Raw genomic sequence first — 144,179 nt, 5'->3', positions numbered from 1 at the left:
GTCATGGGAGCAGTTGCTTTTTTCAATAATTATTCACTTGAATTCAATTTTCTCTCGTTAAAAAACATCAACAATCAAAAAATGCAACCGTGGTTTAGTTCAAGAAGAAAAAGAAAAGTGACTCCCAAAATGCATCGGTCACATGTTTTATCTATTTTATACACCTGTGTGCTAGTATTAGTAATGAATAAAGAGATAGAAAGTATATGATTTGTACAATACTCAACTGCTGCACAACATCTAACACTGACTATCTTACTTCTAGTATCACATAATCACATCACTCTCTATGCCTACAATGGCAAATAGGACATTGCATACAATTCATTGATGCGTAGATCTACGACGACGAAGCATATCTGATTATAGATCGATACAAGATACGCCAGACAAACATACCGAGTCCTATTGACAACTTCAAGGAATGTACATAACATGCATCCTCACAACTGCAACAGCATCCACAGCAATCCTCTCTCTCCCGAAACAGCACCAATCTCATTCCACATACGGGATGGGGTAAAAAAAGAAATGGAAGCATCGATACCGAGGGGTGGGGGGTGACAAAATGAGCTTACGGTTTCCTCTTGTTCAGTCTGGTTTGGGCTCCCTCATTACGGGCCTTATCCATGAATAGCTTGGGAGGATGGAGAGAAGCAAGCCTACGTGCATTGGGGAGCAGGGATGCCAGCGTAACTGGGGGATGGTGATGATGGCGATGGTCGGTCGGCTGGCGAGCTGGGTTCTAAGTGGGATCCTGTGGTATGGGGTTGGATGCTGTGTTTGGCTAATACTAGTCTCTGGGAATAGACCATGTGACAGGAAAACTTTTCAAGTGACCTTTCGTGATGATAAGAGCCAACATCACACTCTCTCTGAACAAGTGATTTGTCGGTGCTTGGCACTTCAGTTTTCTCTTCCTATAATACCTATGTTCCTATTAAAGAAGAACTCAAGAGAGTTCAAGCAGCACAAAAAATCCTTTTCTCCATGTAAACCAAATACCTTTGGGAAAATGATTAAAAATGTCATTTTCTAAAGATATCAAGGATGCAATGCCACATCAAATCAATTTCACTGATCACTAAACAGAGGTCTTTTCATTAACTATTTTCATAACGATTCTACTTTTAATTTGCCTTTTACAGCTTCTCAATTCAAAACATCCAGAACATGTTTTATGTGTCTGCTCTTTGATATTCTCTTGTTTTGAGAATTCACAAGGACTTTAAGTTTATCCATCATATTTTGAAGCGACTTATGAATTAGAGCAATGTGATAGGAAGACTACAGACTGGTGATGATCTAAGATTAGTTTATTAGCCTTTAAAGTACAAGCTGATGACCTGACATAATTATCATCATGGGCCTGGCTAAAGAATAAACAAGATGTCTTATTCAGCAATTAGGTACCGGTACTGATGAAATTTACAATCAGCTCAACAACCTTTCAACTTTAATATCCCTAGATATGACTGGGGCTGTGTTTTACTTGTTACGATACCTAAATGTGACTAGGGCTTTGTTCAACTTGTTTTGATACCTAAATGTGACTGGGGCTGTGTTCAACTTGTTGTGATACCAAAACATGACTGGGCAGTGTTCAATGTTCAACTTTTTGTGATACCTACATGTGACAGGGGCTGTGTTAAACCATGTAAGTCCATGGTTCAACTTGTTACGATACCTAAATGTGACTAGGGCTGTGTTCAACTTGTTATGATACCAAAACATGACTGGGCAGTGTTTAACTTTTTGTGATACCTACACGTGACAGGGGCTGTGTTCAACCATGTAAGTCCATGGTTCAACTTGTTATGATACCAAAATGTGACTTGGGCTGTGTTCAACTTGTTATGATACCAAAATATGACTGGGCAGTGTTCAACTTTTTGTGATACCTACACGTGACTGGGGCTGTGTTCAACCATGTAAGTCCATGGTTCAACTTGTTATGATACCTAAATGTGACTTGGGCTGTGTTCAACTTGTTATACCAAAACATGACTGGGCAGTGTTCAACTTTTTGTGATACCTACATGTGACAGGGGCTGTGTTCAACCATGTAAGTCCATGGTTCAACTTGTTATGATACCAAAATGTGACTTGGACTAGTAATACCTAAATATTGCATGGGGCAGTGTTCAAATATCATAATACCTCAATATAACAGAAACTATTTCCATTTTCCAATCAACCCTTTCTTATCCTAGAAACATGTTTTTTCCTGATATGTTTCATTCAAACTATGATTGTATTCAATCATTGGGCGTACAAGTACAAACCTTCAAAATGCAAACATAAAATGCTGAAAGAGCCATATAGCATGGACTATTTGTTGCCAAAGAGGGTGTTTTGCAATCATGAAAGTGCAAGTCACATCACGAATGAATGCTACACCTACAGTGACGAAAAGGCATGTAGGACCTATTATGGAAACCAATGTTCATGAAAGACGTCAAAACATCGACACTCGAAAAAGAAAATGCAACATTTAATCCCACAAAATCATTGAAGAAAGGTTTAAAGTTGAATATTGTGAGAAAGATAAAATGACAGTAACAAGAACAAACATATTCTATAATTTTTTTTCTTTTTTAAACCTTGCATCTCAAGTTACTGAAGATACTGAAATAATTGCTTGCATCGCCATCCATCCTTTAAGCTTTTGTCGACGTTTCCGTCACACCGATAAAACCAACTCTAAACCGTCAAATGGAACATCATTAAACATAACACGATATCAGTAGAGTTAGTTTTTCCAATGTCAATGTGACTGTAGCATACGAATGGAAAGATTGATCCATCACCCCGATTCAACTGCTTGATGAACCGGACTGTATCTCTATTCATTCAAGCGTACAGACATAGCTTTGAAATGGCAAAGGTCTGGAAACAAGGTCATCCACAGAGAGCTGCAGAAGATGAGAAATGAGTTTGTTGTCAAACAACACCTACATCCTACGTGCTATCAATCTCTCCCTCTCACGAATAACAAAGATCTTGTTGCAGTCCACGTAGAGTATATCACAAACACATAAATGTGTAGTGCAGTATTTCATAAATAATCATAAGAAATATTCAGTGATGATGATGATAAATGTAGATGACAGTGATGATGATAATGATGATAATAATGATGATGTTGATAAAGATGGTGATGACGATGATAATCATGATGATGTTGATGATAATAATGGTGATGATAATGATGAAGATAATGATGGTGAAGATGATGTTGATAATAATGTTGATGATGGGGATGACGGTTGATGATGTGATGATGATGATGTTGATGAAGATAATGATGGTGAAGATGATGTTAATGATGCTGTTGATGATAATGATGATGACAATGATGATGAAAATGACGATGAAAATGTTTATAATGTGATGAAGATGATGTTGATGATGCTAATGATTGAGGATGATGTTGATGTGATAATGATGTTGATAATGATGATGATAATGATGTTGATGATGATGTGATAATGTTGATGATGATGATGATGATGATGTGATGATGATGTTGATAATGGTGTTGATGATAATGTTGATGATAATGTTGATGATAATGTTGATAATGGTGTTGATGATGATGATGATGTTGATAATGGTGTTGATGACAATGCTGTTGATGATGATGATGTTGATAATGATGTAGACCTTCTTTTTTGAGGAGCGTGATCGTGCCGGTGCTTAAAAAATATAAGGAGAACAAAATATCGCGCTCCTTATTAAAAAAAAAAAGAAACTTCACCAAAAGTTGCTGAAATTTCACATTCTACATTTTTATATTCATGAAATAGGCACAATTCCTTGAAATTATTTTGATTTAATTGGAAACTACCTAAAGGAAGAATAATATCCTCTTTCTTGACTCTGATTTATTATGTTACACTCGGTAAATATTGTAGTCCCATATGTAGATTTTCATGGTGTTGAACAAGTGTAGTCGATCAATAACGATCAAACAATCAACGATTGTTTTCAGTTAATGTTGCAACACCATGGAAGTCTACATGAGGCACTACAATATTTACCGATTGTAACATCAATCAGAGTCAAGAAAGAGCTGAATATTTTTAATTTTCCCGATAGTTTTCAACTAAATCAAAATAATTTCAAGGAATTATGGAAAATAGATCACCATTTCATGGATTTCAAGATGTAAAATGTAAAGTTTTAGCAATTTTTTGTAATTTTTTTTAAAGGAGCACGATATTTTGTAAACGTATTGACCCAGGCCTAGTTTCACCACAGATTAATTAATAGCTACACAGCTATTGCATTTACAATTTTAAGAAAATCTACAATTTAGCATACTGTATTGTATTAAATTGAGCTCCTCTAGGAGAGCGATTCTGAGCTCAATTGAGCTCCTCGAAAAAATAAGGAGAGCGATTTATTGAGCTCCACGTAATTATAGATGTGAAGGGCTTGATGATGTTGATGATGATGTGATGATGATATTGATAATGATGTTGATGATGATGGTGATGATGATATAATACAGAAGCACACACAGTGGAAGTCAAGAAAGATGAAAAAGGCATGAATTTATTAAAACCTTTGCAAAAAAACATGAATCTATACAACATCCTTCAGTTTGGGCTTTTTTTTTCCACTAATAAACTATATAAAGACTCTGCGGACGAAAATATTCAAATAGACATAAAAATACTTAAAATTGGGTGGTTAGATGAATATGGCTTCATCTTCTGAAATATTAATTCTACAATACCAAACAAATGTGAGTACAACCCATGCAAAAAAATAAAGAAATAAAAAAGGCAAAATTTAAGCCTTCACAAATGAATCCATATGACATTTTTCAGTTCTTTTATAGCAATTATGAATTATATAAAGAATCTTTGGGTGAGAATTTCCAAAGAACCATAGAAAATACTTCAAGTATCTTGGTCAACGAGTATGGATTCATGTCCTCAATGTAAATTTAGAGCATGGCTTCTTCAAGTATAGGAATAAGTACTGTATTTAAAGATTCATCTTTTTAAACAAATAACAAGGCCTACACAATCAAGGACCTCAAGGCACACCTGGATAACTTGTTTTTTCTGTTTCTGTCATTAACGAAAAAACAAAATTTTCCTTAATTCATCAGTGATTTTACGAACCGGCTCAAACCTAATTTTCGGTCAAATTTTCGAAAAAATTTTTTGTGTATATTCGGAAAGCCCATGATTCACTCTATTGATTTGCCAAATTTCAGATCAAAATTCATATTATGTAAAGAATAAGAGCATATTTAATTTTTTTACGAACCTGTTCAACCCCCTCCTTTGATTTTACGAACTGGCTCAAACCATAATTTGTGTACTACGTATAAAGTCTCTGGAATGGTAGGCACAGGTCAAAGACCCAACAGATCCAGGGTTTGTGCCTCTAAAAATCATGCGCGTGGCATGAATGATTTTACAAACTGGCTCAAACCGTGGTTTGTGTCGCTAAAAAACAGTGCGCATGGTGAGCATGATTTCACGAAGTGACTCAAACCCTATGTTTTGGGCAAAAATTAACAGCTTCTGAAATGTATACATGCGCTTCATTTCGAATATTGAGAGAATGAATACGAATTGCGGAAAAAAATTGTATATTATAAAAGAATAGAATCTATGCTTTAAATTGGTATAAATAATTGATCCGGTTTCTTTCAAAGCGCGCAGTTATGAGGGTCTGAAAAAACATTCATACTTTAAACGCGAATATCTCGAAATCATGTTTTGGAGACCAGCCAAGGTTTGAGTCAGTTCATAATATCACTGATGAATTTGTCATTTCATATTCATTAAAGAAGACATTTTCGGAAATCAGAGAGACAACATCAAGTTTGGCCTTTGCTGTGCTAAAACAAAATGACAGAGCTGAAGCTTGTGTTGCGTTTTTGTGTTCTTGTTTTCACAATGAAATGACAAAATGAAAATTCAGTTTTTCTTCCTCATGATACAAACAGAAAAACAACTTATACATGATATGGACAGTACCTTGATTCTACAAAGGTTACCTTTGAAACCGTCTAAATGGCTTGTTTTACAACCTGGGTAACAAAATGTCTCATTTGACTAGATAAAAAAGGTTTGTTTTGCCTCAAAATATGGATGTTTGTTGTAAACAAGTGAATTTATGTTTTTTTTTAATTTTGAAGCATATTAAAGGTCACACACTTTTCTTTTTTTATAGAGGTTCTATATATTAATGGCATGTTCTGTCAATTGCTTGAATTATCAAGTGAATGTGGGCAAAATGAACTTTCTGCGATTGTGGCATATAAACAAGTGTTCTTATTGACAAAAATATTAATGTAGTAGTGTTTACTTTACTGTAACTTTGCAGAAAAATACCAAATTTGGACAACATGTTTTTAAACAGAATTTGCACCACGTTATTGGTGTATAGTCACATAATCAAATTATCTGTAGCGTTTGGGAATTTAATCTTTTAAACAATCGCATTTTAATAACAAATTCTGATTGGCAAAATAATGATTGCTAATAATGTAGATGCACAAGTTTGAAATTGGAAAAAATAAAATGAGACAGTTATTTTGGTCCTAAGATGTCAGATATGGTTAATTTCAAGAGGTAGACATGTATTTCAATAATTTTCAATCCCCTTGCAGATTTCATTAAAAGTGGCCAATACCTTGCTACATGTACATGGTACACATGTATAAATCACTTTATGATGTACATGTACGTACATCCCAAGACAGTTTTGAAGCTGCTTAAAGGGATTATTCTTCAAGATTTTCAAGGTTCAAGAAGGATTTTTTTTACAAGGAAAGTATACCCTGATTGTATAAATTATAATAACTCAAATAATCTCAAAGGTACCTGTGCATATAATTCTCAACAACACCATCACCGATGAGTATTATTTGTGAATAATTTAAATCATGTCACTGTGTAATGAAGTATATCAATGAGCATGTTGCAATCCATAATGTCTAAATGACCATTGTAATTTAGTATGACTCACGCACATAGGGGCGGGATGGGAGTGAAGGAATGAAAGGAAGGGAAATTTCCATCAAAGAAGATAATAACAAAATATATGAAGAAAATAAAACAGAAAATAAGAGAATGAGAGGAAAATAAAGAAAATACATTTATATCAACGAGAAGTTATTAAGATATTATTATGCTGGAAAAGAGATATGGAAAAAAACCATACACATCCAGAGAATTTAGAAAAAGAAATAAGAGGAACAGATATATATATTTTTTTTCAGATAGATGTTTCAGTACTTGAGTGAATTTATAAAATCTGAAACAGAAATAAGAAAATATAATTTGTGAGAAATATATTCAAATGGGGATGGGTCGGCAAGAGTAAGTCATAGATGAATCTATGATAGATTGATAAAATAAAGTTTCATTATTAAAAAACATATTCAAATAAAGATATCTAACATGACAAACAAGAAGCCCACCTCTGAAAGACCATGATAATAGACAGCATGGCTTGGTCGACATCTTGGTAATCAAAGGCGTTTCCATCGGGCGAGAAAGCAGCAACACCAACATCATTCTTAGCGAGGAAGTCCTTTCCTACATCTAAGATGGGCTTCATCTTCCGGCGCAAAAACAACGGCAGACAGAATCTTCTCGATCTCACAACGCTCAGACAGAAATTATCTGTGATCGCTTTTGGGTTAGTTTCTTCTCTTTTCTATAATCTTGAACATTTCCTAGCTACCCAACACCTATTCATCAGGCGTATCCACATCCAGACAAGAATGGCTCGACAGATTTTCCGACAGGAATCAAGATGCTTGAATTCAGAACATTCGACAATAATGAATTGTATAAATGTATCCCACGCTGGCGACAATATGGTTCTGCACTGGTTTTGGCTGGGTTTTCAGGAGTGTTGATGTTGATGATCACAATGGCGGTGGTTGAATCCTACTCTCTCTCTCGGACTCTTTACATCTCTCTTGCCATCTCATACCCATGCTGCTCTCCCCATCTCACAGCAGACCTGTGCTTCAGCACCACAGACATGCTAATCAGGAATATGACGTAGGTAACGCTCTGAACGCCAACCAATGTATAATCAACAAAGCTTTTTTCTTTTTTTTGCTTTCCCTTTTCCTAGGATCCAAGGATGAGACAAACCAGCCAATTTCACATTCATGTCCATGAGCACGAACATAATAGAGTTGAGGCTGGTGTGGCCACCAAACCCTGGATGTGATCTTGACAAGCTTTCAGATTAAGCGATAGCCGTTGGACAATACATCCACCCCCCCTTGTCATTTCCATAGAGTAATCAATCAGCCCGATACAACACTGGAATTTAAGTCTTTTAAGAAACTAATGGGGCCAGTCTTACAAAGAGTTGCGATCGGTCTGATCAATCCCAACTATGGAAAGCCAGCAAAGTCAACAAAGTAAATGCATGTTTGTTCGAAAACTTTTCTAGATATGAATGTATTACCATAAATTCATTCATTTCTTGACAATTTGATGTGATCTCCTTTGTTTACAAAGGACATTGTGCAAATTTCCTGTATAAAAAATTATGACATAGATGGAATTCCATACTTACGATTGATTGGATCAGTCATAACTCTTTGTAAAACGGGGCCCAGGTATACATGTACACAGAAATAATACATAACCACCCCCCCCCCCCCCCACATTAAAAAGGGGCAGTACCAATCAGAACAGTTTCTTTTCTGTTTCATCTTCTCTCTCGCTTGTTATTCCCAAAGGTTAAAAAACTTTGAAAAACCTTTGAGGGTTCAGTGTAGAATACTACCCAGGAAGTAGAGATTGTGCATACATGACGTGCTGGCTATGACCAGTGTATATAATAAGCAATAGAGAGGCATTGTTCTTATGTAATGAACACTAAGGCACATCAGTATCATTATGGCTGGGGTAATGATACTGATGTAATAAAGAGAGACAATTGTATAGGGTGTGGCATAATGCATATTATTATAATCATGATTCACTTCAAAAATATTAAGTGAATTTATATACATCATTTTGCTGAATTATCAACACAACATATTATTGTCTAATGACCCCCCCCCCCCCCTCCTCACAATGATAACAAACTCATAAGAAATAAACGAAGTTGAGGAAGATGTTTTGTATTGCAATCTTTGCAAGTTGGGTTAAGAAAATAATTAATTTACATCCATGAAAAGAAATGCCTTCAATTTCTACAGAATGGGAAATACTGCTATCACTATAATGGCAGCATTTTTACATAAATTTATGTTCTGATGCATGCTTACTACAATAGTTAGCTACCATGAGCAGTGATATTAAATAATTTTTTGAGGGGGCTCATTTCCCCCATTTGGATATTGCTGAATTTGGGGGCTTACTTTTTCATTTGAAACTAAGGCTGCTTTTTTGTGCAACAAGCAATCATGCTGCAAAAGCATTTATTTTTTTTTCATTTGAAAGGCTGATTTCTTTGCAACAAGCAATTATGCTGTAAAAGCATTTCTCACTATTCAGCTGTAAGCACAAAATAAATTTTCTGAACTTTCTTAAATACTGTTGTGGTAGATTTGGGGGCAAATTTAGAAAATATGGTCGCCCAAAGCATTCAATTTCAGAAATGTTGGGGACAATTTGGGTTGTCACGAGGGAGAAAACCTGTTGCCCTCAAGTATTTCCCCCCGGGTATTTCCTGCGCTGAGGTCTATGAGGCCAAGCGTCCATGATATTTTATTTTTCCTTGCTAATTAATCCAGAACCTTGCATCTCAACTATATTGTGGAGCAATGAAGGTTATTGAAACATGGACAAGCTCTCATGTTGTCTATTAATCAATTATTCAATATGAGAGTATATCACCGATATACTTGCACATGAATTCATGTGACCTTCAGACGATCACGCATTACAGAATGTATATCCTTGAATAGAAGCAATCGATAGAGCTCTACATTCAGGCATAGAATGTTGTAGGAACCCATTTCCTCAATCCTGCGTCACATGCGAAGGGGCACAGAAACAGGTGTAAAGGGGGAACATAATGTTCCAGTGGATTCAAGACATTCAAAAGAAAAGTTTTCAGTGATCTTATTGATTATTAATTTACTAATATTCAATAATTGGTAAAAGATTTCCATTTTGTGCATTTTAAAACTTTTTTTTTTCATTCATTCATTCATTCGTCCATTCGTTCGTTCGTTGGTTCATTTATTCATTCATTCGTTCGTTGATTCATTCATTCATTCATTCACTCAATTAATAAAATTATTCATTCACTCACTCACAAATTGGTTGGTTGATTGATTGATTGATTGATTGATTGATTAATTGATTCATTCATTCATTCACTCACTCATTAATTTACAATCATTCATTCCTTCCTTCCTTCCTTTATTCACCAATCCATCCATCCATCCACTCATTCATTTCCATTACCATCTATTTATTTTGTGGGGGTAAATTAGATCCTGCTCAAATTGGAGTCTCCTTTGTTGGTATGACTGTGGCATAAACGCCCTTTATCATGGAGACTGAGTGCAGGTAATAGATAGCAAAGATACCCACATCTTCTCTCTGCATGAAACAAACCATGACATTTTCAACCAATGAGGCCCCCCTCCATCTAAAAGGGTGTACAAATAAACAGAGACAATACTCGTCATCTATAGCCTATAACATAAACAGCACAGCAGGGAAAAATTACATGGGGGCTCGGGGCGACCCCCCCCCCCCCCCCCGGAATGCTAAAAAAAGCAGTGCAAAGTAAAAAAAAAGAAAGCCCTTAAAAACCCCCATTTTAATAATGCATTGGTAAAGTGTATTCTATGCAGCAGATTTAGGCATAAGGTTGTAAATGAGTATCCCCAAGACATTAAAATAAAAGATTTTTGCCTGCAATATGCTTTCTGCTTGCATTGTATAATAATTATGAATATAACTTTACACTAGCCCTCCCCCCAACAAAAAAAAACACACACACACAACAAATAGAATTAATCTGACATGTGTTATAGTTATGTGTGGATGAAATACAAACAGATCTTTTATGTTGCACCCCCAGAACAACAAAAATGTAGTAACATGTGAATATTAAAAAATGTTGTGGCAATATGAAGGAATAGAACATTCGAGGGAGTGAATCCTGCCTACACTACACTGTACATTGCTCCGGAGCCTTTCGGCATCAATTATTCAGTTCTTGTCTGACGTTAATATACTACATAATGCTCAAGAGAGATCGATCACAATATCAAGCGACAAGAACTCAAATACGATGAGCATATCAAATTGACATTTATCCAGCAATTGATGGATTATTATTAGAATAGCAGATAATCTTATGGTGAGGAGTGATAGAAGAAGTCGGTTCTCAGATGTTGAAACAAAACACTTCATTGGTAAAAAGGCAATCTTATTAATTATTCTCCAAAAGCGTCACTTATTCTGAAAATTATTTTTTGTTTGAAAATTAAATTATGTGAAGAATTATATCACTTTGATGAAAATAAAGAGGTTTTCCCCCATTTTCGGGGTCACTTGCTGCCTAAATCTGAAACGATGTGTAAGCTTTAACATTTTATTAAAAGGAAATTTTCCGGGGCTCTTTTCAATTTTCTAGGACTCTTTTGAGCATATTGAGGGCTAAATCGCTCTAAGCCCCTGTGTAACTTTTCTCTGATGGTAATTGTAGTATTCAAATATGAATTGATTAAAAAATCATTTAAAAATCAAATTACTTTTTTCATTTTAAGCTGCATACATCCCAGAAAACAGGGCATTAATTCCCATGACTTTACCATCTTCGCTACAGGCTTTCTTATATGATTGAACTTTATCATGTAGACCTGTACATTTACTGGCAAAAGATTGGACTCTGAAAGAATTGATTTCAGTTTAGAATGGTGTGCAATACCCTTTTTAATACAATAAACTCCCACAGTTGCAAATCTTTTGGAAAAAATTGCATTTCATTTTGAACAAAGTTCTATCACTTGGCAAATATTCATGACACCTAAACGCTGCCCCAATTGCATGGGCATTTCCCTATTTTGCATGTTACTTTGTTTATTCCATTTTATTCACCTGAAATGCAGAGGATGATTATAAGCTGCAAACTTCAGAAATTAAAAGATTTATATATCAGTGATTATTTTTAGAGGGCATTTTCAAGCAATATGCCACGAATCATGCAGCAACTTTAAAAGGAAAATGTACATGGACATGTAGCCCTCTATATCCCCCTTTTAAGAATAAGAGACACAAGACTGAAAGCTTATGGTAGTTAAAGGGTTAACAGAAGATAAAGATTGCTGTCTGATACATAGCCTATACTATCATCACAACCTTATCAAAAAGAGGCTTGCAACAGGGAGATGAGAATACATCTCTGTAATACGATGCATGCAGATTACCAACAATGGACACAAGAGGGCAGCATTCCACTGATCATGAAACAGCATGAACTTCTGGCTTGGTTCTTTATTGGCGGATTGAAAGAAGACATTGGGTGATATCAAGTTCAGTGTTCACCTTTTTTTACATGAGTATAACACCAAACATAAAATGAAGATGGTCCTGAAAAGTCAATGACTAGTTGTTGAGATGCATATAATGTGATCAGTTTTACAAACTCAGAATAGATTTTGGAGATATAATAATAATAATAATATAGGGTATTTATATTGCGCACATATCCACCTTGTTAGGTGCTCAAGGTGCTCCTATATTACCCGGCTAAGCTAGGCGTTCATAGCGCACACAGATATGGGGAAGCAATCCAAATTGTGCTTCCAACAACAACACCAACGCCAACACTGGACTTGAAATCACCCATTCTTTTCTGCTTTATTTTCTAATCTCCTCAATTTACAATTTAGGTTTATTACTTTGTTCCTTGAGGGATTTCATTTATTTTCAGGAAAATGACATGACTTACAGAATACGGCAATGGTGATTTTCATAAGGGAATGCGGGTGGATCTTGTCTCCACCGACATACATAGGTATTTCACAGCGGAAGAAAATTAAAAACCACATTAATTAATCATAAACATTGAGAGTAAGGAGGAAGTTGAACGCCATTGTCGCTATGGTGTATAATCTACTACGTGGTAAGCTCATGGTGTTGCCATGGTGACAGAAGGCATTGAATCTGCTTCATGAATACACATCGGTTGTGTGAAAGTATGTTGTTTTTAGCTGTCATACAATGATTTTTTTTTCATTTTCTACTGCACCAAATAAACAAATTTTGAGTTTTACAAACAGATTAAAACATTCTCTTGGAAAAATACTAAATGAATTTATCATAATTATTATTTTTAGGAGGGAATGTACAGTATGGTATACTGCACATTAATGTTTGAATTAAAAGAAAAGACCCAGACATCACAACTGCAGTATATCACCAACAAACCATTAAAAGAACAAATCCATCCCAACAAGTCTATTTGAATCAAAATACATATACATGTACAGTTGTAGATAAATCAGAAACGCATACAGGCAATTCTGAATAATTCATCAAAATCAGACATAAAATAAAGGAATTGTAGCATTTTAGCGTTTCATTGAAAAACAAATTAAATGACATCCTTCATGTTCCTTGTAAGTTTTGTTTAAGAAATACTACAGTGTATCTACTAAAATCAACAAATTATTTTGCATCATTAAGATACATCTTTTTGGCTCTCTGTGTGATAAATCAATGCAGTTGGTTGGTGATCTAGCATTACTACTAAAAGTACAGCTAAAAGTGTTTCATATGTCAAACCATTATAATAAACTATTGTTAATTTCAAAATAAAATGTCAAGGATCAGAGCAGAACATTAATTTGATTATTAACAAGAACTCCCACCAGCAATAGACACAAATAATTTAGGTGTGATAAATCCCTAATACTTTCAAAGGACAGCTCATGGAGTTGCAATATTGATATAACATCACCAAGGCTTTTCTAATCATATGTGATGGAGCTACTTTTTAATGTATATTCGGAGTACCCCATCCAGTCCCCATCTGCATATTACCATTCAATTGTACTTTAATCTGCAAAGAATGTTGTAGAGGAGCACATTCAAGTCATGCACCTTCTTCCAGACATTATTGCCAATGGCTATAAAAGAGTGATGTTCTCATCTCTTATCCACTTACTTTCTCTCCCTCACTTACTCTGTCTATCTCTCACACCCCCCCCTCTCTCTCTCTCTATCTCTCTATTCCCCATTTCTAGGTGGTTTCAAACTGCCTTGATCACAAGAATCCGTGTAATTACAAGAACTTTTTCAGGCTAAAAAATACCCTGTATTTTCCCCCTGGAATTCACACCGCCCCAAAACATACCCTTTGTAACTTACGAGCATGTGTACATGTAGTATGGTCTGATAAGCAGGCAGGGCGCAAGATACCACGGCGCCAACGCCAAACTACACGCTACATGTAGGCTAAGAAAGTTCACGAATTTGCTTTAAAATGGCCAAAATACCAACGACCTTGGAAAAATCCCTGTGAAAGGTCTTGTAATTTTGACAAGTACCTACCATTTAGCAGATATTTTCTTTTGGGGAGATTACACGTAATTTGCTTTCACACTGCCAAATTTACCAGGTATTTTCTGATCAGGGTAAATTTCCTGATCAGAAAATACCTGAAACTTCCGAACTTCGAGGTGGTCTGAAACCACCTTATCTCTTCTCCCTCTTCCCTTCTAAAAGCAAGTCAATGTGCCAAAGTGAAGATGCTGCAAAATCATTATTAGTTGACCGAGTTCAGGGGCCGTTTCATAAAGAGTTGCAACTGTTGTAACTTTGCCATTATGGCAACTACCATGGCAACAGGCCACAGCAGCCAATCAAAATCAAGGGTACCATGGTAGTTGCCATAATGGCAAAGTTACAACAGTTGCAACTCTTTATGAAACGGGGCCCCAGACATATCCTTGGGATAATTTCATTTTCAATTTGAAGCACAAAATAAATGAGAAGGGATATGAAATAATTAAAGTGCCAGTGAATTCATAATATGGCTTAAATACATTAAAAGGTAGAGAACATTTATGTCCTTCGACCTGAAAGAAAAAAACTATTGTTCATTATTTTAACAGTAATATGTACCTGCCGACCTTAACTTATTTTTTTTCAAGATTCAATACAATTTTTCATTGAAGTAGGAATATTTCTTCTACACATGCAGGTACTTTTTTGTTGAGAACATTTTAGAAACGAAAATGCAGGTCAATCTTTTAAGTTGAAGATGGGGGTTAGGCATTCCATGAAAGATTATCTTCCTCTAAAGGAATATTTTAATAATCCCTTTTCAGTGATTCTGGTGTAAGCTTTGCATACTATGTTATCTTCTTCTTTAACAAATTCATTCACTCTAACATAATTCTCGCTTACACATATTTTTCATACAATCTGAAATTTTGAATAAAAATCAGCGTAAGGGCTGCCGATGAAATAGCTAAACAGTTAATAAACAATTCAATAATAATTTTTAAAAAGTATTTAGTCATTTATTTCTTCTAATCACAAGCATTCCTTTAATTGACTAATAATCCCAGACCAGAGAAAGTGCCCATCCCTTCTCTAGTCCCTCACCAAAATGAAATTCATGTCGCATAATGAAATCACAATGTGCCGGGGTATGTTTCCTTTCTCAGTATCGCTCTTGGCATGTTGCTTAATAAGGCCCCAGTCACGTAAAGAATAGCGATTGATCATAAGAGCAGATATCTACGACTGACTGCATTGATTTTTGCGTACGATCAATTGTAAAATTCAGCACTACAATCTATCGCTAAGCTCTATGTTACAAAGTCCTGGCTCCAAGCTTTGGGCTTTGATAGTTGCCAGATTCATCATTTGTCTTCTCACTATCTTTCTTTCTCTCTCTTTTTTTTCTGGGGGGGGGGGGGGGGGGTGGGTGGCCGCTCACTCACTGTTCAATTTTGCGGAAATGAAGTGAGAGATGGTTAAGGCCCAATCTTACTTCAATATTGTCTGCAAGACTTGATTCCAATATCATTGATAAAGACATGTCATTGCTCCCACAGATTTTGACGCATTATTACATTATTCATTACCTTGATTATCATTTGGCATTCCAAAATGTAGAATACAGAGGTACTGACTCTAACAGTATAAACTTCATTTCTACAGAATTGAACATTCTTCTACCCATTCACTCAAATTAAAAAGACAAAAGAGGAGAAATAATAACAATAAAACAGAGTTTTTAAAATAAATATTAAAGAGGAAAAGCATCATAGTATCAAACTAGTTCTATTAAATGTAGAAAAAAAATCAAAGAAATATCCACAAAGATCCATGAAAAGATGAAGATACATGTACATGAGTTATTTGTTTTTTCTTTTCTTGTGACATCACATTAAAACTGCTCTGTGCCGCATGCTTCCGAAATAATTTGACCTGGGTCCCATAACACAAAGCTTAGCAATGATCGTAGAACAGTTTTCTACGACTGATACCATTGACTATAATGTACAATGAATCGTAAAAATCAAGTGTATGAATAATCGCTAACCTTTGTGTTACAGGACCCTGGGAGTATTTCACAAACATAAAAGTCATACTCAAGTGCCAAACTGCCAATGGCGAAAGTGCACATGACATTTAACGTGTGCGATCTCAACTCTCAAGGATACTCATAAAGTGAAATTAATAAGTGGATTTTTTCCCCTGCATACTGTATATCAGTACAAAATGAAGGACATTTCATCTCCCAGAGCCCCCCCCCCTCCCCCTCCATGTCATCGCTTATTTTATGGGGTGCATCATTAAATTTTCACATTAGAAATGTTGCACCCTCACCTTCCGCCCCACCCTGCATCCGCGCCTAGTCTGCTGGGCAAACCCTTCACTCGAGTTAAGGGTCTGATACCCCTTTCATAAACCCATCCTCCAATTATCCGCCTAAGAGTAATGTGGATAATTCAATAAAAATTGCATTCACAAACTCCGAAAATAATCCGCACTATTTTTTACGAGCGCCCGACCTGAAAAAGGCGGATAATTGTCATGGCAACTGCACACACCCCCTCCAATGGGGTTGTGTTGGAAAAGGGTGACCTTGTGACCGCACCATGGCAATTATCCGCATTACTTTGGAAATGCGTTCATAAAGTCAAAATCTGGTCCCGATGCCGCTATTATGCGGATAATTGCAGCATCGAAATAATGCGGATAACTCTGGTCCCGCTCCGAATTTACGACCAAATTATGCGGATATTATCCGCATAATTGGGTTTATGAAAGGGGTATTAAATTGCATTTTCGAGGCATACTTGAAATCTTTGCAAAACATCCCCCAGAAATATCAGAATGAACCATAGAGGTGCTGCAGCAAACTGCATGTCATTCAACAAAGAAATCCTCATCTTGTTTCTATCTAGTCTGCTTGATTCATTTTATCAAGAAACTGATATTTGATTGATCTTCATGGAATTGACGGTGATTGGAATGTCGCCTTCCCCACCTGAATCGATCCCTACTGATTACATTTCACACTCAAATTGGCAACACTGTAAAGGAAACAATCAGACAATCTTTCTACACACATACATCTTCCTGATCACCTGACTTTTGATGGTAATAAATGGAATTAAAGGGGAGAGGAGTTCTATAGTCATTATTTTCCATTCAGATCTGAAAAAGATTGAAATGATAAAATTTGTTTGCAATGTATGGATTAATATCAAATTAATCAGACATGGAAAATATAAGTTATGAAAATCAAGATAACAATATCATTATCTTGTTGGGAAATGGCTTAATTCAATCACAATCTTATTTCGTGTCATAATGAAAGAGAATTGAAATAGAAATGGAAAAAAAGGGTAATTTCGTATTTTTAACCACATGGGTCTAAAGGTATCTTTCGTGAACCAGTCCACACTTCGGTGCAAATTTAGAACAACTTATTCCACTGAAATTAGGATGATAAACATGCATGCTCCTGTATAGATCACAATTTTTTTAAAGAGCATGTGGTAAGAGATAGTAAAAATGTACACTTGAACTCAATCATGGATTTTAAATAAATCTAGACTGACTGTAAATAATGTCAAGCCAATCTCTGGATTTGATGTTAAAAAGAAGAATCCAAAATCTTTAAGCTTTAGATTTAAATCTGCCATTTGAAATCAAAATCCAATGTATTCCCTGCTATCATTAAAGGGATGGTCCGGGCTGAAAATATTTATATCTTATCTAGTTGCATGAATATTCATTAGGTGGGCTGATGATGTCACATCTCCACTTTCCGTTTTCTTATGTTATTACATAATGATAAAATCATAAGTTTTTCATTATATCATACTTGTGGGAATAATATGTCTCCCTTATAATGAAATAAGTTGCAGCAATAAATATCCTATGCACTAAATCAGTTGTCGATCCAATTTTCCTAGTTCTTGGGGGAAAATATTTGAATAAACCTAATTTCATATAATAAAATACAAAAGAACAAGTGGGGATGTGACATCATCAGCCCACCTAATGAATATTCATGACGACTGTTTTCACAAAATATTGCTAAACTTTAAAATTCAATAACTTTGTTATCCGATTTTGATGAAATTTTCGGCATTTTGCTCAGTGAATTCTACTCTATTTATTAAGCTATAAATACTTTCAGCCTGGACCATCCCTTTAATTCATATTGCCAATCTGGATTTAATTTCAATACATGAAAATAGGGAGTGTACCACAACATGCATGTGAATGTGGCACCTGTAGTTTGGTTGTCTAATGCACATACTGAAAGTACGCCATCTGTAGTTCTATAACAGTAAGTTGGCAATTGTGAGTCAATGGCTTGGAGGCATTTACATACTGTGCATTGTAAAGCACCACTGTGACACACCTCAAACTCATAGCCCCTACATGTTATTACATTTAATATTTTCTATTTCAAAACTGCAAAGTAAATAAACTTTTGAATACATGTTCAATGAAGTAATCATCATCTTGGACATGTGTCATACATGTATGTAAAAACAAGTGAGTTGTTTAGTTCTAGTACCGGTAGCACCCTTTATTACCATGGATAGATCTGATTTGGCTTATAAAATTGTTGCACAAAATTTTGAATCTTATTTAAGACAAGAGGTTACAATCTTAAATACTCTAAAGGTATCTAATTTCAAGCGTTTTTTTCTTCTTTTTTGGCAAAGGATGTCTCACCTAAATGCACCTACATCTAAACAGGATTTTTTCATTGCACTCTTGAAAGTTAACTAGCGTCAGGACCACTGGCGTACCTAGGATTTTCCAGGATTTTCGTCAGGGGGGGCAAAAAGGTCTTTCAAGCTCGTCAGGGGGGCAGGGATACATGCATGGGTGGTGGCTCGTCAGGGGGGGCAGACTGCCCCTCTGCCCCCCCCCCCCCCCCCCGTAGGTACGCTAGTGGTCAGGACTCATCTCCTGAAATTCACATAAAGTGGTCCTGTTGCATTGAGAATGCTCTCAGTGGGGTCTCATGTTTTGCGTTAAATTTGAAATGGCAGCACAGGCAATCTATACACAGTAGCGCGCCCAACATGCACACATTCTCGTACTTCCGTGCAAAGATTGCTTCCTGAAGAACATTGTTTTCTCACCTATGCTTGACAAGGCAAGGGCGGTCTTGAAAACCACATCGCAAGGTGGTTTTCCAAACTGCTTTGAGCCTTCCCATTACAAGTTAAACTCGTTTCCACTAAACTAGTTGATGAAAATAGACGAGAATGGTATCTTAAACACTACACTGCAGGGTGGTTTTCCAAACTTGTTTGGAGGACCGTTTAAGATCACTTCCAAGAGCACCTTGAACATTCCCATTACATGTTAAACAGGTTTGCACTACACTGGTTTCCACTAAACTAGTTTAACAGAGTAGATGAGAACAGGGTCTTACTTCCCCTCCATCCCAACCAAAACAAAACCTCACATACTCCACTGACATCTACTATAAATATAAAACAAGGTTTTTCCTTCCTCTTTCTATTGATAAACAGACCAATCAAAACACAACTTGGATATAATCCCTTCACATCCTAGAGGTTGCCCTTCCTGGCACCTTTGTAGACTCCATGATGAAAGAACTCATAAAGAGAGCCTGTAAACATCAGGTGGTTTCAGACTGCCTCGAAGTTCGTCAGTTCCAGGTATTTTCTGATTGGGAACTTTACCCCAATCAGAGAATACCAGGTAATATTGGCAATGTGAAAGCAAATTACGCGTAATCTCCCCGAAAGAAAATACCCACTAAATAGTAGGTACTTGTCAAAATTGCGAGAACTTTTGCTGGGATTTTTCCAAGGTCGCAGGTATTTTGGCAATGTGAAAGCAATTTACGGGAACTTTTAGCCCAGCGTGTAGTTGGGCACGGGCGCCATGGGTGGTTGCTGAGCTAGTGATTTTGAATCTCGCGCCTTGCCTGCTTATCAGACCATACTGCGCATGCTAGTAACTTCAGGAAATTATCCCGAAGGGTATGTTTCGGGGCGGTGTGAATGCAGGAATAATTAAAGGGTATTTTTTAGCCTAAAAAAGTTCTCGTAATTTAACGGGGATTCTTATGATCGGGGCGGTTTGAAACCACCTATTGAGGATGTTCTGTTATCAGAAGTTGCAAGTAATGATGATCAATTACTAATCTATTAGGGGTCCCCAATTAATCAGACATCTTGCAATTAATCACAAATGTTCAATTGTTGCTGATATCTTCTTCTTGCAACAAGAAGTATCACATGTATCTGTTTTGCAATGGCTAGATTTGATTGTTATCAATTGTGAAATTTCCAACATGAATTTGAAATAGATTGCAAATGTTCTCTGGTACCCCCCCCCCCACATTGACTATTAGGAAATTGCAATGGCTTGGTACGGGGGTTTGATATACACTCTAAATTACAAGGATTTAAAATAAATCCATTACGGCTATGAATAGAGTGACCAGTCGATGTTGGGATTTAAGATTGAATTAATCTTAATCCCAACAATTTGATTTAAATGCTAATATATTTGGATTTAAAAATCAATCTTTAAGATTTACATTTAAATCTTTAAGGATTGATTTTAAATCATAATATCGACTAGTCACTATTCACAGCCATAATGGATTTATTTTCAATCCCCGTCTTTTTAGAGTGTAATCAAAGGTAAACTGACATACATGTAGATCTGACCAAAGTCTAACAGAATACTAGAGTGGCCTTGATTAATACAGGACATAGATCTGTGCAAGGCCCAACACAGATGTACAAGCATGTAATTATTGAATGCTACAACAGTGGGCAAGAAACCATTTGCAATATTTCAACAGTGACTAACATTTCATCATTACTGGCTTCATCTTTCAATTGTCAAACTTTCAATTTTGATAGCATTCCATATGAAATTTCTTGTTCAGTAGACAGACGTCTCGTTGTACTTGTTCCACTTCTAACTGCCTAAAGCGTGTTTATATTCCACTCTGATCAAATATGTACAGAGCAAATAGGTAGAGTCGGATATGGGGACTAGCATGTCAATATACACGCTATTCATGCACTGTTTGGTGAGATATCACTGTAAGGCATTAAACAATTTTTTCTAGGTGATAAAAGAAAAATTTACAGAGCATTTAACAGATTTACAGGGATACAAATACATCTGATCATGGCTTAAATTCATCCCAGGACACCTACATGTAGACAATGGCCTTGGCTGGCCACAAAGCACATCTCGTTGGCCACTGGATATTTATTGGGCCCTTCTCTCCACTTGTGCTATTATACATGTATACAAACATGCCCTACAAGAGCGGCCTTGCCCTTTAAAATATCTTAAAGGGGAATGAAACCTTTAGAACAAGTTGGCTTTTGTGAAAACACAAAAATCCAAGAATAAGATCAGAGAAAGTTTGAGAAAAATCAGACAAGTAATGAGAAAGTTATGAGCATATTTGAATATTGCGATCACTAATGCTATGGAGATCCTCCTATTGGCAATGCGACAACTACATGTATATTTGTGATGTCACGTATGTGAACAACTTTCCCTTTGATGGACTATAAAATACCACAAAAATGTCTATTTTTTGCTCTTTCTTTAGGGTGATACAAACTCTTTATCCATAATGTATTCTTTAAAAATCTGTATTACATGCCCTCCTATAAAAAGAATATATGATATACTGATAGCTGTGATAAAAGAGGAATTTTAAGTGAAATACATAGAAAAGTAATGGGAAAGTTGTTCACATGTGACATCACACATCTTTGTCACATTGTCAATGGGAGGATCTACATTACAATAATGATCTAAACTTCAAATGCTCATAACTTTCTTATTATTAATTCAATATTTCTCAAATTTTTGTTGATCTGTTTCTTTGATTTTTCTGTTTTTGCACAAGCTATCTTGTTCCAAGGGTTTCATTTCCCTGTAACTTTAAGGCCACATCCACCCCCTGTAAGAAGTTGATTTTAAAATGGAGAAATATCAAAGAAGGCTAATGCTGAAAATTTCATCAAAATCTGAGGTAAAATAAGTTATGACAAACACTGTATTAGTTTTGCTTATTTTCACAAAACAGCTATGGTCAGTGTAATGAGGGAACTGATCACATCACACTCACTATTTCTCTAATATTATATTACCTGCATATGAAATCAGTCAAGCACGTCGGCCTATAATTTGACTCCTCATGACATGAAGGCCTATATGTAGTGACAAATGGCAATGAGAGAATCAAGACACAATGTCCAGGGGGGCCACTTCCATTGATGAGTGGATGACACGCGCAACCAAAGAAATGCGTAAAAAGGATCTCTTTTTCAAAATTGGGCACGTTACTTACGTAATGTAATAAGGGTGTCAAAAACACTAAAATCATGAAAAAAGGGTATCTATTTCGCTAGGAAAGCTATATGTTTACGATCAAATTTGTGAGGGTATACAAAAGACTAAAATGCTTGAAAAAGGGTGTATTTTTTGCCCCAACACTATGTGATTAGAGTACGATTTGAGCGAGGTGTGGGAGGTGGGGCGGTACTAAACCCAATAAAGGTAAAGCCGACGTCCCTAACATAACAATTAAGATATCGCTGTACTTGTTTAGGGGGTCAATTCAGGGAATACTTGTCAAGAGTACCGTTTTGTTTCCAATACTTGTTAAGGGGTGCATTTTCAGAATATGGAAAATACTTGTTAAGGGTGCTTTTCGAAACCCCATGGTCATGCCTAATATCCACTTGTCGATGGACGTGCCCCCCCCCCCCCCCCGGCAGAAGTACTTGGTATAAAACATCAAATTTTTCTTATTCCATTGCATAGGCCTACATGGTGGGAAAGTTGCACTTCTATCCTAAGTCAAAACGAGTGAGTACTTAATACTGACTGTCCACTGCAAACAATGGTCAACTTTAGCAAGAGAAGGACCATCAATTCATCAATCTTTCCTGAATTTCATCTACATCTTTATACTGTACATAGTATTAAAAATCAAGAGCAAGGCCAATACACTGATGTGTACACAGTCAATATTCAGTAAACAAAAAGAGGACTCCACGTACACAGTACAAGTGCTTGGCCCTCTTCTGATCTGGGCAGCTTTCTGTATTGATCGAGACACTTGCAGCACCATTCCAACTGTGGTAAAGATTTTTTTTAATGGATTCCAACAGTATACCACAATGATGACCACCAGTACTGACCGCACAGAAACGTTGTGTTGTTTTAGCGCTGATGTAGCGCTAACGTAGCGCTAACAGAGGCCCTGTTACAACCTGTAATGTGGCAGCAATGCCTAATGTTATAACAAAGCATTACTTACACATTTAATTTAATTGTTTTGACTTCACAATCCAATTCCAAAAGATGTGACAGGGCTTTAATACTGTTAGTGCTCCATTAGGCTAACAACGTTTCCGTGTGGCCGGCACAGATGTAAAAAACAAATTTGTGCCTAATAATTCCGCTGGAAAATGGTTAATTATCAACAGTTTCAAAAAGACTTTCCTCCAATGACTCCAGGATATAATAAATCATGTGCCCATTTAGGCTTTATTCCTGTTGTATATTTTCACTCCATTTCAGTATTTCTTGGTTTCAGTTCAAGTATAACACAGATCTACCAGGACCTCAATGGCATGTAAATATACAGCTTTTCTTTTGGTCAAAATTTAATCATTTATACTTTTACAGAATGGTTCTCAGGCCAACAGGTTCTTGTGGTTGTGCCATCCCTTGCATAAAGAATTTCAGTACAAAGAGTCCAGACCTACATGTAGAAATGACTAGTACAGTAGTTATTTCTTTGGAAAACCCAACACTCACTCACTGCATTGGCATACACACCATACACCAGTCCTCTCTCTTTTCACCTTTACTTTAATGCTAGAGAAGGTAAAGGTGAAAAGAAAACGTCCAGACCTAGACTAATGAAAGACTAGCAAGACAGCCAAAGAAGGCGTATTCAGACCACCTCGAAGTTTGTGAGTTCTAGGTATTTTCTGATCTGGAAATTTGCCCTGATCTACAGTACGACTACCCCAATCAGAAAATACGAGGTAATTTTAGCAGTGTGAAAGCAAATAACTTGTAATATATCCCCAAAAGAAAATAACCGCTAAATCCAATGTAGGGGACACTTACTGAAATTACAAGAACTTTCGTAGGGACTTTTAATAATTGGGCATGGGCGCCGTGGGTGGCTGCTGGGCTGGTAATTTTGAATTGCGTACCTTGCTTGCTTAAGACCATACTGCGCATGCTTGTAACTTCCAGAACTTACCCTGAAAGGGTCTGCCTCGGGTCAGAATCAATGCAGACAATAATTATCAAACATTTCCGACTGACCAAGCCGGAACAACTGTAATTTTACAGGTATTCTGGTGATTGAGGAAGTCTGAATACACCATGAAAGAATGAAATCTATTTATGGCCCCACTCGCCAGTTTGTGACCTCACAAGCCACCAGCCTCCCAAATATCTGTCTGGATCATGTGCATTTATCAGAGCTTTTCAATCGCTGCAAGATTAGAGGTGTGCAATGATAGGAGAGGGAGAGAGTGGGATACTCTTCAGACACAACATTAAAGCCCAGTTGAAGCTTTGGTTAAGGGTCATTATTATGTGAACTATACTCAGTATAACATTCTAATCATATAAAAGTGTAGTGTCCATTCTTTTTTTTTCAGTGATTTTTTTTGTATCTAGCGCCCTCTCTTGGTGACGTTTTTATTTTATTTTTTAAGGGGGAGTGAACTGTGTGTGGTCTCTCATTGACTGTGTGTTATAAATACACAGTCTTAAAAAATACGTTTTCAGATATCTACTAATACTATACAGAAAATAAATTGACCTATACTTGTATTTGTATAGAGAAACTAAAATGTATTGAGATGAAAAGCAATTGTTTTGGTACTTAGTAACATAATTATTGCGGTATAAATGTACTATTGAGTAGTTAATTAGCATGTTATCATTCAAGTGGGTCTATATTACTAGACTACACAAGCATTATGGGTCAGGAAACTGGCCAGGTATGAGTAGTTGAGGACTCGAGATGGTGATATTGGTTCGTATCTGCTTTAATATAGAAGGCTCTTTTGCACACATCTCTAAAAATTTACTAATTGGATATTAAAAGACTTCAGACAAAGATTTTATCAGGAAATTTTCAGCCCATTCCATGAATCGAAATAGGTTTTGTATCAAACAGAAAAAGACTCGCAGATATTTTATTTTGAACAAAATGGTGAAGTGAAGAGTTGCTGATTTGGGCTAGAATCCTGAAATTGATATCAAGCACACCCAGGAAAAACAGCTACTCATGGAAAACAGCTACTCTTGATGAGAATGCACATGGGCCGGCAACTTTTCATCAAACTCTGTTCACAAATAACAAAGTTATTGAATTTTAAAGTTTAGCAATATTTTGTGAAAACAGTTATATGCATGTCATCATGAATATTCATTAGGTGGGCTGATGATATCACATCCCCACTTTGCTTTTTCTAATGTTATGATATGCCATCACAATTCAGGGGTGATATTCACTCTTGAAAAAAAGAAGAAGACATATAATAAAGCGAGGGAGCGAAGCGACCGAGATGGGAGGTGTCCCCCCTCCCACGGTAGGGACTTTTTGCATTTAGGGACTTTAAATTGTGCAATTTTGTGCATACCTTGAGGGGAAATCTGGGCTTGAAACTAGTTGAAACCATTCTTCAATTTCAATTTGTTAGTTATAATACACAAACCTTTGTTAGTTTTAACCACATGTATTGTACATGTACACAACAAGTACACTAAATTACCCGATACCTCTACTTTTGCCTTAATCTGCACATCATAGCTTCTTTATGCCTCTTTCTTGCCTCCAGAGACACTGTCATATTATTCTCCACTAACAGAAAATAAAATCACAGGTCTAACAGAGATTAACAGTTGGCCTATCCAATTTGGCGAAATAACAATACAAAATAGTGGCGAAAAAATCCAGAAAAAAAAGTCCATTCATGAGGTGAATTCCGTCACAAGGCGTGCAACAGTTTGAGTGAGCCTAGATCCTCCATTGTAATATTAAGTAAGCGGTGCTGCACCAGCCCGAGTTTGCTCAATCTCAAGATTTTAGCCAGATCAGCTCTCTTCGCGATTAATCTCGAGATTCAAGAAACCCCGTCTCCACCATTGCAAGAAGAGCGATTCCTGCTTGACCAAGGCATCGATGCATTATGGTCTGACGCCGTGAATGAATAATCCCGAGTGCGTCTGCACCTGCAAATTAGTGGGATAATTCATAAATAGCTATTTTGCAAATAATCCCAAGTTGACTTGGCATTGCAATCTCGAGATTAATCCTACGAACTAGCGCAATAATTGCATCTCCATTACAAATAATCTCGAGATTGTTCAGATCGGGATAATTTGCCGGATCAGAAATAGCGCGCTAATTTGAAAACTCGGGCTGGTGCAGATGGCCCTAGTGTTTCATGAATACGAAGACTATGCTAAAAGTAGACTAACTTGCGAAGGTAAAATCTCAGTCATTGTAAACAAGAGAACAATTCGTTTGCATGTCCATATCCATGAACAAGATCACAATAAATACCGGTAATGATAACTTGGCGAATTAGACAATGGTGATCCACAAAAACTTTGATGCCTGCAACAAATTCCCCGAGAAAAAAAATTCACAAGGTAACAGTATACGATTCGTATCGTGACCCGCAAACGAACATTCGCACACACATGTTCCAAGATGCTAGCACGCCTACGCGCTGCACCAGGCCCCGACGGCCCAGGCCTGAAATTGCTCACAATTAGAGCCACGCGGTGCAATATCTATGAAATACCCCCTCCACCCCCCCCTTCAACATATCCACCAAAAAAAAAAACATTTAGCCAGATGAAAAAAATTTTCTACTTCTGATCATACCCAAACAGGACCGGCTGTATCCCCACAAATGTAGGTATCAATTCTCAAGCACTCTAGCCCTGCATAAAATGAAGAAATACCTCCCCCCCCCCCCACCTTCAATATATCAAACACAAAAACATTCTGCCAAATGAAAAAAATTCTGCTTCTGATCATACCCACATAGGACTGCTGTATCCCCACAAATGTAGGTATCAATTCTCAAGCACTCTAGCCCTGTATACAAAAGATACCCCCTTCAACATATCAAACAAAAAAACATTCTGCCAAATGAAAAAAAATTCTGCTTCTGATCATACCCAAATAGGACTGTGCTGTATCCCCACAAATATAAGTATCAATTCTCAAGCACTCTAGCCCTGTATACAAAAAATACCCCCTTCAACATATCAAACAAAAAAACATTCTGCCAAATGAAAAAAAATTCTGCTTCTGCTCATACCCAAATAGGACTGTGCTGTATCCCCACAGATATAAGTATCAATTCTCAAGCACTCTAGCCCTGTATATAAAAGATACCCCCTTCAACATATCAAACAAAAAAACATTCTGCCAAATGACAAAAAACTTTCTGCTTCTGATCATACCAAAATAGGACCGGCTGTATCCCCACAAATATAAGTATCAATTCTCAAGCACTCTAGCCCTGTATATAAAAGATACCCCCTTCAACATATCAAACAAAAAAACATTCTGCCAAATGACAAAAAACTTTCTGCTTCTGATCATACCAAAATAGGACCGGCTGTATCCCCACAAATATAAGTATCAATTCTATAGCACTCTAGCCCTGTATATAAAAGATACCCCCCTTCAACATATCAAACAAAAAAACATTCTGCCAAATGACAAAAAACTTTCTGCTTCTGATCATACCAAAAAAGGACTATGCTGTATCCCCACAAATGTAGGTATCAATTCTCAAGCACTCTAGCCCTGTATATATGAAGAAATACCCCTCCACCCCCCCCCCCCCTTCAACATATAAAAAAAAAAACATTCTGCCAAATGAAAAAAAATTCTGCTTCTGATCATACCCAAATAGGACTGTGCTGTATCCCCACAAATATAGGTATCAATTCTCAAGCACTCTAGCCCTGTATATAAAAGATACACCCCTTCAACATATCAAACAAACAAAACATTCTGCCAAATGAAAAAAAAATCTGCTTCTGATCATACCCAAATAGGACTGTGCTGTATCCCCACAAATATAAGTATCAATTCTCAAGCACTCTAGCCCTGTATATAAAAGATACCCCCCTTCAACATATCAAACAAAAAAACATTCTGCCAAATGACAAAAACTTTCTGCTTCTGATCATACCCAAATAGGACTGTGCTGTTTCCCCACAAATGTAGGTATCAATTCTCAAGCACTCTAGCCCTAAAAGATACCCCTCCCCTTCAACATATCAAACAAAAAAACATTCTGCCAAACGACAAAAAAAATCTGCTTCTGATCATACCCAAACAGGACTGTGCTGTATCCCCACAAATGTAGGTATCAATTCTCAAGCACTCTAGTCCTGTATGTATGAAGAAATACCCCTCCACCCCCCTTCAACATATCAAACAAAAAAATATTCTGCCAAATGACAAAAAACTTTCTACTTCTGATCATACCCAAACAGGACCGACTGTATCCCCACAAATGTAGGTATCAATTCTCAAGCACTCTAGCCCTGTATAAAATGAAGAAATACCCCCCCCCCCCACCTTCAATATATCAAACACAAAAACATTCTGCCAAATGAAAAAAAATTCTGCTTCTGATCATACCCAAATAGGACTGTGCTGTATCCCCACAAATATAGGTATCAATTCTCAAGCACTCTAGCCCTGTATACAAAAGATACCCCCTTCAACATATCAAACAAAAAAAACATTCTGCCAAATGAAAAAAAAATCTGCTTCTGATCATACCCAAATAGGACTGTGCTGTATCCCCACAAATATAAGTATCAATTCTCAAGCACTCTAGCCCTGTATATAAAAGATACCCCCCTTCAACATATCAAACAAAAAAACATTCTGCCAAATGACAAAAAACTTTCTGCTTCTGATCATACCAAAATAGGACTATGCTGTATCCCCACAAATGTAGGTATCAATTCTCAAGCACTCTAGCCCTATATATAAAAGATACCTCCCCCCCCTTCAACATATCAAACAAAAAAACATTCTGCCAAATGACAAAAAACTTTCTGCTTCTGATCATACCCAAATAGGATTGTGCTGTATCCCCACAAATGTAGTATCAATTCTCAAGCACTCTAGCCCTGTATATATGAAGAAATATCTCCCCCCCCCCACCTTCAACATATCTTATCAAACAAAAAAACATTCGGCCAAATGAAAAAAAATTCTGCTTCTGATCATACCCAAATAGGACTGTGCTGTATCCCCACAAATATAAGTATCAATTCTCAAGCACTCTAGCCCTGTATATATAAAAGATACACCCCTTCAACAAATCAAACAAACAAAACATTCTGCCAAATGAAAAAAAATTCTGTTCTGATCATACCCAAATAGGACTGTGCTGTATCCCCACAAATGTAGGTATCAATTCTCAAGCACTCTAGCCCTATATACAAAAGATACCCCCCTCTTCAACATATCAAACAAAAAAACATTCTGCCAAATGACAAAAAACTTTCTGCTTCTGATCATACCAAAACAGGACTGTGCTGTATCCCCACAAATGTAGGTATCAATTCTCAAGCACTCTAGCCCTATATATAAAAGATACCCCCCTTCAACATATCAAACAAAAAAAAACATTCTGCCAAATGACAAAAAACTTTCTGCTTCTGATCATACCCAAATAGGACTGTGCTGTATCCCCACAAATGTAGGTATCAATTCTCAAGCACTCTAGCCCTGTATATATGAAGAAATACCCCTCCACCCCCCTTCAACTCTAGCCCTATATATAAAAGATACCCCCCTTCAACATATCAAACAAAAAAAAACATTCAGCCAAATGACAAAAACTTTCTGCTTCTGATCATACCCAAATAGGACTGTGCTGTATCCCCACAAATATAAGTATCAATTCTCAAGCACTCTAGCCCTGTATATAAAAGATACCCCCCTTCAACATATCAAACAAAAAAACATTCTGCCAAATGACAAAAACTTTCTGCTTCTGATCATACCCAAATAGGACTGTGCTGTTTCCCCACAAATGTAGGTATCAATTCTCAAGCACTCTAGCCCTAAAAGATACCCCTCCCCTTCAACATATCTTATCAAACAAAAAAACATTCTGCCAAACGACAAAAAAAAATCTGCTTCTGATCATACCCAAACAGGACTGTGCTGTATCCCCACAAATGTAGGTATCAATTCTCAAGCAATCTAGTCCTGTATGTATGAAGAAATACCCCTCCACCCCCCTTCAACATATCAAACAAAAAAATATTCTGCCAAATGACAAAAAACTTTCTACTTCTGATCATACCCAAACAGGACCGGCTGTATCCCCACAAATGTAGGTATCAATTCTCAAGCACTCTAGCCCTGTATAAAATGAAGAAATACCTCCCCCCCCCCCCCCCCCCCCACCTTCAATATATCAAACACAAAAACATTCTGCCAAATGAAAAAAAATTCTGCTTCTGATCATACCCAAATAGGACTGTGCTGTATCCCCACAAATATAAGTATCAATTCTCAAGCACTCTAGCCCTGTATATAAAAGATACCCCCCTTCAACATATCAAACCAAAAAACATTCTGCCAAATGACAAAAAACTTTCTGCTTCTGATCATACCAAAATAGGACTATGCTGTATCCCCACAAATGTAGGTATCAATTCTCGAGCACTCTAGCCCTGTATATATGAAGAAATATCTCCCCCCCCCCACCTTCAACATATCTTATCAAACAAAAATACATTCGGCCAAATGAAAAAAAATTATGCTTCTGATCATACCCAAATAGGACTGTGCTGTATCCCCACAAATATAAGTATCAATTCTCAAGCACTCTAGCCCTGTATATAAAAGATACACCCCTTCAACAAATCAAACAAACAAAACATTCTGCCAAATGAAAAAAATTTATGTTCTGATCATACCCAAATAGGACTGTGCTGTATCCCCACAAATGTAGGTATCAATTCTCAAGCACTCTAGCCCTATATACAAAAGATACCCCCCCTCTTCAACATATCAAACAAAAAAACATTCTGACAAATGACAAAAAACTTTCTGCTTCTGATCATACCAAAACAGGACTGTGCTGTATCCCCCACAAATGTAGGTATCAATTCTCAAGCACTCTAGCCCTGTATATATGAAGAAATACCCCTCCACCCCCCTTCAACATATCAAACAAAAAACATTCAGCCAAATGACAAAAACTTTCTGCTTCTAATCATACCCAAATAGGACTGTGCTGTATCCCCACAAATGTAGGTATCAATAAATATTCTCAAGCACTCTAGCCCTGTATATATATGGTAGCACCAAAAATACCTTATCAGAAAAAAAATCAGAAAAAAGCTTGGATTTTCAAAATTGGGTAAAAATGAAGGAAAAATTGTATGCCTTGCTAGGAAAAAAAAAAATCAGAATTTCGATTAAAATCAGAGGAATATCACCCCTGATAATTGTTTGATTTTTCATACATGTGTGAATGAAAGATATGTCTCCCTTATAATGAAAGTTTCAGAAATGAATATCTTATGCACTTCATCAGTTGTCAATCCATTTTTTTTTAGTTCTTGGTAGAAAAAATTTAAATAATAAATTTTCAAAAATAAAATACAAAAGAACAAGTGGGAATATGACATCATCAGTTTGCTCAATGAATATTCATGAAGTCATGCCTAGAATTTTTTCACCAGAATAATGCAAATCTTTAGAATTCCATAACTTTGTAATTCCTGATTCTGATTTTGATCAAATTTTCAAAGCTTTGTTTGTCTGATTTTTCTTTATCCATTCAAATCATATTCAGTCTGGAGTACTCCTTTGAGCTACATGTCAGGATTTGCACAACGAACTACTGTACTTGCTAATTATCGTTATCATTTAAAGAGTACTGCACAACAAAATTGCTGTATTTGTAGTTTATTGTAGGTCTGATCCATTTCCTTATATCATTTTTGTATTGCATTTTAACCTGCCTACATTGTATAAGCAAGGATCCATGGTATAAGGGAGAACAGTTTTGCCTATTAAATGTGGTTTAAAATCAAGTAACCACAAGTCCACAATATATGCATCCATCCAGGATCAAATAGAACAGGGAATTGTAAGTCTAGAACATGGATAAAATGCCCTGTATTGTGTTCAAAACCAACCTTACAGTGGTGGTCATCGAGGGCTTTAACTTTTATCCCAAGCCATGTTTTTCTCGGAAAGTGTACATATATATTCAGTTTTTATTGGTAATGAATTTAACTTTTCAAGCACAATGCCACACTCAGTGTTGGGCATCACGAACATAAAAATTTCAATAAAAACATTGCTGCATTAACTGTTCCTGCATCTGAATCGAAAGTCAAGATAGCACAAATAGGGACAGTGATTTTCCGTTTCAAAAAATTGCCTTTTCCGTTTCAGAAAATCTCAAATTCCGTTTCAGCATGTCAGAAAACGGAAATTCCGTTTCCCCCATAGACTTTGTACACACGGAAAAGTGACAATTCCGTTTACACATTGAATACCGTACACTCGCACTGGTCAAAATTTGTATCTGCTACTGTACCAACAACACAATAGAATCCGTTCTAATCGGATCTATGCGGGTGCATAAAATATTTTTCCAACCCCATTTAGCATGCATACATCCTCACCTTTCACATTATTAGCATTATTTCACGGTGAAATGATATTTCATCGATAATTTTGGGGTTTTTTGGACATCGTTATCATCAGTCAACGGCTTTTGCCAATCCGCCATCTTGGATTTTAAGACCACGATATCGTGCTGTTACATCTTCAAACGTAGATGGCAGCAACACACGACCGTGCAGTGAACGATATGTGTGTGCATGTGAAGCCCAACCCGGCGCCGGCAGGGTACGGTGCGGGGTACAATCAAGTGTGCTGATGTCGAGTGCAGTCACGATGTGTGAATTGTCATGAAAGTAGCGAAGTGAGATCGTGTTTTCTGGGGTTTTGTGGCCATTTAATATTCTCATTTTGTTGTGATTTTGGAGTAATTTCTGTTGCTATTCTGTGTATTTTGAGGGAAAATACGTTTTCCGTGATTTTCCGTTTGAAATGACACTTTCCGTTTCAAAACACCCTTTCCGTGAATTCCGTCCGTTTTCCGCGATCGCGGAAAATCACTGTCCCTACACAAATCCAATGTGGTTGAACTCCATGCCACAAACTTCATTGCAATAGGAGCTCTTGGGTTTTTAATAGCGAAATTAAGTCTAAAGCCCCAATAGACACTTCTCTGAGTAGTTACATGTACATGTAACATGGAAAGTACCTCGGTAAACTTTTATATCCATCACTCCAATGGGGTTTTATCTACATGTAGACATCGTCCTGAAAGTGTCCTGACAATTTTACTAGAGGATAACTTCCTATTGAAGTATGTTGCGACAAAATATGAACAAAGTAACAAACCCTGTCAAGATGCTCTCAAGGTGATTCTCCACCTGACCTTCAAATCATAAGTTGAAGATTGCACAATAGACTATTGATCAGAAATCTACTAAATTGTGGTTGAACTGAATTATCATAATACCAGTTTGCAGGTAAATGTAGATATGAATATTATGTGTAGGCTAATGTACATCAAGTAAAATTTGTCAACACAGAAAAGCACATGTGGGAACTTGTATCATAATTGCTTGGAAAAATATCTGTCAACTGACGGGAAATGCCATCTTTATTTTGCATGTTTATTTCTCTGAAATCACTTCGTAATGAGAGCAAGGCCTAAGTCTAAATTACCTCAACACAAAGCAACCCACCACCCTACCGAAATATGAACAAGAACTGCAACCCTCAGTGATTAGAAAATGGTCCAAGTGAAGGACCGACACATTTCCTTAAACCCCCATTCAACAGAGAGCAAAACTTGTGAAAGACTGCCGTAAGACAATGAAACTTGCTTGCTCTTTCAAAGGTCTTTCAATCAACTTTCAGAATTCTCTGATGTCTTTCACAATTCCTGATCTGATGGATCTTTCAGTGGTCTTTGTGGTCCTTGTGAGTCCCAAAACTTTTTGAAACGGTTCAAAACAGTTCTTCAGTGGTCTTTCAGAAAATTGGTCTTTTGGTGATCTTTCAGCAATCTAAGAACTTTGAAAGTTCTTATCAGTCTTTCCATGATCTCGAGACAGTCTCTCAAGATTTTTGCAGAGATCACTGCAAGACTCGCGAGAGATCATTGAAAGACCATTGAAAGTCCGGGGAGAATCAATGGAAAGAATTCTGAAAGAGCACTTATTGCATAAAAGATCTCTGTAAGACCATTGAAAAATATCTACATGTAGAGGACTAGTCTAAGTCCAATAGACAAGAAGTATCAATCAGTCTTTTGAACACAGTTCTTTGAAGAGTCTTTCTGAGCCATTCCACAGAGATGACAAATTTCAGTGATCTTGGAGACTGCTGTAAGACCTTGCCAATTTTTAATCTTTCAAAGGTCTCCCCTCTGTGGAATGGGGGCCTTAGTATTTACAAAATGAGGACCAAGTCTGAGCTACATGTACATGTACTCCAACACAATGCATCCCTCCAGAATTCTGAACGAGAATGATGCCCAAGTCTGTAATGCCTAAAAAACAGAGTCAACACATTGCAACCCTATGTAAAACAAGGTCCTATAGTGGAGGCCAAGCACTATGAGACCCTACATATACGTAAATGTAGTCAGAACAAGGCCCAAGTCTGAACTCCTAGACACAGCATCCCTCCGGAATAAGAATGAGGCCCAAGTGTGTACTACATGTACTTTAACATAGTCAAGACACTGCAACACTAGGTAATAAGAACAAGGCTTGAGAGAGGACCCAACACAATGTGACCCAACCTTGGTAAGAACATGGACCTTCTACTCTGACGTAGGTTCATGGTAAGAACAAGGCCCAAGACTGAACTACCCTACTTGAAGTACTCTGATTTCAATTGTACATTAGCCCGACATTTGTATGTAATCACTCACCCATTACCAATCTATCATGCATACCACTCATACCGCGGGATTACACTCCTCACATACGAGTGACATCATGTATCACTCACTACTCTTTCACTACAATGTTGCACTTCAAAACTTCTTTCATTTCATTAAAAATAAAATGCGTTGGGGTGCAATTAATTAAACTAGAAAAACCAGTTAATAATGATTACTGTACCTAAGGTTTTCTTTAATAGTGATGTGCACTCTAGATACACTCGCCCCCCCAAAAAAAAAAAAAAAAAATTATTCTTATTCTTTTCAATACCAGCATCTGGGGATAGATTGTCAGGTCTTCTGAAACAATGAGGTGACAACCCTTGCAGAGGCTCCCATTTCACACCTCTTCCACTTTCTCATGTTTCTTTTGACGTGTATATGACAGCATGTACAAGATTGTTTCCTGGAAGGGACGTACATGTAATTCATTCCTGAAGGACCTTACTACAACCCCCATTCACACTAGCAGAAAATACAACCCCCATTCACACCAGCAGAAGTTGAATCAATGTCATCTAATCTGCACAACTACAGTACACTATAAAAGAAGACATCAAGAACCTAATAGGAGAGTAAAGATTGAGGAAAAGAAAAGGAAAGAAAGGAGGAAAAAAAGTAACAAAAAGAAAGAAAGAAGAAGAAAACAAGTTGGCGGTAATAGTCAAATATGACTGGTCGCCATTATACCCAACAAACTAAACCTGTCTCATCTGAATGTACCCAAAATAACCGTCATGTACGTGTACTGTTCAAGTAAGCCCTACATGTAAACCCCTTTCCTTCACATGATTTACATGTACATGTACATGTACATGTAGCACAAATTCAGTATGCATACATGTACATGTATTTTACAAACAAAGGTACATGTGCACAAAAATACCGTTGCATAGACTAGTACTGTAAACCAACTCTTATTTTTCTAAAAATACAAATCCTGTGTTCTTTGGTGTTATAAACATTACATTTCATGTCCTTCAGAAAAGTGTACAAAACATATGATAAAACAATCGTAAATAGAGAATCTTTTTTAGAATTGTCAGCTTACCCAACATATGTAAAGGTCTACACGAATGGAATAAGCTTGATAAACACATGTACATGTACATGTATGCTATAAATACTGTATAAAACTGAATCGGATTCAATTTTATACAGTAATGCAGGATTTTACTTTTATTTTCTTTTCATGATATAATCAGTGTACATGTAGGAAGGAAAATTATTTTTGATTTTCTGTGTAATTCTGTCAAATTGTTTATGTTGTCAATGTTAATAAATATATACATGTACCTTTAAGAAGATTGATTGCAATCATGTACAAACTTCCTTAATGCTGGATGCTTGGACAGGATATTAACTACATTTTGGTCATTGGATGGATACATATTACAATCTACATGTAATGACATGAAGGAAACAGATAATGATCTTTGCATCATATTTAAATGATTAGATCAGACTCAAATAAATATTAAAAAAGGAATCTGTATTTCAATGTTTATCAATTACCTATCAAGACTGTAGAAAGTGGTAAGCAACTAGAATACTTGCATGACAATAAAATGTAAAAAGAAAAGAGTTCAGTTGATCAATTGTAAAGTTTTGACGGTTACATAAATACATGTACATTAATTCACACATTAATTCACAGAAAGTATGTATGTATCTTGTACAGCAGATGAAAATTATACAGGTATCTGTGTACAAACAATATACAGGTATACAATGTACATGTATGTATGTGTATGTACATGTACATGTATGTACATCAAGGTCAATTTGTGTTGTACACACTAGTATGTACATTATACAGTTATCTCTCAGTCAGTGACTTAAACTATCTAGTAAACAAACTTGGTAGCAGTTTCTTCAGGATTGATTCCACATCAAAATACCTTGAATGACAGAGGACCCAACTTTTCCGTAAATTGTTGAATTTGAGACTGACAGAACACAATTGACACTTTCCTCGAGAAAAGCACAGTGAAAAATTACACACTTTAAGAAAAACACAGGCTGACCAATACATATATGTTTTGATTGATTAATGATAATAAATCTGCTTGCTTCAAGACATTTCTGGTAGTGTAGTGTAAACGATCACTGAAGATCATTGAAGAATTATCAGTGAAACAAAATAAGAAAGGTCATGTACACAAACTTTCGGGGGAGGGTCATCAGGACTATCATTGAATTTATTAATGGGCTTCTTTTTTTTTCATGGCACACTGCATGTAAATGCACAAAACATGTGCTGATATAGGCCTACATGTAAACTCAATACAGGTAGCATTAGAACTAATAAATCCACATGTACATTTTATAATAGTCTGAAGTCAAGCTATTGGGTGATTTCAAGTTCAGTGTTGACCTTTTGGTGTAGGGTCAATTTTTACACGATTATAACTCCAAACATAAAATGAAGATGGTCCCGAAAAGTCATTCACTAGTTGTTGAGATGTCAATAATGTGATCTGGATCAGTTTTTACAAACTCTGAGTAAGTTTTGGAGCAAGGGGAAGCAATCAAAATTTCAACACCAACACCAAGGCCAACACCGGACTTGAAATCACCCATTATTCCGAGCCTGCTATTAAACACCATGTGCAGTTGTAGAAATCTCTTATGCAGTGCAAGGGTATTCTTGTAGAAAATGGTCACCCAAAATTAGGGATAAAAACTGAGACTATCAATCTACAAGTGTCATTTTAAACAAAAGAGCCAGAGAGCACTTCATGTACAAATTATTATTTAACAGTTTTTAACTCTTTCTGGTAGACACTGTATAATTTCTTTGTCTAAATCATGTCATAATAATAAATTGACACTAATATTGTCAGGCCCTCAGGGCACTTTGAAAGACATTTATTTTGATACTAAAGCCAGATTTTGAATTATATATCTTTTCAAACAATAGGGTTACGAATAAAAAAAAAGTGCCAGTAGTCATACTACATGTAGATGGAAATTTTCATTTCAAAATATATGACATACATACGTTAATAGTTATTCGACGTACATGTATTTAATGAATTTGATAGATCAAGGAAGGAAAACTGTATGTATTCATCTTTATTACACTGAATGCGAGTCTGAATTTTATTTAAAAGTTTTCAGTTTGGTTTGTTTGCTGGTTTTTTTTGGGGGGGAGGCTATTTTGCAATATTTCAGGCTCTAAAAAATGTGTATTTTATGATCTTAACTTTCAAACTTTAAGTGAGATGTATGAGATATGTATCCCTCATACTGCATTATAAAAAGTAATGTTAAAGTATTTATACTGATTTAGCAACAAATGATAATAATAATCATTTATATCGCGCTGTCCTGACTCAACTGCGCTTTACATACTGTAGTCTCATATTATTACCCCGGCTATAGCTGAGCCACCATATCGGCACTAAAGCATCAAGGGATTAATCTGACCAGGTACCCATTCACCTCACCTGGGTCGAGTGCAGCACAGTGTGGATAAATTCCTTGCTGAAGGAAAACAATGCCATGGCTAGGATTCAAACCCATGACCCTCTGTTTGAAAGGTGAGAGTCAGAACCACTAGACCACGACGCGCCAACAAAGAAAAGAATTCAGGTTTATCATTTAGATATGTACTGTTCAAAATAGGATGCTTTTCAGATTCAAATTTAACTAAAGAATTCAAAGTTTTCAATTATAATGTGTTTTTATATAAATTTTTCTTTACAAAAAAATTGAATATGAATAATAAATTCTGTATATTTTGTAAAAATGAAACGGAAACAGACACTAGTCTTAATACTTATTTCTGTATTTTTAGTAGAAATATTTGGGGTGAAGTAGATAAGTGGATCATATCATCCACATGTACAAATTTTGTGTATTCTTATACATGACAATAAATTATCTTGAATCTTGAATCTTACATGTACATGTATGTCATGTACTTTACTCATAAATTGACTCTGTAGAGGTACATGTATACTTTTAGTTTTCGGCAACAGAGAAAAGCGAAATGATACATTGCACTCTTAAAGCAAAACAACAATTCTTCTCTACTCACTACATTTAAAGGAGAATAAAACCCTTGGAACAAGTTTAGCTTGTATGAAAACAGAAAAATCAAGCAATAAAGTCATTGAAAGTTTGAGAACAATGCTATGGAGATCGTCCCATTGGCAATGCGACGAAGATCTGTGATGTCAGATCATGTCACAGAATTACAACTCTCCACTTTGTACAGGAAATATACCCAAACCCTCTACATGTACATATTTGCTCAAATCTAATTATAGTACAAATTCTTGAAACCTGTCCTCCATAAAAAAACACCTGTGTTATAAGGATAAAATTTAATAGTAAAAAGAACAATTGAAGTATAAAGTTGTACATGTCATTGAGAAGTAATGGTGGAGTTACACAAGAATGACATCACACATCTTGGATGCATTGTCAATGGGAGGACGTCCACATCATATTGATCTTAAAGGTATTGTTTAACTTTGTGAGCAGCTGATTTTAAAAATTCTCAAACCAAGATGAAACATGTGTACAAGTGCATGTATTAGAACTAATAAACCCTGAAAACAACCATTATTGAGAATGAAAAGCTATAACTACAAGGCAAATCCCGATTTTGTAAAAAGGCGTCTTATAGACGCCTAAATAGTACACATAAGTGTATGGGATGAAATTAAGATGGTGTTTTCGGTCACTTTATATTTCAATTTTTGAAGCACTAAATAATTATTTTCGAACGCAATTTTTTCTGGGCTTTATTTTTGTAACATATCACAGACACAGGTGACAAGTGTGACCTTCTAGCTCAGATTTTTTTAAAGTCAAACCAATGTTAACCAATCACTTTAATATGGGCCTACTACTCTATGTCCATGGTGATCTCAAGACTTGAATGCTCATAAGCATTGTAGCTTTCTTATTATATGTTCAATTTTTCTCAAAATTTCAATGATTTGTAATTTGTTTCTTTAATTTTTTTTTCTGTTTACACACATGGGCAATTCCATAAAATGATCAACCTTTTTGTACGTCCGGCCCCTATTTTTCTCAAGTCTTACTTGACTTTATAAACTGATCAAGTCAAAGTCCTTTGAGAACATTACAGACTGTCAAAAGAACAAGAAATCAGAGACAGAAAATTTCATGAAGGTCCCACAAATAGTGGGTCGGACGTACATATTTTATGGAATTCAATTGCCCACATGTTAACTTGCTCCAGATTTTCACTCTCCTTATATAAAGTTTAAAGAAGTAATTCTATAATTACCAGGTGATGTACATGTGGTATACTATGTACATGTATTCATTCATCTCACCTGGGTAGAGATCGTCAGTGTATGCCATGGGTGGGATTTTAACCCACAGCCACGACCCTCTGTTCGAAAGACAGAGAGTTAAATGTACTGTAGAACAGACTAATCCAAGGCCATAGCCATTGATGCCCTGAAAGACCCCTGATGATTATGATTTGGCTCAATTAATGTTCCTCTCATTTGCCTTAAATACATTGGGGGCCTCTTTTTGGTATTTTTTTAAAATTTTTGCTGTTGAAAATATGCCCTAATATTGAAATGTACAGTCTAATATTGACTTTACACACACTCATATGCATACTCTCACTCATTCTGCAACAGTATTAACTTGTCACCCAATGACCTACATGTACATATGACATCTCAATATTGGTGACAGCCTTTTCTACAACAGCACTTCTCACCTTTTACTTCTTCTGACCACCTTCATTCTTAATTTTCTTTTGAGACACATCTTACATAATCTTAATGAAGGGAAGGACACTAAACTTAAAACATGACAAGAGAAAATGTAATAATTACTTCAACAGGGATAAAGTTACATGGGGGCTGGGGGCAATGTGGCCCCCAGCCCTCAAAGAGCTCTGGAAATGCCCATTCATTGCAATGTTAAAGCTTATCCAATGTTGCAGGTTTAGGCAGGAAGTAGTAAAACATAGCCCCCAAAATAAGAAAAAAAAATTATAATAATTTTTGCCTGACCAAAACATTCTAACATTGCCTACTATGAGTACTATCCCACCCTTAACTTCATACAGAAATGTCTGATTGTTACTTAATAATCAATTTCTTGCCTGATGTATGCTAATATGACAAAAATAAAGATTTTCTTTAAAAAGATGAATTTGATCTGTTTAAGTTGAATACAAGGTGTTTTATTATCACACACTGGTTTTGACTTTATGCAAACACAATTCACACATGAAAAATAATTCACAAATAAAAAGACCAATGCCAGCAACTCGATACAATTAAAGAACAGAATTATCGCCATCAATCAAAACAGAGAAAGCAAAGACGAAGTCAATGAAGGAGGGCTGGATGCTGATTCACTCTCCACCCACCACGAGATACGATTAAAAAAAATACTTTTTCCACTGCCATATTCGCAAAGGTAGCATCCTATCCATCAATGGAAATTTCTACATTGTAGCCACAAAATCTTCACCATAAATTTCCAATGACACAACTTGGAGAGGAGACTAGATAGAACAAAAAACGTCTGAATGAAAACGTCCTTTACTTCCGCTCCAGGGTAACGCTATCACAGCTATTTCCTCACATCACAATAAAAAGGAAGAAACAGAGTAGACATGTTCTATTTTGGAAGAACACACACACACACCCTCTACTGTACCAACTGTTTATCTCTTCAAATTATCACCACAAATCCCTTTCTGCTATCTCTATTAAATGTTTGTCTGATGCTGATGATCTACAACTTTAAAGAAACACATGTTGATGTCACAATATTCACAAGAATATGGTATAAAGAAAGCACTTCAATACTGAAATATAGAGACTGTACATGATTACACAAACATACCAAAGAAACTAGAAAAAATACTTAGTCAGTGTAAAAGATTTGAAATACTTCACAACTGAATATACAGGGTGCTACATACATTAAGCACTTGCCCGATTGCCCGGGGCATGTAAAAGTTCAAGTTGGGCAAGTGTTTTTAAGGAAAGTCAAAACTACTTTCCCAAATTGGGCAAGCAAAATTCTCACAGTAGAATTACCAAACTTAAGGTCGATATGATATATCGACCCTAAATTTAGTCATGGCGGGCAAGATAAAATCACTACCGTACGGAAAAAGAAATTCACGAACAAGGTACATCAGTTCCTGACCAAAAAGAGAAAAGAAGGTCAATGGTTTATAAAACCAAAATATTTTCTTTTGAAGAGGTAAAATTTTGTTTTCAAGGATTTTTTTCAGGGAAGCAAAATAGATTTTCGGGCAAGTATATTCCAACTATTTAAAAATTTACTTGCCCGACAGGGCAAGTGCTTCTAAAAGTTATGTAGCACCCTGGAATATATACATGTATACAAAAAAAATCATTGTCATAAAACTAAAACAATCTGCAGAATATACGTCAAAAAATAGGAAATCAATTTTTTTCCTGGGGGGGGGGGGCATAATTCATGTCTTTTTTTTTCCGGGGGGGTGTCACTCACCACATATTGTGCAACCCATGCACTGTCCACCACACACTTATGCTGCATTACATGAAATAGTATTTGCATCATACATGCAAAGCATTTATTGAAAAACATACATGTACCCTTATCAGAATTTTGTACCCTTAGCATTGAAGCTCAAAACACCCATATTATTTCAAAGGAAAACATTGTCACTGCTGAGGGGCTGAAAACACACCTTAGTGATGTTCTTTGTGTAGGGCACAATAACGTGTTGAGACTGGGGGAGGGGATGTATTTCAATTTACATTGTCCTCTGAAAGTAAAAATGAAATATTATTTGACAGGACTCCATGCAAATGCATAGTATAGAGTATATAGAGTGTAAGTTTAAAAAATAATTAAATGGGAAGTTCACCCCGACAAACAGTTTATTGTAAAAAAGCAGAAAAAATAATTAAAAATATTGATAAGTTTGTGAAAAATCCATCAAAGATTTAAAAAGTTATTATAATTTTAATATTTTGATTTATGACTTCACATGCGAGTAGCTTACCATGTATTGTGAATTTTTTAAAGAGATATTAAGGAAATTACATTTTCTCAAAAACTGAAAATGGTTTTTATTGTACCTAAGTACATACAACAGACAAATCATTTAACATCTGCCCCAGAAAGCATTTTTTTGAGACATCATGAAGAAATTGTAATTCATGTACAAGGCAGCTGCTCGTAAATGGCGTCACAAATCGAAAACTTAATTCTAAATAACTTTAATATAATCTTCGATGGGTTTTCCTCAAACCTTAACCAATGTTTTTAATAATTTTTCTGTTGGTTTTTTTTTTTTACAACAAACTTTTTATCTCTCTCCCTTTATAGAGAGCTTGTAGAGTAAACAATTTTGCTCACCTTCAAAAACTCTGTGTGATGCCTGGAAGTGACAACTTTTTGAAATTCATACAGACATGAAGTATTGAACAGAAATTCAAAGTTATTTTTATTACTGTGATTGATTTGATTTGTTAAAGTTTTTGAGGTTAGAATTATTCTTAGTTTTTCCTTACCCATCATCTCCTTCTGTAGATTCTGATGTATGTTCCAGTAATCCATCCTTCAATTGATCTAAACCAAGTCTATCATCCTTTTGGTCATCTATACAAGCATCACTCGTGTCTTTTAAACTATTAGTGCTGACTTTCCTACCCAATTCGGCAGGCTTTCCGCTCTCGTCAACTTGCGAGAGGGGATTCTCGGAATTGTCTTGGCCATGGATATAATGAACAGAACTTGCAGCACTTGAATTGCCCGAATGCACTACTGTTTCTTTACTCGAGTCTTGATTTCGTAGGCCTTCAGGAGTTGTTTGACTTTTGGCCGTTTCACTTGGAAAGTCCCTGCACGTCCATCTCCCTTTCCTAATCGGTTCAGTAGCTACCTTAACCACTTTGAACCGATGGGGACCATTACCGTTGGCCTGGTTTGCATTAGATGTGACATTATTTGAATTGGACAACTGTTCCTCAGTGCTCGCTGATGCGGGCACGGTAGTAGCACTGTTAATGTTAGTGTTAACGACATCGTCAACCGATGGGTCTAAATCCTGTATACTATTTCTGGATATATTGAAAGAATCTACAAGTTCTGACGATGAGAATTCATCTGCACGACTCTCGTCTAGTTCATCATTACTATCTGGGTCATCCATGTTTCCATCTTGGTCATGTTCAGCAGCATTTCGCTTGCTCACACTCGTAATTTGAAAACAGGCTTTCTTTTTACTTCCTGCTCTCTGGTTTGCCATATCCACACCAACATATTGTTCTGTGTCTGATGTAGGGTCTGGATCTTGTTTATTAGCTCCTGACCCAGAATTTACGACTGCACTGCCGTCTTCTATAGTTCTATTAACACCACCTACTTCTGGATTCGCCATTGCGCTCTACGCACAGCAACACTCCTACTTCTAATAGACTTGCTACAGTGCATGCACACAACACACGCCTATCTATCGGCCGGTGAAACAAGCGTCTGCGGTCGATCACTGTTTTACCTATTAAATTCGTATTTCACCTTACCACTAACGCCTCAAAAATCCAGCATGAATCCCAGATAATGTCTCCCAATTTCTCCATGTCTAAGTTAACATCCTGGAATCAACAGAATCCTTTAAAACAGCTTGAAATTGTCAGACAGCTGATGATTTTGCTTCACTCAAATTAGCCGATCTACTGGCAGCTTTCTACCATTACTCCACACACAGCACACACAAAATGGCGAGAAACGATCATGTGGCGCTAGTTTAGGTTCCAGTCCGAAAACATATGTTTTGTGTAGATTTCAGCTCATGATTTACGACAATGTGAAGAAAAAGTGATTGAAAAAGACTAGTCCTTAACGCGAAGTCATTGATAAAAAAACTAATTCTGTTGTTTTGGGGATATTATCATCGACACAATTCAACTCTGTCACTGTCGATCTGTACATTCAAAACACAAATTCTTGTGACATGTGAGCAAAGAACAGACTTAACTTCCTCTATAGAGAAAATAAAATGATTAAAAAAATAAAATGTATATCATGAACAGTGGCGGATCCAGGGGGGTGGCGCAGGGGGCGCCCCCCCCCCTAATATTTGCTCAAAAAAAAAAAAAAAAAAGTAAAAGAAAGAAAAGGCGCTGCTTGAAAAAAATAAAGGAAAGAAAAGAAAATGCGCAGCTTAAAAAAATCATACACTGATATAATATTAGCAACAGTAAGGAAAGATTATCCCCCAGCAAAGCACAATCATATCATCTTCCTTATCTTTTCTTTTAACTACCCTTTTCCCAACAACTTCGCCGGTTAATAATAATCAGCAGTGCGCTGCCTGCATATAACTGGCGCCAATCAAGAATAATCAGCGCCACCTTAATCTAAATCGGCGCCGGACAAGAATAATCAGCGCCATTTGGTTATAAATCGGCGCCAGTCGAGAAAAATCGGCACTGCCAGAGTCTTAACCGGCGCCGATCAAGGATAATCTGAGACACCTAAATCTAAATCGGCACCAGATAAAAATAATCGGCGCCATCTGGTTATAAATCGGCGCCGGTAAAAAAAAATCGACGCTGCCTGAGTTCTAAACCGGCGCCGATCAAGGATAATCAGCGCCAGCTAAATCTAAATCGGGGCCGGACAAGAATAATCGGCGCCTCCTGGTTCTAAATCGGCGCCAGTCAATTATGAATTGCCGCTGCCTGAATCTTACGTGACGTCGGTAAAAATAATCAGCACTACTTGTTCTAAATCGGCGCCGGTCAAGAATAATCAACGTCCCCTTGTTCCAATAAATAGGCGCCGGTAGAATAATGAAGAAGGGCCTATTGCCAACCAAATCTAGATCGGCGCCGGTCAAGAATGATCAGCGGCACCTGGTTATACATTTTATTGTTGAATGGTCATAACGAATAACAAAGCTTATCGCATGCCCTTACAGAGTGGACTGGGGCGGGGCAGTTGCCCACAGAATGACAGATGTCATGAAATCTTTAATTTATTTAAAAAATCCCAGAATCATACAAAAGCGTAGAGCAAATCCTTTAATTTTGATCTTATTTTCCAATGCTTTAATAAAAAGAAGGTCAGTCACTTTTCTTCTTTACACATTCCACATTGTGCCACCTCTATGGCCTTTAGTTTAAGACAGCTACTATAGTGTTTTATGAAGATGATTCGATATTTTAGCCCAAAACTTTGCTATAAATTACGCAACCAGTCGTATATTGAGATTGAGCTACACAACTCGTTCTTTATTTAAAATCGTGCTTAAATTATCCGCTTCTCAGATTTGAATATAAAAATTTTCAGCTCGCGCTTGCATCATTTCTGTAGCAAAACTCCATACTTTTCATGATTAAATAGGTGAATAGAATGTCCCGTTTTCAGTTCTAAACGTCAAAAGAACTCCCGCTTCGATTTGCAATAATCTTTTGCTGGATATAACCTTGTTCTTTATTACAAACGTCCATTAAACTGTCATTTTTTTCAGATCGAAATATCAAAATTTTAAGCTCGCGCTTCGCGCTCGCATCTATTGTTTTTTTAAGATACCCATCTTAATCATTGGTACCAAAAATGCATAGAATATCAAGCTTTCTGGTCAGAATATAAAGAAATTTCAGCTCGCCCTCGTGTGTGTGTGTTTGTGTTTGTGTGAGTTTGTTTGTTTTGTGTGATATCGAGCGCCTTTGGAAAGTTGATTCATGATTTTGCCCCCCAAATCTTAAAAAAAGGATCGACGCCCCTGTGTATATATATATATACATATAGAAAAAAACAACTTGTATCTCTATTAATATACAAAAGTATTGGCCTCATCGCAATAAAAGGGTTAATACACGAGATTTTGAAATCGCACATAACATGCATAATTTGTGTTACTTTTTGCTTGTTTCTTTCTTTAATAAGTTTTTCAATCTCTCTCTATATATGTTTTAGATTATGTTTAAATTGATGTATATTTTCTGTTATAATGAGATATGTTTAAGTGGACTTCAGGGAATGGTCGTACGCAGCAAGGGGGAAGGGGGCACATTCGCGATCTGCTGTTGTGAAAAACATTTTTTTTCCCTTAACATTTCATGAAAACTATGAAAAATGTGCAAATGTGAGATGTGCACCAAATTTTCGAGTCTTGCCCCCCCGGAAATATTATCTGCGTGTGGTCATGCAAAATGGCATGACTGGAAATCCTACATTTTGAAGAGCATTTGACAGGGTCAGACTTTACCCCTTTTTCAACATTTTCTTTTATGGCGCCGGTGAAGTGAAAAAATATGTGCGCCGCTTGGCAGTGAGCCCCCCCCCCCCTTTCGCCAAAAGCTGGATCCGCCTATGATAAACATGATTAACGTATGCGGATCTAGCGGGGGAGGGGGGGGGGGCGAAATACGAAATTCAAACCCCTCCCCTCCCCTCCCCCTTATCCTTGGCACAACTGAAAGGAGGGCCTGAGAAGCAGAAGAAAAACGGGGAAGAAAAGGCGGAAAGAGGAAAAAGACAGGAAGAATGGAAAAAGAGGCGAAAATAGGGGAGGAAGAGTCACACTTTCATGTCACTATCAAAAAAAAAAAATTGGCTTGCGCTTCGCGCTCGAATTGTCTCTTTAATGACCATCGCACATCTGACAATTAATCTGTGACACTCTTTTTTTTAGAAATTTTTTTTTTATTGTGCCCGAGTTCTGGGGCCAAGAATTACGTTACAACTGTTGTAACTCTTTATAAAACGGGCCCCTGAACTATTATACTGCTAGTATAAAAAAAAAAATTCATACCCTCGAGTAATCAATCATAGGCTAAAATATTCTAAGCAATTGTACGATCGACTATGAGATAAAACCAATTTGATCTTTATTCCAAATTAAATGCTTGACTGAATTAACTATAAAAAATCAAGGCATGTTCAATTCAATCCTCCAATTACACTCGGGGGTGAAACTGATTGTCTAGTCATATTTCTGACATATATTCTAGTAACAAAAATAACACTGTTCTAGTAAAATACGACTAGATTAATAATCAAATATGACTAGGATAACAGTTGAACCCAGCGGACCCTATGATAACTAGTCATTTTCGACTGATTTGATTTTAGAGTGTTAGGAATATATCCCGGGAATATATTCGTTTAGATTTCTTTCACACTTGCTCGTGAGATCGTTGGCGATCATTTGGTCATAATATGTTGCACAGAATCGCAACGGTTAAGCAGTCGCACCACCAATTGTGAAAGGGGCTTTAGTGAGTAATGTTATTGGGAACAGTAACTGGATGAGAAAATTTACAAAATTTGAAGTGTGAAATAATGCTGTTTTGGAGCACTTTACAGCTTGAGTAACAGCATTTCTATACATTTTTTCAGCTTTCAAAATTTCGGGGGGGGGGGAGGTAGGGCGCAACGATCTTCACTTGGGGTGCCCCGTGCGGCTCGGTGTAAAAATGGCCGCAGAGGTAAAAATGGCAAAGGTAAAAACGGCAAAGGTAAAAATGGCAAAGGTAAAAATGGCAGAGGTGAAAATGACGGAGGTATAAATGGCTGGTCGTTAACCCCCATGCAATAAATTGTCAAAAAAGCCCCCGCATATAAATAAATTAAATAGGAAAGGATGTGAGAAGACAACTAAAATATAAATGTTGGACTAATGGAAAGGGTAACATTAATTTTTTAAATCATGGATAGGATAGGTCGTCTGCACCAAATTCCCAACCCTTGGGTTGGTATATGTTATTTTATCCTGGACTTACATGTACTTTGGCCTTCTTATGTGTCAAATCGCTCTACTAATATTCAAATTTGAAGCACACATTGGATCCCAAGTATTGTACTTAATTCATTAAAGTGGAAGTTCGCCAGTGCGTTAAGTTTATTGTAAAAATAGCAGGAAAAATGATTAAAATGATATTGGTGACGGTTTTAGGAAATCTATCCAAGATTTAAAAGAAACTATTAGAATTTTATATGTGAATGGTGACGTCATTTGCGAGCAGCTTTCCCATATATGGTGTGATAAAAAATAAACCAATAAAATGTCATTTTCAAAAAAAAAATTAAAAGAAAGACGGTTTTTTATTGTCCTTCGGTATATCAACAGACAAATCATTTCACATCCGCTCCTTAAAGATTTTTTTAGCAATTATGAACCCAAAAAATTGAAAAGTATACATTTTACAGTGCTTATAGGGCAGGTGCTTGTATATTATATTATGTATATATATATATATATATATATATATATATATATATATATATATATATATAGAATAAAAATGAAGGTCCTGCGTCGGTTGTGGTAATAAAAAGCAAAATACAAGGTGAATAAAACAACCGTAGATAGAAAAGTTGATCAAATTTTCGCCCATAGGGCTTCATCAGGAAATGATGAATTTATTAGTCAACAGCACCAAGAAACGCAGTGCGCAAAACGCAAAGCGTAAAAAACAACGCGCTAAGAGGTAAGACGCGAAGCGCAACAGTACAAAAGAAAAGAGAGAGAAAAAGAGAGAAAAAAAGAAAAAAGAAAGAAAGGGGAAGGGAAAAGAAGAAGAAGAAGAAGAAAGCCGGGGAGACAAAAGGAAGAGAGAAAAGGGAAAAGGAAAACGACTAGAAAAAAAGGAGAGAGGGAGAGAAGAGGGCAGAAATAGAGGACAGCTGGGGAGAAAAAAGTAAGAGAAGAAAAAAGAGGGAAAAAAAAGAAAAAAAGAAAGAAAAAGAAGAAAAAGACAGGGAAGGACAACAGAAAGAAAGGAAGAAAACAAGAAAGGGAAGCAAAGAGAGAGAGAGAGAGAGAGGGGGAGAAAATAAATCAAACCACGGGAAAGGAGTGGAAAGACACATTCATTCCGTCAGGTTGGAGAGAGCCGAGAGAGTGGATGAGGCGTTCCTCCTTCTCTTTCCTTATCCCATCCGAACGAAAACCAGTCAGAAGAACGCACACCTTGAAGTACCCGATGTTATGGTCAGGTTGGGTAAAATGATGGGCTACCGGCAACCCTGCTGACTTGATCCTGATGGAGCGAAGATGTTCGGTCACTCTGTCAGCAAGCCTCCTCTTCGTTTCTCCGATGTAGATCTCCTTGCACTTGGAGCAGTAGATGCAATATATGCAATCCTTGGTGACACATGTGAAAGAGCCGTGGATATGCCAAGTACCCTTTGGTCCGGATACCTCTGACACTGATGAAATGACCCCACACGTGTTGCAGCGAGGTCTACTACATGGTTTGCTTCCGACACCACATGTAGCATTGATCGGAGTGAGCTCGGATTTCACGAGGAGCTGGCGTAGGTTCTTGTCCTTCCGGACAAATATATAAATGTGTGAAGTTATACATGTACAACATCTTTGGCAACTCTTTTATTTATATATTGTGTGAAAGATATGGATGAAGAGAACAATGGTAGGCGTAGCTTAAATCAAGGTTCCCCAGAGCTATATACCCTTTGGAAAAATTGGTGATGCCGAAAAAATGTCTCTGCCGGGAATCGAACCCGGGCCCCCAGCTTTGAACGCCGCACAGTGGGCCAGAATGAGTTGAAAGTGCGCCAAAATTATATTCCGAGTTATATTTTTACTTTAACATGTTGATTAAGGGTAGTTTTGGGCGTAGAATCGATTGAACATAATTTAAAGCCGATGTGACGTCACCTTGATACCAAATTTTGATTGGCTACTTAAAACTTATCCGTGAAAAGACAAATTACGCTAAACAATGTGTAGTATATAAACTTTGTGTTATGTGCTACTTTTAGATTGACCAGAGTGAATGTTGGTTTATGCTTCTCACATGCCTAAAAATTGTGTATGAGATGCCGAAAATAATTTTTTGGCATCAAAATGATCATTAATTAGATTTATAAAAAAAAAAAACCTTTAAAATCTGAAGAATATTAACCGTGCTTTATCAAGCTGTGTTGACTTGTGTAAAACGCAGAGTATAACACCACGAATGTATCACTATGAGGAGGGTTTTTGGCTGAAATTATTCTACAAGTAAGTTTTATCTCTGGAAGAGTTGTGGGTATAGCCCTTATTTGCGTTAGCAACCTTTATTTTGTTTAATTACATTATGCCCGGAATTCATGTCATTTTCATGGAATGAAAGGGGAATCGTCCTCGCTGTGCAAAAGCGAACGGCAATGCACACCCATACGGTGCGCTACGACGACTGCGCGGTTAAAAAAATGACCGTTTTTTTAACAGGTTTTGGGGGTGTTGTGTCAAGTAAAATCGGCTCTAACAAAAAAACGGGCAAAAACGGGCAGCTAAATTTGGTATCGACTTAAAGCTTAGACATCGGGAAAAATAATGTTTATAGAATTTAGACGGAAATCCACGGAAATCCAAACGTTTCTAATGTAAATGCAAAAAACATGGATTTTCAGCTTATTTCGAGGAATAATCATCCTATAAACCTCCTGAAAGGTGTCTTTTATCTACTTTAAACCCTTTCACACGAAAAAAGAATATATCAGGATTATGTGGGAGCCATTTCAGATTCCTACATGAAAAACCTCCTGTGAAATGGCCTGTTTTTCAACTAGGTTGTCATATACGCAACATTTCGCAAAATGTCACATTTTACGATTTGAGGTAGGAAATTAACAACCTTTATGCAAATTCCAGAATGAAATATTTTGCTGAAGTATTCTTCAAAGTGTTATCTTTCAGCTGGGCATGACAAAAATTAAAAATCTAAAATTGCCCAAAATGACTTTTGGCGCACTTTTGTTTCGCCCCGGCCCACTGTGCGCCGGTGCCTTAACCACTAGACCACGGAGACGGGTTAGTGGCTAGGGCGACCCCGATCCGATTGACCGTCAGATAGACAGATTTTCGACACTAAACCAATTATAATTTCCTGTGTCGGGTGAAGGTGGGTTTTGAACAATATATATATATATATATATATATATATATAAATCAAAGTCAATTATTTTAAGAAAAAAAAACAGTAGGCCCTTAAACAGAATTTCTTACAGGGGTGGGGGGGGGGGGGGGTGAGGTAGGGGGCTGGCCGTGTACATGATTTTTTAAGAAATTCAAAAGCAAGGGAGCGAAGAGACCAGCTTGTCACGGGAGAGCTTTTGCATTTTCTAAAGCAAAATTGGCGGGTTTTGTGCACACTTTGGGTGAATTTTGTTTAAATTTTGTATAAGTTGTGAATTTTGTATAATTTTTGTATAGGTTGCCAAATGTCTGGAGGGGGAACTGTCCCCCTGCTCCCCCCCCCCACATGCGTACGGCCATGATTCTTTGCAGGTATTATGCCACTGTAAAAACTGCGGTGTTAAAACTGACACCAGTTGGTGTTAATAGAGGACCACACCCCGAGGTGTTAAAATTACACCCTAGAGATTAAAAATAACACCAAAGCGTGTAAATGTAACAACCAAAGGTGTTGTAATGACACCTATAGGTGTAAAACTAACACCACTAATTCAACACCGGTGTAAAATAACTGGTGTGGTCCTCTATGTACACCGGTTAACACCACAGTTTTTGCCGTGTGGTATGATGATTATGGATGGTAAACCTCTGTAGAACGTATATTATAAGCGAGCTAACCAGCATCTCCACTGGACAGGTCTTCTCATGTCAACGAAATTACATTTTATCATTATTCTATAAGGGAAGAATTCATATACAGTGCGGGAAACATTGCTTGAATGACGTATCCCTTAAAGGGATGATCCGGGCTGAAAGTATTTATAGCTTGATAAATAGAGTAGAATTCACTGAGAAAAATGCCGAAAATTTCATCAAAATCGGATAACACAATACAAAGTTATTGAATTTTAAAGTTTAGCAATATTTGGTGAAAACAGTCGTCTTGAATATTCATTAGGCGGGCTGATGATGTCACATCTCCACTTGTTCTTTTGTATTTTATTATATGAAATTAGGTTTATTGAATTTTTTCCTCCAAGAACTAGAAAAATTGGATTGACAACTGAATAGTGCATTAGATATTTATTGCTGCAACCTTTTTCATTATAAGGGAAACATATTATTCACACAAGTATGAAATAATGAAAAAAAAATATCTTATGTAATAACATAAGAAAACGGGAGGTGGAGATGTGTCATCATCAGCCCACCTAATGAATATTCATGACGACTGTTTTCACAAAATATTGCTTAACTTTAAACTTCAATAACTTGATTATTTGTTATCCGATTTTGATGAAATTTTCGGCATTTTGCTCAGTGAATTCTACTCTATGTATTAAGATATAAATATTTTCAGCCCGGACCATCCCTTTAAAAATATATTATATTACATGTGTTCCGCATCACAAATTGATTACTGCAGTACCTGCGCATGAACGAAGAAAATTCTTATTAAGGCGAAACTGGCATCAAGTTGGTTCTAACAAAACAGAAAAACAAAAGAACCATATTGGCGAACATTCGGCAAAATCCATCAAAGATTAACAGAATTGTTGATTTTTATTGTTTTAGTTTTGTGAAGTCACTTTCGAGCTTCTAGCATTATCTATAAGAAAAATTGGAATGACTTCAGTTCTGCATTCATTATATCATGACCACATATCAGGGGCAGATCCAGTTTTTTTTGGAAAGGGTGGGGGCACATTTTGCCGAGGAAAAATTTGACAAGCAAAAAAAAAGGGGGGTTAACCAAAAAATAAAAGTATTTTGTCCACACAAAAAAATTGACAAGCAAAAAAAAGAAAAAGAAAAAAAGGTCTTCACTTTAAAGGGGGGGGGGGGGTGGCACACTTCTGTTTTAACGGCATTTTTACATTATAAATATTTTAATTGTGCCTTTCAAAGGGGGGGGGGGCAAGGGACGGTTGTGCCCCCCTGGATCCACATATATTGTTTTATATCTTCATTCATCGTGAATCATTGGTGGGGGAGGAATTTATGAACTTCATAGTACATCATACATGGCAATGACATTTGGGGCGGCTAGTCGCATAAATTAAGTTACAAATGCATGTCTGTAAAATGTATAACTCTCTTATTCTCTGTTCGATATTGCTCAAAACACCACCGATGGTATTCTCTATTTTTCTGAATTTGATGAAACACTTTTATCGCTAGGGAGAACTTCACTTTAAAAAACGAACATATCCACCTTCATAAACGCTGATTATCATACCCCAACAAAAATGGCACTCTGTATAAACTAGATTAAATTTAAAATATTGCGTCTGGGTTTAAAAATTATCAAATAGATTGTCTCTTCTTCATTATGTCAGAAGACGTAATAGATAAAAACGTATATCGATCGATTATTTTCTTCTCATTATTGCTTGCAATTTCGATTTTTTTCCCCCGAAATTAACGGGGAATGTAACCTTTGGAACAAGTGGGTTTGTGTTGAAAGAGAAAAATCAAAGAATAAGATCAGAGAAAGTTTAAATCGGACAAATGAATGAGAAAGTTATGAGCATTTGAATATTGCAATCACTAATGCTATGGAGATCCTCCAATTGGCAATGCGACAAAGATGTGTGATGTCACATGTGAGCAACTTTCCCTGTGAGGGACTATAAAATACCCCTAAAATGTCCTATTTTGCTCTTTCTTATGGTGATACAAACTCTATCCATAATGTATTCTTTAAAAATCCATATTACATGCCCTCTTATAGAAATAATACATGATCTACTGATAGATGTGATAAAAGAGGCAGTTTAAGTGAAATATATAAAAAAGTAATTGGAAAGTCGGTTCACAAGTGACATCACACATCTTTGCCAACTGGAGGGTCTACATTATGATAATGATCTTAACTCAAATGCTCATAACTTTCTTATTATTTATTCAAATTTTCTCAAACTTTTGTTGATCTGTTTCTTTGATTGTTATGTTTTAACACAGGCTACCTTGTTTCAAAGGTTTCATTTTCCTTTAAGTAATATATTTCATAAACAGAATTGAGTCCACCAAGGAGAGACCTGCAGGTCACAGTTCTGTGTGCGCGCCCTTCTATACAGTGCGTATCAAAAAAAAGTTTACACTTTGAAAAAGCCATGGGAATCAAAAAAATATACAACGTATGGGTAATTTTTTCACATTATAATCTTGGGTTTGGGTCTCATCTATCCAATGAAAGTAAAAGTTTTGACAGAATATTATACTTGAGTGAGCACTGTCCATTTTTGTAAAGCTCGCAGAAATCTGTTTGCGCAGAAATGCTCGTTTGTACGCTGTGTCAAGGGGTAAGGGCGAAATCAAACTTACCCTGCGAAATATTTCTCTTACATTTCCCTTGTACTTTTAGTCAATTGAAATTAAACGGATACATTCAAGCATTTTCTAACAATTTTGCCACCCAAATTGAAATTTCAACACTTAGTAAACACAACCTTTACCCTTTTTGTGCCAGCTGGATCTGACGACATAACTAAATCTGAACAAAAGCTTATATCAGACATCTCTAGCATTTTCATCATTTAAAGTGGGTTTACATTTCATTTTTTCATTTAATACTTGTTTCTCCACACTTTTCACAAGCTTGACAATGATGAACAAAATGAAAATCAAGCCTAAGCCATTTTATGTAAATCACAGCTCGGTGTAAAGCAAATATCGTCACGATGGCCTCGGTGTGTGGGGGAGTGGGGTGGGGCGCAATGCACTCCTCGAAGTGTTTTGGGCAAGGAAACAAGTTAAAAAGGTAAAAGATATCTTCAAATCAATTTTACTAGCTAAATTCCACATGTTATTCATGATTAAGGTCTACTTTTATTCGCATAACTATTTCAAAGTTCTGCGCAAATCATTTTTCACTAACTTTTAAAAAGCAAGTGGTGCTTACTCAAGCGGAAATATTTTTCGACAGTTATATCGTCATTTGCTTGAATGGATCTGTACCAATGTTAAAATGTGGAAAAATCTTTAAGATATTACAAATGTATAATTTTGCAGGATTTTTTTCTAAGTGTAAACTTTTTTTGATACGCAGCGCACTGTATAGGCGACCCAGATTGGCTGGCTCCTCCAATGCGCCTTTGAATGTATTTGACAGATATATGGCGCTATACAAATGCTGTGCATCATCATCAACATAATATGTCAAGAAATTAGACCAAATGATTTGATAAGTTAGACATTTGTGTGCAGTTTTAAGACTGTTTGCTGTCCCAAAGTTATTCTGGCAAATAAATCGAAACTGAGATGCGAGGGGTTGCTTTCTGAAAATTTATTTTTATATTTTATGAGTGAGATCAGCAAGCAAACTACAGTGCGTCCCACAAAAAATGAAACCCGTTTCCAGAGACAGATTTCACAATTATGAAATACGTTTTTACTATAAATTTGATATTTATGGCAAGAATAGAATCTCATGTTTAATATGAGACCAACATCTTATCAAATCGTTCGCGCATGGCAAATTACAAACAATAAATATCGGGACATGTCGGGAATGATTTGCGCAGAAACTCACATGTGAATCTGAATCCACTCTCATCGAAACAAAAGAAATGCTAATGAGCAAATCGTCACGGTCGTCGAACCAATCTTGTTCAACTTTTCTGCTCAACCTGATTTGATACTCGTCTTGCTCATTAATGCGTGAAGTGTTTGTCTCATATGTATCAAAATATAGAGGAATAATTGAATTGTATGATGCCTGAAATATCATAATCCATTTTCCTTTGAAGAAATAAGACATGGGAATTCTGGTTCCCTTTTTTCTGAGACACACTGTATATAGACTATCGGGAGGGAGGGAGGGAGGGAGGGGAGGGAGGGTCGGTCGGAGGAAGCAGAGGAATAATAATAGAGAGAGAGAGAGAGAGAAAGCGAGAGAGACGGAGAGGGAGGGGGAGAGGGGGATGAGTTGGAAAGTATGAATAAAGATAGAAACAGCGAGGAATAGAATTGGATGAGATAATAAAGAGGTCGAAGGCAAATGGAGAATAGAAATTGCAGCCAGATTGTCCAGACAGTGCAGACGATAGGAAACAACTTTTATTGTTTTAATTTATCACGTCTCCTAGGCGGGTGATTATGACAATGAAAGTACAATGAACCACAAAATGCACACACAATCGTCGCCATGTATAACAGACCCACTTTCATAAAGGAAAGAATACGATTATCATATCATTCCATATAATACCAAACTAAACGAAAAAACAACAAAAACAAAGCTCCTCCAAAAAACAAAGCCAAAAACAAGACAAATCAAGACAAGACAAAACAAAACAAGACAACAACAAAAAAGACAAACGAGCAAAACCGACATGGTAACGACAAGACAAAAAAGGCGCAAGAAGTGGCGAAACAGACAAGATTCTGATACAAGATTGACGGGGAAATAAAGGCAAAATAGGGCCTGTACGCAGAGTGTTATAGTTGTTTTGCATTGGCCTGTTTATCGCATATACGTTAAAACTTTGATAAATCGGGATAATTCGATTTCATACCTCTTAATAAGATAATTCATTATGGTAAAATAATGACATATTCTTTATTGCTTTCGATCTCAAATTATCAAACTTAAACCATCAGAGGGAGGAAACTGGCGTACAGATCAGTGCTTCCACTTTTCAAAACGGAACTTCCTGGAATTTACTCTGAAGGTTCATGGAATTTTCCGAATGTTCTCCAGTCTTCCATAAGTTATAATCATCTTCTATCCACACACAAAATGAAATATAGGGCCCAGTGCCGTAATTGAGCCAACAATTTTGAGGGGGCAAAACATGACGTAACGGGCAAAGTTTATAAAGAGTTGCAAGCGAGCAAAGCGAACGAGCAAAGATTTTGACATTTTAATTAAAAATATCAAATTTTATGATAGATTTTGACATAATATTCAGAAAATAATATCATTCTCGAAAATGATAACTTCCTGGAAAACTTCCTGGAATTTCTCACTTCCTGGGATGGTCCTGGAAAATAGCAAAACTTCCTGGAATTTTCTGGATTCCAGGAAGAGTGGAAGCACTGGTACAGATGATGCTTGGGGACCAAGAAAAAAAAAGAGAAAAAGAGAGAAAAGGAAATTAAAAAAGGGATAAAAATAAATCATTCTCTGAATGTGTCAAAATCTATCACAAATTCGGATTTATGTATTAAAAATGTGAAAATTTGACTTGCTTGTTTTGCTCGCTTGCATCATTATAGAAGAATTTCCTCATATGTCAAGTCTGGCCCCTTCAATTGGCTCATTACGCCGCTAGGGACGTCCTTACAGGGGCAGGAACCAACCGCCCTATTGTTTTTTTTTCTTCAAGTAGGACCATAGTGAAATAAAGGGAGAAATGGAAAAATGCAGAAAAAGGAAAAGAGAGGAAATAACTGTTTTGAAAAAAAGAAGAACTTTAGGTCGTGTGGTTCTATACCCCCTAGTTAAAGATACTCTAAAGTCGCCCCTGAAATATACTTTATCGATCAGAGTGAATCGATCTTCTGGGCCTGCCTATCCCTTGTTGAGTATACTGTATTGTAATTTTTTTTTCTTCAATTATTTTCACATTCTTTCATGCATTGTTATGTATGTAATGTACATTATATTTTCATTTATAAACAGTGATGAATAAAACCAAACAAAGCCAAACGAAATTTAGTGGAAAACGGGTTCTTTCGCAATTATGAAATATAAAGAAATGAGTTGAATTGAAATTAGTCATCAGGAAGAAACTCCACGCCGTTATATCAACATTATTCAAACTTTCATGATCGTATGTGGATATGTTCGTATTCCTTATATTTCGCTTAAAAGGTGATGGGTTGAACTTTTTTCTTCTGGGAATATGATAGAAAAAAATCCATCAACTCGCTTCTTTCTCCATCCCTTCCATTCACCAACAGCATCAAAACCATCTCACTATTGGTTAACAAGCATCACCAAAATTACATTAAATAACATACAAACACATTGAAAGGTTGCATTTTTAAACTATATTTCATTTGATAGAATGTGATTTGCTCAGTTAAAATCAAACTGGAATTTTTTTACATAGATAATAAATAGAGATTATACGTACAAATCAAATTAATAGAGATTTCATCCCAAAGCTTGCACAATTACCAATTTATAAAATATTAGTCAAGCACACTCAATAATTGTTCACAAGTTGAATGATATAAACAAGATAATTTCTATTCAAAAGTGATTTAAATTTCATAAGCATTCATACGATATATTTTTAAAACTCGATGTCAGATGGCAAAAGTATATCACTGCAAGATGTTGTTGATTTAACACCAGCCTGGAATCTATATATGTCCACACCAGAGAAATATTGAAACAACACCAGTTTGGAATCAAACCAATGTTGTTTTAATACTAATTGGTGTTGTATAAACACCTTTCTGGTGTTCGACCAAAACAAAATTGGTGTTGTTTAACACTTCTCTGGTGTGGACATATATAGATTCCGGGCTGGTGTTAAATCAACACTGGAGTTTTTGCAGTATAGCTCCACAGTCTCACAAGTAAAAACTTCCTAATCCAAAAAATCCACCTTTAAGTATTTTCAAAGTAGCATTCCCGAAATAACTTGATACATCAAATAGTTAGTTCACCATACTAACATATACTACTCTCAAAGCACAATACATACATAGCTACAAATCAGTTTTGCCAGGGGCGGCACCAGGAAATTTTAATAGGGGGGGGGGGGGGTCAACATGACCTGGATGTAATGCCATATTTTTCTAAATGTTGTATATCTTCCCTTTTCTCCTACACAGTAAAAAAAAAATATACAACGCTGTTTAATATATGAACCTTACAGCAATTGTTTAAACAGTTTAAACAACTGTTTAAATCTTAAGCAACAAAGTTTAATTTTCAATAAATTAAACATGATTGTTTAAACGGTTAAACAAATACTGTAAGGTTCATATAGTAAACAGCGTTGTATAAAATCTTAAACAGCGTTTTTACTGTGTATATGACGATCGCCCCACCCCTAAGTATGGCACAGTTGACCTGAAAAGAAGCCACAATATGTTGAAGCCGATATGTGTTGTACAATAAAAAGCCTGAAAGGCCCCAAAACGGAGCCTTGACATGACTTGTAATCAGGGGAAAAAATTGCGGGTTAGACATAGTTTATGACACTATACCGATGAATGAGGTAAATGCAGAAGGTAGCCTCCGGAATTTGGGAAATACTCCTACTTAAATAAAGAAAAGGAATCTATTACTATTAATAAACCGGTACCTTGTAATAGTAATAATAATAATACTAATAATTAACTTTATTTGTATCGCGCTCATCACAAAACATGTCTCTAAGCGCTTAGGAAAAATTAGCAAGAGAGAAGGAATTTCAGCCCCCCCCCCAAAAAAAAAAAGTTGTATACATAAATTGGAAGTATTTCTGACATTATTATTAGCACCTTGAAGAGGCAATATTCAGCCACTTTTCTAAGTCCAAGCTGGTCTTACAAATTGACAAACCAACTTGGTCTGCTATGATATTGTCATGTGATAATAAGGCCTATCTCACATTTCCAATAATATACCAATCTACTACTACTATCCTCATTCATGCCCTGTGGCACATAAGGCCTCCACGCTTTCTTTCCATTTTTGGCGGTCACCAGCACAACCCCTGGCCTCATTCCAACTCTTCCAATCTGTAGGTACAGTTCTCCTCCATGTTGTTTTTGGTCTACCCCTTTTACATTTTCATTCTGGATTCCAATGTAGCAATATTTAATCAATATTTCTACAGGAAGTATACAATAGGAAATTATGTTTACGAACTTCTTTTGTTTCTTTCACCTAGAATCTTCACAATAAGTGTTATTATCTACAATGACACTCCATGTGACTTGAAAATCATGGATTCTAAATGTCCATCTTTAAAAAATGACAACTTCTTGCTAATCTTTTTTTTTGTCAATAAGGCTTTGATTTGGGAAAGTTTAAGCAGAAAAAAGGCCCAAATAAAAGATACTACTCCATTGAAGATGCTTGTGAGTAATACACTTTGAATGAATCATTGATAAATCTTACTTCAGTCAAAGCAGTGATTTTTAGGAGAAAACAGACAATAAAATTGAGACATTTATCCATACAAGGAGCTACACAACATCAGCTGGACCAGGCCGGGTACCAGCAAGGGCCAAGATGCTGCTGAAGCTTGAATCACGATTCATGGGAAAAGGAGATCATTATTTCAAATGTATTTCTTCAGTTTGCAAATGTACTTGATATGTGCAAATAATTCAGTGTGAGGGGGGGGGGGGGGAGGGGTCACGACCGTCCTTAATACTTCGGGTTCAAAGGATTAAAACATGAATAATGCATCTGTAAAGATTAATTAATGTGAACTCTAATGCAGTATCATCTAACATCCAAATCTTCAAAGCGTACTTCCAATCGGCAAATACTCTGTGTCATTTTACAATTATTACAAATAAATGTATGACAATGAGATTAAGTAAAAAGAAAATAATAATTCAGTTCTTATATGACCTCATTACACAATTCCTTTCAACATTTTGCAAAAGCAAATCTATTACATAGCGCACAATATAAATTAAACATAATAAAAATGTATGCACCCATTATATAAGCTTTAAAGGGATGGTCCAGGCTGGAGATATTTATATCTCAATAAATATAGTAAAATTCACACACATCATCAGCCCACCTAATGAATATTCATGAAGACATGCTTAGAACTGTTTTACCAGAATGCAAATCTTTGATATTCAATAACTTCATTATTTGTTATCCGATTTTGATGAAATATTCAGCATTTTGTTCTGTGAATTTTACTCTATTTATTTAGATATGAACATTTTCAGCCTGGACCATCCCTTTAATCTAGATAGGAACAGCACCTCCTAAAATGAATTCAATTTTACAGAACAAACACAGAACCTATCAAGCTCAGGATTGTAAACAACACATACAATAATGGCATGAATTTTATGCTTTGTGACCTATATGATTAATAAAACAAATATAAATCAGTTCTCAAGGGGGAAGGTCCAACCAGTTTACATTATCACTATGTCTCAGATATTGAAATAGTCTCATGTAAAGCAGGTATCAATAAAAATGTCTCTTTTAGACACAAGTGAATCAAGTACTCAAATTTATCTGAAAATTGGTTTATTTCCATTTGGTCTAATGCCAATTCATCCAATTGTGTAGTGCGCATTGCTAGGTTTTATCAAATTTGGAATGGGTTGACAAGCAGTGCTGTTACTAAAGAACCTGCGTATTTAAGACCAACAAAGCGAGACCTTTGAATATTTGTAGGAACGTAAATTTCAAGTAGAATTTCTAAATATGTAATAATAATTTAGATTAGATTTAGATTCCCGTGTACATCATTCTTTTGTCTATTTAGAGGATTTTATTTGGGACATACTGTATACCAAAACACTGGCATACAAGTACAAGCTCATCTATATTGAAATTTTGCCTTAAAATCCTTTTCACAGTCAAGATAGCTCAGAATTCAGTTAATACAAATAGTTTCCTTCTCAATAAAATAATTCGAGCAAAATTTGCACTGCCTATTTTAGATGAGGTTTGCCTATTCAATACCCCGATGAAGAGGCAAATAAATGAATAAAGGGATTACTGCATTAGCAAATAAAAATATTTAGATCTGCTCTATAAAAAAATATGAATCAATCTTTACACAATGAGTACAAATACAAATGAAAATAAATTATGCAAGGTGAAAATATAACTTATTAAAATAAATGTATTTCCTTTTCTACTGAAAGCACAAAGCGCCTGATTCTACAAGTAACACTTTTCTACACAAAATTCAACTTATAAAGTCCAATGAAAATATGAAGGATTGTGGAACGAGTCATGTTTATGGGCAGACTACTGAATAGTGAAAATTAAAAACAACGAAAACAGTGAAAATATTAAAATCTGATTAAATAACAACAAAGTTAATAGAGCATCTTGAACTTTTACATCATATCAGTTAAGTTACATGTCATTAGGAATATACATTCAACTGGATGATGACATTATATCCTCTTTATTTTTTTAATCTTAAAGTGTTTTTTTTTTCATACTTGTGCACCAAAAACGTATCCCTTGTTACAAAATAAGTTACAGTAATGACTTTACACAATAAATGGAGATATTGTTTCCATTCTTTTGTAGCAGAAAAAAAGGAAAACTGATAGTTATGGACACTACACTGGAATAGAAGATCAGAAAAAGGTCTAACTTATGAGTTATGAATGAGGAAGTAAAATGCCAAATTCTGTACGCAAGGTTACAACATTTACATTACAGATTTATCAGTTTTAACAGCCCAATTGTAGTATAAAATTTTAACAATTCCTTAATTTTGCTCCAAATGTCTGATACGGACTATACTTATAGTGACTGTTCATAGCACAGATACCTTCCCTTTTCTTCAAGCAATCTAATACTAGCTGATACATTCCTGAAAGCCAGTCAGTGTCAATTTTCTTTAAATGTCAATGAATCTATTTTCTATTCTTCCAATGTTCAGCATTTCATATCTGTGTGCATAATATGAACCTCATCTGATCATTAAACACAGATGGTCCTAAGACTGAACCTTAAGGAACACATCTTATTTTCATTTTCTCTCACATTATTTTACCATGTTGTACAAAATTATAGCCCTCAAGGCCTATCAGAATTCAAATATAAAAATATGGTCTATTCGGCAAATCAATTCATAGCTCATTTTATATCTTCGATATCCTTGTCTAACTTGGTGCAACACCAGTCTTAAATATCGACATATTCAACATATCAACATAGTCTTACAAATTCATCAATCATCAAACAGACTAGAAATACAACTGAAAATAAAGAAGACTTGGTCCCAAGCTTCAAACTCACGAAACACAGTTCCAAATTGTAACTCACAGATACAATTCCAGCTTCAAGCATAATTCAAACGCAGCCCCGGGTCTATATTGGGTGGGTAGCTGTGGCCTGGTGTTTCTGACTCTCATCTTTCTAGTAGAGGGTTGTGGGTTCAAATCCCGGCCACAGCACGATTTCCTTCACAAAGACATTTAGCCACATTGTGCTGTCCTCAACCCAGGTGTGCTGAGTTGGATTCAATGCACTGAGCATGTTATTATCACAATAAAAATTGTGCTTTATATTCTCTGGCAACGGTGCTAAATTATAAATCCAGAAATTTATCCACACTGTGCTGCACTCGACCCAGGTGAGGTGACTGGGTATCCGGCAGGATTAATTCCTTGCATGCACTGAGCGCCGGTGATGGGGTAATAACAGCAGCGCTTTGTATCCTCAGGCAAAAAGCGCTTTATAAATCCAGCTATTATTATTATTATCATTATCATCATTATTATTAAATATTCCAATCACAATGAGGCAGGGAGGTCAGTTCCATATTAGGGTCTCGGGCAGTGATGTCTTAAGTTCATATGGCAGTGTCATCTCATAGTCCTGGACCTCGATTGGGTAGACCTGGATCCACTATCAAACTATCTTTGTCCCAATCTCTTTTTCACTCTCACTTGTAGACTTGAGCCTGTATGAAAATAAAATACAATAACAGCACATGGTCATAAGAGCATAGTTTGAAAAGATTTCACATTTAAAAAATGATCTGATGTCAAATTATGAGTAGTCAGACAAAAATGATTTTTACTGTGTTAATATCTATATGCTGTCATACGGTATATATCATCTGATTTGTCAGTACAGACTTTCTAATCTAAACTGAAGTTATTTTTTTCACATCAGTTTATGACACTATAACACTCATCCATACTCTCTTATTCTCTCAATTTTCTTGTGTGCCTAGGAATAGAATATTTGTAGATTACACTATATAAATGATTATCATTATCACTATCTATTCTTATTCACAAAGAATGAAGTCAGATTAAAATCAGAATTCCAAGTTTCGTTTTAAATTGTTAACAGCCCAGCAACAGCATGCAGTTTAGAAATTTTAGAATGAATAACGAAGGATGATTTAATATATAACGATGGGTATGTTAAAGGGTAAATGGAAGAAAATAACAATGAAATAAATCATACAGATTTCATAGAAAAACAAATTACTATAAGTAAATTGTAGATTAAGCATATACCGGTAATTCATCCTGCTAATTATTCTGTAGTCATTACCATAATGAATTTACCCAAAACCAAACTAAAAAATAAGTATGAAATGTTTTCAACATAAGGCACGTTGATAGGGTCTGATGCAGAAGACTACACTTATGAGCTATGAAGCATTAAAGGTAGAATCTAGTTTTGAATCTGCTACCAATATGATACTAGAGAAGTCTATCACATGAAGGCTCAACTCACACATTTTATCAATAGACAATGTGGACGGAAAGTCCATTGTTTTGATTGGTCAATTGAGAGTATATCCCAGCACAAACTATGCTATCAAATGCGAAACTATTTTTTAATAAATCACAAGTTTGCATTAAATGTGAAAGTTCCAAGAAGTAAAATGATTTCATTTGAAGTTCGGCTTAATGTTAAGTGAACAGAGGCCATTTGCTTAAAGTCTAATATCTAAGAGCCCTCGGCTGTTGCTTTTGTGAGCATTATTTTGATTATTGATAAGCAGACACTGTATACATGCTGAAACTGACCTGTACAACCCATGAGCAAAATGAATGAATAAAACCACCCGATTTCTGTCTTATCTTCAAAACAAAACAAGAAAAATAATACAGTGATTTCTTTATGATGTATTCTAGAGGTTTGCATAGACCAAAGCTCTTACAGTTCTGTATCAAATTATGTTGTATTATTTGATTTGCTATTTGATTTTTTTTTATGAATGTGTTGATTTTTCTTAACTATTATTTTGAAAGTTATGAATGAGAGCCATATTCACATGCTATATATCGTTAAGAAATGTCTATTTTGATAGCACTTATCTGTTTATTTTATGTTGGGTGCCTGATTTTAAGACTTACTTTGTCTTCTTTGGCTCCCCCACAGAAATGTACATTTCTTTGTATTATTTTTGAACAACTCGGTTCACTTTCCTTTTCAATTATGTTTGTTTCCTATTTTGTACATATTTGTAATGTTTTTATATTATTGTGGAAATAAATGATTGGATTAGTGTGTGCATGTGTTGTTTTTGTACTTTTTTACAATTCCAAATTTCCAATGATATTTATTTTTAATATTCTGTTACAAGGGGGCTACAATCTACGAGCCCAGCTATTTAGCAGTCCAGTCCATATCAAACTTAATTTAGAATATCATACACACTGTTTTTTTTAAATAATTCTTATTACCATTACTTCCTCAAATTATACTACATGTACAATATTGTTTGAAATGGAGATAGAAACTAAAATGAAATGAGATGATTATTTGGAACCCGCAACCAAGACAACGATCACTAGAGTAAAATCACCTTTTTAAGCCAATTCACAGTAAGCTCAAGATTAACTTTTTTTAAATGTCCTTTCCATTTTTCATACGAATGAGCACTATTAACGCTTTTAAATGAAGAAGTTGCCTTTAGAAGCTTTCCTGTCAAAGCATTCAAATTCTAAGACCAGATGACTAAAATAGTACATCAGTGATCAAGTTTAGAAATCGTTTGGTGTGTATTGGCTACTTTTGGCACGATGACTATTGTTTGGGCTCAAGTCAAATATAAATTATTATGAACATTTAAGTTATTCTTCAGCTTGGATGTGATGAAACAAATATTTTAAAGAAATACATGCATAATCATCAAATCACAAGTGCTTCGATGTCAGTGACTTTAAAAACCACCTTGATGATTGATCTCAAATGACATTATACTGCTCATGCGCAATTACAACTGCGAAAAGGCTTATTCTCTAAACAACTTTGTTGCATTTCAAGCTTGTAAATAGGATTCACTCGCAAAGCAATTTATCACCGTTTGGTTTTATTATTCCAAGATGAACATCAATTAAGGTACTCACAATTTGAATCTTCTCCAAAGTGAACGATACAGTCTAAAGTGGTATGGTAATAGGTAAATGAGAAGTGAAAGTACATGTGTGTAAATCTAAATTCATCACACCCGCTTTGTCTTCTTTCCATTAGATCTCATCCCACATGGTCTAATCCTAGTTCGTCTACAACCCGTTTGTCTACTAACTATTTAGGTCGAACGGTGACACGACATATGCTCCTGCGACATTTGCTGCGGTCTTAATATCTCAGAGGGCAAGGGATTAGAGTTAGGATTGCATTAGAGTCTTTGGTGCAGAATAATGTAAAGATAAGGATTAGAGTTGATTCAGTTTTGGAAGTTAGAGTTTAGGTTTGGCTTTAACGTGTAGATTTTCCATCGGAGCAATTGGCATCGGAGCAAATGTCATGGAAACGGTAGAACTGCCATTGTCCATTTTTAATGATTTCTAGTTGGCCCATTTCCTCTAAAATTATCCGTATGAGGCATATTAGGGACAAGATATAAATGCGACTTTGTCAACTCGATGAACTAAACACAAAATACCTCACAACGGCCTAGCCTGGGTTTAGTTGTAAGCCTAAGGACCATAATATTCATACACTTGCCTCTGCAAAATGTGTCACTTTCCAATTGCGCCTCTGTAATGAATTATCGGATCCATGATATCCATATTCCCATTTTATCAAACCGAAGCGCCAGTCCGGTGTACACAATAAGTGTTTATGCTTACTATGCATGGGTGTGTAACTACGCTCTTACAATTTATGTCACATTTACAAAGTCAGGATTACTACATCAGGTTCATGAATAACCTGATATAAACATGCACATAATATAAATTACGACAAATAATAGTTTGAATTGAACATTATACAGCTGTAGGTAAAGTAATAATGATAATATTGACTGGTGTTAATTTTCGGGAGACACCACACGCATTTCCCTCAGTAGATAGATATTGAGAAATAAGGTTTATCGCTAATCAGAACCGCAAATGCATCATGGGATCGGAAAAGGGGGCCGTTAGCTAGCTCTGCGCACGCGCACTGTCCGGCGTGCACATGCGCGAAGCTAGCTGGATTGCCTCCTTTTCGATCCCACATCGCATTGCGGTTCTGATTAGCGATAAACCTTATTGCCAGAGTCAAGACTCGGGCAATATGAGACTACTTTGGGAAATATATATGGTTTTTCCTTAAAAAACCAGTCAATATTAAATAAATATCCACTTGGCCTAACACCACTTAGTCTAATATGGTTATATGCTCTATTTATGAAACATGTTTTTATTAATAACAAAGTAGAAAATGATTAGTAGACATGGGCCCCGTCTTACAAAGAGTTGCAATTGATCTGATCAATCACATCTATGGACGGCCAGCAACGTCAACATCTATTATTCATGTTTGCTCAAGATATTTTCCAACTATGATGTATATTTATGCATTCATTGTTTTCTTGAAAATTCACTGTGCTTCTCTTTGTTTACAAAGGACATTATGCAAATTTCCTGTAAAAAAATTATATGACACTGATGGATTTCTAGAGTTACGATTGATTTGATCAATCGCAACTCTTCGTAAGATGGGGCCATGGAAATTGGACCAACTAGGCATTAGACTGAATGAGAAATAGTGCGTACAAGACTATGTGCTGTGTAGACAAGTAGCAACTAGACCGGATTGACAGTAGACCAAATGATTTTAGCCCATGTACATACACCAAGTGAATATAAACCAAAGACTTGACCCTAAGAGCTCAAGCCATAGAAGATATAAAATTTAGTAAATTTAATCTTATTTTCATAAGCAACATCATATTAACTTTTTTCATTACCCTTCTTCACAATCACAAAGCATTTGTCTGTATTCAAAGGAAAAATACAAAATAACGAAATGCAAAGAGAACATTTTACAGATCATAGGGCTGCATCGTTTACTATTTTTCATCTTTCCACTGACTAACAAACATTTAGATACAGATTTTGTGCTGTAGCGTTATTCACGAGGATATAAATGATACATAATATTGATTGGCATGAAATTCACACATTCAACAAGAAAGAAATGTTTTGAATGTGAATATGGAACCAATCTTATTATCTATTATCAAAATGAAAACATCAAGCATTTCTTAGCACAAATATCTTGGCTTATACTACCCTAGAAATGAATGACATTGCGATGATTAAAATATATTCATTGGAATGATATATGATGACCTAATGAATATAGTACAGTATGTAGAGATAATGCTCTGCAGATTGATAATTAAAGATCTAGAAGTTTGAGAAGCAACATGTACTTGAAATAAAGTGCACTTCAAACATAAGAAGGAATACATGGGACAGTGCTATGATGTTACAAAAGTCTTTGGGACGACAGTACATGTCACTATATTCAAAGACATGCCTGCACAAGCAAATGTAATTCAGCACTGAATCTTTTTTTTTTTTCAAAATGAGATCAACCAGTTTTGTGTCCATGATGAATTTTTTGCTCATGCCAATATGGATAGAGACCTATCAATATTTTGAAGTCAAATTCAATTTGTATAATTTTTTAAAATTGAAATTCTGCTTTAATATAGCTGAGCATAGTGAGCTGAGCCTGAGAGTACGGAAGTATGGAAGAACAAGGAGGGGAGGGGGTGGTGCACGACACTGGCCCTCCCCCCTCAATAACATGATAACATGAAAGACATTTTGACTTACTAAATTTCTAGAGAGAAAGAAAATCTAATGGTAAATTTTAACAAGTTTATCCAATTGTAAGCTTCTTACATTCTGAAGTCCGGCCACTTTAACTTAGATCATGGTCTGTGCTAAAATTATGGAAAGCCCAAAAAATCAAGAATTTTGTTTACATCATATATTTCTAATGTTTACTATTTTGTTTTCCCTTGCTTTAATGATGAAGAAAATACTTCATTTTTCCTTCCCAGACATTTATGAATGAGTTTGTGTCAAATGATTTGATAAATTGAACATATATAATATATATATATAGAGAGGGAGGTTTGTACCACAATTGGTTATCCATAGTTAAACCAGAGTTTAATTTAAACCCGAGTTCAGAATTTGGGCCCAAATATCTACATTCAACCCATAGATGTGGGACCTTGTGAAATAGTTCAAAAGTTTAACGCTCTAAAATTATCTTGGCTTGAGGAATCAATTAAATGAATCATTTTGTGAAAATGCTCGGTGATATTTTCAAGAAATTAAAAAAAGAAATTTGTCATAGCACAAACACCATACTACTCACCTGGTCAAGACCGGTCTGTGAACATGCCTTCTACATCGCCACACAGATATCCTCCACAGAATAGGTGCCAGCAAGAGACTTAGAGTTGTAACGCTTAATATTAATAGGTAAACCTGTAGAATGAGAGTGGGAGAGAGAGAGAGAGAGGGGGGGGGGAAGGGAAGGGCAAGACAAGAAATAAAGAGAGAGAGAAAATGGGAAAAAATGACAGGGCAACAGTGTAAAGAACGAGAAAGAAGATATAAAAAATAACAATATAATCAATGAAAGTAACCATAGTAACAGAGCTTCTTGACCAATCAAATCATGATGTTCATGGTATTTGTCATTGAATGACAGTATTCAAAACCTTTAATTCAAATATATAAATGATCACCGGACTATGTCTCACATGTTTTCATTTGAACTGCTGCATCACGATACAACACGGTGAAACATTAACTTGAAAAAGCATTATTTTGAAAAAAAAAGGAAGTCTAAATCTTACATTTTATTTCATCACAGATTTTTATTGCTTACAAACAAACATGAAAGGATGATTAAAATTGCCCTTTTTAAGGTCGAGTTCAACCAATATAAGCCAATTTGAATAACTAGAGAAAATTAAAAAAGCAAAATGCTTAAAGTGTTACCAACATTGGATGTAAAATAAGAAAGTTAGATATTTCAAAGTTTTTGCTAAATTTTACAAAACAGTTACATGTATGTTCACATCCTGGTCAGTATGCAAATGTGGGAAGTAATGACATCACCAACTCACAATTTCTTTGGTATATCTTATTTTATGAAATACAAATTACTTTAATTTTCTCCCCGTTGTAATTTGAAATAAAACATGAAAATAACTCAGAACACATGACAGGCTCACAGTAAATTATTTGATAAAGATCCATATTCCTTTCATAATAGATAATTATGAAGGTCTCCTGAACTCTTTCCTCTTCCTTTTAAAAATGTTATTCTATTTTGTCATTATGTTTTGCTAATTGTATAATATTTGTATGTGAATCCCTTAATTTATTCCAATAAAATTAAAATAAACAGAAAAGAATCTTACCTCTCTTGATAGAATTCCCAATCTTCTCGCTCTGCTTCCGAGGACAAATGAGAATTCACTGACCTGAGCTAAGCCTGACGCTACGACCCATTTAATATGCCTATTACTCAATGGCAGTAGGATACCGAGAACAAACACACCTGTCAAAAACTGAAGAAAATAAAAATAAATCAAACTAAATCATTTTTTTTTCATAAAACAATGAATTATGATGAAAGAAAAATTCCATATTTTTATTGTTCGAAATAGATATGGATTGAAATACTCTTAAAATTTGCTTTGCCCAATTGATCGTGGGCCCGGCAGCCCGCCGTGCAGCTGCGCGAGATCAACGAGGCTCTATCCCTTTAATCGTTGAACCTCAAACAGGGTAGCAGCAACTCCCATCTTTTAACGTCTTTTGGTCGGACACGGCTGGGGTTTGAACTTCCGACCTCCCGGTTGTGAGATGGATGCTCTACCAACTGAGCCAACACACCAGTTATCATATCATTAATAAACATCAGTTACTCTTGTTACTGAAAATGGGTTCCTCATTCTTACAAGATCCATGATCACGAACTGATATGAAAGGATATGAAGTGATCAGTCAAATGTTCAGGTTTTTACAAGAACATGCAAATATGCAGCATTTAAATAATAAGAACTAAGACCTTTAACCTCCTTACCTTACAAATTTATCAGCATGTCAAATAAAACTTTGGTTTATAAGTAGTTATATAATCAAAGAGAATACTGGGCCCTGTCTTACAAAGAGTTACGATTGATCCAATCAATTGTAACTCTATGGAAATCCATCAGTGCCATAATTTTTTCTACAGGAAATTTGCAAAATGTCCTTTGTAAACAAAGGAGAAAACACCAAATTGTCAAGAAATCAATGAATTTATGGATATACATTCATAAAAAATTTCGAACAAACATGCATTGTATATGTTGACTTTGCTGGCTTTCCATAGTTGCGATTGATCGGATCAATCGCAACTCTTAGTAAGATGCAGTCCTGGGCCCCGTTGTACAAAGAGTTACGATTGATCCGATCAATCGTAACTCTATGGAATTCCATCAGTGTCATAATTTTTTCTACAGGAAATTTGCAAAATGTCCTTTGTAATCAAAGGAGAACACCCCAAATTGTCAAGAAATCAATGAATTTATGGATATGCATTCATATCTAGAATTTTTTTTGAACAAACATGCATTTCGTATGTTGACTTTGCTGGCTTGCCATAGTTACGATTGATCGGATCAATCGTAACTCTTTGTAAGACGGGGCCCTGGTGTCAGACCGAGTAGATACTAGACAAAATGGCTATTGCCAACTGGAAATCAGACAAAACGGTACATGAGTAGTAGAAGGTTGCAAATGGTTGTAGACAAACTAGGATTAGACTAATGGGGCGTTGCAAGAAACTTGTGATCAATTACAAGTCTATTTCAGTCCCTAAATCGATCATACATCTTTCAAGTAATTGCAAATTGGTGATTGAAATTAATTACAAGTCTATTTTTGGTCCCTAAATCATTCATACGTCTTTCAATTAATTGCTAATCTGCTTCTTGAAACAATTTGCTACAACTAAATTTGATCAATTAATTGTTACAATCAATAGTAACAGGATATTTGCAATTGATTGCAAATATTTTCTTGCAACACCCCCAATGTGGAATGAGATCAAATGGAAGTGGCCCGTATTCTGAAATCAGGTTTAACTTAGACCACGGTCTAACTCTGTGCTAAAATTATGGGGAGCCAAAAATTCTAAAATTCTGTTTATATCGTATATTTCTTATGTTTACTATTTTGTTTCCTTTTGCTTTCAATAATAAAGAAAAATACTTCAAAATAACAATTGGGTGTCATATGAGATAATAAATTGGAAGTGTACTGTTAGGGATTTGTGCCCTAATTGGCTCTCCATAGTTAAACCACAACTTTAACCCAGGGTTTAATTTAAAACCGAGTTAAGAATACGGGCCAATAGGTGTAGACCAAATGGCAATTTACGGATAGCTTACCTTCAGGATAACCACAGTAAAAGTAAGACTTAGGAGAATAGTCAGCTCATAGGCTACAAACGTTGGGAATATATGAAGACCTGAAAGAGGAAGGAATAGTAAAATCTTATAATTGATGATGCTTAAATTCATAACTCCTTCACACAGAGTGATAAGTGGTAAATGATTGATATTGTATTAGCACAACTTGCCAATCAAATATTACGTACATATAGAAAAAGCTGTCTTCTTTTACACACAATTAATACCAAGAAAAAAAAAAGATCAGTTCATCACAGGGAACAAGATAGAACAATATATTTAATATATTTATTCCATCCACCAAAAAATAAGTGATACCAGTAATAGTAATTCAATTTAAATCATGCACAGATATACCAAGGGCATCCTATCTGGATTGAAATACTCTTAAAATCTGCTTTGCCCAATTGATCGTGGGCCCGGCAGCTGCGCCGGATCAACGAGGCTCTATCCCTTTAATCGTTGAAGCAACTCCCATCATTTAACATCTTTTGGTCGGACACGGCTGGGGTTTGAACTCCCGACCTCCCGGTTGTGAGATGGATGCTCTACCAACTGAGCCAACACACCAGTTATCATATCACTACTAAACATCAGTTACTCTTGTTACTGAAAATGGGTTCCTCACTCTTACAAGATCCATGATCATGAACTGATATGAAATGATCATTCAAATGTTTAGGTTTTACAAGAACATGCTAATATGCAGCATTTACATAAAAAGAACTCAGACCTTAATTGATGATGCTTAAATTCATAACTCCTTCACACAGAGTGATAAGTGGTAAATGATTGATATTGTATTAGCACAACTTGCCAATCAAATATTACGTACATATAGAAAAAGCTGTCTTCTTTTACACACAATTAATACCAAGAAAAAAAAAAGATCAGTTCATAACAGGAAACAAGATAGAACAATATATTTAATATATTTATTCCATCCACCAAAAAATAAGTGATACCAGTAATAGTAATTCAATTTAAATCATGCACAGATATACCAAGGGCATCCTATCTGACAAATATTACCCAATAAGAATAATGGACTGGTTAAAGTAAAATTACAAATCAAAGCGACATATTACCTGTAGGCTAGTAACACCATATATCTAAAAATTATCTTTTGTTAGGACAATGTAGCACAAGTTACTATTTAGAATAACATAAGAAGAAACTTTCTTTTGCCTAGAAGAAAGGACTCTCTATAGGAGAATGTTTTCAGACAATATCAGGTTGCCATCATTGCAATCATTCCAAACTCAAGCTTTTCCATAGCTGCCCTCAAATTGTTTAGATTTTTAAATATTTAAAATATTAGATGTCAAGGATTTTATTGATAGACCGAAGAACAGATGAGCCATAACTTTATATTATGGAAATTTAAAGTGCCATGTACTTGTCAAGATTGCGAGAAAGTTTTCCTCGCCAAGTCGACATATGAAAAATTGTATGTCACCATAGCAAGACACATTATTTCGCCAAGTCGACTTATGAAGAGATACGTTATCTTGCCAAGTAAACATGAGTAATGTTTATAAAGTAAATGATGTGATTGATTTCTTTTCTCCACAACATGCAAGAACTACACCAAGTGGCAAACGAATCCAGCCAGGATGACTGCCTACAGATTAACATCCATGTGTGCGCACTCTGTGTTGACGTACATTTCTTCGCAAGTCGACTTGGCGAGATAACGTATCTCACCATCTTGACACGTTGACAGCACTTTAAAGCTTCCTTAACTTACCAATAGATGCGAAGAAGAGGCAAGCAAAGACATCTCTTACGGGTTCTACCATTACATTCAATTCTTCTATGAATGTATGTCCGAGGGTACTTAACATAGCACCAGCTAGAAAACAACCAAGCTCCATTGATAAACCCAAGGAATCTGTGATCTTCAAAAGAGAGATAACAAATAAAAAAATGCAATGTTAGAGATTTACATAAGAATGAGATGTTTATGGATTTGATATCTTTATACAAGTACAGTATATAAAAAAATATAATTGTCGTTAAAAAACAATAAATAACAACAACCCTAGAACAAGCATAATGTGAGTATTAGGCCCAACACTTTCATTTTTAAAAATAGCAAGATCCCATAATTCACTAACATGTATCAGTAAACAGCCAATTGATCCATACCTGCTTCATCACTCTCTATTACATTTCATCTCACATATTCTAATCTCAATTTGTCTCCTAACCATTTTGTCTTATTGCCATTTAGCCCATTTTGTCTAATTTTCAGCTATGCTTCTATCATCCAATTGGACGATGAATTTATGAGCCAAATTTTCATTTGAAAATAAAAGTAGATGAAGTGGAAATTAGACCAACTGGGCATTAGATTTCATGAAAATAAGACTATATAAGAATTAGACTAAATGGGTGTTAGACCAAGTGCAGTGTAGACCAAACAGCAAATAGACCAAATGAGATACTAGACCTTGTAGGCATAACCCATGTGGTATAAGACTCAATATTAGACCAACTGTTTGTCCACCCATTGAATATAAACCCATTATCATTTGTTCATTCCTTTGATTTGTTTATTTCATTTATTCCTTAAAAGAGTAATAAAGAAGGTAAAGGATTCTATCAGAGTTCATATTACTATTAACTAAACACATCATGCACATAGAATAATTATTGATATGTGTGAACACACATGTATACGTCAATTTAAATTTTGCTGACAATGGCTTACCATAAGCATGATGAAAACAGATGATATTGTAGCAAGCAATAGAATTTCCTTGTTGCCTTCTTGTTTTAACCGATGAAAGATGAATGGTACAACTAGTTTGCTGAATGTGTAGGTGAGTAGCAGAATACTTCCCATTGCTAGAAGACAAAACATAGTACCAGTATTGATCAGTTATTTTGTTTATTATCATTTTACCTGTTTGGAGGTTATTCCAGAAATGTCACATAGAAATGATAACAAAACAATATTATCGAGAATGGCTCCTTTCCTACATGAAAAAGGTGTTTTCTATCGCTGAAAAAAGTTCATAAAGTCTGAATTTAGACTTTAGTCTGAAAAGAGGCCTACCTCTCATTTGTTCACTGTAAAATACTTATAAGTATAAAATTCTTGTAGCTTTCAACACATCAATGACTAACGATAGAGAGGTAGAAGGGGAAGCTTATCCAATGAAGAGCTAATAATCACAAGGTGAAAAGTTGAGCACTTACTAAATCTATTGATCAGTTAAAAGACAATGACAGAGCTGCCCACCTTTACCAGTACAAATAAGTATTAATCAAGTGAACAAAAATAATAATTTTGAGGTGACATCAATTATTTCATATGCTGTACTTCTTTTTCTTCAGTCTTCAGGATAATTTTCTCTGCAAAATCACGAATATAATCTGAAAGCTATTAATATCTAATAACTAATTAAAAACATCACATACAAGAAAAACACTAATGCATATTTTGCTTATTTTGGTAAAAATGCTCAAGACCCTTTATGAAGACAAGAGAGGGAAGGGATAGAATAAGAGAAAAGATCTTTATTACCTAAGGCAAGCCATAGAATAAGTCTGAAGGTTGCCACAATGCTGACTAGTAGAGACAATTGCTGTTGGGTGTCTGATAATGAATTGTCAGCTCCAGCTAGCGTGGGCATGATAGCTACTAAAAGACCTAGTTGGACATCCTGCATTACTAGGATCCCAAGTAGTGTGTGACTATAATCATGATCCCCAACATCTATGAGAGAGAGAGAAAAAATGAAAGCAATTGATGATAGTAATAATATTGGTGATGGATCTTGCCGGATTGGATAAATTGGACAAACTAGCAGTAAGACCCCAGAGAGAGACCCCAGGAGAGAAACTTGGTGACTTCTGAAGGATGTTGAGTACACTGCAGTCAACCAATCTCTACAGAACAACATGAAGGAGTGATGTCAAAATATACAGGGTAACAGATTTGTGGAATAACAACGTTATTCATGTAACATATTTGTTGACGAATTGTTTATGTAATGTGAGCAAAATGAATTTCCGGACTGTAGACAATAAATCAAATTGAATTGGAAACAGATTTGTAAATTCAACTCAATTCGATTTCGGTATATTAGATATGAAACAAATACAAAAGTTCAAAGACTAAAAATGCAAGGTTTACAAAAAAAATATTGAAATTCAGAGATTGCACATACTGGTACATTTAAAATTATTAACAGTTGGCTGGTTGAGACATTATTATAATCAAGTAATAATTTAATCAAAATCACCTTGATATTGCAATTACAGGATTTGCATCATTGAAGATTTTTCCATACTGAGCATACAAACAATGTCAAAATTTCAGGTGTTTCTCTTGCATTATAAAATATAGAATTGTAATTACATGCTCACAAAAACACAAATAATGTGTCTCACCTTCTTCTTTCTCTCTGCGTGCGGAGTTAGAACTGAGAAACTTGACGACCAACGGAGTGCTTGAAAGGGACAAGCATGCTGCAATGAAAGCACTCTGTCTCGGGATAATATGTAAGGCAAACCCAAAGAGGATGCCATAGATGATCATCAGAACGCTCATTGCTACACTGCCTATGAGAGCAACCTTCCATACCTGTCATGGAGGGGAAGAAGACATGGGGCAAGTGTTTCATGAAGAGAAATGTCAAAGAATTTCAACGACAAATTTTCTCTGATTTCATGATAATAACTGTTACATTTTATATAGCACTTCATAATTATGTTTCTAAGTGCTTTACATTGTAATTATTATTACCCCGGTCATAGGATCCATCACTTTTCCACACATAAAGTGCACTCCTTGGGGAGTATCCTGACCTTTCAGTACACACATGCCAATCTAAGCACATTGACGTTCACATCCTACCGGGTACCCATTTAACACCTGGGTGGAGAGTGACAAACATGGATAAAAGCCTTGCCAAAGGACATTAGCGCCGGATGGGATTCGAACCCTCGATCCTTGGTTCGAGAGTCAAGTGACTGAATCACTACACAACGGCACCACCATTCTGATTTTCCCAGATGTAAGAATTTGGCAGCTTGAAACAATATTTTTTTGTTCTACACAAGTCTTCATATGATCTCATAAATTTAAACATTAGAAATGAGTATTCCTCTTCCCCAAAAAAATTTAGAGAATGCTGCACTCTCCACCTGATGACTAATCGTGTCAATTGTTTCAATCTCTTTCTTTTGACAAAAATTTTGTCGACAGTTAAACTCAACGGAGGAAATCTTCCTCCTTATCAGGTGTTTCCTGACTATGAATTATAATCAAATGTGTTGATTATGTGTTGATTAAAGAGGTGATTTAATTAAATAGAAGTGATTTAATTTGCACTTACCTTTTTAATCTTTTCAGGAGAAAATTCTAAGCCGACAGAGAAAAGTATGAAGAAAGAACCAAATTCAGCAAGGCTCTCAACTTGTACTACTGCCTAAACGTTGAAGAGGATGTAAAAGTAAAATAACACTGCATTATCATCATGACAATCTGCATTTCGACAATCTCACTATTATCACTGATATCATTATAATGATAATGGCAGTGATGATTTAATGATGATGATGGCCATAATCATAATACCATCACTATCATGCATTATCATATTGATCATCACCATTATCATCATCACTACCATGATCATAATCAACGCTGTCATCATCATCAACTCTGTCATCATCATCAACTCTGTCATCATCATCATCATCATCACCATCATCATCATCATCATCATCATCATCATCATCATCATCATCACCATCATCATCATCATCATCATCATCATCATCATCATCATCATCATCATCATCATCACCATCACCATCACCATCATCATCATCATCATCATCATCATCATCATCATCATCACCATCATCATCATCATCATCATCATCATCATCATCATCATCATCATCATCATCATCATCATCATCATCACCATCACCATCACCATCATCATCATCATCATCATCACCATCATCATCACCATCACCACCATCATCATCATCATCATCATCATCATCACCATCATCATCATCATCATCATCATCACCATCATCATCATCACCATCATTGTCATAATCATCACCATCCCAACCACAATAATCACAACCATCATCATCATCATCATCACCATCACCATCACCATCACCATCAGCATCATCATCATCACCATAACCACCACCACCACCACCACCACCACAACCACCATCATCACCATAACCACCACCACCACCACCACCACCACAACCACCATCATCAGTATCACCCTCCACCACCACCACCACCATCATCACTATCCACTCATCACTATTACCGTACCTTGATGATATTACAACCATCAGATCCTAGTATAACACCAGTCATAATGTATCCAAACATCGCTGGAAAGCCCATAGCACTGCTTGCCCAGCCGAGGATAGCGGCCAAAACCACCATTAAGAGTATATCCTGTTTACAAGAATTTCACATCAAACAAAATAGTCAAAACAACTACAAATATACTTAATCGCTTCCATTTACATGTATGTGAAACCCCAATCAAGCAACACATAATGTGATACTCCCAACCCTCTTCTCAAATATCTAGCTTTGAAGAACTTGTAGATTTTTTTTCTTTTCATTCATTCATTCATTTATTTATTTAATAAATTAATAAATAAATTAATTAATTAATTTTATTGTTATTATTTCATTTATTTATTATTATTATTTTTTTTTTTGGGGGGGGAACCCACATCTAGCTGAAAGGGAAACAAATTCTTCCAACATTCATTGTATAATCACATACATCAAATCAGCCTTCTGGCATGTTCAAGCAAGAGGGTTAATAAAAGCAATTCATGCAAAGTTTGTAACTGTTATTCAAATACACATTGCCCCCCTTTTTTATTGGTATGTATTTGACATGGTTGATACCTTGATAAAATGATGGTCTTCAAGTGGAACTGTTGTATCCTTGGGCTTCGTGAGCACATACTGATTGTTACTGGTATCTATGAGTACACTCATCCCTGGCTGAACCGCTCTTTTCCTCACAGAGTTTGAGTTGTTATAATTGGTCAGGATCTCATCAATACGAACCACGGCCTCGATCTGTGATCCTTTTGCCTGGAGGGTAAAAATAAATAGAAAGAGGGTAGGTAAATGGTAAGAAGCAAATATTGCATTCACACTATCTTTGTAGAGAAACGAATTGCAGTTAACTCTCAAACATCGGCATTGTCAAAAAACTGTTTGAATGTTTTAATCCTAGGGCTTCATCTCTACATACATTAATACACAGAGTAATATAGGGGCATTCATGTATAAAAGATATCTTGTGTGTACCCATTTCCTATGAACTTACATGTAAATGCTGCACTGCCAATACGTTTACAATGTACTACTTTTTAAACATTTGTTTGCTCAATAACTAAGTCAAGTGGCTTTGTACAAGATGTGGACATGCATCACTAATCACTGCCCTAATTGGCACTGATGCACAGTAAAGCTCCTTGATATTACACTGCAACTATAAACAGTATATCCATGAGGTCCACCATGACAGACTTCAATGGATCATCAAAATTAGTGAAACAGACCAAGGCCCCATTGCATATAAGTTACCATTATAGTAACTTTGCCATCCAATGGTAATTTGCATGGAATCCATGATTTTGATTGGATGTTGATCAGTGTTACCATTGTAGTTACCATTGAATGGCAAAGTTACCATAATAGTAACTTTTATGCAATGGGGCCCAGCTCTAATTAAGAGTTGATAAATTCTCTATCAAGGGTTAAAAAAACAATCATATCTTTTTAGTTTGCAATCATCCACTACCCACTAAAGCAAACTAAAAACAATATTTTGTGAGACTTTGCAAGATGCGAGCTTGGTAAGGAAAAACATGGTCTTAGAACCTTAATATCCATACACACGAAAGGAAGAAGATAATAAAACAGAATAGAAGGAGCATATCCTTAATAATAAAGTCATCTATCTTTGTATAAATTGTAATCACATCATGCTCTATTAGTAATAAAACTTCTTATGTATATTGCTCTTGTATGCTATTGATTCAAATGAAATTAGCATCCCCATCACCACAATAGGTATGCAAGACATTTCATATCGAACAGTTGAATATTCAATTATCGCCAGATGTAAAAATCCATGAAAGGGCAATACGTCATCCCAAAAAGATTATTCGTATTGTGTGGTTATGTTCATATACCACTTAACCAGGGACTAACAGATGTGGAGATGGCAGAATAAACTATGGGTAATGTCTGATACTTTAATTATCTTTCTCACAGGAACCTGGTGAGGTGTATTGAGGTAATGGATAGTAGATATTGAAATTTGAATTGAAACTTTCACAAAAACATTTAAAAAAAAAATCAAGAAATATTTCAAAACAAAATTATTACATGTAATACATGTATGTGGGAATATTTACAAGAATAGTGGAAGGATCATCGAGAAGTTACTATTTATGCACATGTACGTATAAATTAATAATCCTGAAACAGCATTTCAATACAGACATATTTCATATCTAAAACACATGAAAACTCAAATTATTACAATATTGTAAGCAGTGACAGTATTCAATATGTTCTATTCGATGAGGTTCCAATAACACAATTTTTTTTCATAATACATTATACTATTACCATCATGTAGCCCTTCATCCTTGAATACACTTACCATCTTACTCTTATCAAAAGCATGTTCCTCGATATCAACCTCCAGTTTATCTGCGGCTTCAGCTACCTCCTGTAAAGACACGAAATAACACAGAGGGGCAGTTCCGTAAAATAATTTGTAAACAAACTCAAAATGAGTTTGAACAGAATACATTAAATTATCAGTTAAAAGTGTTTGTATGGATAAATTAAAAATATGTGCCAAATGACTCTGGAAGAAAATGTGTAATTGCTGAGAAATAAGCCCTGAATTCCATCAAATGTCCGGTATTTTTCCACGCAATATTACTACACTGTCCAACATTATATGCCTTTTTGTGTAAGTGATCATTAGAATTATAGTTTTTTTAGCTAAGATTTCATGATTTCGCAAAGATCACTTTATTTCAATGTTCCAGATCTATATCTAGATTAGTGCTGCCACCAAACGGATATCCGAACGGTTTCCGCCCGCATGGACGGATAACGGTTTTCATTTTTCGGGTTCGGGTATCCGTGGACACTGATTCACCACTTTCCTGTCACAAAAATTCATTAAATTTAGTAAGACTCACCAACAAAATTTATAAGTTATAGTCGCCAATATAATCACCAATATCAATTAATCTTCTTCGGTAATATATTCCCGCCGAAAACCATCGTTTTTATATCAGTTTTGAAACATGACCTTATATCAGTTTTGGAGCATGACCGTCCGTGAATGGAGTAAAGTTCCGTTCTGACAACGATGGTGATTTTACTATGGTGTCGCTTAAGATCGTTTTTCTTTCCCGTCTTATGTTTTGATGATTTCAAATGCGTAACTCATCGTATATTTTCTTACCTCGACTTTCAATGCGAGTGAAGAATGAAGATAATTTGAAACCATTTAAGCGTCAAATAAATGTTGATCGGGTTACTCGGGTGTGTCATGTTGTTTCTTGTAATTTATTCATCAAATGCAAAATGAATTCTACTTTTTCTCACAGCAATTTTGGTTACCAATGAAGATGATTATTTTTGAAACTAGGAAAATTTGAAACATTGAATGAATGTTGATTGTGTGTGTCATGTTGTTTCTTGTAATTTATTCATCAAATGCAAAATGAATTCTACTTTATCTCACAGCAACTTTGGTTACCAATGAAGATGATTATTTTTGAAACTATGAAAAGTTGAAAACGTCGAATAAATGTTGATTGCGTGTGTCATGTTGTTTCTTGTAATTTATTTAAATTGAAATGCGTAATGAAATATTAATTTTCAGTACTTTTTTCTCACATCAACTTTCGATATGAAAGAAGAATGAAGATAATTTTGAAATCATGTAAACATCAAATACATGTTGATTGGCCATTTTATTTGTTTCTTTTGATTTATTTATCAAATCTGAAATAATGAATCATCCCTTTTTTTTCTTGAACTGTCATTAATAATGATTAATTAGAATGAAACTGTCCATTATCTAGATGTCAATTATATTTGTGCTATTGCAAATTTTAAATTGTTCACGTATGTTCATATTTTGATGTTCGTAGAAACTTATATCAGGATCATAACTTCATATTTTATTCTGGTAGAATTATGAAAGAATGATAATTGTCAATTGAAAATCTCTTTCATGAATTAATATTTAATATATAAATTACAAAACACACATTTTCCTTTGTTTCAGTTTAAATGGCATATCCACTATAAATTTTGATATCCATCATCATGTAAACAACAATACTCAAAAGGCGGGTATCGTGCCAGAAAGGTTTATGATGTGCGCCCGCTGAGTATGTGGTCGGTTGTGAATCGACGTGTTTTGCAGTAAAACTTACTGGTGATGAATGTAAGTGATTAGTTACTGTTACTGTGATTAAATCTTGTCTTGAATCTTTTTTAGAAGTGTGATTATGTTTCAGAAGTTGAGAAATGAGAAGCTTGGCTATAATTTGGGGAATGAGGAGAAACCCGACATGAAAATGAAAATATTCCAAGTACGATCCCATTTGAAGGTGTAGCGAGTGTAATGTGACCAAATATATATTGGACGATTCACTCCAGACACGTCCAGACAGGACAGCACGAGCGTGAGCTGAATGATGTAGGCCTGTCTGGTTTTAGACTTTTAGTAATAGTAAACTCGCACTTACACTCGCCTCGGTCAAATTCATTGCATCTTATTTCATTCGATCGGAACTAAAAAATAAACACACTCTCGAAACCATTAAATGGGATCGTAACTAGGCCCGACTTGTATAACTAAAATAATAGTCATTTACTAATAGCTTACACAGTCATACGATCTACATTTGAAGCCGTAGCCTCACGCTAACTCACATTAGTCAAATCCGATTGCAAAACAGATTCAACCCAAAATATTCAGCTTCTCGTAATTTCGTGGTTTTCAGAAATATTTTAATTAGCGCACGCTGACTCTCGCCATCATCGGATAGGTTCAAAACTCAAATATAACTGAAAATCTTAAATATAACTCAAATAAGTGCAAATGGATATTATTTTTTATATTTCAGGGTAAAATTTCGGATACCCGTCCGGTTTTCAGTGTCGGGTATCCGAATATTGAAATATCCGTTTCAAGTCAGGCCTAATCTAGATAATTCCAACAAATTGGTATCACTTTAAAGCTTAATTCATTGGCTATTGATGTAGAAAGTACCATGGCTATGGGATCTATAGATCTTGAGTTGCACACTCTCAAATTTAAGAAAAATAGCATCATTGGAAACTTAAAAACTCTATGACACTCTTCCTTGAGCGCCTTGGAACAGAATATTTCTATAAATAGATTGCGCTATTAACACATTAAATGCCCCTTATTATTATCATCAATACATTCTCAACAAAAATTCAACATCATGACAAACCTGAAATATTTCATCTAGGATAGTCTCGACCTTGGTATGGTTTGAAGAGTTGCCAAAATTGAGATGTTGAAGGTGGACCTTGGCTGCTATCTGTTTCTTCTCTGCTGCCACAAGGTCATTGTACTCCTGTTCCTCCATCAGGGTCGCCTCTCGCAAGGCATCCAGACGAAGGCGGCTGCTCTCTTTCATGTTGATAATGTCCTTGTAATTGCCCTACACCAAAATAATTCATTTAGTTAACCCTATATAGACATGTAAAGTCGTACTTAAAAGTTAGTGAACCCCACCACAAAATGCACTTGTTCATACTGAGTGTTGAATGTAGACAACAACACTACAATATTCAGCGAGCCCAGAAAAAGAAACTTTACTGAATGTAATATTTTATCACTTGACTTCACTATAATTTGGCAGAACTTAAATATGTTCATTTTATGGAGGTTCACTAACTTTTGAGCACCACTGTACGAGTCTTTAGCATTATTATCACAATCATAAGGCAAATCCAAGGGGAGATGGCTACTCTTTTACTCTGGACTATTTAAAGAGTTCATTCAAATAACTTAATTATTAAGCATATCAGTGTTTCAGAATATTAAAATCACAATAAAAAAATCAAAGCATCCAAGGAGAGATGGCTATTCTCTTTCATGTTAATAGTGCCCTTGTACATGTAATTGTATTCAATAAAACCAAAGTGTCATTGTTTATTAACATTACAGTGTAATTTCTTATATCAACTCAATTACAAAAAAAATGAAAGGGTCCAAGGAGAAATGACGCATGAACATGATTACAATAATTACAGCATAATCGATAGTATATTAAAATCATAATTTCATGGAGTTCCTTTTAAATTAGTTATTCAACTTTAACATGAACAGATAGAGCAAAGGACCTTGTGAAGAATGAGTATACTTTAAAATATTATGTTGTACTACGTTGAGTTATTCACGAAGCGAGGTACTTAGCATCTGGTGAATTATGAATTGTAATCACTATAATGAATTTGTGATTGTCACAAAGAATCTTCTTATGACATTCACTTTTTAAAAACATTATTATTCTTGGGACCTTTGATACCAAACAAACAAATAAACATAACACTACATGTATTTAAACACTAATTGTTAAATGAACAGAAAATCTTGAAATTCATGGACTGTGTAAGTGATTACACAGTATTTACATACATTTGCAGTGTAATATTTCTGTGAGTCAATTAGGGGAAAGAAAATCAACTTTCATTTAAGAGTATTGAAAACATCACATATAAAATGAAACTAAACCCTCAAAACTACAATGGATTTTCTAGAAGTTTGAAAGAAATGCAACATACCTGAAGCGCCCTCTGTAGTCCATTAATGGCCATGAAGATCTCATTCTCACTCTCATTAATCTCCTTCTGAAAGATCTGAAAGGTGTGGATCTGAAACGCCCTCTCTTCCCTGGGAAGTTTAAAATTCGAATCCACGTCGTAAATGGTTTGGTTCAACTTCTGGATCACCCTCTTCTTCGTCTGCATCAGACCCGCAAGCTTCCCGCAGGAGTTCGCCAGCCAGTAGCGGTCTCGTTGGGATCGCTTCCCAAGCTGTGCCCCTCCGACGACACTCTCCCCTTGGGATTCCTTTTCCTTGGCTTTTAGCGCTTCCTTGTAAGCTTTGGGGTTCGCTGCGTCTATGGAAGTGGCCAAAATGGCTACCAGTGCAGCAGATAGAATAAGACATGATGAAATAGTTTGGAGCATTCTCAAACCTCTCGCCATTGTAACCTGGACGCAAGTACACGAATGCAGATAAATATCCCTAGAATGGAACCAGGTCTTGTTGACATTTAGAGAGTAAGAGGCATTCTAAGTGCTGTCTGGTCTCTGTGTGGGGCTTGTCCTCTGATTTTTTTTCCATTATTTGCCAAAGGCTACAGATGAGCAAAAGTGGTTTTGGAATGTGTGTTTCTGTTGACATAGTCGTTTTGCTTCACAAAGCAGACAACCCTTGAAATGAAGGCCGCTCCATTATTCGTCAAATACGACTCTGTACAGGAGAAACAAAGTGGAATTGAAAAACTGTATATTTCACTAGGAGAAAAAGCAAAGCATGGTTGCAGTATATCTACTTTATAGTGCATACATGTATTCCAAATGAAATTTTCGACATGAAAGATCTATTAAAAACTACAACAGCCAGGGGAGCATTTCATGATGACCTTTGTATGTGCTTATAACAAGTTGTCAGTGAAAATTGCAGATTTGTTTCATGAAATGCTACATAAAAAATATTAGGAGAGCTTTGTTAAAATATGATCTGAATCACCCAAGGGTTGTTTCACAAGTCACTTTGGAAATCACTCTTATGAATGATATAAATTCAGATTGTAACAATTATTTTTCACTAAAAGTGTGTTCTAAATTCAAGATTTTGTGATATAACTTGAAAAAAAACACCCCAAAACATACATTTTTCAAATCGAAATCTAAAGTATGAAGATATGTTTCATTTCATTTGTTTCAGAATTCACAATGGGAAATCTATGTTACTGTATTACTGCAAAGTAATTAATCATCCAATCATATTAATTAATTCATTGTTTCATTTGGGTTCATTTACATGGGCCTACATGTACATGAGAATACAGAGATACATGATTATTTTTAGAAGAAAAAAAAAATAATTGAACACAACAAAAATTGCTCATTGATATAACACACAGAGGTCTTGCAACATAATCTTGAAGCTTGAGTCATTGCAAAACCACTACCCGGTATTAGTAATCTTCACACATACATGTAATACTGTGAATACGCATTCACAATGGCGAGCAATATATTCACAGTGGCCCTGTAACACAACAAATAATGATTGATCATAGGGCTGGAGTTTTGTGGGGGCCTCCTGGTCTAGTGGTTTATGACTTTCATCTTTCAATCTGAGGGACATGGGATCAAATCCCAGCCATGGTGTGTTTTCCTTCAACAATAAATTTACCCACATTGTGCTGCACTCAACCCAGGTAAGTTGAATGGGTACCCGGTAGGAAGAAATTCCTTGAATGTCAGAGCACCTGTAGGCAGCACAGCTATCAATGGGGGTAATAATAGCAGCGATTTGTATCCTCAGGCAAAAAGCACTTTAAAAATCCAGCTATTATTATTATTATTATTATTTGATACATTGCAATGATTATTATCATGTGCAATCAATCATACTCATCAACTGTGATTTATCTCTTAGTTTTGAGTCTGGAGCCTGAAGAAACTGTTCTAAATAGCAGCTCTGTTTACACTTTATTTATTTATTTTTAAAAAAAAATCAATGGGGGTGGTTGCCACCTGCTTCTAGTCTGCTGTGTAAACTCTTCACTAGAATTAAAGTGGACTGAATGTGTAGCTTAAGACTTGTGTAGTGAAGATAAAATTGAGACAGCAATTAAGGTTCGCCTTGTGTGAGGAACCACTTGTTGATTGATCAGTTTCAATCAGGGTCTGTGCCTGCAGACTAACCTGATCTCACCCTTGTACACATAGCAGAGCCCTTGTATGATCATCAATCGAATTAAAATTAGCAGCAAAAGGTTTCATGAGACCGGGTCTACTGGCAGTCTGACAGATTGACTGACTAGGATGAGGGCACGTTTGTACGCTCAGCTGCTGTACTGTACATGTGTAGCTGCGCTGACGGCGATTGAGCGATCAAAGAAAAACCTGGCTGATCCTGTTCTTTTTGTCATAAAAATTCCCTATTTTCTGTCACATTTTTTGGAAAGGTGGTAAGCTGAATGTGTTTAATATAAATTTATCTTTATTATTTCTTCCCTTTTATCCTGTCAAAAAGCAAAATTTAGGAGTAATCGGGGAAGGTGCGCCAGTGCACCCTTTCTCCATAGAGTACATAGACGCCTGTAGTTAAGTGGCGGTTGTTTGCTCCACCATTACTAGCCCAATGGCCATCATCGGTCTATTGACGGATGGGATGCCACGGAACCAGACAAAGTCTCAGCAGAGTATATCCCTGACAGAAATAGACATATTTATCGGTCTAGAACTTCATGAGCGTCACGATACGAATGAGCATAATATTGGAAAGAGTCATGGAACATGCAGCTAACAAGAAAAAATAAAATTAGCAAACACAAATTAATTACCAAAATCTACTCCGATTCGATATTAAAAAAGCAAACAAAAACTTACAATTTACGCATGATGATATAGACCTCTATGTCATGAAGAAAAAAGCACAAAAAATAGTTATGTCATTATTAATCAAGAATATCTTCACCCATCTGGAATCATTATGTAATTTGTCATGCACAAAAATAGTTTTTCATGGAGGGGTATGCGGCAAGTGCGATGCAAAGAAAGCGGTTGGTAAATATCAAATAATTTTTAGGCCCTACCATATGACGTTAGGCCCTAATTAATTTTCATATTTGGAATAGGGTCTAGTCTTGATTATATTTCCTCTCATTGTCAGGCACTAAAACAAAAGTGTCAGGCAATAGGAGGCATTATCGTGATCCAAGTCCCCGGTGACTCGGATCCACGGACAATTTTTCACATTGAAAATGTGTCCTATGTCAGTCCTGTCTCTACCAACCTCGCAATACGTGTGTCTCTTTTCAGTCTCCACTAAATCAAAATTGCATCTATCCCTCTTCCGTCCCAATTGCTTTATTTTGTCGATTAATTTACTAAATAAATCAGAATTAATTGCTATTGCTTTTATTCCGTCGACTGTTAGTACTTTTTAAAGTAGGCTTATATAGACTTCTACCATTACTACATGTACCTCCATGCTTTTACTAAGTAACTCAGGACTGTCTCTTTTCATGTTTCTCACAATTAAAACTTTGCTTTATTTCGTCTATACGTGTTTACTATAAAATAAATCAAAATTGCATCTACCCCTCTTCAGTATCCCGCTTTATTTCGTCAAATCCTAATTTACTAAATAAATCAGAATTGCATCTACTTCTTTTGAGTCTCTACATGTATATTGCTTTATTTCGTCGTCCACTACTTTACACTAAATAAATCAGGATTATCTCTTTTACATGTTTCTCAAGTTATGCTTTATTTCGTCTATCACCTTTTTACTAAATAAATCAAATTGCATCTCCCTCTTCAGTCTCCATTGCTTTACGTCAGTTCCCAATACTATGACTAAGGCAAGGCTCGACATTAGCGGTGGCCCGGTGGCCCGGGGCCACCAGAAATTCACCTCGGGCAACCATTATTGAAAAAATGTTAAGTTTTGGTGGCCCGAATCAGGCAACCAATAATTTTCAAAGTAGCGCAATTTTTCTCCCGATTTTGCACGCATTTATCAACTTTCTACAGTTCAAATTGCAAGCCAATTCGTCATGCGCCCTTTTTGTTAATCTACACACAAATACACACACACAAAGATTGCATAGTCATGACAGTATGTAGGCCTACCGCTATAGCATACAGTAACTATTATCCAGCCAGCCGTGCTGGCCGTCTGGCGTACGTGAGCTTTGCATGCATGAAACCACTGCAGCTAGCTGTGCGCTAGCAGACTACCGTAAGTAACGGTGTATTAACCGCACCTTTTTCTCGGCGGGACAGAATCAAAAGTCGGGGGTGCGGTTTATACACGGTGACAGGTCTGAGCCAAGCCAATCTCAGCCCGATACCACTACCAGTTTTCAACTCGCGTCGGGTGGCCGAGCGTAGCCGCATGGGGCAATCCCGTTTAGAGGGGCATGAGCCGCGGGTATAAAAGGGAAGCAACTATGACTACTGGTATCTACCGTAAATGTCCCTCAAAGTTTAATATCACGGTAACAAACGCACCTACCTTCATGAAACTGACTTTTTTTAATGGTGTGACTCTGTCTTTGTTGTCATTTTTTAGTCATCGCGGCAAAGTTCAGACGCCAATCGATCGCACAGCGCGGTGCAGCTAGCCGAATAAGACATGCATGTGTAATGTTTATCGCAACGTCAACGTAAGCTGGCGCTTTACCTTTCCGTGGAAGTTATTTTGTTTGACAAATTATTGGTATTATTTGACAATTAATTTATTTCATTTGCCTTTCCTTCATTTCTCTCTATCATCCATCATCTCAAAATCAATCTTCAATCCCCATCTTCACTCCTTCCGACTTTTTATTTTTAATTATTATTCACTTTATTCCCGCCCAGAGCTCCCATTGAAAATACGGTATACCGGTACTAGCATTTTTTTTCCTATTTTGCTGTCTGTAAGATACCGCCACACACGTACTGAGAACTACCGGTAGTGGTTCAAAGCAGACAAGAAAAACACCTGAACAAAATCGCAAATTTCTCGTATCTTGAGCCTTCCCGTATTCCCTTGTCTAAAATTCATGTCAAGACATTGAATGCTAGACAGAATTCTGAAAGCAAAAGTAGGGCTGTGATGCAGGAAATATGATATGAACGATCTTCTCGTATGGGTGAGCCCCCATGTTGATGCTGGTATCGGTACTTGCAATGAACACCGGTACCATATGTGTGTGTGTGAGGTGACTCGGAGTGTGGAAGTGGCCAATAATATCGGCAACTTGCAGATAAGTGACGAAGCGCTGATTTCCCATCATTTTTTACCAGTAATTCTTCGATATTTTTTGGTTCTTGACACTTTCTTAAATACGCATATTAGAGATAGAAAGTAAGTTTGATTAAATTTTTTTTTTAATGATTTTTTTTTTTTTTTTTCCATCCGAAAATGGGGGGTGCGGTTAATACACGGGTGCGGTTAATACACCGTTACTTACGGTATTCATTCAGACTTAGGGAGCTGCGATACAAAATGTTGCTGCTAAGAAATCTTCCATGAAAATCTACGTCAAAGTCACATTTTACACCAATGAAATGCCCTTCTACAGTCCATATTACTAAAATCTGGTGTAACCTGTTTATTTGCAAGCATTAAAAAGAAGAATTATGACCTCTCTTTTGACTCAAAAAGACCGATTTCCAAATGCATTAATACACATAAAACACATAGGTGAGTACATCACAGTCCCACGTGTGCATTTGTATGTATGTTGATACTTGGTTTCTTTCGAGCTGTGTCTTTTCTAGCCAAAAATAAACAGACAGTTTCTTTCTTTCTTGTTTATAAATGACTTCTTAAACCACTCTTGAGGAAGTAAATACTTTGGGAAGGCATTTCATTGATATGAAATGTGAATTTTTCCAGCATTTTGGCAAATATAGGGAAGGATGTTTCTCACACTGTTTTTTCCAGATATAACTTTTGCTGTTTTCCTATTTTTTTCTTTCATTTTTTTTTATAGTGGTTAAACCATTTATACCCCTTCCCATTGAATATGCCTGATTAAAAAATATATTTCTACTGAAAAATAATAGTAATAATAATAATAGTTTTCCCCATTTTTATTAATTTGGTTAAAATTATTCATTTTTCTTTCATTTTCTTTTGTTTTTTTTTCTCTCAATTTTTTCTTTTCTTTTTTTCCCCTGTTCCTTGTTTTTTCTTTCTCCATTTCCTTTCTTTTGTTTTATTTGACTTATTTATTTTATTATTTTTGTCTTCTTTTTTAATATACTATTCTAAAAATTATTTTTGTTTGTTTCCCCTTTTATGCATTGATCTAATTTTGCAGCATATTTTTGTGATTTTCTCCTGCTATAATATGCTGGAAAAAAGAAAATAAACTGGATTTGGGGCCTGCATAATCTACATGTAGGTTTTAGGATTAAAAAAAGAAGGGAAAAATCATTGTTTTGTTCATCTATCTGAGTTTGCTATGCACTATTTATTTACTTTACTATTATGAGTGTGTGTCTTTACAGAGATTTAAAAAAAGTCCACACAACCTGGGAACAATACAATTCTTTTGTTCTCTTTCAATCATTTCATATTTACAATGGTAGAACAATTTATTACCACAAATCAATTAGCAAAGTAAAATAACAGCAAACAAGATTTACATACAAGATGTACAAAGTGAAAGTAACTTAGTGGTAGTGGCTGCAGAATTAATATTTCAGAAGTTTGTTTTATTCATTTTTAATTAATGTTTTTCTTTATATTTTTCGGGCCACCAAAAAAAAATATTTGAAGTTTTTGGTGGCCCGAAAGGGCCACCACCAAAAAAAGTTAATGTGGAGCCTTGCTATGACAAATAAGAAATGCATCTACTTTTTTCAGTCTCCATTGCTTTATTTCGTCAAGTAAAAAGAACACTAAAACTGTATACTTATTCCTCGTGATCCAAGTCCCCCTCTAAAATAACACAATTAACCGTTGATATTCATCTACCCCTCAATTCCCTCCTCTTCAAAACCACTCTGTCACCTTTAGACAGTTTCCTAGAGATATTTTTGATAATATGAATTATTAAAATCAATAAAATTGCATTAAAAACACTATAAAACTGTCTAATTACTCCTCTTGATCCAAGTCCCCCCTCCAAAATAAAAAGGCAATTAACCCGTTGATATTCATCTACCCCTCATTTCCCTGCTCTTCAAAACCACTCTGCCAATTTTAGACAGTTTCCTAGAGATGATAAATGAATAAGAATCATTAAAAACACCATTTCACTGTCGAATTACCATTACTGCTTGTGATCCGAGTCCCCTTCCTGTGGTGGACTGTCCAATTTCCCAAAGGAGTTGACTTGGATAACGAGGAGTACTATTACTCATGATCCAAAAAATTTAAAACGGCAATTAACCTGTTGATATCTACCCCTCATTTCCCTCCTCTTCAAAACCACTCTGCCACTTTTGGACAGTTTCCTAGAGATGATAAATATTATTGATAAGAATCCTTAAAATCAATAAAAATCACATTAAAAATACTTTTTACTATTTAACTGTCTAATTACTCTTCATGATCCAAGTCCCCTTCCCGTGTTGAGACTGCCAATTACCCCAAGGAGGGGACTCGATTAATGAGTAGGCCTAAATACTATACTATATATAGCATATTCCTTGTTATCCGAGTCCCCTCCTATGGCATAGATTGATAGAAAGATTGCTGATATTTGATTGAGGTACCGTATGTCTTAAGTTTGACCCCAGTGACTTGGATGACAATAAGGCCCAGGCAATAGGATACACTACAGCGGTTTCGTTGACTCGGGAAGCCACCACGCCCCGCGGACAGCACAGCGCCAGAGCCGAAAGGTAGGCGTTCGGTGAGTGACTCGACTATGGCGACGAGATTCATGTGATTGTGACTAAGTAAAATTCATTCTAGAATCTAACGTTTTCTGAAAAAAAATACTACGGTAACGTATATCAAGTTTACTAGTAACAGGCCAACATGACTGTAGTATTAACATAATGAAATACAACTGTAACAACTTACCAATGTTCGTTAGAAAGAACGGCAAAACTTTCTAGTCTCGTTCTCTATCTGATCTCGGTCTGTCATCATCTCCAGCGCAAATCATTATGCACGACGCGACGTCACTGCTTGGCTAGACGTGCTCTTTGAGTGTGTGTATTTGAGTTTTTGTCAGACGTGTATCAATCAGATATGATTATTTACGTCTGGGACCGACCTTTAACGTCACCATCCGAAAGACTTTGAGACTTTGGAAGCCCTTTTATTGGAGAATGGCCCGGAGAATGGAAAGTAGCAAGCATGGAAAATAAACAGAATAAAGACATTTTCTTCTTCTTTTGAGATACAACACTAAGATGGGTTTTGCTATGGGAGGAGGGGGGGGGGGGGGGGGTAGGGTGACCATACTCCCCTGGATATTAAAAAAAAAAGAGAATAAGGGGATGAATGAGAATAATTTTTTTAAACAAAGTATAAAACAGAGGTGATGTGCATGTGGGTTGGTAATTCTCTACAGCTCCAATTCATTCAATCGACTGAAGAAGAAGTATATTTAGGTCGTGTAACATATATACATCACATTCACATTGTATAACACTCAAATAAATGATCTTTTTCAGGTAATACATACGACACTATGAATAAACATAAACAAATCATACACAATTCAAGTAACTTTTGAAATCGTGATATGAATCCTAATCAAATGATTGGCTGAAAAATCTATCACATGACCAGTCATTATTTTCTAACTAGCATGAGAATGTGCTAATAACTGGTACTATATGACCTGTTATATTGACTGGTCATGGTAGGATGGTTTATCATATATAGCAAGGATCCATATCACTATCTAATAAAGCATACACATAAGTTTGCTTGGGCATAGAATAATTTACACACACCTATTGTTGCCTTCAGAATTGAATCGCCCTCAGCTATATGCCTTGGGCGCATTAGAACTCTGTAATTCTTACTAATGAATGCCCTAGAAGATGTGTATGTATGATACACTGCAGTGGATCACCATTGACACAATCATAACCAATTCTGGTAACACTAACACCATAACCAATTCAAGTGCACCACATACTGTGGTGATTTAATATTAATACAATTATAATTTAAGTAACACTAACACAATCACCATTACCAGTTCAAGTAAACCACAATACACTGGTGATTTAATATTAACACAATAATTCATTTAGCACTAACACAATCACCATTGCCAATTCATATATGCCACAATGCATTATACACAACCACAACCAATTCATTTAATCCATTTATAAACCACATAACACTAACTCAATCATCATACCGTGTAAGTTCTTAATCAATTCAATATACACTTTTAGTCCAGAGGCAGGAAGTTCCAAATCACGAGGCCGCTGGATGAATCTTATCCCATAGACTCTGTACACCGGACTCGGGTCGAGGCCAAGGCCGGCAAAATGCGGCCTCCACTCTATCCATGCCACAGTCGTACATCAATACAATCAGCAAATAAATTCAAGCAAATTCTCAACACACTCTGCAATAATGAGCCAATAACCAAATATTTCAAGGTTTACAAATTACCTCTAGTTTATTCATTACATGAAAATAATGCAACTGACCATAGCTCGCTGTTTCTGTACAATTCTTTATGAAAATTGTTATTCCTGTACTGGAACATTTATCATAGAAATGAAGTATGTACACAGACATTTATATAATTTCTTTCATATTCTGTTACGAGAAATACTGGAAAAATAAAGCAGAAAGATGGAATTAAGTGTGTGCTTTTAGTATCATGATGCCAAGTAGTGTTTAAATGTGCAATTAAATGAAAAGTTTCCCACTTTTTGAAAGTTGAGAGCTCTGTTCAATTAAATATATCTCTCAATAACAAAGGATGGAAAATGGGCAACACATGTTGAATAACTCATATTATCAAAACTCATGCTAAAAATGAAACTGATTCGTTAAAAGTAATATTGGTCACCATAAAAAGGTCAATAAAAAAGTGAATATAGTATCAATGTTGTTTCTCAATACTAGAAACTCAAACATTCTATGTCATACAAAAGTTTTAAAATTGAATTGGTCGGCCCAAAGTCATATAAACCCACACAATAACATGTAGCTATTCACCAAAAGATTTTCTTGAACTTGTACAATAATAAATGACTTTATTGGAAGCATTAAAATCAATTGATAAATTATGCCCAAATGGAAAGCTAAGCTGCAAAATACAACTGTGCCAGTTTAGTGCATTTTCAGAGCTTCAGAGTATTTACTTTAGAATCAGCCAAATTTGCGAACATGAAATGTGGGCTTCATTTGAGTGGATCTTTGGCAAAATAATTGGCTCGTAGTGCATGCAAATGTTGATTCTTGTACTCTGCTTTTCAAAGCTGCACATAAATGTATAGTTGTGCATTTTAATATGGTATTTAAAAAAAATTACATGGCAGGATACCTCATTATATTATGACAATGAAATGATTGTTTCTAAGATGGCTACATACAGAACTATGCATCTTAATGAACATAATGTAGTCATTAATACAGGGGGCTGTTTTTTTAAAGCGGTTCGTAATTTTACGCATGACTTCACACACAACTTCACATGGCACTCGTGACCCTTTCGTACACTTAATAATATGTCCCTATGAATCTGACATAGCAGTTTCATAAACCACCCTTGTATCACTCTCGTATATCTTACAATATAAGACCATGGTAATTCCATTTTGAGACATAATCACATATAATCGTTACACTGACATCAAGTTTGATAGAGAATGGCCAAGGACATTTGCAACACCCAGTCATTTTCACTTATATGGTGGTCATTTCACAAATTACAAATTTTCCACAAAGTAGATTTGATCCAATAATTACAGGGCAATCAATCATAAACAATAAATTATTCATATCTACAAATTTTGAATTGCCATTTACTGCAGTAGCCACACAATTAAGGGCTCGAGTTGTAGCTTTGAAACCTGGGTTTCTACAGCATGCCCACCCGTCAATACTTCTCACTGAGTAGGGATTTTGCTCGACAACAGCAAGGAAAAAGCATTCCCTACAAAGTGTGAATTAACTTGTAAAGTTTTTTAGAATCACTTTCACATATGAATGAACCCACAAAAATTCAAATGCGTAGCAAAAACTCTACCAATATGCAAGGCGAACAGTAAAATATATATATTGTACATCTTACATCTCTTCTGTTTTCGCAAGTCCTTTTCATGTCTTTTCATATTCAATGGATTCTTTCGGGAGTCTTCCTCATCAAGTGCCTTGAACACATGAATCAAACTAGAACATTTATGAGTATACCTTCATACATAACAAAACCATTAAATATATTTTTTTCATAGATGTCAATGTTTTCTTTTTTTATTCAAGCATCCTTTAATGATAGATGCAAACAAATCATGGTGAGCAAGGCATATAATTTTTTTTTTCCTAAGGATATAAACTTGCAGTCAGAGCACTCAAATTTACAGTAAAACATACTTGTTTCACACAGTAAATGGCTAAGAGTTATGGAGTTAACATATGATTATTTCTAGTGTAAGTTTTTTTTTCTTTACTGTAAGTTCAATTAACACAGGCATTTTAGGTTTTTTTAAAGATCAAGTTGACAACACAGGCATTGGTATTTTCTATGTATTTTATGCATAATAATTAATAATTTATTCTTTCTTTAAAAAATCACGATCATTATAATATGATATGCATATCATCAAATGCTTAATAGATTCCATCAATTTACAATATAATCATTCTGATTCAAAAACATTTCTCAAGATCATAAAATACCTAAAAGCACACATCTAAAGAAAAATGAATCAACTTATTCTTCTCAGTATTATCTTCTGTAACAGCAGAAAGTTTTGAAGAACAAGAATTACAAAACAGCAAAGTTTTATCTCTTGCTCTTAAGCATATGAAAACAATCAGAGAATATAATAGTTCAACAACTGTAACAAGAATATTCATCAAAAGCCTATTGGCATTGTCCATTTTCAAGCACAGGCTATGACATCGAAAGGCAACATGAATAGCAGATGTTGGACCATCCTATTTAAGTAGAATCTAATCTTCATCATCGTCATCATCCATACCTGGGCTTGTAGGACTATAAGAGGGAGAAGTTGGAGAGTAACTGGGTGAAGTAGGTGAGTATGTAGAACCCTTGGGGCTTGTCGGGGAGTAGGTAGGGGAGCTAGGACTGTACTTGGGACTGGTAGGGGAGTACGTGGGTGATGCTGGGCTGTATTTGGGGGATGTCGGGGAGTAGGAAGGGCTGGTGGGAGAGTACTTGGGGCTGGAGGGCGAGTACTTGGGACTCGTGGGAGAGTAGCTAGGGCTTGCTGGGGAGTAGGTCGGGCTGGTGGGACTGTAGTTGGGCGACGTTGGGCTGTAACTGGGCGAGGTGGGACTGTACGAGGGACTGGTAGGTGAGTACTTGGGGCTAGATGGGGAGTAGCTGGGTGATCCTGGACTATAGCTGGGTGACTGGGGCGAATAGCTAGGAGAGGTTGGGCTGTACGAAGGGCTAGTCGGAGAGTACTTGGGAGAACTAGGGGAGTAGCTGGGACTAGTTGGCGAATAGCTGGGGCTTGTTGGTGAATAGCTAGGTGATGTAGGACTGTAACTTGGAGATGTTGGGGAGTATGACGGGCTGGTCGGAGAATAGCTAGGCGACGTTGGACTGTAGCTTGGTGACGTGGGCGAGTATGAAGGACTCGTCGGCGAATAGCTAGGACTTGTCGGACTATAGCTTGGACTTGTTGGAGAGTAACTTGGAGAGGTCGGGCTGTAGCTTGGGCTCGTTGGAGAGTAGCTGGGGGAGGTTGGTGAATAGCTTGGACTCGTTGGACTATAGCTTGGACTAGTCGGGCTATAGCTCGGCGAGGTTGGGGAGTAACTTGGCGAAGTCGGTGAATAACTTGGACTCGTCGGTGAGTAGCTAGGACTGGCTGGTGAGTAACCGGGACTAGTTGGTGAGTATGATGGAGATGTAGGGGAATACCCAGGACTCTGAGGGGTTGCTGGTGACGCTGGGAGGTAAGATGGCGAAGCTGGGGAGTAGCTTGGTGACATAGGTCCAGCTGGAGATGGAATGTAAGGACTGGCTGCTGGAGAGCCTGGGGATTGGGGTTGCGGTGACCAAGCTGGACTGTAAGCCGGACTGAACCCGGTGACGTCTGAACTGGCAGGACTAAATCCTGGTCCTCCTGGTGTCATACCACTCCCTGATGTACAAACAAAATGCATCAAACATTACTAATCAAATATTCAATCTACCTTAAGTTCAGGAACTTTAATTTTCTTAAAATGAATTATTTAAGTGGTTTAAAAAAATGGACCTCCCACATACATTCAAACAATAACAACTGCTAGAATATAAGTATATTTTCATCTAGTACAAGACATAAGAAATTTGACATGGCTCGTGCTACCAGCCAACATCTAAACCAGTTGAGGATAAATTAAAAATGTCATATGAACATACAAAATCCTTTCTGACGATGGTATTGTGAGCTGGTACTGACGATGGTATTGTTAGATTGTATTATAAGACAGGTAATTGTGATACAAAATCAAAACTTTGGGAAAAAACACAAGAGGCTCTGGTCTTTCTGATTGTCTATATAAATCAATGTGAAATGATAAAATTGTGATATGGATCCTAATTAAATGATTGGCTGATATTTATCACTTGACTGGTCCACTTATTTTTTTCTCTCAGTAAAATTTGCTAATGACCCATACCAATGACTGTTTTACTGAAGTTCAGTGTTGAGATGGTGATGGTTATCAAATAACAAAGATCCACATCACTGTCTTATAAAACATATAATGCACATCATTTTGCTATGGCATTAGGGTAATTACACACACTAGTTACCTCTGAAACTGTGTTAGAAATACTCCATGGGCATCTTGTGCATGTAATTTATACTAATGCCCTCAAAGATGTGCATTAGTTGTATACTATTGTACATACCCATTGGTGACCAACTTGCGCCATAGGCTGGGGTAGATCCTTGGTTCCACGGTGTCATCTGTGGCGACATACTCTGTGACGGGGAACCCATAGCACCGAACAACATACCAGGCATACCAACTATAGAACAACAAAACATAACAGAGAATCGTCGACTTGAAAGGTGTAATGCAGGATTAGACAGCTTGGAGACACTTTAAGAGACTCCAATAGCAATCATAGCAGCCCTAGTCTTTATAGTAAATTGAGCTGATATATTAATGATAATACGATGCAACATTCATATAGCACTTAATACAATGTTTCTAATCGCTGTATATTATTACCCTGGCTTTAGCACGGCTACCCTGATCGGATGCTTGAGCATTCAAGGAATTTCTTCTTACCGTGTACCCTTTTACCACAACTGGGTAGAGAGAGGCAAATGTAGATAAACGCCTTGCCAAATGACACGAGTGCTGTGGTGGGATATTGAACTTGTACCTGTCACAGTTGGCTATGCAGATTTATACAACTTTAGACCAGAGTTTGAGTCAAACCGCAGTTCATATTATTGGCCTTTGAAAGCTAACCCAGGTTTAGTACCACATCTGCAAATTTTGTCTTTGCCTTCATATATGAGTCCCTACCAGTTTTTCTAATGACTAACAGTAAACTACATGATTCAAGATTATTTGAGCAGAGTATGATAAATTTGAATTCACTTTCAAGGGAAGTTTCTTACCTAGTCCTGCTCCCATTCCCATGGGGATCTCCATGCCATGTTTACACTTCTCTGCATCGAGCAGCAGATCAAATGAACCCGTACCAAGCCCGGCTAGCTTGCCAAGCATGATATTCTCGCTCACGCCCTTCAGGTAATCCGTCTCACCGTGAGCAGCGGCATCGTTCAGGATGTCCACCTGTACAGCAAAGATTTAGTAACAGTGAGCATAAATGTACTGATGTGATATGCACCATAATAGTCTTTGGACTACTGGAGTCATATGTCGCGTGGTCAAAAGAACATTCTTTGGGCAATCTATTTCAGTCATTATCTGTCATACTACATAGCTTTCATCAGACATTATATAGGGCTAAATCAACCTCCATGAACGTGAACAGTTACAGTCAAGTAGGTCTGTGTTTTATAGCATAACCTCTGTTTACAATAATGTGATAGGCGATGATCGTGGACCAATTATTATCTACTGGTATAAGTTTCACTGTTACGATATTTCAACACTATTGTCATACTGTACCGAACTAACACAGGAAACTCTACCTAGGTCGACCTTCTGAAGCCAAAGCAATTTTTTAGACCTGGGCAATGTTGAAAAAAAAAGTTACCAATATGGTAACTATGTAATCCAATGGTAACTTTCATCGAGACCTTGATTTTGATTGGCTGATGAGCATTGCTGCCATGGTAGTTGCCACTGGATGGCAAAGTTACCATAATGATAACTTTTATGCAACGGGGTCCAGATCATTAAATACATGTGTTATTACCTCCTCTAAGTCAAAAAGTTGAACAGATTTCTGTGGTCCAAAAAGATTTGCCTTATGCAGAGTTACCTGTAAGTTGCTCTTTATGAGACAATAGGCTGAATAAAATTTCTGACAACACACCAAGTAAATGGTTGACAAAACTTACTGTCTCTTCAAAGGAACACCTCATGAGGGCGCCAACGTCCTGTCTGTTGATTCCATGACGGGTGATAGCCATAAGATGACCTCTTGCCGTCATGACATCACAAAGCAGAGCCAAATGACGATAGTTTACATAGGAACCGTCGAATGAAATGACGTGGTTCATCTCAGTCTCGACTGACTTACGCACAGCTTCAATGCCCAATACCTGATGGCAAGATAAAATGACAAAATCATAGCCAATAATAATTTCAAGCTATTGAGACTAACAAAGCAACAGAAAACAATAGTTTTATGAGAATGTCTTGAACCCTTACTAGGGCCATGGGGGGGGGGATTATTCTACATTGTAGAGTACGAGACTTCTAACAAAGTGATAAGTGCTATATGATTGACTGAGGTTGAACGACGCTACCAGCACAATGTGTTATATAAGTGTTTGAATATTAATAGGTAAAGTTATTCTTTTTTAATGTTATTAATGATCCTTGGAGGATTGAATTAAACAGTACATGGAGTAAATTAGAATTTTTTTACTACTTCACCAAAGAAGTTAAAATTTTCCTAAGTGCAATATGAGCAAGTATGATTATTATTTCATTATCATCATATTCTTCATCATCATCAAATTGAATAAATGAGAAAAACAGCATAGGGACGATTCCACACTAGAACTTAAAAAATATCATAAATTTCAACATGCTTTCAATAAGTCATAAGTAGTGTAATATTTTACTATGATACCTATATTTTATGAAAATCATGAGTTTTAACCAAAAGTGAAGTCAGATATAGTTTTTTTTGGGGGGAACAATGGAATTTTCAATTTTCAATAATTTTGCTAATTAAATAGTCAAGTACAAACACTGCCTGAAACAATTATTGGCGAAGCACGAGAAGATTGAAAATATTGCAGGTCAATGGAATAATGTATCATTGATGGTTCCAAATAATATCTACAACATTTTAATGATCCATAATAGGGGCAGCCCTGATTTTTCCTAACCTATTTTTGGCAATGTCCCGTACGACACATGAAAATGCAAAAGTTTTTCCTACAATTTTATTTTTAATGATGCAATTTCACAATATCAGTTTCTCTTTTTGTGACCCATGGGTAATCGATTTATCCCATAAGGATCTAATTACTGCCCTTCATTTTTCAATAATTGTCCTATTAAAAGTTGTCCTGTACGACACACAATATATAATGCATTTAATTGCAGGATTTGGATTCAGAAACTATAAATAGTAGGCCTATTTTAATTCAAGTAATTGATTTGACATAAAGTGAACTGAAAAAGTACTTATTTTATCTCCGTAGAACATGAAATAGGTGATTCTAACCATTTTAATTGATTTCATGTAGGCGTATTCTTTTGTGAATCCCTTCAGCTAAACTGGTGATTTTCACTGGTCAGAGCAGGTTAATTTCTTTGTCATTGAGCATGAAAAGAAAACCTTTATAATTGATTCACCCTAGCCTGGAAGATGACTTCCTCTTGCATGCTAATGTGGAATTATTATAAGATGTAAAAAAAAATAAAAATACATATCAATCATCTATTTGGACTTCCCTTGATGATCACTAATTTTTTTATATTCAGTATTGAAACTCCTTACTTTTTTCAAGTTGTAAAAAAAAAAAATCTGGAAAATAAGACAAACCATATGGTTTCATGAAATGCAGAAAGGTTTGAAAAAGTAGAACCGCATTTCTTTAGAAAAAAAATATTTTGTGGAATTACAAGTGACAGTTGTGACATATCATGTATATATACATTTTATATGAAAAATTATAACATTTTAGCCCCATAATTTACACAAATTAACAGTTTCATTCATTCATTGTTTAAATAGTGTATTGGAAATCATCAATTGATTCACTAAAATATAACTTCACACAAGACCTCAAGTTTTTCAGCTCGTAAACATGCTGTGAATGAACCCTTGTACATTTCCCATCATGAAAAAAATGATAACATATTGCTCCCGATTGTATATATTGAGGTTACTTAATTATATTGTCCTGAATGACTACTTATTAAAAGACTTTTCATTAAAAAGGAAGAATTTGGGGGCAATGCTCCCCTTCTGATTGATAAAAATTTCATTGTTTTATTCAGGCTGCCCAGTAGGCCTACAACACGCAAGTGCCTGTTCAACACACAAGTGTCCCGTACGACACACAAGTGTCCCGTACGACACAGAAGTGTCCTGTACGACACACAAGTGTCCCGTACGACACATTATTTTGTTTATGATATATTGACAGAAATATTCAGCCAATATCGGTGTCTAACATAATGAATGTCTTTAGTTTGATAGGATTATCATTATCATCAGCCAAATAAAGTGATTGAAGAAGTCAAAGAGACATAAAGTAAGAAAGTTTGTCTTCAATTTAGAGATGTCCCGTACGACACATTTTGAGTGTCCCGTACGCCACAATGTTTGCTTTATTTATTCATGAATATTTATTTTGCTTTCTTTCATAGATGTGTTTGTTCTTGGGTAATTGAATATCAATTTGAGTTCAGTTTCTATGAAAATTATCAGTCCAACTCACAGACTTTAGAGTACAAACTTGAGGTTTCTAAAAAGCCACTTTTTCTGCGTCCGTACGACACATTACTATTTTAAATCTGTATTATACAAGATGTGAATTCAAGTCATGTTAAGTCTTGGTTTTTCTAACACTCTGGTAGTACTAGATGATCACCTTTAGTTACTGGAATATTTTTTGTTTTTCTTGTAAAAAAACTGTCAAATGTTCTCTAAATGTCCCGTACGACACGTATGGAATCACCCATAGATATTTGCAATATTACCTGAAATATTTCACAGATATCATTGGAGAATGTCCTGACAGGGTCGACTTCCGGGTCACTGAGTACCTTCATCATAGCCGTACCATCAGTTTCTAAGATCCATTCTGCTATGTGTTTGAACTCGCCTTCCTCCGTTATGATGATACGCTTCTTATTAGCAACCTGAGGCAGATGCATGTATACCTGGAACACAGAAACACATCATTGGTGTCATTATTCAGGCCTTGATTTCGATTCTTTTTTTGGGGGGGGGGGGACAAGGCCACTTACCTTCAGGGCACATTAATATTACACAGAACAAATGGGAACCTATAAGCGCACAAAAATTATCCAAGATGGATTAATAAGGCATCCAAGGCTGTGAACTTGGATTGATACAAGCCCTGGTATTTTTATTTACTGTGTACATAAGCTATAAAAAAAAGATCATGGTTAGAAGACCTGAAATTTGCAGTGTGGATTACTTGAAAATGTGAATGGGAACATCAATTAGGACGAAGGTGCCTTGGAAGACAACTGCTGGCTTAATTTTAGCAAACAGGCATTGGGGGAAGTAAGTGCTGGAACAGCCACGACGTAATTAAGGTTTGCAGTGTCCAGTGGAGGCGATGTGTTGCAAGTTGAAGAAAACGCAAATGAATACAGGGTCCCGTAGCACAAAGGTTAGAAATCAATCATATGATTTATTTTCAAGATCAATTGTACATCGTAGTCAATGCAATCAATCATATAAATAATTTCTATGATTACTAAGATTAATTGTACATTGTAGTCAATGCAATCAATCATATAAATAATTTCTATGATGATTACTAAGATTAATTGTACATTGTAGTCAATGCAATCAATCATATAAATAATTTCTACGATGATTACTAAGATTAATTGTACATTGTAGTCAATGCAATCAATCATATAAATAATTTCTATGATGATTACTAAGCGGATTGAATTGATCAGAACATGGAATATTTACCTTTGCGATCTGTTCAATGCCCTGCAGTGTCATGTCAGTCAGCATGTTAGATTCAATGCACCTCAAGAACACATCATCCTCCATCTTGTCAACCTGTTCCTCTTCCTGAATAAAAACAAAGAAAAACAACAATATACAAATAGCGAATAGGCATGAGTGCGATGGAATTAAATCGTATTGTGACGTCACCTCCTAAAGCCGTGCAATGGTACATTTTGGATGGTACGTCTTTTGTGCAACGGTACGAATGTTTGACATTCAGCCTCCCATTTGCTCGCGTACAACAAGCTAAGTAGGCGTTGTACAACTAATAATGTGATCAACCCTCTAGGCTTGAGATAACTTGTGCTATGTTCTATGGAGCATATGTTCTACTGAAATCGTATCATTTTCAAAGTGTGTCTAAGTAAGGTAGAATGGAGCTTGGATGGTATGTTCTTACCTATTTTATTCAATGAAGCACATAATGCTTCTCACTTCACCTAAATGTAGCAAGCAATCAGTTTTGCTTATTACTGAATCTGAAAATCCTCGGGTTTTGAATTGTCAATCTCACTTTTAGATTCAGTTGGGATCTTCAACCAATTAAAATTGCCTATATTTGAATAATTGAATGGTTGCTATTAGAAAGTGATATCGGTCACCTGTTCTCACAGACATTATACATTGACTCCATTGTGCTGCCATCTTAGAGGCTGAAGCCATTGCTTTTGCATGTGTTGATGATCTTAACACAAATTCCTATATCCTCTGAGGGAGGGCAGTATGAGATTATAATGTCATATGCATAAGGTCTATTGTCACTTCACTGATAATACAATGATTTTTGCTCAGAGTTAACGTGCTTCATCACAGAATACTTACATCTTGGAACTTGTTTTCATCGCTATTCATGATACGTATCCTGAGCACTAGCTTCTCGGCATTGTCGTCGTTGAAGATGCAGTTGAGATCGTCGCCAAAACCCGCGTTGATCTTCTCAGCAATCTGTTCCATGCTAAGCTTGCGATCAGTCATCCTCTTCCGATCCAGCTCCACCCTCAACAGCCAGGGCGAGATGCGTGTTGTGTCAAAGTCAGGCATCATGTAGTAGAGATTCACCCAATCTTGGTCCTCGGCAATGACTGTGCTCTGAGGCTCTGGGTCGTAGTAGATGGCTGTATTGGCTGTCACCTTGCGAAGAGTCGTGTGCTCCAGACGACACAGGATGTCCTGTAGTAAGCAAGATGTAGACAAAAATCTCACCGTTAACATGGAGGTTATGAAATAAACATACGTTTTTAAGATTTTTTATTTCATTTATAGGAAGATTCATTTTGATTGAATGCCTGATCAAATGTAACATCTGGGTGATTTGTGATTCTTTTTTACATGAAACCACTTCTCAAGCCAGGAACGGTATGAACAATTTCAGAATATAATGTTATTTATAGCTTTCTGATATCCAATCACTAACTTTGTAAGATAAATGCTCAAAAGGGCAATTACTAAAAAAACCCAAAAAAAACACTGAAATATATAATTATTACCAAGAGAGGGCGCGAGATCACAGATTAATTCAATTTTCACAAAGAAAAACGGTTGTAAAAAATTCAATGGCCATTACAAGCTTTGCAAGTCTGGAATATAAAAAGATACTCGAGTATAAATCACATTTTTGGCACTTAACCAAAGCTTTATAAAAGGCTATAAATCATAATCCAAACAGAGGATTGATACAGACCTTGGCTCTCTCTGCATCCCTGGCAGCCTTGCCAAGCAAGAAGCAGGTCAGGGATGGAGTCTTCGGCTTCTTGGAGATGTTGATGATTTCTTTCAGACGCGGCACACCAAGGGTTACGTTCTTGGCAGACACACCAGCAAAATGGAAGGTGTTGAGGGTCATCTGAGTGGCAGGTTCTCCCAGGGATTGGGCAGCAAGGGCTCCTACCATCTCACCTGGCATGGCCTGTATGTATCACCACAGCAGGAAAATAATTTATATCAATGGGCTATTTTTCCTTCGCTATTGAGGCTATGAATGATTGATTGATACAATATTTATTTCATTTCAAATGATTGAATTTGGGCTTATTTAAATAGTCTTCATTATTAAAACCTGAAACTGTGTGTAAAAGGTTGGATGGATAGACAAAGCATAGTTTTTTTTTTTTTTCAATCGAAAAAAATGACAGGATCTGTTTTTTTAGTGAAAAAATATATTATTAAAGCTCTGATTTTCATAAGTTTTTGGGGGGCATGCTCACTTTTAAGTATATAAGTAACATATTGAAAGAAGATTTTGTAGAATATATCATTTATTTTACATGGGACTTTGTATTGTAAAATGTCATCAATGAAATGAATACTATATATCATATGAAAGAAATTCATGTTCTATCTTCAGTCCAATATCAGGTGCACAGACATAGGACCACCTTCTTTGACTCACCAAGGATTGGTTGAACCTGGTCTCTATTTCTCCCAGGAGCCATTCAAAGGACTCTGGAGAGAGCTTGTACTCCTGGGCCACTCTCGTAGAGCAGAGCGTCGAGCGGATGAGAGAATTGATGAGGAAGGTGGCATTCTCCTGGGCCTGCCTACTGATGCGATCTTCACCCTTCACGACCATCAGCTTCCTCTTCAGATCACGTATACCTGGAAAGAAATGTAGGTCCAGTCAATAACAAGGCAAAAGCGATTTAGTGTCTCGCCCACTTATGAAAAACCCCAGAAATATTGTGATTTGCGAGGGCACGCAACAGAATTGTATCGAAACTTCATTGTGAAATGAAGAGCCTTGCACGTAAACTTTAATGTTGACCTGAAAATGACCTTTGACCTTACCATGTGACCTCCGACTGCAGCATAATATGCAGGTCCCCCAAGTCCATCTACCATCCATGTTTGGTTGAAAAGCGACCTACGGTTGTGGAGTTATGTGTCATTAGGTTTGTGACGGACGGACGACATTTGGATCCCTAAGTCTCGCCTTCACCTCTGGTGGGCGAGACAAAAATGGTAAATTGCACCTGCTTCGTCCTACTTCTCGTTTGGTCACATCCCACATCGTCTAATTCTAGTTTCTCTACAACAAGATGCGTACTAACCACTTGGTCTAATTGCCATTTCGCACAATGTCTATACCCATTTTGTCTAATATCCACTTGGTCTAATATCACTTAGTCCACATAGGTTGATCTACGGTTAATGAACCAACCTTCCTCTGACAAATTAAATATGATGATTAACTGGATAATAGTCCAACTGGGCATTAGAATAAGTGAATATTAAACAAAGTCTAGACCAAATTTGATTTGCCCATGTTGATTGGACCATCCATGGCCGAGATCTTCCCCCGAGGAATCTATACTCGCAAAATAGCCCTGGTGGGTGTTTGATAAAGCTGCTCGTAAGTGAAGAGTAACTTTTAAGAATGACTGGTGAACCTTTCTTACATGCTAAATAATCACCAATGAACATTTGATGGTGAATATCACTTACCACAAGAAAGGATCAACAGTCGTTCTTGAAGTCACTCTTAACTTACCAGCAGGTTTATGAAACGGACCCCAGGTACGTTAGGGTACATATAACTTTGTATTACAGGAGGCAGGAAGTGGAATGTTAGTTACCCTCTATGACATGAATTGGATGAAGCTCAGATGGCAATCTTGTGTTGATATGGAAGATCTGTTGTGCATTCCAGATCATACGATCCAAGTTGCATGGAAGAGCCACCTATAAACAAACAAAATGTAAAACATATCAGAATTGAATGGATATGAACAACAACAATAATAAAAAATAACATGCAACATTCATTGGGCTTTATACAAATATTTTGAAGTGGTGCATATTATTTCCCTGTCCTTAGCATGACCGCCAATCAGGCGCTTTAGCATTACATACCAAATTGACCATACACAATAAAATTAAGAGAAATTGTTGAAATTTAACAACGAAATCCAAAAGATGACATCATTTTCTAATATTATGATCAAACTCCACGGTCGAGATCTAAAAATACCTTTGGACTTGACACAAATGTTTCTTAGTGGAGCATGTTACCCTGTCTTTAGCATTTCATACCAATTGGCCATATGAAATAAAATACCATGTACAAAACCATGGCCTATCCAGATGTTGTCTACATAATTGCCTTAGCTTGAGCTAAGGCCGGGGTAATAATAATAAGAACGCGCCTCGGAATAGAATATTTCGAGATAGATGGTGCTTTATAAATGCCTATTATTAGGTGATCTGTCAATCGACAGATCAACTATTAATTTAGTACTAATTTTCTTTTTTATTTCTTTATTTATTTATTATTAGGTGATCTGTCAATCGACAGATCAACTATTAATTTTGTACAAATTTTCTTTTTTCTTTATTATTTATTTCTTAATTTTTATTTTTCCACCCTTTTCTTGTTAGCGTAAAATCTCAAAATCTACATCATCAATTATCTTCAAAATATTATCAGTTATGAGGATGTATCATGTCATCTGTATGAAACAAGTTCAAGGTCTAAAGGTCATCATGACGTCATCTAGACGCCATTTTGTAAAATCACATAATCATTGATATCTTCATTATCAATTATCAAAAATTAACCGTATTTACATCACATTAACTTCAGGTCAAGGGTCAACTGTCCATGTCATCAAAGGTCATGTAAAGGTCACGACGTGCGCGTATGCGCGCGTCAAAATTTTAAAATGCTCAAAATCACTTTTTGACCAAAGTTGAGTATGAATCAGACCATTTTAAGCATTTCACGGTTACGCGCGCGTTCTCGCGCGTAACGGCACTATGCAACATAGGATCGCCATTTTTTTTTATATCAATGCACCGATAATATAATTCTGAACAATTTGATACCTTGATCAACCTTCTACGACAAGTAATAACGGAATTAGCCTCCATCAAAGTTTACAGCACGCGCGCGCACTAACCATAGGCAATATATGTGCAAAAACATGCCTATACAAAATTCATTATAGCTCTTCAGGAAGTCCGTTGACCCCCAATTTTTTTTTCATATTCGAATAGAGTATGAATGGGAGATATGATTTCATGTCACATTTGACCCGAAATTTTATCATGACGTCATCAAAATGGCGTCGGAACGCAAATTTACCATTTTGCAACTTATGACGTCATCATAATTATGCATATTTGACTCTAACTCCGTAAATATTGGCCAATTTTCGCTCAGTTTTCAATATGTTGTAGCTGAGGACATACTCTTTTTAATTTGATGGCTATATTTACATTTAAAGGAATGGATCATCCTGAAAAACGGCAAGATATAGAGGCATGACATTTTCGCTCATTTTGTGTGCAATCTCTATGGGAAATGATATTTTCTTAAAACTGGATTTTACATTCCTCTATTTCGCGAGCCATATCTCCATTTCTATTTGTTGGTTTCCTTTAAGCTTGGAGTATGTTGTAATTGAGATTATAAGCTATCGCAAGTGTGGTCTCCATTTTCCGATCAGATGCCGGGATCATGCCCGTATTTCACTTGCACAATTGGATTTGAGATCCTCTTGTTTTGCTTATGTGTAAAGTCTATGGGAAGTGTGTAGCTCAATGGGTAAGGCATTAGACTTGCGTCCTTGGGGTCCAGGGTTCGAGCCCAGGGGGCAGGGGTCAACATGAGATTTTTTTTCCCTTTTTAACATTTCACAAATGGTCCTTTGTGACCATTACAATGTATATAAAATAAAACATTGGACGATAAAAGAGATTAAATTCTCTTTTGATGTACAATATGTACATGTTCCTGTACAATATGTGTATGACCTATACACTTTTTCACACAACTTTTTCATTTCCCTCTCTTTCAAGAGTACTCAACATGTTCTTTTCGTAAGAGAAGTTCAGTTTTCATCATGATGATCATATTGATCTCAATAAACATGCTGATTGTCTCCCTGATCATGAAATCAGAGACAGATCACCTAATTCGTCCTCATGACGAATTAAAATTCTAGTTATTATCATTATTGCGCATATTTCATCGCATACTCTTAAGAAAAGTCTAATTATATGCACGCTTTTGGAAAAGGGTGCCCAATTGAAGCATCATAATATAAAAAATTTGCATAGTCAATGGGTTTGTACCTTTGTAGAACTTAAACCTCTTTTGAAAATACAGGTCAATGAGACTGTATATCTATTGGCCCAATAAAAGTCAAGTGCATGCATTTTATTCACAAGTGCAAGCCGAAATTGGTGGTTTGGTCAAAATTCACCGAATGGGTAAATCAATGAAACTGACCTTGCTTTCTCCCTTGGGGAAGATCTTTCTAAGGATTTCTCTGTCCTCCTTCAGCTGATCGTACTCTTTCTCGAGCTCTAGATGGACATGGGCATTGGCTACCACATCCTTTACAATCTTCTCATTGAAACATCGTCTTAGCATCCTAGAGTTTGGGAAGAAAGGGATGGAATGAAATGCTATATCATGATTGAAATTACATTTGAGATGATATTGAGTAGGCCTATGTCTTTTTTATCTGTCTTTCTGTCTATAACGGTTTGTCACTATGCCTGAATAACTAAGACTTAAAATATTTTCTGTGTAATTGGTTATGCCAGCTTGGCGTAATACCAGAAAGCTGTCCTGCTGAGTTCCTAAGGGAGTTACCATAAATAATCTTCTTCTGACATGATACAGGCAACAGCTTGGTGTATCTTTGTGTGTATGCACAGTTGTGCTGCTGTTCCAGATACTTTAAAAGATTGCTGTCTCATTTGCATGTCACTCAGTTGTGCATATCACTGTTTTGTGAAATTAAGCGAAACTTTAAATGTCATAACTTTCTTATTTTACATCCGATTTTGATGAAATTTTCAATGTTATGCTTCTTGGATTTTTCTCTTTTTATTCAAAGCAACTTTTTGTTGGGGTGGACTTGTCCTTTAAATCTAGATTTTTAAGTTGGGTATGATTATGATTTATGGCAACCATTGCCAAAATAATCACGATCCAAACATCTAATCTATTCATCTCAGTATTCATGAAAATTAAATTAAAACTGTGGCTATGACAGAATACAAACAAAATAAATTGGTTCTTGATTAATGATCAAAAAAAAAAAATCAATGACTGATTTAATCTCATGACTGTCAACGCTTAGATATGTACATGTACAGTGTGTGTCTTAAATGCATTACAAATAATCAGATTTAATTTTCATTATGAGTTATGCAGAAAAGAAGAAACATCTGGGAGTACTAAGTAGTATATACCTTTCATTGTTGTAGTCGAATTTGAACCTCTTTTCAAATGCCTTGTGAGAGGGTTTGAGTGAAGCCAGGTTCTGGAACTCTACGGAAGTACCATCGAGACCATCTTCACCATACCTCAGCTGGACAAGATGATCGTTGCTGTTTCTACACGTACCATCGTAGCGTACCATTACACTCTCCATAGCTTTGATCAGACGACGCTGGATGTAACCTATCAAGTTTAATGAAACAGTTTCATGATGGTTACCATTTCAATGGGAAACACTATGAAATTCAACTAGAAATATAAAGGAGCATTAGATGAAGTTCCCAGTTTTCGGCGAATTAGATGATGGAAAAATGTCACTGATTTCAGAAGAACACAGAATCCAGATTTCCACAAAATAGTTTTCGAGGCCCCCAAACTGAATTTCAAACTAGAAGAATTCTCGACTGTACACAGTCAAATTTTCTTGATACCTCAGATGTTTCTCTTGTTAGTTGAGAACTATATACTTTCAGGTATGTAAGGAGCTGTGACCTTTTAACTTCATCTATCCCCCTCCCCCTATAGCCCCTTTAATCTTGAAATATCATCAAGACCTACCAGTTTCGGCAGTCTTGACAGCAGTATCAATGAGACCCTCACGTCCTCCCATGGCGTGGAAGAACATCTCAGACGGCGTGAGACCGGCAAGGTAAGAGTTCTCCACAAATCCTCTACTCTCTGGACCGTAGTCATCTTTGATGAAATGAGGCAACGTGCGATGGCGGAAACCAAAGGGGATTCGCTTACCTTCAACGTTCTGCTGACCCACACAGGCGATAACCTACAAGGGGATGGGGATGGATGCCAACAAAAGAAATCTTGGATTCAAATTTGATCAAACAATTATAATGAAACTACCTGTGTCAATCCGTTTCCAGTTCTCCTCTTCCCATTCTTTCTTTCTTCATCATCTTCTTCTTCCCCTATCTTTATATTTTCATTACGATTGTGTAGTCTTCTCAATCTAGGATGACTATGCATGATTTTACTCTGATGAGAACATATTTCAGCCTGTCTGTTTTCAATACTATTATCCAATATTGCAGTACCACGCACTTTATTCAAACCTAATTCTTGATGTCAACAATAACCCAAAGTTCCAAGATGTAGCTCATGCCGTTTACTTGTGACCCAGTAATTTCCTGTAGCTTGAAGTTTAAGAATAGTATATGGCAAATGGGATAATACAAGTAGCTAATTTTAGGATGATTCCTCCTCAAAATGGAAAAAAAAATGAGAACGCGGCATGAAAGCGGATGTGACTAGACTAGTGCTAGCTCTGGTATGAGTAGACAAGAAGTTATTGGGTCACTAGAAGTAGAAATAGAATTAGAACTAGAAGCAGAATTTCTAGTTTAATGCTCAAAGCTTTTGGTTTTTGTCAATAGTACGAATTGTGAATGATTGAATCTACCTGTGAGATATTGATCTTGGAACCTTTAGAACCAGCCACCACCATAGTCTTGAAGTTGTTGAACTCTGACAAACTCTTCTGAGCACTGCCACCAGTCTTGTCACGAGCTTCATTCAGCAGCCTGTTCACCTGTAGCAAAGAAAATCAACAAGTTAACTCCCACCCACCAAACGATTTTCAAAGAATAAGATGAACATTACAAAGGCCTTGTTGATCCTGAGCTTTAACCCTATCTAGGCCGGGGGGGGGGGGGGGGCCTCCGAGGCCCCCCCTCAACGAGTCACGCGATATTTTTGACTGCGCTGCTCGCTGACTTTTTACTTTCAAGTCTTGCGCAACTTTTGAGACCAATTTTGCGTCACCCGGGTACGCGGTTCCGAAATTACGCAACGTTATGTAAGTGCATGTCAGACCAAAAATTGCTCAAAAACGTGATTTCTTGTACAAAGTCAATGTAAATTGTGTTTTCAACCAAAAATCATAAAGTATCATTATTTTTAGTTTTGCTGATCTAAATGTATGTATTTTATGATCTTAGAAGAGTCCCCAATGCATTGCATTGAAGAAACAATGAAAAACAAAGGGTCCAAAAAACGAAGAAATACATAAGAAATTGCAAAAAACAATATAATACATAAGAAATTGATCTGATATCACAATTTTTTTCATGTAAACTTGCTAAGAACACCACAAAGAGTTTCTATGCCAAAAATTAGAACATTTGGAGCTTTATTTATGGAGTTACAGGAAAAAGTATGATTTCGCATACTAATTACGCATAAATTAGCATAATTACTTAATAACAATTCGCATGAAATAAATTACTATACAATTTTGTAGATTATATCCCAGACAACCTGCGTGCCAATTTTCGGCGCGATCGTGCGGTCGACGGCCGAGATCTCAAGGGGGGGCCTGGGAGGCCCCCCCCCCCCATGAACTCCCAAAATACCCCGGCCTAGATAGGGTTAATACTGTTCATATGCAGACAACTTTAATATATCTGTGACAGAAGAATCATTTAATTTGAATGCTAAGGATTCTAATTACAACATATGTAGAAGCATTGGTCAAAAGTTGAGGAAGTAGTTTCCATTACAAGATTTTTCTTGATATAATGCCACAATCAGGAAAATGAAGTACTTGACATATTTTGTGTCTTGGGAGTCTTCACCTCAAGACCAACATCAGTATTGACTCTTAAGCATATTTTTTAATCAGATTTTACTCTTTATTAAACACCCCCCTGATGACTATTTTTTCTTACACACCTGATTTTCAAAGGTCTGTCTGAGTGTGTTTCCTGGTGTGGGGGTAAGTTCATCATTATGAGCCTTCTCAATGACCTCAATCACATCCTGCTTTGCTTTGCGGATGGTGTTCTGGATGTCCTCGTAGGTGGTGGCATCGGCAATACAATCACCAATACCGATAGAGTGACCTTCTAGGAGCAGCCAGTTGTTCACGAGAACCTGACAATGGGGAAAGAATTGGAATGGAGATGTTTTTGTTATCATGTGATGTCATAATCTCACAGCGCCCTCCCTCAGAGGATATAGGAATAAGTGAAAATGGAGTTGTCAGAGATGCACCAGTTGCAGATCACCAGCTCATGCAAGGCATTGGTTTCGTCCTCTAGGACAGTGACGCGATGACATCAATGCAGAAGGTCTGTACTATTTTAATATTACCAATGCTTATTGGTGATCACAGGTAACTATGCCCAAGTCAAATCTTTAGGACCACAGAAATCTGTTCGTCAGGGGAGAAATTAGGATTTGCTTCGACTAAGGTGAATAGACTTCACGGTCGACTTGTGCAAGTTTACTTGTACTTTCTAAAAACCCTTTTAAGGAAACCACTATTCTGCGGTATTTTAGCCGAGTTTTGTATGAACAGGAGTCAGTCAGAATGCTGTAATATACACAGCCAAAACTTGACATCTCCCAAAAGGGGGCTGGATGTAATAATCAATGGAATTTACCTATCAAAACTTAATTTTAACAGAACTACAATTGAAAAAAAAATGGAAGAAAATAGTAATGCCTCTCACCTGAACAACACTGTAGAACTCCTTTGCAATCTCATGACCCCTCTCCATGAAAATGATATGACCCAGTGATCCTCCCGAGGCACCAACAGTTTTCTTGCACACAATGCCACTGATCAGCTCTCCATTGACAATGTACACCTGGGGGAGTGACATAAAAAAATTTGCTTGTTGTTTAAGAATGATTGCAACTTACACGAGTGATGTAGGCTGACAGTAATGCTGAGCCGAAAGATTGATTTTATCTTTTGTGTCAAAGGGCACTGGTTAGAGAATAGAACGATTTCAGGTTTTCAAAGATGAAGTTCAAAGTAAATTAGGATGATCTATGAATGGAACCGTCTCAAAGTGATAGTGAAACTTAACGTAAATTAGTACAAGGCCCGAGTCATTACGTTTAAACGCTATTAATAAACAGGCATTTAGGGTTAACAGGTGGTAGGTGGTAAAATAGCAAAAACAGAATAAAAATCCCCTTAAAATTGCTGAAAATTTCACATTTTGCATCTTTACATCCATCATGAATTGGGCATTATTTTCCGTATTTCCTTGAAATTATGTTGATTTAGTTGGAAACTATCAAGAAAATGAAGATTCTGAAAGATCATGTTACACTTAAGTCAACAACATGAAAGTCCATAAGTGAGACCACAATAAGTGATCCCCACGAAAAAAACCTAGTCTGAAATAGCCTAGTGAACATAACATTTAACTAGAAGAAGCTGACCTTTGTGTCTCCTGGAGACAGCCACTGGTATGGACCTCCATTCTCTCCGTCGGGATGAGCGCTGTGGAATCTTATACAATTGACATTGTCTGGGATGACCAGTGTTAGAAGCTGCTTGCCTGTCCATAGTGGTTTGGGCTTCAGGATGGCTGGCTTGGGGATTTTACCATCCCAGTTAGGCAGGAAGAGCAAAAGGTTCATCACATTGGGCTGGTCAGAAAAAAAGAAAAAAAGTTGTTAATCAAATGAATGTAAATAATTATTTTGAAAACAAGCCACCGAATATCTACATATTATCTAATTAGATTTGAAAAGGTATTTCTCAAAAAAAAAGATAAAAAACAAAAAATAAAAAAGGCAGCCCAAAGGCTAAACTGGGTGGAGTTTCCAGCGCATGATAACATACAAAAAATAGTCAAAGGATATATCATAAACAAAACCCAAACATATAACAAGTGCAATAAATATAAGAAAAAAGAAAGAAAGGGAAAGATTTAATAAGAAAAAAGAAGAAGAAAAGACAGATAACAGCAATAATGAAAAGAGGGGAAAGTCAAGAGAGATTGTTGCAAATAAAATGAGAAAATGAAACACCAGCTAAATTGAAAAGGGATATTACAAGTGAAAGATAGAAGCAAAAGCCATTTCTATTAGACAACTGCATTTGAACATCAACAATTAATTCTAAGAGTTGTTCTGGTCAAAGTAGCCATGGCATACTGGCCTTTGATGTTTAACTACCAGTCTGTGTAATTTTCATAGAAAACTAAGCACGCTATCATCTACAAGTACTTGCACTTCATGATTACTCTGTAACGAGTAATGATGAAAAATATTCTGGACAGACCTTGTCGATGAAGACATCCCTCTTGGTAAACTTCCTAATGGCACACAAGGAGTCCTGTACGATACCCATGACAGGCCTGTTGGACTGGGGTGTGATCATGTTACGAGGTACCATGATGATCTCCGTCACCTCCGCTCTCGTCTCCATGGACTGAGGAACGTGAAGGTTCATCTCGTCTCCGTCAAAGTCAGCGTTGTAGGGCGTGGTTACACTGTCGGATAAACGATAAATGAATTCGGGCTGAGAGACACTGTTTTCTGAGAACAGACATTTTGATATCATCATCTCTAAATTGTCTCGACATGCTTAGAGTTGTAGTTTTGTGATAAGCCCTACATCAACTTTGTAAATTATAATTATTATGACCAATTATTAAAAGTTTAGTTTCAAAGCATATCGAGTTGGTGCATAACTTCCGGGTGTATAACTTCCTGTTACTTTGACCTTGGGAACAGATCATTGACACACAAGAAAACTTCATAGCTGATCTGTCAAACAGTCATTTAGTTATTGTTTATTTTTTATATATTTTGTGACCTCTGTGACATTGTCCTACATCCATCACTACATTGTCCCTCCAATATGCATACCTAGAATGCAATTCACATTTGTCCCCTTCTTTAAATTGTGAGAGCATGAATTTGATGATTCAACAAATATTATAATTGCTCCAGAAACCACCTTTGCCTGCCACGGACATAATCCCTCCTGTGCCAGATTAACGTTAGGGTGCAACCATAAGAGGAGTTTTGCATTGGGCTAAACTGATTTAACTTGCAATAACTTGTGATTGGTTTATTGTAAAGAAAAGTTTTGTGTGTACTTGTGATGCACTCATCACTATTGTGTATGAAATGTGACCTGAGTCGAATTAGGCAGTCCCCTGTATGTTACTCTAGTGAAGCAAAGCAGGCAAAGAGTAGAAGACGCATGCTGATATCAACAAAAGCGAGAAATAATTTGTCACTTAGCAATTCATTTGATACTCTGAACTGGGGGCGCCGGAGTCTAGTGGTTACGACTCTCGTCTTTCTATCAGAGGGATGTGGGTTCGAATCCCAGCCAAGGCGTGTTTTCCTTCAGCAAGAAGTTTACCCATATTGAGCTGCACTCAACCCAGGTGATGTATTGGGTACCCGGCAGGATTAATTTCTTGAATGTGCCGAGCGCTGAAAAGCAGCTGGAGCTAAAGCCGGGGTATTAATAATTCCAATGCGCCTCGGAAAAGATTATTTCTTGATGGCGCTATATAAACGCCTATAATTATTATCAACTTAATCAAATACTTTGATGAAATACTCACCTAAGATTGAGACGGAAGGTTGACCATGTCAAGACCTTGACTCTGTGACCCATCATAGACATTTTATGAAGTGTGGGTTGACGGTTGAAGATAACCACATCATCATCACGCAAATGCCTCTCAACCTATATCAAACATGATCAATGTAGCATCATCATTATGGCAATCACTGATGGTTTTTCTTAGCCAATTTTATTTGACCTAGCTGTTATATTATTAATTTTGCATAGATTTGCTTTGCTTCAAAAAATATTTCACTGAAATGCATTTAATATCCCTCGTAGCCCATTTCATTTTGTATCCCCCCCAAAAAAATGTTACCATTTTAATTCATTAGTATATATATCATATGAATCAGTATACCCTAAAACAGATAAATATCAAGGATACAGAAATAAAATGTGTTTTATTAGACAATATTTTTTAAATTTTACATAAAAATATATTTCGATTTGATGCCAGATCAAAACTAAATATCTGCACATTCTGACAAAAATCCACTTCTCAAGCAATTTTCAGGATAAAATTTCTGTCTGTAGCTTTCTGATATCGAATCACTACATTTGTAAAACAAGTAAAACAAAAAAAATTCAAGGAAAAGAGAGAACATTACATGTAGTTACTCCAATATTTAAAAAAACTCAAATTTTCAAAAGAATCAATGGTTGAAAAAGATTCAATGGCAACTACATTTTGTAATATTAAAATGAGATTATGTTTGAATATTATGGACTTTTACCACATTTCAGATATTTTCAGATAATTTTCATATCTCCCTCCCCATCACAATAAAAACATAAAATAAGAGCTACTCCTATGTTAACAGTATGCAGTTGTCCTAAAGATATCCATGAATACCTTATATCCACACTGAAGATGTAGATCACTCGGTTTAGGATGGAAGCGAAGGTCTACCCTTTCTCCATTGTCTCTGATGATGTACTTGGCACCCGGGTACTGGTTGTGACCCCTTGACACCAACTCTTGTAATCTGCAGAGAAATATTGATGAAAGAGAATTAGGGGTTGGGTCATATCGGGGGCCCTGTTGCATAAAAGTTACTATAATAGTAACTATGCCATCCACTGATATCCTTCAGGGAATCCTTGATTCTGATTGGCTGCTGAGCATCGTTGCCATGGTAGTTGCAACTGGATGGCAAAGTTACCATGATAGTAACTTTAATGCAACAGGACCCATATTTTTTTTGCAGACTTAGTGTCTTTCCGAGCAGGATCAACGTTCATTATCGTGAAGCCTTCTTCTCCACTTCCAGGTTGCCAGCTTTTTCCTATGAAAGCATGCACTGCAAGTGACATTGGAAATCAACAAAAAATATAACTGAACTAAAGAGATACATAACTGAATTGAAGAAATATATAACTGAGCATGGAACCCCAAAAGCAGGGGAGAATAAGGATTAATCAGTAGTACTGACAGAAAGATGGATTTGAATCACTTAGGTTAGGAGATAATGGCTCCTGCAAGGTGCTGAGTACACTGTTGTCTATTCAATCTCTTAGGATTAATGGGGGAGGGTCCTAGTGGTTCTGACTCTCGTCTTTCCATCAGAGGGTTGTGGGGTGTGAATCCATGCCATGGCACTTATTCCTTCAGCAAAAACATTGTGCTGCACTCAAACCAGGTGAGGTGAATGGGTACCCGGCAGGATTAACTCCTTGAACGCATTGACTGCTGAAAGGCAGCTCGAGCTAAAGCCGGCTCGAGCTAAAGCTGGAGTTATAATAATTGTCTGTCTCAGAATAGATTATTTCTAGATAGATAGCGCTATTATGATTAAAGCAAAGGAGTCACATGCAATAGGAGCGCAAAGATTTTGCTGTCAAATTTTGTCTCCTAACCCTTCCACAAAAAGCAAACATTGACCAATTGGATGGATACTTACTTGGCAATGTTGAACGGCGTAACAATCTCTGGATATGTGAGGTTGGTGGCGATGGTCCTTGGTACACCCACCTGATCAATCATGAGATTTGGATCCGGGGTGATAACGGCACGGGCAGAGAAGTCGACACGCTTACCCATCAGGTTACCACGGATACGTCCTTCCTTGGCCTTTAAACGCTGCTTGATGGATTTCAGAGGTCTGCCAGACTTTTGCATAGCCTAAAATACAAAAATATTTAAATACAAAAATATTTAAATGAACTATTATAAATTATCATTATCTTTATTATCAACTGTCTCTCAAAGATATAAGCAGACTCAAAGTTAGGGAGAATATCGGGAGAAAAATCAATTTATTCTGTCGCCTTTGGGACAGGACATTAAGGGAAATGAGTATACGCAATGGAGAATTTTTAGCGGGAAAGAACAAAAGAACCCCCTAATGATTAATAATATTCTTTAATGAAATGTAATTACTAGTATTTTTATGTAAATTAATTATCATTACTTTGCTGTAAAGTAATTATCATTATAAGGAGGTAAATTAGTTATTATTACATGCAAAAATCCAAAATAAACATATGTATGGAGAATGTGAATTACAGCTATTATCATCATCATGTAGGTTAGTTGCAACAACACTGACAACATACCCTTGGCAACCCTGGAAGTTCATTGTCAATGATTGTGGCAACATGAAACTGTAACATCCTTGTATCCTCAGCAATGATGTGTGCCGCAGCTCCATTCTGTTCGTTTCGTTTCAGCTGGTTGTTAATCTTCATGATATCGGCCAACTTGTGGGTCAGATCATCCTGTGAAGAGAAGTCAGATAAAAGGTTACTTAAAGAGAGAAAAGACAGCATAAAGCAGATAGGGAAAGCAGTATTTGCTATTATTTTATCAAGAAAAATAAGAAAATCATATCGAAACAAGTAGAGGTCAGAATGGTCGAAAATTCATATTCTTTCCTCCTAACTTAAAATGGTTGAGAGGTCTCGTAATGTATCAATATTTTCTTGCATATTTGACAATGAAATACATAAATATAAATGGAGACATCGATCATCAAAGGAAAAAGACACATATTAACAATGGAACAAGACTTCGGGACCCAATAACACAAAGGTTAGTGATTAATTGTCCGCTTGATTTTCACGATTGATTGTACATTGTAGTAAAAGCAAACAATCGTAGAAAAATGTGCGATATTTGCTAAGCTTTGTGTTAGGGGCCCATGAACATGCTTCTGAAAAGGATGTATAGTGAAGACAATAATTTAAGCCACACACTGCCGAAATTATAAATTCATGATGTATACAGCAGCTTATAATAACTCATGCCTGCAATGTCCTCAGATATCCAGATATTATAAAATATTGATGTACATTATTCATTTGCCCCTCAATAATCTATTGTAAAGAGAAAGAGATGTCTCATAAATGGCTTTTATTTCCGTTTTAAATTAAATTTAAACTGAGGTACTGTGGAAGACCATCAGTGAACAATACCTTTACAATGACTTGGGGCCCGTAACACAAAGCTTAGCAATGATCGTAGAACATTTTTCTACGATTGATTGCATTGACTACAATGTACAATCAATCGCTAACCTTTGTGTTACGGGACCCTGGTAATGATCCAAACTTTTGCTCACACTGAGCACCTAGAGATGTCATTAACCTGCCTTTCAATATGAATGAGCCACAAGGATTGTTGCTATATCCAGCAAACCCCAAGCAATTTACAGGTCCACAATGACCTATATTTGTACATGCTCAGATTTTATCAATGATCTGGCTAATTGGGCTTTAACACAATGGCATTCGTGACTGAAGCAGAGTCATACCTGATTCCTTGTTGATCCAAACATGACAACGGCAGGTCTAACGCAGAGCGGAGGGACAGGAAGCACAGTAATGATCATCCAATCGGGACGGGTGTACTTGGGGTCCATTCCAAGGGCTATGGACTCCTCATCGGAAATACGCTTGAAGATCTCATGCACCCGCTCGGCAGTGAGGACGATCTTCTTTTCTTGGGAATCTTCGTTGACGTGTTTCCATTCTGCTGTCAGGTCTAGACCGCTGCGGCGGATCTGAGGCTGGTAGCGACCACAACCTCCATGACTCTAACCATTGGAAAATGAAGCAATGTTTAGACAATTGTCTATTATAAAAATATTGTAAAGACAACACCAAATACAATTAAAGAGTGCATGAGAAACAGGGTGGGAACTAATTATTATTTTTAAAGGGCTAATTTTGTTTGTTACTTTAAAAAATTTGGGGAGCTATACCTTCAATTTAAAGGGCAACTTTTTTGCTTAACGTGCAATCATACTTTAGAAACATACCTCATTATTCTGTTGTATGTAGAATATTGACTTTCTACATATTCTTTAATAATGTTTGTGGCTGATCTTGGGCAACTACAGAAAAGATGGTCACCCAAAATCATTCCATTTTGCAAATATTAGAGCAAATTTTGACTGTCACTACGGTGGAATAACCTCCCGCTATCATGAATTGCCTCTGCTGATGGAAAATGAACTGAAATTATAGAGACATCACAGGAGAAAAATGCTTATAATCATAATAAGCAATTATGCTGGGTCCACAAATACAAATGCTACATGAACTGTATGTGGTAATTATGAGTACAATTATACAACTTTGACAAAATAGTAAGGGAAGACAATGACCATTATACATGTATGACAACATACAGGACATTTTTCATTATGCAACCCCGTTACTTTCCAAAACATGAAGTAAAAAACAGTATATACATTTAATAATCAAATGTTCCAATTTTATAAAGTGCCCTACTTATCACACAGGGACAAACATATCTAAAAGTTTTACAGACATATATCCCAGGCCATTGGATTTTGGCTTGCCGGCATACAGGGCATGCATTTATATTGCAATCTGAGAAGGGAACTTGATTACTGACCACTTTCTTTTCTGGGACCTCTTCCCCTTCCCTCTGGGTGAGGTTTGCATCAAAGGTTTGGTCCATCTCCTCCCCACCTTCGCACATCTTCTTCTTCCTACATTCATTGTAGACATGCAACAGGCGCTTCCTGGGTTGACCCTTTGTCTTGTTGATGACCTCCTTGATCTTCGGATGGTTCTACAGAAACGTAAAAAAATAAATAAATAAAAGTAATAGTGATGAGATGGAGAACTGAGACTTTAATTTGGTAGAAATTTAAAAATGCCCTACACTATGGAACATAAAAGACTTGCCAGGGGATTTAGTTGGCATCCAGTAAATTTCAATTTTTTTGCATATTGAATATCAGAAAAATCATAATCATTCAAAATTCCTCAGTAAATCTTTTCTGTTGCCCATGGGGTCTTTAAAAAAAAAGTTTTATTCAATCAGGGATATAGGGTTTCTAGAGTCTGGGAAATTATTTTTTACACTTAGTAAGAATGGTACAAATGGCATAATTGCTTACCAAATTCAGGTCAATGGGGTTCTCTTCATAATGGCTTTCAGTTTTCTACCCCCATTTCAACTAAAATTACATGCATATTATTCCCTCCATTTTCTGCTTTTAAAAATAATAACAATGTGCACCTCCCTTCTACATATGCGTGAATGAGCCCCAAAACATTTATTTTTGTTTTAACCCTATCTGAACTGGGCTATTTCAGACCAGTATATACTGGGGGGGGGGGGGTCAATTTGACCCCCCCCTCAGATCTCGACCGCTGATTGCGCGATCGCCGCGAAAATTTGCACATGCGTAGAGCCGGATGTAAACTACAAGACTGTATAGAAAATTTTTCCAAATATTGTTTACATTTTTTTATTAATTAATTATGCAAATAAGCGTATGAAATTTTCCCTAAATTTGTTTTTTTGTGTATGTTTTTGCCTTTAACTAAATTTATATAGCTAGAAGAATGCAAATTTTTGGTGGGAGTATCAATTATTACATTTCTAACAAATATCTACAAAAAATTGCAAAAATATGATTAATTTGTTATTAACACAATTTGCATTGACTTTGTACACGGAATCACATTTTTGAGCAATTTCGGGTCTGACATGCACTTACAAAATGTTGCGTAATTTCGGAACCACGTACCCGGGCGTCACAAATTTGGTCTCAAATTATGCGCAAGACTTAAAAGTAAAAAGTCAGCGAGCGGTGCGGTAAAAAAATTTGGCGCGACGGCGTAGTGACGAAATTTGTCGAAGGGGGGGGGGGGGTCAAATTGACCCCCCCCCCAGTTTAATAAGGGTTAAAGCTGCATTAGTAATATAACTTACTGCATCCACCAAGAGCTTAGAGCAGAAGAAGCAGACACATCTCAGAACCTTGATAGATTTGGTTAAGAATCCAATATGAAAGACAGGCTTGGCAAGCTCCATATGACCAAAGTGACCTGAAATTCAAATATAAAAAAGTGTGGTGGGGAATTATTAACTATTCACTGTGGTGTTGCTAGTCTACCTTGTCCGGGATCGGGATCAAATCCTGCTGGTTTAATGTTCCAGGACAGATCAGGTTTTTGACAAACCATTTACCCGTTTTGTAGCCTACTTGCAAAAAATTCACGTTTTGTATCTTTACATCAATGAAACTGTCTCTCTTCTGTTCATATTCCTTTTATTTGTTTGTAAACTAACAGTTAAATGTGAAATATTCCTTTCTTTCTTGGCTCTGAAAGACCGAATTCTGAAAATTTAAATTGGTGTAATTTTCGTATTTGTGCTTTTCTGCTCCTGCTTTTGACTTTAAAAAATTGATCAGAACAAAGATTAAGTTGAGCGATATTGTTGGTTTTGCATTGAACATTTTTGAAATTGTCAAAATTTTGCAAGAATTTCACATTTTGTACTTTGTGAAATTTAAATACAAACCTGATTCACTTTTGGCATGAATCTGTTAACTCTCAAATAAGGTTTTATTCATAAGGAGACAAAAAATCATCAGGTCATCTAGACATATAAGGAATGTGAAATTCAAACCTTGGGTGAAATAGTAAAATAAACAGATTTACAAGTTAAATATGATCATCTAGAGCAGACTAAAGGGAATGTTTAGAGTAACTGCATACCTGGGCAATCTGTTTGGTTACATGCACAAGTTTGACATCTTGAGGTTCGATCAATGGCTCCTTGTCTCGGGTCCATCAATCCACCGAGCTTGGGCTTGCCAGCTTCCATTACCTCAGAGTAGCGGATACCACCTTCTGTCACAGACATCCGCCTCTGAAATTCATAAAAATGAAGAGAGAGAAAGATAAAGTGGCAGGCAGATCTGAAATTTAAGGAATGTTTACAAGTATTCTGATTGGCAGAATGCCATACTCAAGTGGTAAATGTGCATACAGTAGGCCAGAACTGAAACCTTACGTTTATTTTGTAAAATGATCACTGCTTTTATTAAGTTACGGGCAGTTATGGTTAGCCAGCAAAATACCTTCCCCAATAGTTGCTGAATAATGATTAATCACATTTCACATCAAGGCAGGGGGGGGGGGGAGGAGTTGAATCAACCCCTTCAGATCTCGGTAACCAATCGCGGGAGTGCCGCGAAAATTTGCATACAAGTAGTGTATGGTGGTTTGACCATCCGTGTCTCAACACATTTCTTGCAGGGTCATATTCCTACATTTACATGTATGTACATAAAAAGCTGGGTGCTGGGCACATGTTATTTACCATATGCAGGCCTATAGGCAGCACCCCTGCCCTGGAACTCAAGCTGACAACCCAAAACAAAAAAGGGTTATTGCTCCCAATTCATTGAGATTTTTTTCTTTGCTTGTCAAATTTCTTCTTACAATATTCCCTGAACTTTTTTGACAAAACCCCCATGTAAAATTGTTCCCAGGCCCAGGACCTTTCAGGGCTCGATTTTAGCGGGAGCCCAGTGGCAAATGGCTCCCTAAAACCTCTGCGGGCTCCTTAGAAAGTAATTGAAAAAGCCCGGCGGGCTCCCTAACTTTTTTCTTATACCAGCCACAAAAACGGTTCCATTATTATTACCCCCGTGTGTAATTTCTAATGCACACATTTCCCCTATGGATATCACGATTCTGTGAAAAAGTAGTTCGAATTGCACATGAAATAAATCCCAGAATTCTAATTATAACCTCGCATTGGTGAGTCCGTCGTTGTGTAGACTTCGGCTCTGAACCCTCGCAAAACGAGCCTATTATTAACATCCAAAATAATTTACTTCGGTTGTGAATTATAACTGAAAAATCATTTGTTTCATTGTGTTCTAAGGAAGGGGTAAATATCGGACAGTAAATCATCAAACAAGGCACCATCTGATTTAAGGAGGCCGCCGGATTTTACTCACGCACGCACTGACACTTGAGCAAGTCTGAGCTCTCTGTCTCTGCCAGAGCTCTGGGGGACGATTTGGTCAGTAAAGGCCTCAATGATGGTGATTTTCTGTTTCAGATAGTTTACATTTCAGGTCTATTTTTTCAAACAACTGATAAAGTTGGATGATTTCTTCATTGTGATGTATATTTAAGTTATTAATGAATACTTTTTCACCAAATTTAGACTCCCTCATAGAGAAATGCAATTTCCGTGGAGATCTGCATTTTTCAAAGAACTGCAGGAAAAGTTAAGGTACACGTACAAACATGTGCCTACACTTATCCTGTGTGGTTTTGTACTGATATAAAAAGGATATTATTGAGTAGAAATTACATAAGTAATTAATTTCCTTTACTTATACATGTATATCCAAGTCCACCTCACAGTCACACCCACAAACACGCACTAACCCACACCCATGATTCTGAGCATGAAAAAATTTTTTTTTAACAAATAAGTTCTACAGTAGATCTTTCATAATTTATTATTAGTAGATCAGACTCTCTCCCTATATTTATATATGTACGTATTCATCTTGTTTATTTATTTTATTTTATTTCAGTTTTGTTTATTTATCTTTTTTTTGGAGGGGGGGGTGTCATTAAAAATGAAAAAAAAGGCCAGTGTGTTTGTGAAGTTGTATACCGGTGTGTAAGGCTGTTGGGGAGTCAAAATACGCTTAAAATCTGATTTACCCTGAATAAATACACCTAGGGACAGTGATTTTCCGCGATCGCGGAAAACGGACGGAATTCACGGAAAGGGCCTTTTGAAACGGAAAGTGGCATTTCAAACGGAAAATCACGGAAAACGTATATTCCCTCAAAATACACAGAATAGCAACAGAAATTACTCCAAAATCACAACAAAATGAGAATATTAAATGGCCACAAAACCCCAGAAAACACGGTCTCAATTCGCTAGTTTCATGACAATTCACACATCGTGACTGCACTCGACATCAGCACACTCGATTGTACCCCGCACCGTACCCGTAACCGGCGCGGCCGGCCGGCCGGGTTGAGCTTCACATATGCACACATATCGTTCACTACACGGTCGTGTGTTGCTGCCCTCTACGTTTGAAGATGTAACAGCACGATATCGTGATCTTTGAATCCAAGATGGCGGATTGGCAAAAGCCGTTGACGGATGATAAACGATGTCCAAAAAACCCCAAAATTATCGATAAAATATCATTTCACCGTGAAATAATGCTAATAATGTGAAAGGTGAGGATGTATGCATGCTAAATAGGATTGGAAAAATATTTTATGCACCCGCATAGATCCGATTAGAACGGATTCTATTGTGTTATTGGTACAGTAGCAGATACAAATTTTGACCAGTGCGAGTGTACGGTACGTGTTGTGATTTTGTGTAAACGGAATTGTCACTTTTCCGTGTGTACAAAGTCTATGGGAAAACGGAATTTCCGTTTTCTGACATGCTGAAACGGAATTTGAGATTTTCTGAAACGGAAAACGCAATTTTTTTAAACGGAAAATCACTGTCCCTATACACCTGGGGAGTGTTTCATCAACATTTTCATCCGACAAGTTGTCAGATCTGACATCTTTCTCTGATGTTGATTGGCTGAGAGGTACTGTTACTATGGTAACTGTCGCATAAAATGGGACTTGTCGGACAAAACGTCCGACAAGTCCTTTCATGAAACGCTCCCCTGGTGTTAATGAATATTAAAAAAAAACAAGTGGAATGCCTCTGGCCGTCTCACCTGCATCACGCGATTCAATATAGCAGCAGTGCTGATTTTGAAAACTACTATAACTCGCACAAGATGTTCAGTGATACTTGGTTACTCTTATTACCACGTTTTATGAACTAGACCAATACACTTATAGAGATATGATGGCAATTCAACAAATACCCCCAACGTGGCCAAAGTTCTTTGACCTTACATGACCTTTGACCTTGATCATGTGACCTGAAACTCGCACAGGATGTTCAGTGATACTTGATTACTATTATGTCCAAGTTTTATGAACTAGACCAACACACTTTCAAATTTATGGCTGTAATTCAACAAATACCCCAATTTGGCCAAAGTTCATTGACCCTAAATGACCTTTGACCTTGATCATGTGACCTGAAACTTGCACAGGATGTTCAGTAATACTTGATTACTATTATGTCCAAGTTTCATGAATCAGATCCATAAACTTTCAAAGTTATGATGGTAATTCAACAGATACCCCCAATTCGGCCAAAGTTCATTGACCCTAAATGACCTTTGACCTTGGTCATGTGACGTGAAACTCATGCAGAATGTCCAGTGATACTTGATTAACCTTATGTATAAGTTTCATGAACTAGATCCATATATTTTCTAAGTTATGATGACATTTCAAAAACTTAACCTTAGGTTAAGATTTTGATGTTGATTCCCCCAACATGGTCTAAGTTCATTGACCCTAAATGACCTTTGACCTTGGTCATGTGACATGAAACTCAGGCAGGATGTTCAGTAATACTTGATTAACCTTATGGCCAAGTTTCATGAACTAGGTCCATATACTTTCTAAGTTATGCTGTCATTTCAAAAACTTAACCTCAGGTTAAGATTTGGTGTTGACGCCGCCGCCGCCGTCGTCGCCGTCGCCGCCGCCGTCGGAAAAGCGGCGCCTATAGTCTCACTCTGCTATGCAGGTGAGACAAAAACGTTATCGTGATAGTGCGTTTTAATTTTTGAAATAGTTAATGACTGGTATTATGCAAAAAAAATGTGATAAACTTGGGCTCCTTAAAACCCTTGCGGGCTCCCTAAAAAAGTGCTTGAGGAGCCCGGCTGGCTCCCTAAGAAAAAAGTTAAGGTCAGGCCCTGCCTTTCGACTTTAACTTTGTTCCTATCTGACTTGGCATCTTGGTATTTCACTTGTACAGTAGCTACTTTTCTTAACTGATTTTGTGTAACATAACATCAACTCTGTCTCTGTAACAAAATGACATTAATATGCATGCATATCACCTTTATCAGACATCACCCAGGATCACTTTTAAAATGTGCATAAAATGAAATATGGTCATCCGATTTAAGTCACAAAAGTGAAGAAAGACAAGGAGTCAGTTTGGTGAAATAATATTAAATTTCAGGAACCCAAACAGCCCTTCTTGAAAAACCCCAAAATGTCTCACAATGCATGACAATGTCCATCATGTCCAGGATCACAGATTTTGACACAGCTTTTTTTTTTCAATCTGCAAGTTTGGTGGTAGATCTATTAGTTTCAGCAGTCATCAATAGAGGCGCTGGTCGGAAAAGTGCCAACACTAATCAAGTGCACTAGCTAATGTAAACATTATCAGGTTTCATAACACAGGGGTGTGAGTGGTCACAAATAAAAAGATCTGAAAAAAGCTGAAGTGTTGAAATAGTCTGAAATAGAAAGAGTTCCCATACTTTTTGTACAGAGGAAGGCCAAAAATAAGCTGAAAATCAAAACAAAAAAAATCTGAAATCAGATAAAAATCTGAACTCTCACACCCCTGATAACAAGATTAGAGTCTACTGCATATATTGGAACTTCTTGGAAGATGGCAAGCCATGACAAATAGACAGTTAACTGGGGTGGAATTGGGGTCACTGCATTTAATTTTAGCACTCTCGATTCCCGTAATTGCTGTTTCTTTGTCCAGCAGGGGAAGTGGAAAAAAAATGCATCCCTATCTAGATCTATACTATAGTCTAGATCTAAACTAGGACAATCTCAATTTATCATATCAAGACATGATTTGTCTCAATACATATTATTATTACATGTATGAGGATATCCTTGTTTTTGATTCTGGGACAATCCCAAATTTTGGACCAGCGGCCAACGCCTCTAGGCCTAAATGCGGGGAATTGTGACAAATGACAATTTGGGTCTTTTCAATATTATTTCACCAAATTGACTAAAAGTTACGTTTTCTTCACTTTTGCAACTTAATGATGGCCATTAATCCTGACGACAGCAGTCAATTCAAAGAAACATGACAAAGCATTCATTTCATTAGACAGCTTGCAGCCATCGGTTTCCAGTTTTTTTTTATACATTTTTTTATTTCTCTGTAAAGTGTAATTGGTGAGTGGGGCCAACTGAGTTCAGCAGAACAACCAATATAACAGAGACCAAAGCTTTTGTTTTAGTCTATCATTTCATTTTATTTTCATGCACATTTTTAGTTTATAGGCGCTAACGTTAGGCCTAATTTAAAATTACAAACTGATAGTGATAGTGATCTAACGTTCGCCTCGGTTCAGAACTTCAGCCTCAGGTTAGCATGATTAAATTATAACATGACTAACATTCTACTCTTCTAGATCTAGGCCCTAAAGTCTAAACATCTACATGACCTAACAGTGCCTAATTAACTGAAATTTATGTGGAATGAAGACAGTTAAGTTAGTATTCAATGTCCCAATACTGCCTGGTTTAATATAGTGTTAACGTTGAGCCTATCGTTAAATAATTACCACTTCGTCTGGGCTGAGAACACCAAACTGCACACGTCTGACATTTCGCATCGGCGCTTTGGAATCGTTATAGAGTAGAGTCGCCATTCTTCCTGCGATGGATTATATCAAACACTCTAAGTTAGATCTTTCAATTTCTGATGATGTCCGAACATCCAACTGTGAATACTATAACGAAAATCAACACATTGGTTTTGTGAAATATGTAAACAATCGGGAGAGAATCAATTGCATTCTGGCATGGCTGAGTATAATCGGCCGAAGCGCTTTCCAGCGCAACTTGGATTCTACACGGTTTCGCAGTCCTATTTATACAATTTGGCCATGTGACGGGTTTACCAGCTTGCTGGGCTGCTAGCTCGTAGTTGTGGGCACAGACTCCACTTGTAAAAAAATGATTAGAACAAGTCAGTCAGTGGTTTATATTTAAGTTTATCGTGGGCCAAAATTGATTTTAAAAAGTTTTATATCGTAAAGCGAATTCAAATCATAGATTTATTTTAACTAAACTACACTTTTTAAGAACGACTTATTTATTTAAGTTTCAATCAGGGTTTCTTTATGCAGACTAACAAGCTGCTTCGTCCGTGTTACGTGTATGTTGCAATCACTTCGTTTTCATGATCTTTTTTTTTTCATTACCATATGAAATGGATAGGCCTATATTTATCGAAATTTATCGGGATCAAATTGATCTTCATTTTGTATTCAACCCCCTTTTTTGCTGTCAAATTTCTCTGGAAATTCTTTAGAAACCCCTTTAACTTTTGCTTGTCAAATTGACATCAGCATCAGCAGCCCCTATAAAAAAATTGTTCCCAGTTAGGGCCCTGAGTTGGTTCAAAATTTTTAATCCGGTGTTAATATATTGCAATTGCAAACCTAGCGTGTTTTTTTTTCTTTTTTTAAATTTTCAGCACTGTTCCTAATCTGCAGGGCAGTACTCCGCCAATTTTTTTTTCCAAAATGAAATGTGGTGTTTGTAAAGTAATAGGGCCTAAAGTTGGTTCGCTTTTATTTCTGCATTTCAAATTGGGAATTATTTTTTTTATCATTCATGCATTTTCTTTTTTTTTCTTCTCCCATGGAGGGGCATGCATAAAGTCGGGTGAATTCATATATCAACGAAAATGGTATGTCTAGCAGGGGCCGCAGAACGGCTTTGAAAGTGGGGGGGGGGGGCGGGCTGACCATGCAAAAAAATCATAACCAGATGGTCGATCTTTGCATTTTTATACACGGTTTAAAAAAAAAGGGCGGTGGCTGATGCCCCCTCAGCCCCCCCCGGCGGCCCCTGTCTAAAAAAGAGCATTTGGCCTCTCACCTTACCGTGCCCCTGGAGGCCCATCTGCATCGGTTTTTTCCGTTATAGGCCCTATGTTTATGTTCTCTTCAATCTATAAAAAAAAGTATAATTCGTATGGAATAACTAACAATAACTTCCAAAATAATTTGAAAGGGTCAGTGGTGTAACTACGGGGGGGGGGGGAGGCATGGGAGCACGTGCCCCCCCTCATCGGCTGGCTAAAAAAACGGGGGGAAAGGAGAAAAGGAGAAAGAAAGAGAACCGTAGTGGGGAAGAGGAAATTATTGTAATTTATATCATATTATGTTATATTGTATTATATCAGGGGCGGATCCAGCTTTTTATAAAGGGGGGTTGGGGTGGTATGCGAGGGAGCGTAGCGACCGAGTCCAAGCGAGCGGAGCGAGCGAGGGGGGAGGGTGTGGGAGGGGGTGTCCCCCCTCCCACAGTAGGGAAAATTTTTGAAAATCTGTGTGTGAAAATGGCGTTTTCTTGCAATAAATGAAATAAATACATAGAAATAGAATAAAATAAAATTACAAGTTTAAAAAAAAAAGATAAGATTTTAAAAAATGGTCCCCGGATTTTTTTTTGGTGGGGTTGCCACCCCTCCAACCCCCCCTCTAGATCCGCTTCTGTATATATATTACATCATATTACATAAGAACTATATTTTCATCAATGTATGAAGCATTATTGGCTTAGGGCGTATAGGGGGCCTATATGTGTACATCATTCCTGGTGCTTGCATGTATAACATCCCGTTTTCAAGTCAATATACACCAAATAAATTTCCTCGCACTTCGAGTCTTTATTGTTTTATGTAGTGACATATGATTTTTTCATGATACTTAAAGTGATTGCCCCCTTTTAAGGTCTGAATATCAAACATTTCCTGTCCGTGCTTACGTTCGCATTAGTGGACTGGTGCTGAGATGTCTGCTCTTCATATAAGAAAATTCAGCTCGCGCATTGCGCTCACATCATTTGGTGAGTGAAATACGAATGGTGTTAGTGGATTTCTATAAACAAGCCTTTGAATGCCCCTCTTCAGGTCTGAATTAGAAAAAAAAATTCAGCTTGCGCTTCGCGCTCGCAATATTTGATTAGTGAGATATGTATCATGTTCATGATTACATGCAATGACTACAAAAAGTGTTTCATGGGTTAGGTGTAATTCTAACTGGCAAGCGCTTGCATGGCGCTCGCATATATATGTTGTTTGTTGGAAATTAATGGCGACCAGTCATATTTGACTATTACCGCCAACTCGTTTGGTCAACTATTATTTTCTTTCTTTTCTTTGACGTGTCCTTTATAATCGTTCCTCTCCTTCTTTCTTTGTAGATGACTATGGTGAGATATGTATGCTCTTCATGAACTCCTTTAAAAAGTCCTTAAAATGTTCCTGTTTTGGGTCGATATCTTCGCGCTCGCATTGTTTCTTTTGTGAGAGAGGTACGTATCATGATCACAAAAATTTGCTTATGATATCCTTTTTTTTTTAGGTCTGAATGTCAAAAATTTTCAGCTTGCGCTTCGCGCTCGCATTATTTGATAAGTGAGATACCTAACTGTCTAATGGCACAGTCCTTATAATTTCTCTATCAGGTCAGTATACCTGGCAATTGAGCGCGCTTCGCGCGCCAACTAAGTGACTCAACATTTTTGCTGGTGCCCCCCCAATGCCATGACCCACGGAACGCCACTGGAAAGGGTAGTATGTATTTTCTATCACCTGTTTAAACACGCTACTTAAAATTCATAGTTGTAATTACAGCCCGGATAGATCACAAATCAAGTTCTACGTCTTAAAAATATACATATTTTTCAAAACCACGATCTCTTGCAAAACCATATTTGGATTTACCTTTTCAAATAAAGGGAGGTTTGCTCAACTTACATACCACGAAATATGTTCTTAATCTTATTTACTATAAGGCAAAGATGTAATAGTGAAAACATTTTTTATCATTTTTTTCATTATAAGGCCGTTTGGCGTCTGTGCCTGAGAGGCGAAAAGCGACCTGAATCACTGTGTCCCTATTTATAAGGTCTCTTCTCCCGATATAGTTGGGGGAATGGGGGGGGGGGGGGGGGAATGGCCCTACTCTTATACGATCGGATTAGTTAACGTGCAAAGGCGAACGTGGCCTCCATTTAAAGGACATAACATAACATAACAGGTACTTACGGTTACAATGTTTAATATCAGTGGTTATTTACTTCTTCATGTTGATAGAAATAATATGAAAGGTGGTGGTGTTGCTATATATATAAAATAATCTTATCAATTTTTTATCAGGAAAGACTTACAATTTGTGAGTAATAGTGCTGAATCATTATTTGTTGAAGTTGAAAATTGTAATTCCAAAAATTATGTTATAGGTGTTGTTTATCGACCACCCCACTTAAATACTGAATCCTTCTTCTCTGATATAGATATTATTCTTCATAAACTTACAACCGAAAATAAAGATATATATTTATCTGGTGATTACAATATTGATATTCTAAATATTAATAAACAAAGCCAAACATTTGTCAATGTATTGAATTCGTATGCATTATATCCTTTTATAGATAAACCAACACGTGTTTCTGCTGTAAGTTCTACTTTAATCGATAATATTTTTTCCAACACTGACAAGCGACATATTTCATCTGGTATATTATATTCTGATGTTTCTGACCATCTTCCTATATTTATTATCACTACACTTGGACAAAGTAAAAAGCCTGCTACAAATATTACTTATATTCGAAAGATGTCTCCTGAGAATATGCAAAAAGTTATAACCGAACTTGAAGCCGAATCTTGGGTTGATGTTTTATCCTGTAATGACGTTGATATAGCATATAAATTATTTATTGATAAATTGCATTGCTGTTTAAACCATACAATTCCAAAAGTTAGACGAAAAAGGTCATAAAAAACTCCTAGAAAACCATGGATTACTTTTGGAATTGTAAAGTCAATTCGAAAAAGGAACAAACTTTATAAAACTAGTTTGAAGAATCCTTCCTCTGAAAATATTAGTAAATATAAAAGATATAGAAATTTTTTAACATGTATCATCAAAAATGCAAAGAAAACATATTATTCACAAAAATTTGAAAATGCTAAAGGAGATATGTCAGCTACTTGGAAAAATATTAACGAATTATTGGGGAAAGCAAAGGATGCTAATTTAAATCATAAATATTCACATGGTGATTTTGTATATGAATCATTAGATGATATTGTTAACGGTTTTAATGATTATTTTGTTAATGTTGGGCAGGAACAAGCATTAAAAATACCACATACCACAACTAATTTTGCAGATTATTTACGCAATTCATGTCAACATACATGGCTTATTATATTCACTCGCGTTCGTAATCACTCGCGTCGGGTTGGTAATCACACGCGTTTTTGATTTTTGGCGATTTTTTTTTTTTCGGTGCGATTTTTTTTCTAACGGTGTCTTCAATGGGACAAACGTACTGGAAAAATAAAATGAAATTGAAATTCGAGTTTCGTTTTATTTTAAGCTGGTAAGTGCCTTAAATAAAACGTTATCGACCACTGTTTTAAGATAACAAGCAAATTTTGACTACTGTTTTAACATAATCACATTCCACATCTTAAATCTTAGAGCCATAGGCGGCGGAAGCGGGGGGGGGGGCTCCCCCTAAAAAAAGAGAGAGGGGGGAGAAAGGAAGGGAAAGAGGGAGAAAAGAGAAAGAAAAAAAAAGACAGACAGAAAGAAAGAAGCAAGGAAAAAAGGAGAAAGAAAGGAGAAAAGGAATAAAGAAGAAAAAGGAGGAAAGGCTACTCTCGATTTAGCTTTGCCTTTGGAGGATTTTCCTAAAGTCTGTGGTATTCTTTATAAAGCATAGTGAGGTGCTACAATTTCATAATATCACTATTTATTTGCTTCTCCCTTTCTTTGTGAATTATTCTACACTAACGTAAAAATCAGGGAGGAAAAAAGTGCTGAAGAAGAAAAGCAAGAAGGAAGGAGGAGGAGAAGTAGAAGAAGAAAAAAGAAGATGGAGGACATAAGGGGGTAAAAATGAAACTAAAAAGAGAAAATTGAGGGGAGGATGTAGAAGAAGAGAAAGAGAAGATAAAATAAGGGGAAGACTGAGAAGAGAGAAGGAAGAAGTGAGAAGGGAGATGAACAATAAGGAGAAAGGGAAGAAATTGAGAAGTAGAAGAACAGGGAGAAGAATAAGATGACATAATAATGGGAATAAAAAGAAGACTGAGAAGAAAGAGAAGTAGGAGGGGGAGTAAAGTGCACTCTGGTTATAAAGAAGTCCGAGGGACCAACAAAATTAGTTTTTTTTTTTTATATATAATGATGGTGCACTGAACAAAATTTAAAAATGGTAAAATGGATTTTCATTAATCTTGCAGGACGTTGCAGGGTGAAAAATCTGAAAAAATTTGGGGGTTATCAAGGACAAGAAATCTACACTGTATTGTAATTTGTATTGTAATGTATTTACAAGTGTATATTTGTTGTTGATCACAATGTTTTATTTATGTTTATGTATCCAGCCTACTGCAAGTAGTTACTGGCAAAAGTAAACCACCTATCATATCACACATATGAACATTGCAATGGATAAACAAGACTAGATATTCATCATTAGAGAAATTTAATGATTTCTTGAAAACATTTTTTTTTTATATCTTATAACTTTTGTTAAAATCTGAGAGCACACACGTTAATAACAAAGATTATCGCATTCAGGCAAGTTACATTAAATTCAAGGTATGAAATACATGTACTTTGGGGGACTTTCCACTAGAAACAGTACAAAGCATACAGATGGGGGATGAGTTGTACAATCACCAAATACAGAGAAATTAAAAAAAAAAATAAAATGTTTGAAAAGAACTCCTCGAAACAGACTGCTGCCAGCTGTCTGGGGCGGATCAAGCTTGTTTTCTATTCTTGGTACTTAGAACAGTAGTCGAGTACATTTTATTTTAAGGCACTTAATTGCCGGCTTAAAACGAAACTCAAATTTCCCTGCATGTCTGTCCCATTGAAGACACCGTTAAAAAAAAATCGCACCAAAATAAAAAAAATCGCCAAAAATTCAAAACGCGAGTGATTACGAACCAGAACGCGACGCGAGTGATTATAAACTGCCACATACATTGTTTTTTAATCCAACAAATTCTGAGGATATATTGAAAATCGTAAACAATCTTAAAAACAGTCGTTCTTTTGGACATGACGAGATTAGTAATTTTCTCCTTAGAAAGATTATATTAAGCATTATAACTCCTTTGTTCATATATGTAATATTTCAATGTCAACCGGAATTTTTCCACTTCATATGAAAATTGCGAAAATCATTCCAATTTATAAAAAGGACGATCGGACACTCATTGAGAATTATCGTCCTATCTCTATTCTTTCGTCATTTTCAAAAATACTTGAACGTCTTGTTTACAATAGATTAGTTTCATTTTTGTCATTACATAATTTATTAAATCCATCCCAATATGGTTTTCGCAAATTTCATTCTGCTGATCTAGCTCTTGTTGATCTTTATGATAAAATTTCTTCTCTTTTAGCAAAAAAGGAACATGTAATTTGTGTTTTCATGGACGTAAGTAAAGCGTTCGATACCCTGGATCATACTATATTGCTTTACAAATTAAAATATTTTGGTGTTAGAGGTACTACTCTTAATTGGTTAAATAGTTATATTTCAAATAGGCAACAATTTACATGTATAAATTCAGTAAGTTCTAATTCACAGTATATTAATTGTGGTGTGCCTCAAGGCTCAATTCTGGGCCCGCTTTTATTTCTTCTGTATATAAATGACATAGTATATTCTTCACCCTTATTACAATATATTCTTTATGCTGATGACACAACAGTTATTTCTTCAAACTCGAATAAAAGAATGCTTTTTGAAATGTTGAATAATGAATTGCCCAAAATATCCACATGGTTCCAAAGTAATAAATTGTCTTTAGATTTGAAAAAAACATATTATATTGAGTTCAAGAACTCCAAAACAATAGCTGATCATTATACAGAAGAAATAAAGATAAGTGGGATTTCTATCGGACAAAAAAATAATGTGAGATTTTTAGGTGTCATTCTAGATGAGTTTTTAACATGGGATGACCATGTATCTAAAATATTGACGTCTGTATCAAGATGTATAGGTATAATATTTACCTCCTCAAGCATTACTCTCAATTTATAATTCTATTTTACTTCCACATATCACTTATTGCAATATTGTATGGGACTCATTCAAATAAAAAAATCACCATATCCTTTTACTTCAAAAGAAAGCTATTCGTTTGTGTGCCGACGCTGGTTTTTATGAAAATACTGGTCCCCTCTTTAACCGTTTCAAGACTTTAAAAATTGATGATATACATAAATTTCAAATTGCTTTGTTTATGTTTAAGTTTCACTGTCGCCAATTACCATTAAAATTTGATCATATGTTCCTTTTGAATTCGTTTATTCATAATTATCCTACGAGAACCTCAACAAATTTACATTTATCAAATCCGCTAACTGCCTTAGCCCATAGGTCAATAAGACATACTGGTCCAGATACCTGGAATGATATAGCTTTAACAATACGTGGTGCTCCTACATTGAACAAATTTAAGTTTGAGTTTAAGCATTCCATTATTAGCACTTATTTGAGTTAAGATATTGTTCTATCATCAGTTTCATGACTTTCATCATATTGCATACTTTATTTTTTGTATTATTTTATACGACGTATCTATGTTAAACATAGTAATATTAATCGATACACGGCTGGTGTGTTATTATCATTTACTACGAAGACATCCTTTACTACGAAGACCTCTTTGTGTGAAAAGCTTTGCATCAGTTCAGTAATTATATTTGCATCTGTATGATTTCTTTTGTTCTCTTTTTCTTTCCTGTAATACATATAATTATGTACGCATATCAGAATAAGTCTACTATACTTTTTTCATTTCCAAGGGGGATCCACACTTTACAAGCTTTGCTTTTTAGTGGATCCCCCTCATTTCCATTTATACTCTATATTATACTGTTTTTTCTGTTTTTTTTTTTTTTACGAAGTAAGAATGCCCTTCTGTAAAATTGTACTTGATTTGTATTACTTTATATTACTTTGTATTATGTTTTTTGAATGGAAATGAAAATAAAAGAATTGAAAAATCATTTGATTTATTCTTGACATGCTTGATGTGTTTTCCTTTTGGCCCTGCTTTTACCATGTTACTGTAATTTTTAAATATGACTTATATTGATTTTATTCAGGGCCGTAGACTTTCTTGAGGGGCGTCCTTTTCAAGCCTTGTGCTTATGACTGTTCCTCCCATGCAATGATTGTTTATTGTTATTTTACCATGAGATATTGTCAATATATTTTCTGTTGTATGATTTATTTTTGCATGGAAATAAAGAATCAATCAATCAATTATATAGCGCTTTACCAAAAATATGATCAAAGCGCTTATATAAGGACAAGTCCATGCCAACAAAAAGTTGATTTGAATATTTAAAAAAAATCCAATAAGCATAACACTAAAAATTTCATCAAAATCGGATGTAAAAGTTATGACATTTATTTTTAAAGTTTTACTCAATTTCACAAAACCATGAAAACAGTTATATGCACATCCTGGTGGGTATGCAAATGAGGAGACTGATGACGTCATCCACTCACTATTTATTTTGTATTTTATTATATGAAATATGAATTATTCTATTCTTCTCCTCATTGTCAATTGAAACAACAATTAATTCCTCCATGAATATGTGGAATGAGCATTAATTGTTTAAAACTATATGATTCAGTCAAGTTGGTCCTTACTGTCAAATCTATAAAAAAAATGAAATATTGTAATTTTGTATAATTCAAACAATTAAAAAAAAAATAGTGAGTGAGGGACATCATCGACTGTCTCATTTGAGTTGTGCATATCACTGTTTTGTGAAAAATAAGCAAAACTTTAAAATTTCATAACTTTCTTATTTTACATCCGATTTTGATGAAATTTTCAGCGATTGCTAATTTTATTTTTGCTCTATTTATTCAAATCAACATTTTTCTGGTGTGGACTTGACCTTTAACGTCATATCCAAGGGAAGGAGTATTTTCCACTGTAACATAGCCTGCATCTATGGAACAGGCGGGCCCAGGCGGGAGAGACGTTTACACACAACCACTGGCTTCGTCAAACCAACGATCTTTGGTTCGACAGGCAGACGCTTTGCCGACTGAGCCAACTTTACTTCGCTCTGCAGTTGTTTGCATCACTCCCTTTTGACTTTAAGTCCTTTTTATAGCGTTGCCTCCCCAAACGAAAATACTTTCCGCCGCCCCTGATCCCACATGCATAGTGTTTTATGATAATTATGAATATCAGTTTTGCGTTCTGTCAGTGGGGTACATCTATTTTGATATTTTGTCTGTTTTAAGATACGTAGCATTTTCAAAAGAGAAAGTACCCCATTTCCTTGCACCCCCTTTCAACCTCCCTCCGCCTACCCCGATGAAATGTTGTTTAAAGGTCATATCCACCTCACGAAAAGGCTGATTTAAATCAATAAAGAAAAATAATTCAAAAAGCACGTCATTAACACTGTCATGCATTTGCTTATCAGTCACTAAGTTGTATACATGCATAACTATTTTGATTCTGTTTCCTTTTGCAATTAAGTGCGTCTTTTAAAGCTCTCCCCCTTCGCTTTTTTTTTCAAAGTGGATTCCTTTTCTGCACTGGCTCGGTGTACAAATGGTAAAGGTAAAAATGGCAGAGGTAAAAATGGCAATGGTAAAAATGGCAATGGTAAAAATGGCAAAGGTAAAAAATGGCACAAGGTAAAAATGGCAGAGGTAAAAATGGCAAAGGTAAAAATGGCAGAGGAATAAATGACAGCGGTAATGATGGCAGAGGTAATAATGTCAGAGGTAAAAATGGCTGAGGTAAAAATGACATAGGTATAAATGGTCAGTCTTAAACCCCCATGCCAAAAAATCCAAAAGCCCCTCCATGTACAGTAAATTAAATAAGAAAGGTTCTGAGAAGAAAATTGGAATTATAATGTTTGACTAATGAAAAAGGTAACATTTTTATATGATACTGTAGATCTTCTGCATCAAATTGATAACACTTGAGTTGGTATTTCTTATTTTTTCCTGGACTTACAAAGCAAGGCCTTCTCATGTCAAATTTGAAGCACACTTTCATGACTTTGGATCCCAAGTATTATACTTAATTCATTACAGGGGAAATTCACACCGACATAAAGTTTATTGTAGAAATAGCAGAAAATAATTAAAATGATATTGGTGGGGGTTTTAGGGAATCCATCAAAGATTTAAAAAGCTATTAGAATTTTACATTTTAACGGTGACGTCATTTGTGAGCAGTTTTTCCCACATATGGTGTAATAGAAAATATCAATGAAATGTCAATTTCTAAAAAAAAAAAAAATGGCTTTTATTGTACCTTAAGTATATCGACATACAAATCCTTTCACATCCGCACCTGAAAGATTTTTTTAGCAATCATGAACCACTGATTAAAAAATTGAAAAGTGTATATTTTGGTGCATAAAATTCGGGGCAGCTGCTAGTATATGACGTCACAGATCAAAAACTCAAACTTCTAATAACTTTCTTAATCTTTGATGGGCTTTCCGCACCTTCACCAATATATTTTTCTGCTAATTTTACAGTAAACCATTTTTCAGGGTGAATTTCCCCTTCAAAACAGGTCAATAGAATGGTACCTAAGAAACACCTATATAAATTTAAATCCCTGATATTCGCTACACATTTCAAAATTAATTCGGTAACCGTTACCATAGAAACTAGGTTAGAAACCTGACATCCACTTGGACTCGGTGCAATCGAGGTATTGCTCTGAAAAAACTGAACACTAGTTGCTATTATTATATAATTTTCATTAAACTATATACGTTCATATCTAGTATTCGGATCCATTATGATGTTGAAATATGAAAAATTGCTTTTATTACAGAACGTTTTGTTATTTTTCTGTTATCCAAGTTATGCCAGTGGTTCAGAAATCCCATCCCGAACTTGTCTATTTCAGTGTGTTAATGGTATATAGCGCACATTGGTGTTTACATTAACACCGGGCATTAACATTATTTTGTTGGTTATGCTGGATGAAGTGCCGTTCTACTATACGAACCAGCTGGCCAATTAAGATAAATACTTTCATCAATCAATTATCTTGTCATGAAAATGTTTGAGTTTAATCATATCAACGATAAAGTAGACCTAAAATGATGAAAAAAGATCCATATAATATCTAATCAGTTCATAATACTCATTTCGTCGAAAGG

At 36.2% G+C, this 144,179-nt stretch overlaps 3 protein-coding genes across 5 annotated transcripts; all 3 read right to left on the bottom strand.

Moving 5' to 3' along the window:
- Positions 1–40,773: 40,773 nt before the first annotated feature.
- LOC135157028 (TSC22 domain family protein 2-like) lies at positions 40,774–45,332 on the bottom strand. Its single transcript, XM_064111407.1, has 2 exons — positions 41,923–45,332; positions 40,774–41,844 (listed from the first exon to the last, which is right to left on the bottom strand). Exon 1 carries the CDS (start codon positions 44,970–44,972, stop codon positions 44,100–44,102), a length of 873 nt encoding a protein of 290 aa, XP_063967477.1. The 5' UTR covers positions 44,973–45,332; the 3' UTR covers positions 40,774–41,844; positions 41,923–44,099.
- Positions 45,333–61,839: 16,507 nt separating this feature from the next.
- On the bottom strand, positions 61,840–95,075 carry LOC135156930 (transmembrane and coiled-coil domain-containing protein 3-like). 3 transcript variants are annotated; one of them, XM_064110878.1, is made up of 16 exons: positions 94,714–94,846; positions 86,721–87,414; positions 85,382–85,594; positions 82,528–82,596; positions 80,751–80,942; positions 80,154–80,282; positions 79,174–79,266; positions 78,227–78,419; positions 77,358–77,549; positions 76,539–76,675; positions 75,573–75,723; positions 73,802–73,881; positions 71,783–71,932; positions 70,726–70,838; positions 69,296–69,322; positions 61,840–65,050 (listed from the first exon to the last, which is right to left on the bottom strand). In XM_064110878.1, the coding sequence occupies exons 2-16, from the start codon at positions 87,144–87,146 to the stop codon at positions 64,999–65,001; spliced, it is 2,217 nt and encodes a 738-aa protein (XP_063966948.1). In that variant the 5' UTR covers positions 87,147–87,414; positions 94,714–94,846; the 3' UTR covers positions 61,840–64,998. The 3 variants fall into 3 exon arrangements, with proteins under 3 accessions (XP_063966948.1, XP_063966949.1, XP_063966947.1); XM_064110877.1 differs by lacking the exon at positions 69,296–69,322 and adding an exon at positions 67,464–67,496 and having other exon boundaries at positions 63,232–65,050; positions 94,714–94,801; XM_064110879.1 differs by lacking the exon at positions 69,296–69,322 and having other exon boundaries at positions 94,714–95,075.
- A 1,181-nt stretch (positions 95,076–96,256) lies between these two features.
- LOC135156921 (DNA-directed RNA polymerase II subunit RPB1-like) lies at positions 96,257–132,837 on the bottom strand. The gene is made up of 27 exons (XM_064110806.1): positions 132,510–132,837; positions 126,751–126,904; positions 125,960–126,075; positions 124,628–124,807; positions 123,519–123,800; positions 122,323–122,484; positions 121,668–121,888; positions 120,620–120,752; positions 119,762–119,886; positions 118,459–118,669; positions 117,612–117,821; positions 116,888–117,025; positions 116,106–116,306; positions 114,835–114,963; positions 113,979–114,201; positions 113,393–113,603; positions 112,419–112,563; positions 109,762–109,867; positions 108,579–108,784; positions 107,871–108,095; positions 107,012–107,359; positions 106,148–106,252; positions 105,172–105,354; positions 102,345–102,548; positions 101,433–101,610; positions 100,709–100,828; positions 96,257–99,953 (listed from the first exon to the last, which is right to left on the bottom strand). The coding sequence occupies exons 1-27, from the start codon at positions 132,594–132,596 to the stop codon at positions 98,791–98,793; spliced, it is 5,766 nt and encodes a 1,921-aa protein (XP_063966876.1). The 5' UTR covers positions 132,597–132,837; the 3' UTR covers positions 96,257–98,790.
- Between the last annotated feature and the right edge of the window lie 11,342 nt (positions 132,838–144,179).

The sequence above is a fragment of the Lytechinus pictus genome, chromosome 16 (genome assembly GCF_037042905.1).
Source record: "Lytechinus pictus isolate F3 Inbred chromosome 16, Lp3.0, whole genome shotgun sequence".
Lineage (NCBI taxonomy): Eukaryota > Metazoa > Echinodermata > Echinoidea > Temnopleuroida > Toxopneustidae > Lytechinus > Lytechinus pictus.
The sequence above is the reverse complement of the archived record's forward strand: the minus strand, read 5'-3'. Positions and strand labels throughout refer to the sequence as shown.

Excerpts from the sequence above, each read along its gene's own strand:
- LOC135156930 (XM_064110877.1), bottom strand. The coding sequence starts at position 87,146 with ATGGCGAGAGGTTTGAGAATGCTCCAAACTATTTCATCATGTCTTATT. Across the intron at positions 79,267-80,153 it reads ATGGTTGTAATATCATCAAG|GCAGTAGTACAAGTTGAGAG; the intron begins GTACGGTAATAG and ends TTCAACGTTTAG. Across the intron at positions 67,497-70,725 it reads CACAGACCGGTCTTGACCAG|ACTGTATCGTTCACTTTGGA; the intron begins GTGAGTAGTATG and ends ATACCACTTTAG.
- LOC135156921 (XM_064110806.1), bottom strand. The coding sequence starts at position 132,596 with ATGGCGACTCTACTCTATAACGATTCCAAAGCGCCGATGCGAAATGTC. Across the intron at positions 118,670-119,761 it reads ACCTTCCGTCTCAATCTTAG|TGTAACCACGCCCTACAACG; the intron begins GTGAGTATTTCA and ends TTTATCCGACAG. Across the intron at positions 113,604-113,978 it reads TGTCAAGACTGCCGAAACTG|GTTACATCCAGCGTCGTCTG; the intron begins GTAGGTCTTGAT and ends TAAACTTGATAG.
- LOC135157028 (XM_064111407.1), bottom strand. The coding sequence starts at position 44,972 with ATGGCGAATCCAGAAGTAGGTGGTGTTAATAGAACTATAGAAGACGGC.